This window comes from Chiloscyllium punctatum, chromosome 48, assembly GCF_047496795.1.
Source record: "Chiloscyllium punctatum isolate Juve2018m chromosome 48, sChiPun1.3, whole genome shotgun sequence".
NCBI classification, from domain to species: Eukaryota; Metazoa; Chordata; class Chondrichthyes; order Orectolobiformes; family Hemiscylliidae; genus Chiloscyllium; species Chiloscyllium punctatum.
In genome coordinates this window covers 30499313-30643014 of record NC_092786.1, presented here as the reverse complement: position 1 = coordinate 30643014, position 143702 = coordinate 30499313, and the positions used below count along the sequence as shown (strand labels likewise).

The 143702-nt window shown below is 46.1% G+C and overlaps 5 protein-coding genes and 1 long non-coding RNA gene across 6 annotated transcripts; 2 read left to right on the top strand and 4 right to left on the bottom strand.

Annotated features, from left to right (window-relative positions):
* Positions 1-5880: 5880 nt before the first annotated feature.
* Positions 5881-8534, top strand: LOC140468806 (zona pellucida sperm-binding protein 3-like). The gene is made up of 7 exons (XM_072564828.1): positions 5881-6105; positions 7144-7259; positions 7349-7452; positions 7538-7715; positions 7799-7925; positions 8007-8095; positions 8180-8534. Exons 1-7 carry the CDS (start codon positions 5881-5883, stop codon positions 8532-8534), a joined length of 1194 nt encoding a protein of 397 aa, XP_072420929.1.
* Positions 8535-25806: 17272 nt separating this feature from the next.
* On the bottom strand, positions 25807-139345 carry LOC140469160 (uncharacterized). Its single transcript, XR_011955990.1, has 3 exons — positions 139214-139345; positions 28585-28802; positions 25807-26216 (listed from the first exon to the last, which is right to left on the bottom strand). It is a non-coding gene; the product is annotated as an uncharacterized lncRNA (long non-coding RNA).
* LOC140468786 (zona pellucida sperm-binding protein 3-like) lies at positions 41194-44006 on the bottom strand. The gene is made up of 9 exons (XM_072564809.1): positions 43782-44006; positions 42653-42768; positions 42460-42563; positions 42193-42370; positions 41983-42109; positions 41813-41901; positions 41607-41728; positions 41394-41522; positions 41194-41315 (listed from the first exon to the last, which is right to left on the bottom strand). Exons 1-9 carry the CDS (start codon positions 44004-44006, stop codon positions 41194-41196), a joined length of 1212 nt encoding a protein of 403 aa, XP_072420910.1.
* LOC140468785 (zona pellucida sperm-binding protein 3-like) lies at positions 89164-100467 on the bottom strand. Its single transcript, XM_072564808.1, has 12 exons — positions 100243-100467; positions 99033-99148; positions 98840-98943; positions 98571-98748; positions 98361-98487; positions 98203-98279; positions 97769-98103; positions 97574-97691; positions 90619-90873; positions 90412-90538; positions 90258-90321; positions 89164-89285 (listed from the first exon to the last, which is right to left on the bottom strand). The coding sequence occupies exons 1-12, from the start codon at positions 100465-100467 to the stop codon at positions 89164-89166; spliced, it is 1848 nt and encodes a 615-aa protein (XP_072420909.1).
* On the bottom strand, positions 118339-120566 carry LOC140468784 (zona pellucida sperm-binding protein 3-like). The gene is made up of 6 exons (XM_072564807.1): positions 120342-120566; positions 119185-119300; positions 118992-119095; positions 118723-118900; positions 118513-118639; positions 118339-118431 (listed from the first exon to the last, which is right to left on the bottom strand). The coding sequence occupies exons 1-6, from the start codon at positions 120564-120566 to the stop codon at positions 118339-118341; spliced, it is 843 nt and encodes a 280-aa protein (XP_072420908.1).
* LOC140468783 (zona pellucida sperm-binding protein 3-like) lies at positions 130775-133428 on the top strand. The gene is made up of 7 exons (XM_072564806.1): positions 130775-130999; positions 132038-132153; positions 132243-132346; positions 132432-132612; positions 132693-132819; positions 132901-132989; positions 133074-133428. The coding sequence occupies exons 1-7, from the start codon at positions 130775-130777 to the stop codon at positions 133426-133428; spliced, it is 1197 nt and encodes a 398-aa protein (XP_072420907.1).
* Positions 139346-143702: the final 4357 nt, after the last annotated feature.

The following is a 143702-nucleotide window of genomic DNA, read 5'->3' as shown; positions in this document are numbered from 1 at the left end:
TCTCCATGACATTCCCATTGCTCAATCCCTCACTATTAACATCCTGTGGCTTCTGTGTCTCGGCTGGGATTTGTTGCCTGTCCCTAATTGCCCTTGATTTGATCGTTTTGCTCAGCTATTTCAGAATCAGCGACATTGCTGTGGGTCTGGAGTCACGTTTAGGCCAGATCAGGTCAAGATGGTAGATTCCCTTCCCTAATGGGAATTGTGAACGATAAAAGATTAGTTTGACAGTCACAATTACTAAGATTAGATATTTGCAAAAAAGATAGAACACAAAAACCCATCAGCGACCACAATGAGATTTGAGATCCCAGCCTCAGATGATTAACCCAACTCACTGAATTCCTGTCTCAGTAACACTACCATTATGCAACTTGTTCCACCCACCTGTAGACAGAAGCCTGAGCCAAAGACAGATGGCTCAGTGATAGCCATTCGTATCAAGGAATCATGAGTTTAAATAACATATCATCCCTGCAGTGTGAAAACAGGCCGTTCAGTCCAACAAGTCCATACTGACCCTCTGAAAAGTAAGCCACCCAAACCCATCCCCTTCCTTTACATTTACCCCTGACTAATGCACCTAATCTAATCATCCCTGAACACAATGGTCCATTTCGCATAGCCAGTTAACTTAACCTGCACATAGAATCATAGACATGTACAGCATGGAAACAGACCACTCCGTCCAACTCATCCATGCTGACCAGATATCCCAACCCAATCTAGTCACACCTGCCAGCACCTAGGCCATATCCCTCCAAACCCTTCCTATTCATATACACATCCAAATGCCTCTTAAATGTTGTAATTGTACCAGTCTCCACCACTTCCTCTGGCTACTCATTCCATACATGTACCACCCTCTGCATGGAAACGTTGTCGCTAGGGTCTCCTTTATATCTTTCCCATCTCACCCTAAACCTATGCCTTCTAGTTCTGGACTCCTCCGCCCCAGGGAAAAGACTTTGTCTATTTACCCTATCCATGCCCCTCATGATTTTATAAACCTCTATAAGGTCGCCCCTCAGCCTTTGACGCTCCAGGGAAAACAGCCCAAGCCGGTTCAACCACTCCGTATCGCTCAAATCCACCAAACCTGGCAACGTTCTTGTAAATCTTTTCTGAACCCTTTCAAGTTTCACAACATCTTTGCGATAGGAAGGAGACCAGAATTGCACGCAATATTCCAACAGTGGCCTAACCAATGTCCTGTACAGCTGCAACATGACCTCCCAACACCTGTACTCAATACCCTGAGCAATAAAGGAAAGCATACCAAACGCCTTCTTCACTATCCTATCGACGACTATGAATCTGCACTGCAAGGTCTCTGTTCAGCAACTCTCCCTAGGACCTTACCATTAAGTGTCTAAGTCCTGTTAAAATTTGCTTTGCCAAAATGCATCACCTTACGTTTATCTAAATTAAATTAAATTCCATCTGTCACTTCTCAGCCCATTGGCCCATCCGATCAAGATCCCGTTGTAATCTGAGGTAACCTTCTTCGCTGTCCACTACACCTCCAATTTTGGTGTCATCTGCAAACTTACTAACTATATCTCATATGCTCACATCTTTATCATTTCTATAAATGACAAAAAGTAGAGGACCCACCACTGATCCTTGTGGCACTCCACTGGTCACAGGCCTCCAGTCTGAAAAACAACACTCCACCACCCTCTGTCTTCTACCTTTGAGCCAGTTCTGTATCCAAATGGCGAGTTCTCCCTGTATTCCATGAGATCTAACCTTGCTAACAAGTCTCCCATGGGGAATCTTGTCGAACACCTCACTGAAGTCCATCTCAATCACATCTACTGCTCTGCCCTCATCAATCCTCTTTGTTACTTCTTCAAAAAACTCAATCAAGTTGGTGAGACATGATTTCCCATGCACAAAGCCATGTTGACTATATCTAATCAGTCCTTGCCTTTCCAAATACATGTACATCCTGTCCCTTAGGATTCCCTCCAACAACTTGCCCACCGCCAATGTCAGGCTCACTGTTCTATAGTTCCTTGGCTTGTCCTTACCACCCTTCTTAAACAGTGGCACCACGTTAGCCAACCTCCAGTCTTCTGGCAACTCACCTGTGACTATTGAGGTTACAAGGTGTCCAGCAATCACTTCCCTAGCTTACCACAAAATTCTGGGGAACACCTGATCAGGTCCTGGTGATTTATCCATTTCAAGACATCCAGCACTTCTTCCTCTGTAATATGGACATTTTTCAAGATGTCACCATCTAATTCCCTACATTCTATATCATCCAAGTCCTTTTCCGCAGTAAATACTGATGCAAAGTATTAGTTTAGTATCTCCCCCATCTCCTGCGGCTCCACACAAAGGTTGCCTTGCTGTACTTTGAGGGGCCCAGTTCTCTCCCTAGTTACCCTTTTGTCCTTTATGTAAAAACCCTTTGGATTCTCCTTAATTCTATTTGCTAAAGCTAGCTAATGTCCCCTTTTTGCCCTCCTGATTTCTCTCAAGTATATTTCTCCTGCCTTAATACTCTTCTATGCATTCATTGATCTATCCTGTCTATTCCTGACATATGCTTCCTTCATTTTTTTAAACCAAACCCTCAATTTCTTTAGTCATCCAGCATTCCATACACCGACCAGCCTTCCCTTTCACCCTGACAGGAATATATTTTCTCTGGATTCTCGTTATCTCATTTCTGAAGGCTTCCCATTTTCCAGCCGTCCTTTTACCTGCGAACATCTGCCCCCAGTCGGCTTTCGAAAGTTCTTGCCTAATACTGTCAAAATTGGCCTTTCTCCAATTCAGAACTTCAACATTTAGATATGGTCTATCCTTTTCCATCTCTATTAAAAAATTAATAGAATTATGGTCGCTGGCCCCAAAATGCTCCCCCACTGACACCCACTGAGACCCGGGTTCAGTTCCCGCCTCAGGCGACTGGCTGTGTGGAGTTTGCACGTTCTCCCCGTGTCTGCGTGGGTTTGCTCTGGGTGCTCCGATTTCCTCCCACTGTTCAAAGATGTGCAGGTCAGGTGAATTGGCCATGCTAAATTGCCCGTAGTGTTAGGTAATGGGTAGATGTAGGGGTATGGGTGGGTTGCGCTTCGGCGGGGCGGTGTGGACTTGTTGGGCCGAAGGGCCTGTTTCCACACTAAGTAATCTCATCTGATCTAATCAGTCACCTGCCCTGCCTTTTTTCCCCTAGAGTCGTCAAGTTTTGCAACTTCTCTAGTAGGTTCATCGACATAATAAATCAACAAATTTTCTTGTACACACTTCACAAATTCCTCTCCATCTAAACCCTTAACACTATGACAGTCTCAGTCTATGTTTGCCAAGTTAAAATCCCCTACCATAGCTACCCTATTATTCTCACAGATAACTCAGATCTCCCCACAAGTTTGTTTCTCAATTTCCCTCTGACGATTGGGGGGTCGATAATACAATCTCAATAAGGTGATCATCCTTTTCTTATTTCTCAGTTCAACCCAAACAACTTCCCTGGATGTATTTCCAAGAATATCCTCCCACAGTACAGCTGCAATGATATCCCTCGTCAAAAACATCCCTCCCCCTCCTCTCTTGCCTCCCTTCCTGTCACATTTGTATTCTGGAACTTCAAGCTGCCAGTCCAGTCTATCACTGAGCCATGCTTCTGTAATTGCTTTGGTATCCCAGTCCCATGTTCCGAACCACACCCTGAGTTCATCTGCCTTCCTGTTAGTTGTTGTATTATGGGAGGAACCCCACACAGATCATTGGCCAATGCTGGAATCGAACCCAGGTCCCTGGTGCGATCATGCAGCAATGCTAACCACTGCATGCCCTCATCAATCCTCTTTGTTACTTCTTCAAAAAACTCAATCAAGTACATGAGACATTATTTCCCACAAACAAAGCCGTGCCAACTATCCCGAATCAGTCTTTGGCTGACCAAATACATGTGAATCCTGTCCCTCAGGATTCCCTCCAACAACTTGCTCACCACTGATGTCAGGCTCACTGGTGTATATTCCCTGGCTTTTCCTTCGCAACTTTCTTAAATCATGACAACGTGTTAGCCAACCTCCAATTTTCCGGGACCTCACCTGCAACTATCAATGATAGAAATATCTCAGTGAGGGGCCCAGCAATCATTTCCCGAGCTTCTCCAAGGTCGAGGGTACACCTGATTAGCTCCTAGGGATTTATCCACCTTTATCTAGAATCATACAATCCCTACAGAATGGAAACAGGCCATTTGGCCCAACAAGTCCACACTGACCTTCCGAAAGATAACCCACCCAGACTCATTCCCCTCCCCTACTCCCCTATTACTCGACATGTCCCCTCACTAATGCATCTAACTTACACATCCCTGAGGAAAGTTTGCATGGCCAATCCACCGAACCTGCACATCTTAAGGCAGTGGAAGGAAACCAGAGCACCCAGAGTAATCCCACACAGACACAAGGAGAGTGTGCATACTCCACACAGATAGGTGCCCGAGACTGGAATCGAACCCATGTCCCTGGTGTAGTGCGAACCAATGTGCCACCATGCTGCCCCATCTTCCCTTTTACAATGAATGTAAAATTCTCTGAATACCCCGCACCTGCATCTTACTCTCACCAACCCAGCTGCCTTGCCCCCATCTCCAAGGCATCGATCTATCGCAATCCGAGCTACCTTGTCCCCACCCCTAACCTTCAATTTATCTCGAAGTCCCCTTTCCCAATCCACAATCCTGATCAAGGGCTTATCCCCGAAACCGACTCTCCTGCTCCTCAGATGCTGCATGACCTGCTGTGTTTTTCCAGGGCCACACACTTTGACTGTGATCTCCAGAATCTGCAGTCCTCACTTTCTCCCTCAACACCAACCCCCAACAAACTCCCGCCCGAGCAAGGTCAGCGTGGGACGCGATACATGAGCTTCCTCTGCTCATTGTCACTGAACAGAAAGCTGTCCCTACACTTTTAAACTAAATGTCCACTGTCGACATCAAACACTTTCAATACAGGGATATCCCTGAGTTAGAAATAGAGTAAAAGATTTCTACGCTTTCCGACTGAAACAAAATCTTCCTCTTTTCCTGAAAACTGGAAGGAAAGCTGTCCCCATCAAAGGCTCCCAGGACAGAGACAGCACACGGTGAAATACAGAGTAAAACTGCCTCGAGTCTATAAATTCAAAGGAAAGTGAGAGTAAACCTCTCCCTGCATTGTCCCGATCAAACACTCCCCAGACAGGGACATGACAAGTTTAGATACAGAATAAAGCTTCTTCCATGTTGACTCCATCAAACACTTCAAAGGGGGAGGTGTAGGATAAGGTCAATCCCTTTGTTGTACCCAAACCTCATCCTCAGACAATCTCTCTTTGGGTCTCACCGTCAGTCTCCTCGGGTGAGGGTGGGCAGGATCCAGCAGACACCCTCCTGAATCAATGAGCAACGTTTGATGATTGTATTCATGGGGCCTTCACCATGAGACCTTGTGGAGCTGAATTCAGTCAGGTGACAGCACAGCAGCTCACAGCCGCTCCTATTGGTCCAAATGAAATAGGCCCTCCTGGTAATAACTCGATACGTTCAGTCATTGGTGGAAATTGTAGAGATTGGGGCTGGTTGATTGGTTCAATGTTGCTGCTTCTGGTCACATTGGTGTCAGGTGAGAGCAGCTTGTGTGTATAAAAGGAGCTGGTTGGGGGTGTGTGGGGATGGTTGAGTTGTTTGTGATCATGGGTGATTTTGTAGTGAGGGGTTTGTTCTCTTTGTTGGTGTTAGTTGGTGCTGTTTATTGCTCTGAAACATGGCAACAGTTTCTGAGCCAGAGGTTTCCATGGACAATAGTGAGAGCCAGCCCTGTTCCTGAGAGAGTGCCTCCTCATGGGGATTCCAGTTTCCGAATGTCTGATGTTGGGAGTGTGTCCCCACTGCAGACTGTGATGGTGCAGTGTGGAGAGCACAACCTGCTGGTCAGGGCCCAGCTGGATTTATTTGGAACCAGGCACCTGATTAAAGCTGCTGACCTGATCCTGGGGACAGCAGGTTGTCAGCCAACCAGGGTCTTCCCTGAGAACCAGACTGTGCTCTTTGACTATGGGCTGCATGAGTGTGGCAGCAGATTGCAGGTAATGGGGGTTGTCTACACTTGCTGGAAGTTTGGGCTGTAGATGATTCCTGACTAGAACCCTAAATGTGATGTTAATATGTAGGAACTGTCTCTCCTACATTCTCAAATCATCAGACTAAGTTCCTCACCTGGATTGGACTGTGTGCCTGAACTGTTCTCCATCTCTAGCCTTGTGCTCCCATTCTTGGTTTAGAAGCTTCTGATCACAGGGGTTGCTCTGTTAGAATGTTTTCAGTATGAATTAAGTATCATGTGTTGACTTGTGGGTGGTGTTTTGATGCTGAGTGTTCTCCTGACTTGGTTTAGTGATCCACTATAGTGTGGATTTCTATTATACCTACTTTCTCCATAGTGAGGTCACAGGAGCACAACTCTTAGCAGCATAACTTGTGTTTAGTTGGATGGAAAGTAGCTCCATCACCATCAGGCACATTGTCTTGACTCCCTCCCACTGGGGGTGTTGGTCTATGAATAAATTAACTGCTCATGTACTTGTGCTCCACGTTTGGCCTGTTGGTAAAACTAGTTTGATTTTATTATGGCTAATTAGTTTCTGTTCTTTCCCATCTCCTAAATACTGTTTTATTGCCTAACCTTCTGATTAATCTCCCAATTCTGCTCATAATACGAAGGTTTCATCATTACACAAGGAGATGATGGCCAAAAGATCCCTGCAGCCTCTTCCCTGTGATAACAATCACCACGTCCCTGTTCCCTCAATACTATGTCTAATTTAGTCTGGGAACCTAACACACAACCTCCTTTCGACCAAGTTTTGGTTTGGAATTCCGATCCTGATCTTTGGAATGATGCCTTACATTGTTGAATTGATCCTAAATGACTAACCCCTGACCTGTGAACTATTGCCCTTGAATACTGGTCTCTCCAGCTCAGGGTGTGGGAAAGCAGATTCCTGGCCCTGAGACTGTTGGTCTCCCTAAAGAATTGTCACAATGGGACGGTGTCATTGTAAACACTGTGTAGATCCTTATCATTTCAGATCAGCCTCTCCATTCCTTAATCTGGTGTCTTTCAGATGACTGAAGATTTCCTGGTCTACACCACCCACCTGACCCACGTCCCAAACTATCCTGGATCTGTCATTGTGAGAACCAACGGTGCTGTTGTTCCCATTGAATGTCGTTATTTGAGGTGAGAATCATTACTCGATTGTCAGTATGATCCCCTGCTGCTGTTGTCTAACACTGTCCTAAAATGGCTGCCCTGTCTCCTTTCCCCAGGAAGGGCAATGTGAGCAGCGATCTCATCAGGCCCACCTGGATCCCATTCAGCTCCACCAGGTCTGGAGAAGGGCATCTGTCATTCTCCCTGCGTCTAATGAATGGTATGTGATGGGTGGCTGGGGAGGGATCTCGTGGTGACTCTCTGTTGTACCCATTGGCTCCAACCCTTGTCTTGCTGTACTTCAGGTGACTGGCTGACAGAGCGCACTTCCACTGTCTACTCCCTGGGAGATCTCATTCACATTGAGGCATCGGTTTCACTGGCCAACCATGTGCCCCTGAAGCTGTACATTGATCGCTGTGTAGCTACACTGAGCCCAGACAAGGACTCCACCCCGAGATACAGCATCATTGACTACAATGGGTAAGGAGCTCTCTGCTTTCTCCAGCTGCTCCCATCTCAGTGGCTTCACTCCATTCACTTCATGGCCCTTTGTCCATCTGCAGTTGCCTCCTGGACAGCAAAGCTGAGGACTCCTTTTCAACCTTTCCGTCGCCCAGAGACGGGCGGGAGCCGGACAAGCTCCGGTTTGACCTGGATGCCTTCCGTTTCTATGGAGATGAGCGATCCTTGGTAAGAGGAAGCTGCTGATGTACTCTTGCACAATGGGGAGGGAGTCACTAAACACTGACTTGTTCTGACTGTGTCCCTCAGATGTTCATCACCTGTCACCTGAGAGTTGCTGCAGTGGATCAGGGAGATTCCAGGAATAAAGCTTGTACTTTCCAGAAGCTGCAGAATATGTAAGTTCCCTCTCCCTGCCCCTCAGGGATGTTGTTGGGGGAGGTGATGCATCATGTGGTTGATGGGCTGTTCCTCTTGTTTAGTTGGACCCCATTGGAGGAGTCAGACAGTGACATTTGTGCCTGTTGCCATGTGGGGAATTGTGGGAGCACAAGGGAGATCGTGATCCCTTTCAGAGGAAGGAGAGACCTTGGCCCTGAAGCTGGTAGGACATTGCCCTCTAGATGCTGGGATCTCCCCTCACCCCCATCTTGTTCCCCTCCCTTGACTGTGATGTTTGATCTTGTAGAGAGTGAAGCTGGATTGGAGGGGGAGGCCTCACTTGGCCCCCTGATCATTCTGGATACTGAGCTGACCGACGTGGCAACTCAGCCCCTGACTGAGGGTGACAGAAGGATGCAGGAGAAGTATCCCAGGGGTGAGTTGGCTGCCTGCTAGTTTCCCTTTCTGTCCCTGTTTTCCCTCAGTAACCATTGGTTTCTCCTTGTTTTGTAGGTGTGGAGTCAGAGCTGGTTGTGATGGTGGTCCTGACTGTGGCAGCTGTCTGTCTGATCTCTGCTTCATTGCTGGCCTTGTTCCTGTACAGGAGACACAAGCAAACACCCATCAACTGGTGATTGGGAGAGTCAATAAAGCAGTGATTCATGGTGTCTTCTGTCTAGACCTGGCTTGTTTCCGCATCCTTTCTTAGTTTAAACTATCCCTGGGTTAAGCTTCTCCAATCTATGAAGTGAGCTTCCTGAATAACTGGGTTATGGAAGATCTTGTTTGCTCCTTCCAGGGAGTACAGGGAATGATGACCACCTTGGAAAGGGGCTTTCCATTCTGATTAAATCACTGTTAGCAGAATATGCTAGAGGAATGGCTCTGTGGCAGTGTCTGAGGGAGAAACAGTTGGTGTTTCTAGTCAGTTGAGTCTCTGGACAAGTGTCCAGCTGGATTCCTAATGTTACCATCTCCTTGGGCAACTTCTCTACGTGGAGTTCTCCCTGTCTGTGTGGGTTTCCTCCCACAATCCAAATAGGTGGCTATTCTAAATTGACCATAGTTTTTTGCGATGTGGAGGTTAGATGGGTTGTCAGTGGTCAATGTAGGGTAAAGGTCTGGGTGGCTGACCTTTCAGAGGGTCAGTGTGGCCTTGTTGGGACTGAATGGCCTGTTTCCACACGGCAGGGATTCAATGTGAATTAAACTCAGGATTCTTTGACACTAATGGCTATCACTGAGCCATCTGTCTTTGACTCAGGCTTCTGTCTACAGGTGGGTGGAACAAGTGGCATAATGGGTGTGTTACTGAGACAGGAATTCAGTGAGTCGGGTTAATCATCTGAGGCTGGGGGCTAAAATGTTATTGTCGTTGCTGGTAAAACATGAAAATCTATCTTCTGTTTGAAAATATCTACTCCTGGTAATTGTGACTGTGAAACTAATCTTTTCTAAGATCCCATGTCATTCATAATTCCCATTAGGGAAGGAAATCTACCATCTTGATCTGGTCCGGCCTAAATGTGACTCCACACCCACAGCAATGTCACTGATTCTGAAATAGCTGAGCACACCCATCAAATCAAGGGCAATTAGGGACAGGCAACAACTCACAGCCGAGACACAGAAACCACAGGATGTTAATAGTGAGGGATTTAGCAATGGGACTGTCATGGTGTGATAGTGAGATTTTCCCTTGTTGCAGACAGTCATTGCCCTGACAGTTGTGTGTTCTGAATGTGAATGTTGTTCAGGTCTTGCTGCATTTGAACAGGGACTGTTTCTGTATCTGTGACGTTGTCAATGGGGCTGAACACTGGGCAATCATGAGCAAACATCCCCACTTCTGACATTCTGGTGGAGGGAAGGTCTTTGGAGCAGTTGACATAGTTGTGTCTAAGAGAGTACCTTGTGGAACTCTAGCAGAGATGTCCTGGGAATGTGGTGATTGAACATTGGCAACTAAAACCATCTGTCGTTGTGCTGGACATGACTCCAACCAGCAAAGAGGTTTTTCTAATCCCATTGAGTCCAATTTTCCTTGGGATTCTTTGAACAATTTACCAATCAAATTGTGCCTTGGTCTTAAAGCAGTCACCCTCACTTCCCCTCTAAGTTCGGCTCTTTCAGTCATACTTGGACCAAGCTGTACTGAGATCAGGAGCTGAGTAACCCCGACAGAACACAGACTGAGCAGCAGTGACCAGGTTAGTGTGGAGGATATGTGCCTTGATAAGTTTGCTTGTGATTGAGTGGATTGGTGGGGGAGTAATTGGCAAGGCTGGATTTGTCCCACGTTTTCACAACAGGACACTACTGGGCAATTTTCTCCATTTCCAGGTAGATGCTGGATTTGTAGCTGTACTGGAACAGAATAGATAGGGACACGACACGTTCAGGATCACAGCTCTTTCACCTTATTCCCACAGTGTTAGTCAGAGTGCATTAGCTTCACAGTATCCAATGTCTGCAGCTGTTTCTCGATGTCACCTGGAGTCAATAGTACTGACGGAAGACAGGCATCGGTGATGCTGGCGACTACAATGGATTGTCCCTTTGCAGCTTTCTGGCTGCAGGTTGTTGCAAATGCTTCAGCCTTTTCTTTTTCTCGTTACCCTCAAACCTTAACCTGGCGCCCGCTAGTCCCTGATTTCCCAACCCTGGGAAAACAACGGAGTACATTCACCTCATCCATGCCTCTCATGATCTTATACATTTCCATAAGGGCCCCATTCCCCCAAGACCCTGAGTTCTGGCAGTATCCTTGTCAATTTCTTCTGCATTCTATCCCGTTTAATAGCACCCTTCCTGCAACAAGGTGACCAAAATTGAATACAATACTCCACATACAGTCTCAGCAACATAACTTCCCAACATCTCTACTTAATTCCCTGACTGATGAAGGACAGTGTGTCAAAAGCCGCCTTCACTGCCCTGTTTACCTGTAACTCCACGTTCAGAGAACCATCCACCTTAACTCCAAGGTCCCTCTGTTCCACTACGCTCCTTAAGGCCCAACCATTCATCATGAAACTCCGACCTTGATGTGAAGTCCCAAACTGTAACACCTCATACTGATCTACATCGAACTCCATTTGCAATTTCTCGGTGCTCGTGCCCAGTTGGGAGATAGTGAGGACTGCGGATGCTGGAGACCAGAGTTGGAAAGTGTGATGCTGTAAAAACACAGTCGGGTCAGGCAGCATCAGAGGAACAAGAGAGATAACATTTCAAATACAAGCTCTTCATCAGGAACGAGGGGGATCCCCCAAGGGGGCTGAGAGATAAATGGGACGTGGATGAGGCTGGGAGGAGAGGAAATAAGGAAACTGGTGAAATCGACATGGTCCAATCTCATGGGATCATGGTAACCTCCTTCACTGTCCACTACACCTCCAAGTTTGGTGTCATGTGCAAACTTACTAACAATACCTTGTATGTCCACATCCAAATCATTTAAACAAATGACAAAAAGCAGTGGACCCAGCACCGATCCCTATGGCACACCACTGGTCACAGGACTCCACTCTGAAAAGCAATCCTTCACCACTACCCTGTGTCGTCTACCTTCCAGCAAGTTCTGTATCCTGTATTCCATGAGATCTAATCTTGCTAACCAGGCCCCCAGGAGGAACCTTGTTGAACGCCTTAATGAAGTTCATATAGATCACGTCCACTGCTCTGCCCTCATCAATCCTCTTTGTTACTTCTTCAAAAAACCCAATCAAGTTCATGAGACATGATTTCACATGCACAAAGCCATGTTGACTATCCCTAATCAGTCTTTGGCTTACCAAATTCATGTCAATTCTCACACTCTGAATTCTCTCCAACAACGTACCCACCACCGATGTCAGGCTCACCAGTCTATAGTTCCCTGGCTTTTCCTTACCACCTTTCTTAAACAGTAGCAACGCATTCGCCAAACCTCAGTCTTCCAGCACCTCACCTGTGACTGTCGATGATACAAAATATCTCTGCAAGGGCCCAGCAATTACTTCCGGAGCTTCCCACAGAGTTCTCGGGTACACCTGATCAGATCCGATGGATGTTTCCACCTTTATGTTGAATCATAGAATCCCTGCAGTGTGGAAACCAGCCATTTGGCCTCAAAAAGTCCACACTGACCCGCTGAACGGTAACCCACCCAGACCCATTCCCCTACCCTGTTACTCTACATTCCCTTGAATGATGAACCGAACCTACACATCCTAGAACACTGTGGGTAAATTCCCATTGCCAGTCCACTGAACCTGCACATCTTTGAACAGTGGGAGGAGACCGGAAAACCCAGAGTAATCCCACACAGACACGGGGAGAATGTGCAAAGTCCACACAAAGAGTTACCTGAGACTGGAATCGAACCCATGTCCCTGTCGCTGTGAGGCAGCAGTGCTAACCACTGTTCCAACATGCCAGTACATCTTCCCTTTCAAAATGAAATTTCAGTTCCCTCAAAACCCCACACCTGCATCTACCTATCGCCATCCCAGCTAACTTGCCCCCACCCCTAACCTCCTGTTTATCTCTCAGCCCCCTTTCCCAATCCACAATCCTGATGAACAGCTCCTACTGGAAAAGTGGCCTCTCATACTCCTCGGATGCTGCATGACCTGTTGTGCTTTTCCACTGCCACACGTTCCGAACTCTGGTCTCCAGCATCTGCACTCCTCACTTTCTTCCACAACACCATCCTCATGAAACTCCACCAGAGCAAGGTCAGTGTGGGACTCGATACATGAGCCTCCTCAGCTCATTGTCACTGAACAGAAAGCGGTCTCGACACTTTTAAACTAATTGTACAGCTACACTGTCTACATCGAACACTTTCAATTCAGGGGCATCACTGAGTTAGAAATAGAGTAAAAGATTCTATTCTCTGCAACTGAAACCAAAACTTCCCCTCTTAAAAACTGGAAGGAAAGCTGTCCCCGTCAAAGGCTCCCAGGACACAGACAGCACGTGGTGAAATACAGAGTAAAAGTCCCTCTACTCTGTGAATTAAAAATAAACAGAAAGTTGAACTCTCCCTGCATTGTCCCGATCAAACACTCCCCAGACAGGGACATAACATGTTTAGGTACAGAATAAAGCTTCTTCCACGTTGCCTGCATCAAACACTTCCATGGGTCTCACTGTCAGTGTCCTCAGGTGAGGGTGGGCCTCGGTTTGTGTTGCCGAGTGAAGGGTGTGAGCCGGACAAGCTTCGGTTTGATCTGGACGCCTTGCGTTTCTATGGCGATGAGCGATCCTTGGTAAGAGGAAACTGCTGATGTGCTCCTCCACAATGGGGAGGGAGTCACTAAACACTGACTTTTGTGACTCTGTCCCTGACTGTCCCTCAGATGTTCATCACCTGTCACCTGAGAGTTGTTGCAGTGGAACAGGGAGATTCCAGGAAGAAAGCTTGTGGTTCTGTTTGCAAAGCTGGGAATTTGTGTTGCAAACGTTTCGTCCCCTGTCTAGGTGACATCCTCAGTGCTAGGGAGCCTCCTGTGATCTTCCTCCAGCATTTGTAGTGGTTTGAATCTGCCGCTTCCAGTTGTCAGTTCCAGCTGTCAGCTGCAGTGGTCGGTATATTGGGTCCAGGTCAACCTGTGCTCATCCACAGATTCAATCAACAAACACATTGACCTGGACCCAATATACCGACCACTGCAGCGGACAGCTGGAACTGACAACTGGAAGCGGCAGATTCAAACCACTACAAATGCTGGAGGAAGATCACAGAAGCGCTTCACAGGAGGCTCCCTAGCACTGTGGATGTCACCTAAACAGGGGACGAAATGTCTGCAACACAAATTCCCAGCTTGGCAAACAGAACCACAACGAGTACCCGAGCTACAAATCTTCTCAGACTTTGAAAGCTTGTACTTTCCAGAAGCTGCAGAATATGTAAGTTCCCTCTCCCTGTCCCTCAGGGATGTTGTTGTTGGGAGAGATGATGCACCATGTGGTTGATGGGCTGTTTCTGTTTAGCTGGACCCAATTGGAAGACATTTGTGCCTGTGGGGAATTGTGGGAGCACAAGGGAGATCCTGTCTCCCTCCAGAGGAAGGAGAGGCCTTGGCTCTGAAGCTGGTAGGATGTTGACCCTCCAGATGTTGGGGCTCTCTCGTCACTCCCACTCCCCCTCCCTGACTGGGATGTTGATCTTGTAGAGTGTGAAGCTGGATTGAAGTGGGAAGGAGAGGCCTCACTTGGCCCCCTGATCATTCTGGATACTGAGCTGACCAACCTGGCAACTCAGCCCCTGACTGAGGGTGACGGAAGGATGCAGGAGAGGTCTCCAAGCGGTGAGTTGGGTGCCTGCTAGTTTCCCTTTCTGTCCCTGTTTTTCCTCAGTAACCATTGGTTTCTCCTTGTTTTGTAGGTGTGGAGTCAGAGCTGGTTGTGATGGTGGTCCTGACTGTGACAGCTGTCTGTCTGATCTCTGCTTCATTGCTGGCCTTGTTCCTGTACAGGAGACACAAGAAAACACCCATCAACTGGTGATTGGAATAGTCATTAAGGCAGTGATTCCTGGTGTCTTCTGTCTGGAGCTGGTTTTGTTTCTGCATCCTTCCTTAATTTAAACTATTCCTGGGTACAATCTCTAGGTTTCGCCTCTCCAATCCATGAACTGAGTTTCCTGAATGATTAATTGGGTTATGGCAGATATTTACTGCTTCCAGCGTGCAGATTAGACCACCTTTGGATGTATCAGTAACACCACCCCTCCAACTTCTGTATTCCCAGCTACTTTTCACCCTGGTCCAAGCCCTTGCCCTTGGATACCCCTACCACATTCCTGATGCCAAGCTTATGCTTGGAATGTTGACTCTCCTGTTCCTCAGATGCTGCCTGACCAGCTGTGCTCTTCCAGCACCACATTTTGACTGACCTCCACATCTGCAGTCCTCCCTCTCTGCCTGGTCCAACAGTCAGTTCCCATAAATACCCACTTGATGAAAGGCAAACTCTCAAGGCATTGTCTCCTGCAACTCCAACTGTTTTTAAAGAACAGATGTTTAGTCTCCAGGGTTGGCAGTTCCGCTTTCGTTCCCAGATAGGACAGGCCAAGCAATATCCCATAAGGGGACAGCCCCATATCTTTCCTTGGGGCTGTCCGCACTCGCAAAAGGGCTATAGGTAAACACTTAGTCCAAGAGAGTCTGGTTTCTACTACTAATTTCGATAACTACTTCTTGAGTGTCTGGTTCATTCTCTCAACCTTACCTGATGAAGGTGGGTGCCAAGGGGTGTGGAACTCCCAGGAGATACATAACCCTTCAGTACTCTCTGGAGTACCCTGGAAGTAAAATGAATTCCCTGATCTGAATCTATGCATTCCATTATCCCGTCTCTGGGAATTATGTGTTCAAGTATTATCTTGGACTCCCCACTTGCAGTGGCAGTGGCTAAAGGGTACGCCTCCACCCATCCCAATCGGTGATCACCCACTACCAGCATATACCTCAGTCTTCCTACTCGGGGGAATTTGGTATAATCTACTTGAATGTTCTGAAATGCTCAGAGCCCAGGTTCTCTCCCTCCTGGGACTTGTTTCCTCAATAACTTCTTGTTGACCTTCTTGCATGTTATACATCCCTCACATATCTGTTTGGCTATCGTATAGATCCCTTTGCATCCATATTTCCTTAAGACCAAATCACACATTGCTTGCACTCCCTGGTGTAAGACAGCCATAATTTCCTGTGTCATCATTGTATTTAGCATCTCCCAGCCATCGGGTAGCATCCAGCGCCCTTCTACTGTCTGTGTAGCTCCCAGCTCTTCTAACTCTCTCTTTTCCTTCGCGCTAAATATCGGTCTTTCCACCCCCCCCCGAGGTTCCTGCACCATCGGTATCAAAATCTATATTGTAGCAGGTTGAGGGTTCAGAGCTGCCTCCTTCGCGACTTCATCCACCAATCTATTTCCCTTTGCTACGGGATCATTTCCCTGCTGCTGTCCATTTATGTGGACCATTGCTATTTCCTTTGGCAATTAAAGGGATTCCAATACTTGCTTTACCAATTCCTCGAGCTAGTTCTTTACCCTACTGTTTATCAGTCCCCTCTCCTGCCACATCTTCCCAAATGTGTGTGCCACCCCGAAGGCATACTTAGAATTTGTGGACACAAATCTGTCCACAAATCTCATCACAAAACTGTCTCCACAGTCCAATTTCCCACTCCCATGGTACGTTGCCAGATCAATTGCTGAGCCAATTTAACCAATTGAACAGCTTTCGGGCCACCTCATGACCATTCTTCATCACCCAATGTTTTGTTTAAACCTTTATTTTTGTTTTAAGAAATATTGCAATATTTCTTGCTCCCTATAGCTTCAAATACCAATTTATTCATTTATACTTGTCTAACTTTAAAGCCTGTTCCTAACTATACATTTTGGAATCTTACTTGTAAATATATATTTATATATTATAAATTCATTTATTCAGTATTTAATATTTAAAATGCAAAATGTATACAGTTCCGAACTTTGAAATCCACTATTATTACCCGGTTTTAGTCCCTTAATTTAAATACAAAATTAGGTTTCTGACGTAGTCCTGACCAGTCATTGCTCAATTACAATGCCAAAGGTCAGGAAATAACCAGAGCTGTCTTAAAAGGATTTGTCTATTCAAGTTAAAAAAAACTTATAATGTATGAATAATGGCCGAATCCAAGGTCACAGATATTAACCATAGGATTGATTTATTACAATCTAATGTTGAACTGAAACTACAACTGTCGATGAGGGAGGGAACTTTCTGAATAAAGCTACGGCTTAAAATTAAGTGAAAACAAATGAGTCTGACGCACAAAAAAAGGTGATCATGTTGTTTTCCTCCATATTAAGCTGATTTGAAATCGCTTTTATGTAAGGATGAAAGAGATTAGTTAGAAACTGATAGTAAGGCAATCTTGACCTGTAAAAAGAACAGGAGTTAACATTTTATTTCATAATCACTGTAAAATCCTTAACCTTAAAAGAAATCATGTTAAAGTTCCATAATAGGATTCAGATTCAAAACAGTCCCGGATCTCAAGCTCCAGGGAACAAAGCACAAACATTCAATCACCAACAAACAAATGTGCATTCAAACCGAATCACAAAGGGTTAAACTTTCTCTTAGCTGTTCAGCTCTTTTCTCTCTCTCACACACACACACACACACACAGACACAGACACCGTATCTCACAGACACTTTTTGAGCTTCCCGCAACAATAACTCGAGAGGCTTCTCGCTCCACCCCTCTGTCTTTTGAATTTTTTTTTCTGGATGTAACACCCTGCTTGTTGTGGTCTCCACCTCTGACCTTGTCCCTGTTGACTGGACCCTACGGAAGGTCCTCCTCATCCTCTACTCCTTCCTCTATGTTCTACGTGCTGCCACCTCCATTCCGGTTGCTCGTCACTGATTCGATTCTTTTCTTGACTACTTCGTCAACTGTGGCTACCATCATTTTTGCCTTCTGCTTTTTCTTCTCATCCTCTCTCTTTACAAACACTTTCTGTGCATCTCTTAACAATTCAAGTGATTTCTCACTCCACCCATCTATTTACAGAGTTTATTTTTTGATGTCTGGCCAAGATTTAGTTACAAAGTGTACCCTCAGTGGCCCTTCAGCTACTAGCCCTTCCAACACTAAGCATAATCTGATCCCTCCTGACTGAAAGGCTGTTTTCTGTTGAGATATAAATTCAAATATTTACAAACATAGTCTTCATCCAACCCATACTTTGGCCAGTAGACGGCAGGACAAAGAATGGATTCCTTAGTTCATACAAAGCAACAATATTTAATCATCTTTTTGCTATCTCTTCCCCTTGTGCGAGTATTATTTTTCCAATTCCACAACAGCCTGCCCAACGGACTTTCTGGAGGTATGTTGTCAGGGACCCCGCCTCCATTTCCATTTATTTTTCGGAGGCTTATACTTTACCCTCAGCACAGCCCATATTGAGTTCTTTCTTTAGACACTTATTAACTACTAGACTCAATCCCAGCCACCAAGGCAGTACTTAAAAGTCAATTGCCCTACCTTGGTCCATTCACGGAGTTGCCTGGCTCCCTGTGCCTACTCACTTTGACCTGGTTCAGATAGACTCTCATCGGATCTCAATCAGTCAACCAGAAGGGGCAACCCACCGCCGAGGAACACGGGACCGTTCTAAAAGGAACGGGACGTGTCTTCCCAGCCGTCGACGGTGCCCACCCTGCTGGTGATGATGGTTATCCTGGACACGAGCCCCCAAATTGTGAGAAACAAAACTCACAAATTAATAAATTTCAATCAGAGTCAAATTCTGAAGCAGCAAATTTTATTGATACGTACTTGCAAGAACGGGTGCCTAATGAGTAAGCACCCCGATCTGGGGGTTACATTCTGATTTCTGCTGTTCAGCTGCATGTCTCGGTCCTCCCCTTTCAACCCGTTGGTTACTTTTACTGTAGCGCGTAGCCTATCACAAGCTCTAGCTTCACTCCACCTTTGTCTAGTTTCTCTCCGCCTCTGTTTCCTTCTCCCATTACTCGAACCCTGTCCCCTCTTACTCTTATTTATCTCGTTCCTTATATGTGACTATCCTGACATAGTTTACTGTCTTTGTGCGTTCATCCTGTCAAACTAAATTCCATCCGTTGGCCACATCCCTCCTGAGACTGGCACACTATTCTCCTGTTACTGGCACATCCTGGTACATGGTCGCTCTGCCCTATTAGTCAGAGATAATTCTACCTGTTTTCGCTTCTCACTGTTTAGTATTTGCATGCGCAGCCTAATTTTATAATGTAAGCTTTTGCAGAAGCAACACCTGTTCCCTTATTCTGCACAATTTGAACCCTATACCTTACAGTATCTTTCGCACCCCCCACCCACCCCACCCTGGATTTTGTGACTGGGGAGGATGTGGCGGGCGGGGTGGGTGGGGGTGGTGGACGGGGGCAGTGTGGAGAAAATAGTTGCCACTTCAAGGCCTAAGCAGCAACTGCTGAAAGGTGTTTACTGGTTTTCCACAGGTAGCTCCCTGCCTTTGCCTCAAAGATTCTCTCCAACCAACCAGGACAAAATATAATTCTTAAAACCATAGCATTGGCACATTCTGATGACTCTGGAAGGAACCTACACTCAAGACTAAAAGCAAAATACTGCCCAGGCTGGAAATCTGAAACCACAGAATGCTGGGAAAACTCAGGTGGTCAAGCAGTATCTGTGGACAGACACTGCTAACGTTTCAAGAGTCACAATCAACATAAAATATGAACTGGGTTTCCTCTGCCTCTAAGATTTCTTCCCACATTCTCTCTGGCAGCATGGTGGCACAATGGTTAGTGATGGTTTTGATTCCAGCCTTGGGTGACTTGGGCAGTTGCGTCGAGTTCTCCCAGTCTCTGTGGGTTTTCTCCCATAATCTAAGGATGTGCAGTTTAGGTGAACTGGCTGTGCAAAATTGCCTATTGTATACGAGTGTGTAGGTTAGGTGCATTAGTCAGGGGTAAATGTAGAGTAAGGGAGGTGGGTCTGGATGGCATAATTTTCAGAGGTGAATGTGGACTTGTGGGACTGGAATGGCCTGTTTCTGCACTGCAGGGATTCTATGTGAATTAACCTCCTGATTCCTTGACAATAATGCCTATCACTGAGCTATCTGTCTGACGTTCAGGCTTCTGTCTACAGGTGGGTGGAACAAGTGGCATAATGGTATGTTACTGAGACAGGAATTCAGTGAGTCAGGTAAACATCTGAGGCTGGGGGCTCAAATGCGATTGTTGTCGCTGATGGATTTTTGTGTTCTGTCTTTTTTTGAAAATATCTACTCAGTAATTGTGACTGTCAAACTGATCTTTTATAAAATCCCATCTCATTCACAATTCCCATGAGGGAACGAAATCTACCATCTTGACCTGGTCGGGCCTAAATGTGTCTCCAGACCCACAGCAAGGTTGTTGATTCTGAAATAGCTGAGCAAACTAATCAAATCAAGGGCAATTAGGGACAGGCAACAAATCCCAGCCGACACAGAGAGGCCAAGGATGTTAATAGTGAGGGATTGAGCAATGGGAATGTCATGGAGACTGTCATGGTGTGATAGTGAGATTTCCCCTTCTTGCAGACAGTCATTGCCTGACAGTTGTGTGTTCTGAATTTGAATGTTGTTCAGGTCTTGCTGCATTTGAACAGGGACTGTTTCCGTATCTGTGACATTGTTGATGGGGCTGAACATTGGGCAATCATGAGCAAACATCCCCACTTCTGACATTCTGATGGAGGGAAGGTCGTTGATGTAGTCGTTGACATGGTTGTGTCTAAGAGAGTACCTTGAGGAACTCTGGCAGAGATGTCCTGGGAATGTGGTGATTGAACATTGATAACTAGAACCATCTTTCTTTTTGCTGGTAATGATGCCATACAGCAAAGAGGTTTTTCTAATCACACTGAGTCCAATTTTTCTCTGACCCCTTGGCAAATTGCTCAGTCAAATTCTGCCTTGGTCTTAAAGCAGTCACCCTCACTTCCCCTCTTTTAGTTCAGCTCTTTTACTCATACTTTGACCAAGCTGTACTGAGATCAGGAGCTGGGTCACCCTGGTGGAACACAGACTGAGCATCAGTGACCAGGTTAGTGTGGAGGACATGTGCCTTGATAACACTGTTGACAAAATCTGCCATCACTGCACTTGTGATTGAGAGTGGATTGGTGGGGGAAGAATTGGCAAGGTTGGATTTATCCCAGTTTTTAGCAACAGGACACAACTGGACAATTTTCTCCATTTCCAGGCAGATGTTGCAGTTGTAGCTGTACTGGAACAGAATGGATAGGGATACGACACGTTCAGGATCACAGCTCTTTCACCTTATTCCCACAATGTTAGTCAGTGTGCATTGGCTTCACAGTATCCAATGTCTGCAGCCGTTTCTCGATGTCACGTGGTGTCAATAGTACTGACTGAAGACAGGTATCGGTGATGCTGGGGACTACAATGGATTGTCCCTTTGCAGCTTTCTAGCTGCAGCTTGTTGCAAATGCTTCAGCCTTATCTTTTATTTTTTTCCCTCAAACCTTAACCTGGTGCCCTCTAGTCCCTGATTTCCCAACCCTGGGAAAACAACTGAATAAATTCACCCCATCCATGCCTCTCATGTTATTAGACACTTCCATAAGAACCACCCCTCCCCACTTCCGAGACCCTGAGTCCTGGCAGTATCCTTGTAAATTTCCTCTGTACTCTATCCTGTTTAATAGCATCCTTCCTGTAACAAGGTGACCAAAACTGACTATAGTCCTCCACGAACAGCCTCAGCGACATAACTTCCCAACTTCTGTACACAATGCCCTGACTGATGAAGGCCAGTCTGCCCATAGCCTTCTTCACTGCCCTGTCTACCTGGGACTCCACTTTCAAAGAACCATACCACTGAACTTCAAAGTCCTTCTGTTCCAGTACACTCCTGAAGGCCCAACCATTCATCGTGAAACTTCTACCTTGATGTGACTTTCCAAACTGTAACACCTCATACTAACCTACATTGAATTCCATTAGCAAATTCTCGGCGCACGTGCTCAGTTGGGAGAAAGTGAGGACTGCAGATGCTAGAGATCAGAGTCGAAAAGTGTGGTGCTGGAAAAGCACAGTCGGTCAGGGGGCATCTGAGTAACAAGAGAGACATCGTTTCAAGCACAAGCTCTTCATCAGGAACGAGGGGAATCCCCCAAGCGGGCTGAGAGATATATGGGACGTGGATGGGGCTGGGAGGAGAGGAAATAAAGAAACTGGTGAAATCAACATGGTCCAATCTCATGGGGTCATGGTAACCTCCTTCACTGTAAACTACACCTTCAAGTTTGGTGTCATCTGCAAACTTACTAACGATACCTTGTATGTCCACATCCAAATCATTTATACAAATGACAAAAGCAGTGGACCCAGCACCGATCCTTATGGCACACCACTGGTCACAGGCCTCCACTGTGAAAAGAAACCCTCCACCACAACCCTGTGTCTTCTACCTTTGAGCCAGTTCTATATCCAAATTCCTTTATTCCATGAGATCTAACCTTGCTAACCATGCCCCCATGAGGAACCTTGTTGAACGCCTTAATGAAGTTCATACATATCACGTCCTCTGCTCTGCCCTCATTAATCCACTTTGTTACTTCTTCAAAAAACCCAATCAAGTGCATGAGACATGATTTCACATGCACAAAGCCATGTTGACTATCCCTAATCAGTCTTTGGCTTACCAAATTCATGTAAATCCTCTCACTCATAATTCTCTTCAACAACTTGCCCACCACTGATGTCAGGCTCACCAGTCTATTGTTCCCTGGCTTTTCCTTACCACCTTTCTTAAACAGTAGCAACACATTCGCCAAACCTCAGTCTTCCAGCACCTCACCTGTGACTGTCGATGATACAAAATATCTCTGCAAGGGCCCAGCAATCACTTCCAGAGCTTCCCACAGAGTTCTAGGGTACACCTGATCAGATCCGATGGATGTTTCCACCTTTATGTTGAATCATAGAATCCCTGCAGTGTGGAAACCGGCCATTTGGCCACAAAAAGTCCACACTGACCCTCTGAATATTAACCCACCCAGACCCATTCCCCTACCCTATTACTCTCCATTCCCTTGAATGATGAAGCTAATCTACACATTCTGGAACACTACACGTCAATTCCCATTGCCAGCCCACTGAACCTGCACATCTTTGAACAATGGGAGGAGATCGGAAAACCCAGAGTAATCCCACACAGACACGGGGAGAATGTGCACAGAGAGTCACCCGAGACTGGAATCGAACCCATGTCCCTGCCGCTGTGAGGCAGCAGTGCTAACCACTGTGCCAGTGTGACACCCCATCGTCCCTTTCAAGATGAAATTTCAGTTCCCTCTAAACCCCGCACCTGCATCTACCTATCGCCATCGCAGCTAACTTGCTCCCAACCCCAACCTCCCATTTATCTCTCAGCCCCCTTTCCCAATCCACAATCCTGATGAACAGCTCATACTGGAAAAGTGGCCTCTCATGCTCCTCGGATGCTGCATGACCTGTTGTGCTTTTCCACTGCCACACGTTCTGAACTCTGGTCTCCAGCATCTGCACTCCTCACTTTCTTCCACAACACCATCCTCATGAAACTCCACCAGAGCAAGGTCAGTGTGGGACTCGATACATGAGCCTCCTCAGCTCATTGTCACTGAACAGAAAGCGGTCTCTACACTTTTAAACTTTGTAGTGAGGGGTTTGTTCCCTTTGTCGGTGTCAGCTGGAGCTGTTTGTTGCTCTGAAACATGGAAACAGTTTCTGAGCCAGAGGTTTCCATGGACAATAGTGAGAGCCAGCCCTGTTCCTGAGAGAGTGCCTCTCTGGATTTATTTGGAACCAGGCACCTGATTAAAGCTGCTGACCTGACCCTGGGGACTGCAGGTTGTCGGCCAACCAGAGTGTTCCCTGAGAACCAGACTGTCCTCTTTGACTATGGGTTGCATGAGTGTGGCAGCAGATTGCAGGGAATGGGGATTGTCTACACTTGCTGGAAGTTTGGGCTGTAGATGTCTCCTGACTGAGATCTCATTGATATTGAGAAGGACCATTCTCCTGCTTTCTCAAATACTCAGACTTGGTTTCTATCCTGGGTGGATTCTGCCTTAACTGTTCTCCTTCTCTAGTCTTGTGCTCCCATTTTCACTGGTTTGGAAGCTTTTGTTTGTATACGTTGTTCTGTTACAATTATGTTTTGTCAGTATGAATTGGGTATCATGTGGTGATTTGTGGATTTTGTTTGGATACTGTGAACTTTTTCCTGAATTGATTTAGTGACCTTCCACAGTGCAGCATTCTGTTGTGCAGTTTTTCAATCGAGATGTTATAGGAATGCAACTGATTTAGCAGCATGGATTAGAGTGGTGCTGGAAAAGCACAGCAGGTTAGTCAGCATCTGAGGAGCAGGAACACCAATGTTTGGGGCAAAAACCCTTCATCAGAACAGCAGCATGATACAGCCACATGACCTGTGGTTAGTTTAAGGGAAAGTAGCTCCATTCCCATCAGGCAAATGGACTTTCATTTCATTCTGGTGAACTATTGTTTTCTCTATATTTCTCAACTCTTAGACACTGCCTTTATTGCCTTGGCTTGCTGTTTAATCTCTAGGCATTATTAGTAATCTCTTCTCAAACCTGGAGGTTACCTGATTACACTGGGAATTAGATGGCTAAAAGATCCTGGCAACCTCTTTCCTTTTATAACAATCACCACGTTCCTGTTCCCTCAATATTTATCTCTAAGTCTGTCTGGGAGTCCAACACAATCTCCCTTAAACCAACGTTTGCATCAGGAATTCTAATTTGATCTTTGGAATGATGTCATACATTGTTAAACTGATCCTAAATGACTAATCCTTGACCTGTGACCCATTACTCTTTAATACTGGTGTCTCCAGCTCTGGGAATGGGGTTGGAGTGGGGGTGGATGTTGGTAGAAGCAGCCTCCTGAGCCTATCACACCCTGAAAGAATTGTCCCAATGTGATGGTGTCATTGTGAACCCTGTGTAGAACCTTCTCATTACAGATCAGCCCTTCATTCCTAAACCTGTGTCTTTCAGATGACTGGAGAATTCCTGATCTACACCACCCACCTGACCCACATCCTAAACTATCCTGGATCGATCAGTGTGAGAACAAATGGGGCTGTTGTTCCCATTGAATGTCGTTATTTGAGGTGAGAACAATTACTTGATTGTCAGTATGATCCCCTGCTGCTGTTGTCTGACACTGTCCTAAAATGGCTGCCCTGTCTCCTTTCCCCAGGAAGGGCAATGTGAGCAGCAATCCCATCAAGCCCACCTGGATCCCATTCAGCTCCACCAGGTCTGGAGAAGGGCATCTGTCATTCTCCCTGCGTCTAATGAATGGTATGTGATGGGTGGCTGGGGAGGGATCTCCTGGTGTCTCTCTCTGGGAGTTGTACCCATTGGCTCCAACCCTTGTCTTGCTGTACTTCAGGTGACTGGCTGACAGAGCGCACTTCCACTGTCTACTTCCTGGGAGATCTCATTCACGTTGAGACATCTGTTTCCATGGCCAACCATGTGCCCCTGAAGCTGTACATTGATCGCTGTGTAGCGACACTGAGCCCAGACAAGGACTCCACCCCGAGATACAGCATCATTGACTACAATGGGTAAGGAGCTCTCTGCTTTCTCCAGCTGCTCCCATCTCAGTGGCTTCTCTCCATTCACTTCATGGCCCTTTGTCCATCTGCAGTTGCCTCCTGTTCAGCAAAGCTGAGGACTCCTTTTCAACCTTTGTGTTGCCAAGAGACGGGTGGGAATTGGACAAGCTACAGTATGACCTGGATGCCTTCCGTTTCTATGGAGATGGGCGTTCCTTAGTACGACGAAGCTGTTGATGTGGTTGTCCACATTGGGGAAGGAGTCACTAAACACTGACCTGTTCTATTGTGTCCCTCAGATGTTCATCACCTGTCATCTGAGAGTTGCTGCAGTGGATTGGAGAGATTCCAGGAATAAAGCGTGTACTTTCCAGAAGCTGCAGAATATGTAAGTTCTCTCTCCCTGTCCCTCAGGGATGTTGTTGGGAGAGGTGATGCATCATGTGGTTGATGGGCTGTTCCTCTTGTTTAGTTGGACCCCATTTGAGGAGTCAGTGACATTTGTGCCTGTTGCCATGTGGGAATTGTGGGAGCACAAGGGAGATCGTGATCCCTTTCAGAGGAAGGAGAGACCTTGGCCCTGAAGCTGGTAGGACATTGCCCTCTAGATGCTGGGATCTCCCCTCACCCCCATCTTGTTCCCCTCCCTTGACTGTGATGTTTGATCTTGTAGAGAGTGAAGCTGGATTGGAGGGGGAGGCCTCACTTGGCCCCCTGATCATTCTGGATACTGAGCTGACCAACGTGGCAACTCAGCCCCTGACTGAGGGTGACAGAAGGATGCAGGAGAAGTATCCCAGGGGTGAGTTGGCTGCCTGCTAGTTTCCCTTTCTGTCTCTGCGTTCCCTCAGTAACCATTGGTTTCTCCTTGTTTTGTAGGTGTGGAGTCAGAGCTGGTTGTGATGGTGGTCCTGACTGTGGCAGCTGTCTGTCTGATCTCTGCTTCATTGCTGGCCTTGTTCCTGTACAGGAGACACAAGCAAACACCCATCAACTGGTGATTGGGAGAGTCAATAAAGCAGTGATTCATGGTGTCTTCTGTCTAGACCTGGCTTGTTTCCACATCCTTTCTTAGTTTAAACTATCCCTGGGTTAAGCTTCTCCAATCTATGGAGTGAGCTTCCTGAATGATTGGGTTATGGAAGATCTTGTTTGCTCCTTCCAGGGAGTACAGGGAATGATGACCACCTTGGAAAGGGGCTTTCCATTCTGATTAAATCACTGTTTGCAGAATGTGCTAGAGGAATGGCTCTGATGTGGCAGTGTCTGAGGGAGAAACACTTGGTGTTTCTCGTCAGTTCAGACACTCTAGACAAGTTTCCAGGTGGATTCCTAATGTTACCATCTCCTTTGGCAATTTCTCCACATGGAGTTCTCCCTGTCTGTGTGGGTTTCCTCCCACAATACAAATAGGTGGCTATTCTAAATTGACCATAGGTTTTTGCGATGAGACTGGAATCGAACCCATGTCCCTGTCGCTGTGAGGCAGCAGTGCTAACCACTGTGCCAGTACATCTTCCCTTTCAAAAGGAAATTTCAGTTCCCTCAAAACCCCACACCTGCATCTACCTATCGCCATCCCAGCTAACTTGCCCCCCACCCCTAACCTCCTGTTTATTTCTCAGCCCCCTTTCCCAATCCACAATCCTGATGAACAGCTCCTACTGGAAAAGTGGACTCTCATGCTCCTCGGATGCTGCATGACCTGTTGTGCTTTTCCACTGCCACACGTTCCGAACTCTGGTCTCCAGCATCTGCACTCCTCACTTTCTTCCACAACACCATCCTCATGAAACTCCACCAGAGCAAGGTCAGTGTGGGACTCGATACATGAGCCTCCTCAGCTCATTGTCACTGAACAGAAAGCGGTCTCTACACTTTTAAACTAATTGTACAGCTACACTGTCTACGTCAAACACTTTCCATCCAGGGGCATCACTGAGTTAGAAAGAGAGTAAAAGATTCTATTCTCTGCAACTGAAACCAAAACTTCCCCTCTTAAAAACTGGAAGGAAAGCTGTCCCCGTCAAAGGCTCCCAGGACACAGACAGCACGTGGTGAAATACAGAGTAAAAGTACCTCTACTCTGTGAATTAAAAATAAACAGATGGTTGAACTCTCCCTGCATTGTCCCGATCAAACACTCCCCAGACAGGGACATAACATGTTTAGGTACAGAATAAAGCTTCTTCCACGTTGCCTGCATCAAACACTTCCATGGGTCTCACTGTCAGTCTCCTCAGGTGAGGGTGGGCTTCGGTTTGTGTTGCCGAGAGACGGGTGTGAGCCAGACAAGCTTCGGTTTGATCTGGACGCCTTGCGTTTCTATGGCGATGAGCGATCCTTGGTAAGAGGAAACTGCTGATGTGCTCCTCCACAATGGGGAGGGAGTCACTAATCACTGACTTTTGTGACTGTGTCCCTGACTGTCTCTCAGATGTTCATCACCTGTCTCCTGAGAGTTGTTGCAGTGGATCAGGGAGATTCCAGGAAGAAAGCTTGTGGTTCTGTTTGCAAAGCTGGGAATTTGTGTTGCAAACGTTTCGTCCCCTGTCTAGGTGACATCCTCAGTGCTAGGGAGCCTCCTGTGATCTTCCTCCAGCATTTGTAGTGGTTTGAATGTGCCGCTTCCAGTTGTCAGTTCCAGCTGTCCGCTGCAGTGGTCGGTATATTGGGTCCAGGTCAACCTGTGCTCATCCACAGATTCAATCAACAAACACATTGACCTGGACCCAATATACCGACCACTGCAGCGGACAGCTGGAACTGACAACTGGAAGCGGCAGATTCAAACCACTACAAATGCTGGAGGATGATCACAGAATCGCTTCACAGGAGGCTCCCTTGCACTGAGGATGTCACCTAGACAGGGGACGAAATGTCTGCAACACAAATTCCCAGCTTGGCAAACAGAACCACAACGAGTACCCGAGCTACAAATCTTCTCAGACTTTGAAAGCTTGTACTTTCCAGAAGCTGCAGAATATGTAAGTTCCTTCTCCCTGCCCCTCAGGGATGTTGTTGTTGGGAGAGATGATGCACCATGTGGTTGATGGGCTGTTTCTGTTTAGCTGGACCCCATTGGAGGACATTTGTGCCTGTGGGGAATTGTGGGAGCACAAGGGAGATCCTGTCTCCCTCCAGAGGAAGGAGGCGCCTTGGCACTGAAGCTGGTAGGATGTTGACCCTCCAGATGTTGGGGCTCTCTCGTCACTCCCACTCCCCCTCCCTGACTGGGATGTTGATCTTGTAGAGTGTGAAGCTGGATTGAAGTGGGAAGGAGAGGCCTCACTTGGCCCCCTGATCATTCCGGATACTGCGCTGACCAACCTGGCAACTCAGTCCCTGACTGAGGGTGACGGAAGGATGCAGGAGAGGTCTCCAAGCGGTGAGTTGGGTGCCTGCTAGTTTCCCTTTCTGTCCCTGTTTTCCCTCAGTAACCATTGGTTTCTCCTTGTTTTGTAGGTGTGGAGTCAGAGCTGGTTGTGATGGTGGTCCTGACTGTGACAGCTGTCTGTCTGATTTCTGCTTCATTGCTGGCCTTGTTCCTGTACAGGAGACACAAGCAAACACCCATCAACTGGTGATTGGAATAGTCATTAAGGCAGTGATTCCTGGTGTCTTCTGTCTGGAGCTGGTTTTATTTCTGCATCCTTCCTTAATTTAAACTATTCCTGGGTACAATCTCTAGGTTTAGCCTCTCCAATACATGAACTGGAGTTTCCTGAATGATTAATTGGGTTATGGCAGATATTTGCTGCTTCCAGTGTGCAGTTTAGACCACCTTGGATGTATCAGTAACACCAACCCTCCAACTTCTGTATTCCCAGCAACTTTTCACCCTGGTCCAAGCCCTTGCCCTTGGATACCCCTACCACATTCCTGATGCCAAGCTTATGCTTGGAAAGTTGACTCTCCTGTTCCTCAGATGCTGCCTGACCAGCTGTGCTCTTCCAGCACCACATTTTGACTGATCTCCACATCTGCAGTCCTCCCTCTCTGCCTTGTCCAACATTCAGTTCCCATAAATACCCCCTTAATGAAAGGCAAACTCTCAAGGCATTGTCGCCTGCAACTCCAACTGTTTTTAAAGAACAGATGTTTAGTCTCCAGGGTTGGCAGTTCCACTTTCGTTCCCAGATGGGACGAATCTGTTGAGGTTTTTAAAAATGAATGCGCTCGAGCAAAACAATTACCGAAACAGAACGATAAGTCACTAGTGACTGGTAAAGAAATAGAACTGCGCAATTACAGTTTCTACAATGTTTTAGCCACTTGTTGCGTTTCCACCCTGAATTACAGATAATGATTATTTTATTTATATTATATAGATATAATTAATATTTATAATATATCAATTGTATTAGCCTGAATCAATATTAATTAACAGGATTCCTTCACACTCTCCCAGTGACCGGTCATATTGATTCAAAGCTAATTTAAAACATGACAGCATTAATTTATTGTTAATTAAAGAATGGAAAGTTACATTACTGGCCACAGCGTGTGCAGGCAGTGGCAGCAACAACCTTATTGGTAGAGGAGAGTCGGAAACTTACTTTTGGGGAAGCCTTAAAAGTCAGCACCCCACATCAGGTACAGACCATATTAAATCAGAAAGTGGGGCGGGGGCTTACGGACTCTAGAATTCTAAAATATGAAGCAATTTTAATAGAGAGGGATGACCTTATATTGATCACAGACACTTGTCTGAATCCAGCTACCGTTCTCCGGAAAGGGGAGGATGACGCTCCCTCAGACCCACAACATGACTGCCTCGGCATTATAGAATATCAGACTAAAGTAAGAATGAACCTCAGTGATATCCCTTTACGTGCAGTGGCCAGGCTGTTCATTGATAGGTCCTCCAGAGTGATTGAAGGTAAAAGACACAATGGATATGCAGTAGTGGATGGAATAGAGGGGAGTGTTATTGAGGCTAGTTCACTACCCAATGATTGGCCGGCACAGACTTGTGAACTTTATGCACTAGGAAGGGCCCTTAAGACCTTGGAAGGCAAAGAAGGAACTGTCTCCACAAATTCTAAGTATGCCTTCCGTGTGGCACACACATTTGGGAAGATGTGGCAGGAGAGGGGACTGATTACCCTACTGTTTAAGAACTAGCTTGAGGAATTGGTAAAGCAAGTATTGGAAACCCTTTAATTGCCAAAGGAAATAGCAATGGTCCACATAAATGGACAGCAGCAGGGAAATGATCCCATAGCAAAGGGAAATAGATTGGTGGATGAAGTCGCTAAGGAGGCAGCTCTGAACCCTCAACCTGCGACAATATAGATTTTGGTACCGATGGTGCAGGACCCTGGGGGGGGAAAGACCGATATTTAGCGCGAAGGAAAAGAGAGAGTTAGAAGAGCTGGGAGCTACGCAGACAGTAGACGGGCGCTGGATGCTACCCGATGGCCGGGAGATGCTAAATACAATGATGATGCAGGAAATTATGGCTGTCTTACACCAGGGAGTGCAAGCAATGTGTGATTTGGTCTTAAGGAAATATGGATGCAAAGGGATCTATACGATAGCCAAACAGATATGTGAGGGATGTATAACATGCAAGAAAGTCAACAAGAAGTTATTGAGGAAACAAGTCCCAGGAGGGTGAGAACCTGGGCTCTGAGCATTTCAGAGCATTCAAGTCGATTATACCGAATTACCCTGAGTAGGAAGACTGAGGTATATGCTGGTAGTGGTTGATCACCGATCTGGATGGGTGGAGGCATACCCTTTAGCCACTGCCACTGCAAGTGGGGGTCCAAGATAATACTTGAACACGTAATTCCCAGAGACGGGATAATGGAATGCATAGATTCAGATCAGGGAATTCATTTCACTTCCAGGGTACTCCAGAGAGTACTGAAGGGTTATGTATCTCCTGGGAGTTCCACACCCCTTGGCACCCACCTTCATCAGGTAAGGTTGAGAGAATGAACCAGACACTCAAGAAGTAGTTATCGAAATTAGTAGTAGAAACCAGACTCTCTTGGACTAAGTGTTTACCTATAGCCCTTTTGCGAGTGCGGACAGCCCCAAGGAAAGATATGGGGCTGTCCCCTTATGGGATATTGCTTGGCCTGTCCCATCAGGGAACGAAAGCGGAACTGCCAACCCTGGAGACTAAACAGCTGTTCTTTAAAAACAGTTGGAGTTGCAGGCGACAATGCCTTGAGAGTTTGCCTTTCATCAAGGGGGTGTTTATGGGAACTGACTGTTGGACCAGGCAGAGAGGGAGGACTGCAGATGTGGAGATCAGTCAAAATGTGGTGCTGGAAGAGCACAGCTGGTCAGGCAGCATCTGAGGAACAGGAGAGTCAACATTCCAAGCATAAGCTTGACATCAGGAATGTGGTAGGGGTATCCAAGGGCAAGGGCTTGGACCAGGGTGAAAAGTAGCTGGGAATACAGAAATTGGAGGGGTGGTGTTACTGATACATCCAAGGTGGTCTAATCTGCACACTGGAAGCAACAAATATCTGCCATAACCCAATTAAATCATTCAGGAAACTCAGTTCATGGATTGGAGAGGCTAAACCTAGAGATTGTACCCAGGAATAGTTTAAATTAAGGAAGGATGCAGAAATAAAACCAGCTCCAGAGAGAAGACACCATGAATCACTGCTTTATTGACTATTCCAATCACCAGTTGATGGGTGTTTGCTTGTGTCTCCTGTACAGGAACAAGGCCAGTAATGAAGCAGAAATCAGACAGCTGTCACAGACAGGACCACCATCACAACCAGCTCTGACTCCACACTTACAAAACCAAGGAGAAACCAATGGTTACTGAGGAAAAACAGGGACAGAAAGGGAAACTAGCAGGCACCCAACTCACCGCTTGGAGACCTCTCCTGCATCCTTCCGTCACCCTCAGTCAGGGACTGAGTTGCCAGGTTGGTCAGCGCAGTATCCAGAATGATCAGGGGGCCAAGTGAGGCCTCTCCTTCCCACTTCAATCCAGCTTCACACTCCACAAGATCAACATCCCAGTCAGGGAGGGGGAGTGGGAGTGACGAGAGAGCCCCAACATCTCGAGGGTCAACATCCTACCAGCTTCAGTGCCAAGGCCTCTCCTTCCTCTGGAGGGAGACAGGATCTCCCTTGTGCTCCCACAATTCCCCACAGGCACAAATGTCCTCCAATGGGGTCCAGCTAAACAGAAACAGCCCATCAACCACATGATGCATCATCGCTCCCAACATAAACTTACATATTCTGCAGCTTCTGGAAAGTACAAGCTTTCAAGGTCTGAGAAGATTTGTAGCTCGGGTACTCGTTGTGGTTCTGTTTGCCAAGCTGGGAATTTGTGTTGCAGACATTTCATCCCCTGTCTAGGTGACATCCTCAGTGCTAGGGAGCCTCCTGTGAAGCGCTTCTGTGATCTTCCTCCAGCATTTGTAGTAGTTTGAATCTGCCGCTTCCAGTTGTCAGTTCCAGCTGTCCGCTGCAGTGGTCGGTATATTGGGTCCAGGTCAATGTGTTTGTTGATTGAATCTGTGGATGAGCGCGGTGGGCGGGGCGGGGGGGGTGAAGGAGAAAGAGGGAGGGAGAAGAGAAGGAGACAGGGCAGCTGTGAAGTAAAGTTTCTCAGCTCAGATAACAACATTCAATGGGAACAACAGCACCATTGGTTCTCACAATGACAGATCCAGGATAGTTTGGGATGTGGGTGGTGTAGATAAGGAAATCTCCAGTCATCTGGAAGACACCAGATTAAGCAATGAGGAGCTAATGTGAAATGCGACAGTTCTACACAGGGCTCACAATGATACCATCCCATTGGGACAATTCTTTCAGGGTGTGATAGAAGAAGCCAACCACCGACCTCACACTCCACATTCCCAGAGCTGGAGAGACCACTGTTCAAGAGCAATGGGTCACACGTCAAGGATTAGTCATTTAGCATCAGTTTAACAAGATTGACATCATACCAAAAGATCAGATTTGAATTCCTGATGCAAAAGTTGGTTTAAAAGAAGGATGGGTGTTGGGTTCCCAGACAGTATTTGCAATAAATATTGAGGGAACAGGGACGTGGTGATTGTTATTACAGAAAGAGGATGCCAGGATCTTTTGGCCATCTAATTCCCAATGTAATCAGGAAACCTTTGGGTTTGCGGAGAGATTACTGATGCAATACCAAGAGATTAGTAGCAAGCTGAGGCAATAAAAGCACTGTCTAAGAGCTGAGAAAAGTAGAGAAGACAATAGGTCACCAGTATGAAATCAAACAGTTTTACTGACAGGCCGAGTGTGGAACCCCTCAAGGACACAGCAGTCAGTTTATTCATACAATAACTCCCCAGTGGGAAGGAGGTCAAATCCATTTACCTGATGAAATGGAAGATACCTTCCCTCAAACTAAACACATCATGCTGCTATCCTGATGAAGGGCTTCTGCCCAAAGTGTCAATTTTCCTGCTCCTCGTATACTGACTGACCTGCTGTGCTTTTGCAGCATCACACTAATCCATGCTGCTATATTATTTGCATTCCTATAATGTCTATTGAAAAACTAAACAGAATGATGCACTGTGGAAATTCACAGTATCCAAAACATCCACAAATCACCACATGATACCCAATTCAGACTGAAAACATACATTGTAACAGAACAATGTATATAACCAGAAGCTTCCAAACCAGAGAAAATGGCAGCACAGGACTAGAGAAGGAGAACAGTTAAGGCAGAGTCCAATCCAGGATAGGAACCTAGTCTGAGTATTTGAGAAAGCAGGAGAATGGTCCTTCCCAATATCAATGACGTCAACCAGGAATCATTGGGCTTTCAAACTTCTGGAAAGTTTAGACAACCCCCATTACCTGCAATCTGCTACTACACTCATGCAGCCCACAGTCAAAGAAGACAGTCTGGTTGGCCAATAACCTGCTGTCCCCAGGGTCAGGTCAGCAGCTTTAATCAGGTGCCTGCTTCCAAATAAATCCAGCTGGGCCCTGACCAGCAGGTTGTGCTCTCCACACTGAACCATCACAGTCTGTAGTGGGGACACACTCCCAACATCAGACATTCGGAAACTGGAACCAATAGGACCCCCATGAAGAAGCATTCTCTGAGGAACAGGGCTGGCTCTCACTATTGTGTATGGAAAACTGGCTCAGAAACTGTTGCCATGTTTCAGACCAACAAACAACTCCAACAAAGGGAACAAACCCCTCACTACAAAATCACCCATGATCTTACACACAACCTGCTCTCACCTGACACCAATGTGACCAGAAGCAGCAACATTGAACCAATCAACCAGCCCCAATCTCTATAATTTCCACCAATGACTAAGCTCATCGAGTTATCACAAGGTGGGCCTATTTCATTTGGACCAATAGGAGCGGCTGTGAGCTGCTGTGCTGTCACCTGACTGAATTCAACTCCACAAGGTCTCATGGAGAAGGCCCCATGAATACAATCATCAAACGTAGCTCATTGATACAGGAAAGTGTCTGCTTGGTCCTGCCCACCCTCACCTGAGGAGACTGACAGTGAGACCCATGGAAGTGTTTGATGCAGGCAACGTGGAAGAAGCTTTATTCTGTACCTAAACATGTTATGTCCCTGTCTGGGGAGTGTTTGATCGGGACAATGCAGGGAGAGTTCAACTTTCTGTTTATTTTAAATTCACAGAGTAGAGGTAGTTTTACTCTGTATTTCACCACGTGCTGTCTGTGTCCTGGGAGCCTTTGACGGGGACAGCTTTCCTTCCAGTTTTTAAGAGGGGAAGTTTTGGTTTCAGTTGCAGAGAATAGAATCTTTTACTCGGTTTCTAACTCAGTGATGCCCCTGGATTGAAAGTGTTTGATGTAGACAGTGTAGCTGTACAATTAGTTTAAAAGTGTCGAGACCGCTTTCTGTTCAGTGACAATGAGCTGAGGAGGCTCATGTATCGAGTCCCACACTGACCTTGCTCTGGTGGAGTTTCATGAGGATGGTGTTGTGGAAGAAAGTGAGGAGTGCAGATGCTGGAGACCAGAGTTCAGAACGTGTGGCAGTGGAAAAGCACAACAGGTCATGCAGCATCCGAGGAGCATGAGAGGCCACTTTTCCAGTAGGAGCTGTTCATCAGGATTGTGGATCGGGAAAGGGGGCTGAGAAATAAACAGGAGGTTAGGGGTGGGGGCAAGTTAGCTGAGATGGCGATAGGTAGATGCAGGTGTGGGGTTTAGAGGGAACTGAAATTTCACTTTGAAAGGGAAGATGTACTGGCACGTTGGCACAGTGGTTAGCACTGCTGCCTCACAGCACCAGGGACATGGGTTGAATTCCTGCCTCAGGCGACTGACTGAGTGTGGTGTTTGTACGTTCTCCCCGTGTCTGCGTGGGTTTCCTCCGGGTGCTCCGGTTTCCTCCCACAGTCCAAAGATGTGCAGGTCTGGAGAATTGGCCATGCTAAATTGCCCGTAGTGTTAGGTAAGGGGTAGATGTAGGGGTATGGGTGGGTTGCGCTTCAGCGGGGCGGTGTGAACTTGTTGGGCCGAAGGGCCTGTTTCCACACTGTAAGTAATCTAATCTAATTATAGTGGTTAGCACTGCTGCCTCACAGCGACAGGGACATGAGTTCGATTCTAGTCTCAGGTGACTCTTTGTGTGGACTTTGCACATTCTCCCCGTGTCTGTGTGGGATTACTCTGGGTTTTCCGGTCTCCTCCCACTGTTCAAACATGTGCAGGTTCAGTGGGCTGGCAATGGGAATTTACCCACAGTGTTCTAGGATGTGTAGGTTAGGTTCATCATTCAAGGGAATGTAGAGTAACAGGGTAGGGGAATGGGTCTGGGTGGGTTACCGTTCAGAGGGTCAGTGTGGACTTTTTGGGGCCAAATGGCAGGTTTCCACACTGCAGGGATTCTATGATTCAACATAAAGGTGGAAACATCCATCGGACCTGATCAGGTGTACCCGAGAACTCTGGGAAGCTCCGGAAGTGATTGCTGGGCCCTTGCAGAGATATTTTGTATCATCGACAGTCACAGGTGAGGTGCTGGAAGACTGAGGTTTGGCGAATGTGTTGCTACTGTTTAAGAAAGGTGGTAAGGAAAAGCCAGGGAACTATAGACTGGTGAGCCTGACATCGGTGGTGGGTACGTTGTTGGAGAGAATCCAGAGTGTGAGAATTGACATGAATTTGGTAAGCCAAAGACTGATTAGGGATAGTCAACATGGCTTTGTGCATGTGAAATCATGTCTCATGAACTTGATTGGGTTTTTTGAAGAAGTAACAAAGAGGATTGATGAGGGCAGAGCAGAGGACGTGATCTATATGAACTTCATTAAGGCGTTCAACAAGGTTCCTCATGGGGGCCTGGTTAGATCTCATGGAATACAGGGATACAGAACTTGCTGGAAGGTAGAAGACACCGGGTAGTGGTGAAGGATTGCTTTTCAGAGTGGAGTCCTGTGACCAGTGGTATGCCATAAGGATCGGTGCTGGGTCCACTGCTTTTTGTCATTTGTTTAAATGATTTGGATGTGGACATACAAAGTATTGTTAGTAAGTTTGCAGATGACACCAAAATTGGAGGTGTAGTGGACAGTGAAGGAGGTTACCATGATCCCATGAGATTGGACCATGTCGATTTCACCAGTTTCCTTATTTCCTCTTCTCCCAGCCCCATCCACGTCCCATTTATCTCTCAGACCCCTTGGGGGATCCCCCTTGTTCCTGATGAAGAGCTTGTATTTGAAATGTTATCTCTCTTATTCCCCAGATGCTGCCTGACCTGGCTGTTTTTTTACAGCATCACACTTTCCAACTCTGATCTCCAGCATCTGCAGTCCTCACTTTCTCACAACTGGGCACGAGCACCGAGAAATTGCAAATGGAGTTCAATGTAGATCAGTATGAGGTGTTACAGTTTGGAAAGGCACATCAAGGTAGGAGTTTCATGATTAATGGTTGGGCCTTAAGGAGTGTAGTGGAACAGAGGGACCTTGGAGTTCAGGTGGATGGTTCTCTGAACGTGGAGTTACAGGTAAACAGGGCAGTGAAGGCAGCTTTTGACACACTGTCCTTCATCAGTCAGGGAATTGAGTAGAGATGTTGGGAGGTTATGTTGCTGAGACTGTATGTGGAGTATTGTATTCAGTTTTGGTCACCTTGTTCCAGGAAGGATGCTATTAAACGGGATAGAATGCAGAAGAAATTGACAAGGATACTGCCAGGACTCAGGGTCTTGGGGGATGGGGTTCTTATGGAAATGTATAAGATCATGAGAGGCATGAATGAGGTGAATGTACTCAGTTGTTTTCCCAGGGTTGGGAAATCAGGGACGAGAGGGCACCAGGTTAAGGTTTGAGGATAAAGAAAAAAAAGAAAAGGCTGAAGCATTTGCAACAACCTGCAGCCAGAAATCACCAAAGGGACAATCCATTGTAGTCCCCTGCATCTCTGATGCCTGTCTTCAGTCAGTCCTATTGACTCCACGTGACATCGAGAAACAGCTGCAGACATTGGATACTGTGAAGCTAATGAACCCTGACTAACATTGTGGGAATAAGGTGAAAGAGCTGTGATCCTGAACGTGTCGTGTCCCTATCTATTCTGTTCCAGTACAGCTACAAATCCAGCATCTACCTGGAAATGGAGAAAATTGCCCAGGAGTGTCCTGTTGAGAAAAAGTGGGACAAATCCAGCCTTGCCAATTACTCCCCCACCAATCCACTCTCAATTACAAGCAAACTGTTATCAAGGAACAAGTCCTCCACACTAACCTGGTCACTGATGCTCAGTCTGTGTTCTGTCAGGGTTACTCAGCTCCTGATCTCAGTACAGCTTGGTCCAAGTATGACTAAAAGAGCCGAACTTAAAGAGGGGAAGTGAGGATGACTGCTTTAAGACCAAGGCACAATTTGATTGAACAATTTACCAAAGAATCCCAAGGAAAATTGGACTCAATGGGATTAGAAAAACCACTTTGCTGGCTGGAGTCATGTCCAGCACAAAGAAAGATGGTTTCAGTCACCAATGTTCAATCACCACATTCCCAGGACATCTCTGCCAGTGTTCCTCAAGATACTCCTAGACACAACCATGTCAACTGCTCCAGCAAAGACCTTCCCTCCATCAGAATGTCAGATGTGGGGATATTTGCTCATGATTGCCCAATGTTCAGCTCCATCAACAATGTCACAGATACTGAAACAGTCCCTGTTCAAATGCAGCAAGACCTGAACAACATTCACATTCAGAACACACAACTGTCAGGCAATGACTGTCTGCAACAAGGGAAAATCTCACTATCACACCATGACAGTCTCCATGACATTCCCATTGCTCAATCCCTCACTATTAACATCCTGTGGCTTCCCTGTCTCGGCTGGGATTTGTTGCCTGTCCCTAATTGCCCTTGATTTGATTGGTTTGCTCAGCTATTTCAGAAGCAGCGACATTGCTGTGGGTGTGGAGTCACGTTTAGGCCGGACCAGGTCACGGTGGTAGATTTCCTTCCCTCATGGGAATTATGAATGACATGCGATCTTAGAAAAGATCAGTTTCAGTCACAATTACCAGGAGTAAATATTTTCAAACACAAGATTGATTTTCATGTTTTACCAGCAACGACAATAAAATTTTAGCCCCCAGCCTCAGATGATTAACCCGACTCACTGAATTCCTGTCTCAGTAACACTACCATTATGCCACTTGTTCCACCCACCTGTAGACAGAAGCCTGAGCCAAAGACAGATGGCTCAGTGATAGCCATTAGTGTCAAAGAATCCTGAGTTTAATTCACATTGAATCTCCACAGTGTGGAAACAGGCCATTCAGTCCCAACAAGGCCACACTGACCCTCTGAAAGGTCAGCCACCCAGACCTTTACCCTACATTGACCACTGATGACCCATCTAACCTCCACATCGCAAAAAATCTATGGTCAATTTCGCATAGCCACCTATTTGGATTGTGGGAGGAAACCCACACAGACAGGGAGAACTCCATGTAGATTAATTACCCAAGGATCGAACCTCGGTCCCTGGTACTGTGAAGGAGCAGTGCTAACTACTGTGGCACCATGCTGCCCAAGAGAGTGTAGGAAGAATCTTCGTAGAGTCTCTGGAGAGACAGTTCATGGTTTAGGATGGATGTGACTCTTGAAAGATGAGTAGTGTCTGTCCACTGATACAGCCAGACAATCTGAGTTTTCCCAGCATTCTGTGGTGTCAGATTTCCAGCCTGTGCAGCATATTGCTTTGAGTCCTGAGTGCAAGTTCATTCCACAGTCTTCAGCACATGTGACCTGCTATGGTTTTAAGAATTATATTTTGTCCTTTTTTTGATGAGGCTTTGAGGCAAAGGTGGAGAGCTATCTATTGAAAACCAGTAAAAATAAACAGCATGAGGTCTTGGGTTATAGAGACATTGGAACTAAAGAAGCAGCCTGAATGTGTGGGGTCAAGCTCTCAGAACCAGAATTAGTAGTTTTACCTTGGAGCAGTTGCTGCTGGGACCTTGAAACGGAAACTATTTCCACCCATCTCCCCACCCCTGTCAGGTACAATCTGGGGTGAGGTGGGGGTTACTGTCTCTCAGAGTTGCAAGAGCGACAATGTATTTTTAAATTTGCCTTTTGTCAAGTGGGCATTGTTGGGAACTGACTACACTGGGCCAGTGAGAAAGTGGGGACTGCAGATCAGAGTCAGTGTGTGGTATTGGAAAAGCACAGCCAGTCAGGGAGCATCCAAGGAGAACAGTCAACATTTCAAGCAGAAATGTGACATCAGGAATGTGGGAGGAGGAGTTCCAGGGGATAGGAGATGAATGGGACATGGTACGGCTGGAGAGAAAGGTAACTGGGAAGACAGTAGGTAGATGACAGTGGGGTGTGATGGTGCTAAGTCACTATGGAGCAGGAAGACATATTGGACAGTTCAGAAAAGGGCAGTGTTGAGTTAGAGTATTGGATCTGGGAATAAGCTGGGGAAAGGGAGGTCAGAAGTGATGAAATCTACATGGGTCCCATCCGTTTGGAGGGTGCCCAAGATGGAGCTCATCCTCCAGTTGTTGGGTGGCTAGAGTTTGATGGCAGAGGCAATTGAGGACATGCATGTCCTTGGCAGAGTGGGAGGGGAGTTGCAGTGTTCACCCACAGGGTGCTGGCATTAATTATGTGTCCCAGAAATATTCTGCAGGCTGGTGAAACCAACTGTCAGAGCAGAGGGAGTAGCCATGGGCACCTACCTAGGACCCAGCTCTGACTGCCTCGGTCAGGTACAACAAACAGTTCATCTTCTGCAGCAACACTAATACCATTACACATCTTGCCCTCTATTGCATGATGACTGTATTGTTACAATCTCATTCTCCCAGAAGGAGAGAGAACAGTTCAGTGTTTACTGTAGGAAGAGGATATTGAAGGTGTAGAAAGTGGGGAAGTAGATGGTGAGATCTTCAAACATGTCTATATTAGAGGTGGTGTTTGATGTCTATAACCACATCCCCCATCTGGGAGGGGTGAGCAGAGTTTAAATGCAACTCTGAATAGAACATCAGTTTGAAATCCCAAGAGTGGGGAAGTCAAAAATCTGACCGATAACAGTCCACAAACAGGACTGGCAGCATCTCAGGAGATAGTAACATGAGGAATCCACCTGGACACTTGTCCAGAGACTCTCAACTGACTAGAAACCACCAACTGTTTCTCCCTCAGATACTGCCACATCAGAGCCATTCCTCCAGCACATTCTGCAAACAGTGATTTAAATCAGAATGGAAAGCCCCTTTCCAAGGTGGTCATCATTCCCTGTACTCCCTGGAAGGAGCAAACAAGATCTTCCATAACCCAATCATTCAGGAAGCTCACTTCATGGATTGGAGAAGCTTAACCCAGGGATAGTTTAAACTAAGAAAGGATGTGGAAACAAGCCAGGTCTAGACAGAAGACACCATGAATCACTGCTTTATTGACTCTCCCAATCACCAGTTGATGGGTGTTTGCTTGTGTCTCCTGTACAGGAACAAGGCCAGCAATGATGCAGAGATCAGACAGACAGCTGCCACAGTCAGGACCACCATCACAACCAGCTCTGACTCCACACCTACAAAACAAGGAGAAACCAATGGTTACTGAGGGAAAACAGGGACAGAAAAGGGAAACTAGCAGGCAGCCAACTCACCCCTGGGATACTTCTCCTGCATCCTTCTGTCACCCTCAGCCAGGGGCTGAGTTGCCACGTCGGTCAGCTCAGTATCCAGAATGATCAGGGGGCCAAGTGAGGCCTCCCCCTCCAATCCAGCTTCACTCTCTACAAGATCAAACATCACAGTCAAGGGAGGGGAACAAGATGGGGGTGAGGGGAGATCCCAGCATCTAGAGGGCAATGTCCTACCAGCTTCAGGGCCAAGGTCTCTCCTTCCTCTGAAAGGGATCACGATCTCCCTTGTGGTCCCACAATTCCCCACATGGCAACAGGCACAAATGTCACTGTCTGACTCCTCCAATGGGGTCCAACTAAACAAGAGGAACAGCCCATCAACCACATGATGCATCACCTCTCCCAACAACATCCCTGAGGGACAGGGAGAGGGAACTTACATATTCTGCAGCATCTGGAAAGTACAAGCTTTATTCCTGGAATCTCCCTGATCCATTGCAGCAACTCTCAGGTGACAGGTGATGAACATCTGAGGGACAAAGTCAGAACAAGTCAGTGTTTAGTGACTCCCTCCCCATTGTGCAAGAGTACATCAGCAGCTTCCTCTTACCAAGGATCGCTCATCTCCATAGAAACGGAAGGCATCCAGGTCAAACCGGAGCTTGTCCGGCTCCCGCCCGTCTCTGGGCGACACAAAGGTTGAAAAGGAGTCCTCAGCTTTGCTGTCCAGGAGGCAACTGCAGATGGACAAAGGGCCATGAAGTGAATGGAGTGAAGCCACTGAGATGGGAGCAGCTGGAGAAAGCAGAGAGCTCCTTACCCATTGTAGTCAATGATGCTGTATCTCGGGGTGGAGTCCTTGTCTGGGCTCAGTGTAGCTACACAGCGATCAATGTACAGCTTCAGGGGCACATGGTTGGCCAGTGAAACCGATGCCTCAATGTGAATGAGATCTCCCAGGGAGTAGACAGTGGAAGTGCGCTCTGTCTGCCAGTCACCTGAAGTACAGCAAGACAAGGGTTGGAGCCAATGGGTACAACTCCCACAGAGAGACCAGGAGATCCCTCCCCAGCCACCCATCACATACCATTCATTAGACGCAGGGAGAATGACAGATGCCCTTCTCCAGACCTGGTGGAGCTGAATGGGATCCAGGTGGGCCTGATGGGATCGCTGCTCACATTGCCCTTCCTGGGGAAAGGAGACAGGGCAGCCATTTTAGGACAGTGTTAGACAACAGCAGCAGGGGATCATACTGACAATTGAGTAATGATTCTCACCTCAAATAACGACATTCAATGGGAACAACAGCACCATTGGTTCTCACAATGACAGATCCAGGATAGTTTGGGACGTGGGTCAGGTGGGTGGTGTAGACCAGGAAATCTTCAGTCATCTGAAAGACACCAGATTAAGTAATGGAGAGGCTGATCTGAAATGATAAGGATCTACACAGTGTTTATAATGACACCGTCCCATTGTGACAATTCTTTAGGGAGACCAACAGTTTCAGGGCCAGGAATCTGCTTTCCCACACCCTGAGCTGGAGAGAGACTTGTATTCAAGGTTAGGATCAATTCAACAATGTAAGGCATCATTCCAAAGATCAGGATCGGAATTCCAAACCAAAACTTGGTCGAAAGGAGGTTGTGTGTTCGGTTCCCAGACTAAATTAGAGATAGTATTGAGGGAACAGGGACGTGGTGATTGTTATCACAGGGAAGAGGCTGCATGGATCTTTTGGCCATCATCTCCTTGTGTAATCATGAAACCTTCGTATTATGAGCAGAATTGGGAGATTAATCAGAATGTTAGGCAATAAAACAGTATTTAGGAGATGGGAAAGAACAGAAACTAATTAGCCATAATAAAATCAAACTAGTTTTACCAACAGGCCAAACGTGGAGCACAAGTACATGAGCAGTCAATTTATTCATAGACCAACACCCCCAGTGGGAGGGAGTCAAGACAATGTGCCTGATGGTGATGGAGCTACTTTCCATCCAACTAAACACAAGTCATGCTGCTAAGAGTTGTGCTCCTGTGACCTCACTATGGAGAAAGTAGTGATAATAGAAATCCACACTATAGTGGATCACTAAACCAAGTCAGGAGAACACTCAGCATCAAAACACCACCCACAAGTCAACACATGATACTTAATTCATACTGAAAACATTCTAACAGAGCAACCCCTGTAATCAGAAGCTTCTAAACCAATAAGAATGGGAGCACAAGGCTAGAGATGGAGAACCGTTCAGGCACACAGTCCAATCCAGGCAAGGAACTTAGTCTGATGATTTGAGAATTTAGGAGAGACAGTTCCTACATGTTAACATCACATTTAGGGTTCTAGTCAGGAATCACCTACAGCCCAAACTTCCAGCAAGTGTAGACAACCCCCATTACCTGCAATCTGCTGCCACACTCATGCAGCCCATAGTCAAAGAGGACAGTCTGGTTCTCAGGGAAGACCCTGGTTGGCTGACAACCTGCTGTCCCCAGGGTCAGGTCAGCAGCTTTAATCAGGTGCCTGGTTCCAAATAAATCCAGCTGGGCCCTGACCAGCAGGTTGTGCTCTCCACACTGCACCATCACAGTCTGCAGTGGGGACACACTCCCAACATCAGACATTCGGAAACTGGAACCAATGGGATCCCCATGAGGAGGCACTCTCTCAGGAACAGGGCTGGCTCTCACTATTGTCCATGGAAACCTCTGGCTCAGAAACTGTTGCCATGTTTCAGAGCAATAAACAGCACCAACTAACACCAACAAAGGGAACAAACCCCTCACTACAAAATCACCCATGATCACAAACAACTCAACCATCCCCACACACCCCCAACCAGCTCCTTTTATACACACAAGCTGCTCTCACCTGACACCAATGTGACCAGAAGCAGCAACATTGAACCAATCAACCAGCCCCAATCTCTACAATTTCCACCAATGACTGAACTCATCGAGTTATCACAAGGTGGGCCTATTTCATTTGGACCAATAGGAGTGGCTGTGAGCTGCTGTGCTGTCACCTGACTGAATTCAGCTCCACAAGGTCTCATGGTGAAGGCCCATGGATACAATCATCAAACGTAGCTCATTGATCTGGGAGGGTGTCTGCTGGATCCTGCCCACCCTCACCTGAGGAGACTGACAGTGAGACCCATGGAAGTGTTTGATGTAGGCAATGTGCAAGAAGCTTTATTCTTGTAAACTTATCATGCCCCTCTCTCTGGAATGCAGGGAGAGCTTTACTTTCAGTTTATTTTTAATTTATAGAGTAGAAGCAGTTTTACTCTGTATTTCACCACGTGCTGTCTCTGTCTTTGTCTCTGTCTTTGTCTCTGTCTCTGTCTCTGTCTCTGTCTCTGTCTCTGGGGAACCTTTGATGGGGACTGCTTTCCTTCCAGTTTTCAAGATTAGATGAAGCTTTAGTCTCAATTGGAAAGAGTAGAATCTTTTACTCTGTTTCTAACTCAGTGAGGTCCCTGGATTAAAAGTGTTTGATACAGATAATGTCGCTGTACATTTAGTTTAAAAGTATAGAGACAGCTTTCTGTTCAGTGAAAATGAACAGAGGAAGCTCATGTATCGCGTCCCACACTGACCTTGCTCTGGCGGAGTTTGTTGGGGGATGGTGTTGAGGGAGAAAGTGAGGAGTGCAGATTCTGGAGATCACAGTCAAAGTGTGTGGCCCTGGAAAAGCACAGCATCTGAGGAGCAGGAGAGTTGGTTTCGGGTATAAGCCCTTCATCAGGATTGTGGATTGGGAAAGGGGGATGAGAGATAAATCGGAGATTAGGAATGGGGGCAAGGGAGCTGGGATGGCGATAGGAAGGTGCATATGTGGGGTGCTGAGAGAATTTTACATTCATTCTAAAAGGGAAGATGGGGCAGCATGGTGGCACAGTGGTTAGCACTGCTGCCTCACAGCACCTGGGACATGGGTTTGATTCCAGTCTCGGGCAACTCTCTGTGTGGAGGTTAGGTTCACAAAGATGTGCAGGTTAGGTGGATGCGCCGTGGTAAATTACCGTTCTTGTTCAGGGATGTGTAGGTCGTTGCATTAGTCAGGGAACATGTAGAGTAACAGGGTAAGGGAATGGGTTTGGCTGGGTGACTCTTCAAAGCGTCAATGTGGTCTTGTTGGGCCAAATGGCCTGTTTCCACACTATAGGGATTCTATGATTCAACATAAATGTGTGTAAATCCCTACAGCCTGATCAGGTGTACCCTGGAACTCTGTGGGAAGCTTGGGGAGTGATGGCTGGGCCTCTTGCTGAGAAATTTGTATCATCAACATTTGCAGGTGAGGTACCAGAAGACTGGAGTTTGGTTAATGTGTTGTCACGATTTAGGAAAGGTGGTAAGGAAAAGCCAGGGAACTCCAGACTAGTGAGTTTGGCATCAGTGGTGGGCAAGTTGTTGGAGGGATTCCTGAGGGACAGGATTTACATGTATTTGGTAAGCCAAAGACTGATTAGGGATAGTCAGCATAGCTTTGTGTGTGAGAGATCATTTCTCATAAAATTGATTAAATTTGTTTGAAGAAGTAACACAGAGGATTGATGAGAGCAGCGTGGGGGACGTGATCTGTATGGACTTCAGCAAGGCATTCAACAAAGTTCCTCATGGGTGACTGGTTAGCAAGGTTAGATCTCATGGAATACAGGGATGTGGGTACAGAACTGGCTGGAAGGTAGAAGACATGGGGTAGTAGTAGAGGATTGCTTTTGAGAGTGGAGGGCTGTGAGCAGTGGTGTGCCATAAGGATCGGTGTTTTTTTGTCATTTGTATAAATGATTTGGATGTGAACATACAAGGTATTGTTAGTAAGTTTGCAGATGAAACCTAACTTGGAGATGAAGTGGACAGTGAAGGAGGTTACCATGATTCCATATGATTGGACCATGTCGATTTCACCAGTTTCCTCATTTCCTCTCCTCCCAGCCCCACCCCATCCCATTTATCACTGAGGCATCTTGAGGGCATCCCCTCATTCCTGATGAAGAGCTTGTGCTTGAAGCGTCGTCTCTCTTGTTCCTCAGATGCTGCCTGACCGGCTGTGCTTTTCCAGCACCACACTTTCCGACTCTGATCTCCAGCAACTGCAGTCCTCACTTTGTCCCACCTGGGCACAAGCACCGTGAAATTGCAAATGGAGTTCAATGTAGATCTGTATGAGGTGTTACAGTTTGGGAAGTCACATCAAGGTAGGAGTTTCATGATGAATGGTTGGACCATCGAGAGTGTAGTGGAACAGAGGGACCTTGGAGTTCAGGTGAATGGTTCTCTGAAAGTGCAGTCACAGGTAGACAGGCAGTGAAGGTGGCTTTTGGCAGACTGGCCTTCATCAGTCAGGGCCTTGAGTAGAGATGTTGGGAAGTTATGTTGCAGTTATACAGAATTGTGACGAGGCTTGCACTTGGAGTATTGTGTTCAGTTGTGGTCACCTTGCTCTCGGAAAGATGTTATTAAACAGGACAGAGTGCAGAAGGAATTTACAATGATGTTGCCAGGACTCTGGGTCTGAGTTGGAGGGAGAGATTGCACAAGCTCGGACTTGTTTCTGCGGGGGAGGCGGTGAATTCTTATGGGAGTGTATCAGATCATGAAAGGCATGGATGTGGTGAAAGTACTCAGACTTTTTCCCAGTATGGAGGAGTCAAGGACTAGAGAACATTCGTTTAAGGTTAGAGGGGAAAAGAATGAAAGGGAAACGGAGGGGCAATGATTTCACGTAGTTTGGGGGGTACGCATATGGAATAAGAAGCCAGCAGAAGTGTTTGAGGCAGGTACGTAAACAACGTTCAAAAATGCATTCAGAGAAAAACATGGAGAGGAAAGGATTAGAAGGCTGTGGGCCCAGTACATGGAAATGGGGTTAGTGTGGATGGACATTGTGGTCAGCCCAGACCAGTTTGGGCTAAAGGGCCTCTGTGTGCTGTAGGAGTCTGAATTGAAAAATTGCCAAGAGGAGGCGGCTCCACAAATTTCCCTCCACTCAATAATGGGGCAACCAATACAAAGGATAAGGCTGAAGCATTTACAACAACCTGCAGCCAGAAAGATCCATAGGGACAATCCATTGTAGTCCCCAGCATCACCGATGCCCGTCTTCAGTCAGTACTATTGACTACAAGTGAAATAGAGAAACAGCTGCAGACATTGGATAATGTGAAGCCAATGCACTCTAACGAATACTGTGGGAATAAAGTGAAAGAGCTGTGATCCTGAACAGGCCGTGTCCCTGTCTATTCTGTTCCAGTACAGCTACAACTGCAGCATCTACCTGGAAATGGAGATAATTGCCCAGTAGTGTCCTGTTGCTAAAAACTGGGATAAATCCAACCTTGCCAATTCCTCCCTCACCAATCCACTCTCAATCACAAGTGAAGTCATGGAAGGTTTTGTCAACAGTGTTATCAAGGCACATGTCCTCCACACTAACCTGTTCACTGATGCTCAGTCTGTGTTCCAGCAGGATTGCTCAGCTCCTGATCTCAGTACAGCTTGGTCCAAGTATGACTAAAAGATCTGAACTTAAAGAGGGGAAGTGAGGATGACTGCTTTAAGTTATAGGAGACTCTATAGTTAGATGTACAGACAGGCGGTTCTGTAGACATGGGTGAGACTCTCAGATGGTTTGTTGCGTCCTGGGTCCGAGATGTCTCGGACTGTGCCTTCAGAATCCTTAAGGGGGAGGGTGTGCAGCCAGAAGTCGTGGTGCACATTCGCACCAATGACACAGGGAGGAAGAGGGGTGGGGAGGAGCTCAGGGAGTTAGGCTGGAAGCTAAAAGCTAGGACGGACAGAGTCGTCATCTCTGGGTTGTTGCCGGTGCCACGTGACAGTGAGGCAAGGAATAGGGAGGGAGTGCAGTTGAACACATGGCTGCAAGGATGGTGTAGGAGGGAGGGCTTCAGGTATTTGGTCAGTTGGACTGCATTCTGGGGAAGGTGGGACCTGTACAAGCAGGATGGGTTGTACCTGAACCAGAAGGGCACCAATATCCTGGGAGGTAGGTTTGCTAGCACTCTTCGGGAGGGTTTAAACTAATTTGGCAGGTGGATGGGATCCGGACTTGTAGTACAGCAGGTAGGTTAGCTGTTTTTCAGGATGTCCAAGAATGTAGGGAGGCTGTGGAGAAGGTAGCATTGACTGGGAATACTTGCGGACACAGATGGGTTCAAGTGTGTATACTTCAATGCAAGGAGTATCAGAAATAAGGTGGGTGAACCTAAGGCGTGGATCGGTACTTGGGACTACGACGTTGTGGCCATCACAGAAATGTGGACAGAAGAGGGACAGGAATGATTGTTGGAGGTTCCTGTTTACAGATGTTTCAGTAAGATTAGGGAGGCTGGTAAAAAAGGAGGGGTGATGGTGTTGCTAATTAGAAATGGTATAACAGCGGCAGAAAGGCAGTTTGAGGGGGATCTGCCTTTAGAGGTAGTATGGGCTGAAGTCAGAAATAGGAAAGGAGCAGTCACCTTGTTGGGTGTTTACTATAGGCCCCCCAATAGCAGCAGAGATGTGGAGAAACAGATTGGGAAACAGATTTTGGAAAGGTGCAGAAGCCACAGGGTAGTCGTCATGGGCGATTTCAACTTCCCAAATATTGATTGGAATCTCTTTAGATCAAGTAGATTGGACGGGGCGGTGTTTGTGCAGTGTGTCCAGGAAGCTTTTCTAACTCAGTTTGTAGATTGTCCGACCAGAGGGGAGGCCATATTGGATTTGGTGCTTGGTAATGAACCGGGACAAGTGATGGGCTTGTTAGTGGGTGAACATTTTGGTGATGGTGACCACAATTCTGTGACATTCACCTTGGTTATGGAGAGAGATAGGTGCGTGCAACAGGGTAGGTTTTACAATGGGGCGGTGGGGTAGGGAGGGGAGAAAGGGTAAATACGATGCTGCAAGACAAAATCTGAGGAGCATAAGCTGTCAGGAAAGGATGTTGATGAAATGTGGAACTTTTTCAAGGAACAGATGCGACGTGTCCTTGATATGTATGTACCTGTCAGGCAGGAAAAAGATGGTCATGTGAGGGAACCTTGGTTGACGAGGGAGGTTGAATGTCTTGTAAAAAGGAAGAAGGAGGCTTACATAATGCTGAGGAAACAAGGTTCAGATAGAGCGTTGGAGGGATACAGGATAGCCAGGAGGGAGCTGAAGAAAGGGATTAGGAGAGCTAAGAGAGGGCATGAAAAATCTTTGGCGGGTAGGATCAAGGATAACCAAGGCCTTTTATGCGTATGTGAGAAACTTGAGAATGACGAGAACGAGGGTGGGTCTGATCAAGGACAGTAGTGGGAGACTGTATTGAGTCGGGAGAGATAGGAGAGGTCATGAATGAGTACTTTTCTTCAGTATTTACAAATGAGGGGGACAACCGTATTGTTGAAGAAGAGTGTATGAAACACACTGGTAAGCTCACGGAGATACTTGTAGGAAGGAAGATGTGTTGGGCATTTTGAAAAAGTTGAGGATAGACAAGTCCCCTGGGCCACACGGGATATATCCTAGAATTATGTGGGAAGCGAGAGGGGAAATTGCAGAGCCGTTAGCAATGATCTTTTCGTCTTCACCGTCAACGGGGGTGGTAGCAGGGGACTGGAGAGTGGCGAATGTTGTGCCTCTGTTCAAAAAAGGGAATAGGGATAACCCCAGGGTTTACAGGCCAGTTAGTCTTACTTCAGTGGTAGGCAAAGTAATGGAAAGGGTACTGAGGGATAGGATTTGAGTATCTGGAAAGACACTGCTTGATTAGGGACAGCCAGCACAGATTTGAGGGGTAGGTCTTGCCTTACAAGTCTTATTGAATTCTTTGAGGTGACCAAGCATGTGGATGAGTAGAGCAGTGGATGTAGCGTACATGGATTTTAGAAAGGCATTTGATAAGGTTCCCCATGGTAGGCTAATGCGGAAAGTCAGGAGGCATGGGATAGTGGGAAATTTGGCCAGTTGGATAGAGAACTGGCTAGAGTGGTGGTAGATGGTAAATATTCAGCCTGGAGCCCAGTTACAAGTGGAGTTCCACAGGGATCAGTTCTGGATCCTCTGCTGTTTTGTAGTGTTTATTAATGACTTGGAAGGGGGAGTTGAAGGATAGATCAGTAAATTTGCGGACGGTACAAAGATTGGTGGAGTTGTGGATAGTGAGGAGGGCTGTTGTCGGCTGCAAAGGGACTTAGGTATGATGCAGAGCTGGGCTGAGGAGTGGCAGATGGAGTTCAACCCTGTCAAGTGTGAGGTTGTCCATTTTGGAAGGACAAATAAGAATGCGGAATACAGGGTTAACGGTAGGGTTCTTAGTAAGGTGGAGGAGCAGAGGGATCTTGGGGTCTATGTTCATAGCTCTTTGAAAGTTTCCACTCAGGTGGATAGAACTTGTAAGGCGGCCTATGGTGTATTAGCGTTCATTAGCAGAGGGATTGAATTCAAGAGTCGTGAGGTGATGTTGCAGCTCTATACGACCTTGGTTAGGCCACATTTGGAGTACTGTGTGCAGTTCTGGTCGCCTCATTTTAGGAAAGATGTGGAAGTTTTGGAGAGGGTGCAGAGGAATGTTACCAGGATGTTGCCTGGAATGGAGAGTAGGTCATACGAGGATAGATTGAGAGTGCTAGGCCTTTTCTCATTGGAACGGCGAAGGATGAGGGGTGACTTGATAGAGGTTTATAAGATGATCAGAGGAATAGATAGAGTAGACAGTCAGACTATTTCCCCAGGTACAACAGAGTGTTACAAGGGGACATAAATTTAAGGTGAAGGGTGGAAGGTATGGGGGGGAAGATGTCAGAGGTAGGTTCTTTACCCAGTGAGTAGTGGAGGCATGGAATGTGCTGCCGGTGGGAGTGGCAGAGTCAGAATCATTGGTAACCTTTAAGCGGCAACTGGATAGGTACATTGACAGGTGCTTAAGCTAGAACAAATGTTCAGCACAACAGCGTGGGCCGAAGGGCCTGTTCTGTTCTGTATTGTTCAACTTTCTATGTTCTAAGACCAAGGCAGAATTTTATTGAGCAATTTACCAAGGGGTCAGAGGAAAATTGGGCTCAATGGTATTAGAAAACCTCTTTGCTGGTTGGTGTCATGACCAGCACAAAGAAAGATAGTTCTAGTTATCAATGTTCAATCACCACATTCCCAGGACATCTCTGCCAGAGTTCCTCAAGGTACTCTCTTAGACACAACTGTGTGAACTGCTCCATCAAAGACCTTCCCTCCATCAGAATGTCAGAAGTGGGGATGTTTGCTCATGATTGCCCAGTGTTCAGCCCCACTGACAACGTCACAGATACTGAAACAGTCCCTGTTCAAATGCAGCAAGACTTGAACAACATTCCCATTCAGAACACACAACTGTCAGGGCAATGACTGTTTGCAACAAGGGGAAATCTCACTATCACATCATGACAGTCTCCATGACATTCCCGTTGCTCAATCCCTCACTTTTAACATCCTGTGGCTTTTCTGTCTCGGCTGGGATTTGTTGCCTGTCCCTAATTGCCCTTGATTTGATTGGTTTGCCTAGCTATTTCAGAATCTGTGACATTGCTGTGGGTGTGGAGTCACATTTAGGCCAGACCAGGTCAAGATGGTAGATTTCCTTCCCGAATGGGAATTGTGAATGAGATGGGATTTTCTCAAAGATTAGTTTGAGTCACAATTACCAAGATTAGATATTTTCCAAAAAGAGAACACAAAAATCCATCAGCGACAACAATAAAGATTTGAGCCCCCAGCCTCAGATGTTTACCTGACTCACTGAATTCCTGTCTCAGTAACATACCATTATGCCACTTGTTCCACCCACCTGTAGACAGAAGCCTGAACGTCAGACAGATAGCTCAGTGATAGGCATTATTGTCAAGGAATCAGGAGGTTAATTCACATAGAATCCCGGCAGTGCAGAAACAGGCCATTCCAGTCCCACAAGTCCACATTCACCTCTGAAAATTAAGCCATCCAGACCCACCCCCCTTACTCTACATTTACCCCTGACTAGTGTATCTAACCTACACACTCTTATACAATAGGCAATTTTGCACAGCCAGTTCACCTAAACTGCACATCCTTAGATTGTGGGAGAAAACCCACAGAGACAGGGAGAACTCTACACAACCGCCCAAGTCACCCAAGGCTGGAATCAAAACCATCACTAACCATTGTGCCACCATGCTGCCAGAGAGAATGTGGGAAGAAATCTTAGAGGCAGTGGAAACCCAGTTCATATTTTATGTTGATTGTGACTCTTGAAACGTTAGCAGTGTCTGTCCACAGGTACTGCTTGACCACCTGAGTTTTCCCAGCATTGTGTGGTTTTAGATTTCCAGCCTGGGCAGTATTTTGCTTTTAGTCTTGAGTGTAGGTTCCTTCCAAAGTCTTCAGCATGTGCCAATGCTATGGTTTTAAGAATTATATTTTGTCCGGGTTGGTTGGAGAGAGTCTTTGAGGCAAAGGCAGGGAGCTACCTGTGGAAAACCAGTAAACACCTTTCAGCAGTTGCTGCTTAGGCCTTGAAGTGGCAACTATTTTCTCCACCCCCCCCCCCAGTCACAAAATCCAGGGTGGGGTGGGTGGGGGGTGGGAAAGATACTGTAAGGTATAGGGTTCAAATTGTGCAGAATAAGGGAACAGGTGTTGCTTCTGCAAAAGCTTACATTATAAAATTAGGCTGCACATGCAAATACTAAACAGTGAGAAGCGAAAACAGATAGAATCATCTCTGACTAATAGGGCAGAGCGACCGTGTAGCAGGATGTGCCAGTAACAGGAGAATAGTGTGCCAGTCTCAGGAGGGATGTGGCCAACGGATGGAATTTAGTTTGGCAGGATGAACGCACAAAGACAGTAAACTATGTCAGGATAGTCACATATAAGGAACGAGATAAATAAGAGTAAGAGGGGACAGGGTTCGAGTAATGGGAGAAGTAAACAGAGGCGGAGAGAAACTAGACAAAGGTGGAGTGAAGCTAGAGCTTGTGATAGGCTACGCGCTACAGTAAAAGTAACCAATGGGTTGAAAGGGGAGGACCGAGAGACGCAGCTGAACAGCATAAATCAGAATGTAACCCCCAGATCGGGGTGCTTACTCATTAGGCACCCGTTCTTGCAAGTACGTATCAATAAAATTTGCTGCTTCAGAATTTGACTCTGATTGAAATTTATTAATTTGTGATTTGTGTTTCTCACAATTTGGGGGCTCGTGTCCAGGATATCCATCATCACCAGCAGGGTGGGCACCGTCGACGGCTGGGAAGACACGTCCCGTTCCTTTTAGAACGGTCCCGTGTTCCTCGGCGGTGGGTTGCCCCTTCTGGTTGACTGATAGACTCTCATCGGATCTCAATCTGAACCAGGTGAAAGTGAGTAGGCACAGGGAGCCAGGCAACTCCGTGCATGGACCAAGGTAGGGCAATTGACTTTTAAGTACTGCCTTGGTGGCTGGGATTGAGTTCTAGTAGTTAATAAGTGTCTAAAGAAAGAACTCAATATGGGCTGTGCCGAGGGTAAAGTATAAGCCTCCGAAAAATAAATGGAAATGGAGGCGGGGTCCCTGACAACACACCTCCAGAAAGTCCGTTGGGCAGGCTGTTGTGGAATTGGAAAAATAATACTTGCACAAGGGGAAGAGATAGCAAAAAGATGATTAAATATTGTTGCTTTGTATGAACTAAGGAATCCATTCTTTGTCCTGCCGTCTACTGGCCAAAGTATGGGTTGGATGAAGACTATGTTTGTAAATATTTGAATTTATATCTCAACAGAAAACAGCCTTTCAGTCAGGAGGGATCAGATTATGCTTAGTGTTGGAAGGGCTAGTAGCTGAAGGGCCACTGAGGGTACACTTTGTAACTAAATCATGGCTAGACATCAAAAAATAAACTCTGAAAATAGATGGGTGGAGTGAGAAATCACTTGAATTGTTAAGAGATGCACAGAAAGTGTTTGTAAAGAGAGAGGATGAGAAGAAAAAGCAGAAGGCAAAAATGATTGTAGCCACAGTTGACGAAGTGGTCAAGAAAAGAATCGAATCAGTGACGAGCAACCGGAGTGGAGGTGGCAGCACGTAGAACATAGAGGAAGGAGTAGAGGATGAGGACGACCTTCCGTAGGGTCCAGTCAACAGGGACAAGGTCAGAGGTGGAGACCACAACAAGCAGGGTGTTACATCCAGAAAAAAAAATTCAAAAGACAGAGGGGTGGAGCGAGAAGCCTCTCGAGTTATTGTTGCGGGAAGCTCAGAAAGTGTCTGTGAGATACGGTGTCTGTGTCTGTGTGTGTGTGTGTGAGAGAGAGAGAAAAGAGCTGTACAGCTAATAGAAAGTTTAACTCTTTGTGATTCGGTTTAAATGCACATTTGTTTGTTGGTGATTGAATGTTTGTGCTTTGTTCCCTGGAGCTTGAGATCCGGGACTCTTTTGAATCTGATTTCTATTATGGAAATTTAACATGATTTCTTTTAAGGTTAAGGATTTTACAGTGATTATGAAATAAAATGTTAACTCCTGTTCTTTTTACAGGTCATGATTGCCTTACTATCAGTTTCTAACTAATCTCTTTTATCCTTACATAAAAGGGATTTCAAATCAGCTTAATACGGAGGGAAACAACGTGATCACCTTTTTTTGTGTGTCAGACTCATTTCTTTTCACTTAATTTTAAGCCATAGCTTTATTCAGAAAGTTCTGTCCCTCATCGACAGTTGTAGTTTCAGTTCAACATTAGATTGTAATAAATCAATCCTTTGGTTAATATCTGTGACCTTGGATTCGGCCATTACTCATGCATTATAAGTTTGTTTTAAACTTGAATAGACAAATCCTTTTAAGACAGCTCTGGTTATTTCACGACCTTTGGCATTGTAATTGAGCAATGACTGGTCAGGACTACTTAAGAAACCTAATTTTGTATTTAAATTAAGGGACTAAAACCGGGTAATAATAGTGGATTTCAAAGTTCGGAACTGTATGCATTTTGCACTTTAAATATTAAATACTGAATAAATGAATTTATAATATATAAATATATATTTACAAGTAAGATTCCAAAATGTATAGTTAGGAACAGGCTTTAAAGTTAGACAAGCATAAATTGATAAATTGGTATTTGAAGCTATAGGGAGCAAGAAATATTGCAATATTTCTTAAAACAAAAATAAAGGTTTAAACAAAACATTGGGTGATGAAGAATGGTCATTAGGTGGCCCGAAAGCTGTTCAATTGGTTAAATCGGCTCAGCAATTGATCTGGCAACGTATCATGGGGAGTGGGAACGAAATTGGACGATGGCGACAGTTTTGTGCTGAGAGGCACGAAGAATCAGTTTTGAGCTCATGACAAGATACTGCCACCAAATTGGGGATTGAATTAACTGCAAATGGTGCGATGGAATCTGTTGAGGTTTTTAAAAATGAATGCTCTCGAGCAAAACAATTACAGAAACAGAACGAGAAGTCACAAGTGACTGGTAAACAAACAGAACTGCGCAATTACAGTTTCTACAATGTTTTAGCCACTTGTTGCGTTTCCACCCTGAATTACAGATAATGATTATTTTATTTATATTATATATAATTAATAATTAATATTTATAATGTATCAATTGTATTAGCCTGAATCAATATTAATTGACAGGATTCCTTCACACTCTCTCAGTGACCGGTCATATTGATTCAAAGCTAATTTAAAACATGACAGCATTAATTCATTGTTAATTAAAGAATGGAAAGTTACATTACTGGCCAGAGCGTGTGCAGGCAGTGGCAGCAACAACCTTATTGGTAGAGGAGAGTCGGAAACTTACTTTTGGGGGAGCCTTAAAAGTCAGCACCCCACATCAGGTACAGACCATATTAAATCAGAAAGCGGGGCGGTGCCTTACGGACTCGAGAATTCTAAAATATGAAGCAATTTTAATAGAGAGGGATGACCTTATATTGATCACAGACACTTGTCTGAATCCAGCTACCTTTCTCTGGAAAGGGGAGGATGACGCTCCCTCAGACCCACAACATGACTGCCTCGACATTATAGAATATCAGACTAAAGTAAGAATGAACCTTAGTGATATCCCTCTACGTGCAGGGGCCAGGCTGTTCATTGATAGGTCCTCCAGAGTGATTGAAGGTAAAAGACACAATGGATATGCAGTAGTGGATGGAATAGAGGGGAGTGTTATTGAGGCTAGTTGACTACCCAATGATTGGCCGGCACAGACTTGCAAACTTTATGCACTAGGAAGGGTCCTTAAGACCTTGGAAGGCAAAGAAGGAACTGTCTCCACAAATTCTAAGTATGCCTTCGGGGTGGCACACACATTTGGGAAGATGTGGCAGGAGAGGGGACTGATAAACAGTAGGGTAAAGAACTAGCTCGAGGAATTGGTAAAGCAAGTATTGGAATCCCTTTAATTGCCAAAGGAAATAGCAATGGTCCACATAAATGGACAGCAGCAGGGAAATGATCCCATAGCAAAGGGAAATAGATTGGTGGATGAAGTCGCTAAGGAGGCAGCTGTGAACCCTCAACCCGCTACAATATAGACTTTGGTACCGATGGTGCAGGACCCTGGAGGGGAAAGACCGATATTTAGCGCTAAGGAAAAGAGAGAGTTAGAAGAGCTGGGAGCTACACAGACAGTAGAAGGGCGCTGGATGCTACCCGATGGCCGGGGGATGCTAAATACAATGAGGATGTAAGAAATTATGGCTGACTTACACCAGGGAGTGCAAGCAATGTATGATTTGGTCTTAAGGAAATATGGATGCAAAGGGATCTATACGATAGCCAAACAGATATGTGAGGGCTGTATAACATGCAAGAAAGTCAACAAGAAGTTATTGAGGAAACAAGTCCCAGGAGGGAGAGAACCTGGGCTCTGAGCATTTCAGAGCATTCAAGTAGATTATACCGAATTACCCCGAGTAGAAAGACTAAGGTATATCCTGGTAGTGGTTGATCACCGATCTGGATGGGTGGAGGCGTACCCTTTAGCCACTGCCACTGCAAGTGGGGAGTCCAAGATAATACTTGAACACATAATTCCTAGAGACAGGATAATGGAATGCATAGATTCAGATTAGGGAATTCATTTTACTTCCAGGGTACTCCAGGGAGTAATGAAGGGTTATGTATCTTCTGGGAGTTCCACACCCCTTGGCACCCACCTTCATCAGGTAAGGTGGAGAGAATGAACCAGACACTCAAGAAGTAGTTATCGAAATTAGTAGTAGAAACCAGAATCTCTTGGACTAAGTGTTTACCAATAGCCCTTTTGCGAGTGCGGACAGCCCCAAGGAAAGATATGGGGCTGTCCCCTTATGGGATATTGCTTGGCCTGTCCTATCTGGGAACGAAAGCGGAACTGCCAACCCTGGAGACTAAACATCTGTCCTTTAAAAACAGTTGGAGTTGCAGGAGACAATGCCTTGAGAGTTTGCCTTTCATTAAGGGGGTATTTATGTGAACTGACTGTTGGACCAGGCAGAGAGGGAGGACTGCAGATGTGGAGATCAGTCAAAATGTGGTGCTGGAAGAGCACAGCTGGTCAGGCAGCATCTGAGGAACAGGAGAGTCAACATTCCAAGCATAAGCTTGGCATCAGGAATGTGGTAGGGGTATCCAAGGGCAAGGGCTTGGACCAGGGTGAAAAGTAGCTTGGAATACAGAAGTTGGAGGGGTGGTGTTTCTGATACATCCAAGGTGGTCTAATCTGCACACTGGAAGCAGCAAATATCTGCCAAAACCCAATTAATCATGTAGGAAACTCAGTGCATGGATTGGAGAGGCTAAACCTAGAGATTGTACCCAGGAATAGTTTAAATTATGGAAGGATGCAGAAACAAAACCAGCTCCTGACAGAAGGCACCATGAATCACTGCTTTATTGACTATTCCAATCACCAGTTGATGGGTTTTTTCTTGTATCTCCTGCACAGGAACAAGGCCAGCAATGAAGCAGAGATCAGACAGACAGCTGTCACAGACAGGACCACCATCACAACCAGCTCTGACTCCACACCTACAAAACAAGGAGAAACCAATGGTTACTGAGGAAAAACAGGGACAGAAAGGGAAACTAGCAGGCAGCCAACTCACCGCTTGGAGACCTCTCCTGCATCCTTCCATCACCCTCAGTCAGGGACTGAGTTGCCAGGTTGGTCAGCGCAGTATCCGGAATGATCAGGGGGCCAAGTGAGGCCTCTCCTTCCCACTTCAATCCAGCTTCACAATCTACAAGATCAACATCCCAGTCAGGGAGGGGGAGTGGGAGTGACGAGAGAGCCCCAACATCTCGAGGGTCAACATCCTACCAGCTTCAGAGCCAAGGCCTCTCCTTCCTCTGGAGGGAGACAGGATCTCCCTTGTGCTCCCACAATTCCCCACAGGCACAAATGTCCTCCAATGGGGTCCAGCTAAACAGAAACAGCCCATCAACCACATGGTGCATCATCTCTCCCAACAACAACATCCCTGAGGGACAGGGAGAGGGAACTTACATATTCTGCAGCTTCTGGAAAGTACAAGCTTTCAAAGTCTGAGAAGATTTGTAGCTCGGGTACTCGTTGTGGTTCTGTTTGCCAAGCTGGGAATTTGTGTTGCAGACATTTCGTCCCCTGTCTAGGTGACATCCGCAGTGCTAGGGAGCCTCCTGTGAAGCGCTTCTGTGATCTTCCTCCAGCATTTGTCGTGGTTTGAATCTGCCGCTTCCAGTTGTCAGTTCCAGCTGTCCGCTGCAGTGGTCGGTATATTGGGTCCAGGTCAATGTGTTTGTTGATTGAATCTGTGGATGAGCACAGGTTGACCTGGACCCAATATACCGACCACTGCAGCGGACAGCTGGAACTGACAACTGGAAGCGGCAGATTCAAACCACTACAAATGCTGGAGGAAGATCACAGGAGGCTCCCTAGCACTGAGGATGTCACCTAGACAGGGGACGAAACGTTTGCAACACAAATTCCCAGCTTGGCAAACAGAACCACAACAGGACAAAGTTTGTTCCTGGAATCTCCCTGACCACTGCAACAACTCTCAGGTGACAGGTGATGAACATCTGAGGGACAGTCAGGGACACAGTCACAAATGTCAGTGTTTAGTGTCTCCCTCCCCATTGTGGAGGAGCACATCAGCAGTTTCCTCTTACCAAGGATCGCTCATCGCCATAGAAACGGAAGGCGTCCAGATCAAACCGAAGCTTGTCCGGCTCACACCCGTCTCTTGGCAACACAAACCGAGGCCCACCCTCACCTGAGGAGACTGACAGTGAGACCCATGGAAGTGTTTGATGCAGGCAACGTGGAAGAAGCTTTATTCTGTACCTAAACATGTTATGTCCCTGTCTGGGGAGTGTTTGATCAGGACAATGCAGGGAGAGTTCAACTTTCTGTTTATTTTTAGTTCACAGAGTAGAGGTAGTTTTACTCTGTATTTCACCATGTGCTGTCTGTGTCCTGGGAGCCTTTGACGGGGACAGCTTTCCTTCCAGTTTTCAAGAGGGGAAGTTTTGGTTTCAGTTGCAGAGAATAGAATCTTTTACTCTCTTTCTAACTCAGTGATGCCCCTGAATTGAAAGTGTTTGATGGAGACAGTGTAGCTGTACAATTAGTTTAAAAGTGTAGAGACCGCTTTCTGTTCAGTGACAATGAGCTGAGGAGGCTCATGTATCGAGTCCCACACTGACCTTGCTCTGGTGGAGTTTCATGAGGATGGTGTTGTGGAAGAAAGTGAGGAGTGCAGATGCTGGAGACCAGAGTTCGGAACGTGTGGCAGTGGAAATGCACAACAGGTCATGCAGCATCCGAGGAGTATGAGAGGCCACTTTTCCAGTAGGAGCTGTTCATCAGGATTGTGGATCGGGAAAGGGGGCTGAGAGAAAAACAGGAGGTTAGGGGTGGGGGCAAGTTAGCTGGGATGGCGATAGGTAGATGCAGGTGTGGGGTTTTGAGGGAACTGAAATTTCATTTTGAAAGGGAAGATGTACTGGCACGTTGGCATAGTGGTTAGCACTGCTGCCTCACAGCGACAGGGACATGGGTTCGATTCCAGTCTCGGGTGACTCTTTGTGTGGACATTGCACATTCTCCCCGTGTCTGTGTGGGATTACTCTGGGTTTTCCAGTCTCCTCCCACTGTTCAAAGATGTGCAGGTTCAGTGGGCTGGCAATGGGAATTTACCCACAGTGTTCTAGGATGTGTAGGTTAGGTTCATCATTCAATGTAGAGTAACAGGGTAGGGGAATGGGTCTGGGTGGGTTACCGTTCAGCGGGTCAGTGTGGACCTTTTGGGCCCAAATGGCCGGTTTCCACACTGCAGGGATTCTATGATTCAACATAAAAGTGGAAACATCCATCGGACCTGATCAGGTGTGCCCGAGAACCCTGTGGGAAGCTCCGTAAGTGATTGCTGGGCCCTTGCAGAGATATTGTGTATCATCGACAGTCACAGGTGAGGTGCTGGAAGACTGGGGTTTGGCGAATGTGTTGCTACTGTTTAAGAAAGGTGGTAAGGAAAAGCCAGGGAACTATAGACTGGTGAACCTGACATCGGTGGAGGGTACTTTGTTGAAGAGAATCCAGAGTCTGAGAATTTACATGAATTTGGTAAGCCAAAGACTGATTAGGGATTGTCAACATGGCTTTGTGCATTAGAAATCATGTCTCATGAACTTGATTGGGTTTTTTGAAGAAGTAACAAAGAGGATTGATGAGGGCAGAGCAGTGGACGTGATCTATATGAACTTCATTAAGGCGTTCAACAAGGTTCCTCATGGGGGCCTGGTTAGCAAGGTTAGATCTCATGTATTACAGGGATACAGAACTTGCTGGAAGGTAGAAGACACAGGGTAGTGGTGAAGGATTGCTTTTCACAGTGGAGGCCTGTGACCAGTGGTGTGCCATTGGGATCGGTGCTGCGTCCACTGCTTTTTGGTCATTTGTTTAAATGACTTGGATGTGGACATACAAGGTATTGTTAGTAAGTTTGCACATGACACCAAAATTGGAGGTGTAGTGGACAGTGAAGGAGGTTACCATGATCCCATGAGATTGGACCATGTTGATTTCACCAGTTTCCTTATTTCCTCTCCGCCCAGCCCCATCCACGTCCCATTTATCTCTCAGCCCCCTTGGGGGATCCCTCTCGTTCCTGATGAAGAGCTTGTATTTGAAATGTTATCTCTCTTGTTCCTCAGATGCTGCCTGACCCGGCTGTGTTTTTAGGGCATCACACTTTCCAACTCTGATCTCCAGCATCCGCAGTCCTCACTGCCTCCCAACTGGGCACGAGCACAGAGATATCACAAATGTAGATCAGTATGATGCGACTTCACATCAAGGTAGGAGTTTCATGATTAATGGTCCGGCCTTAAGGAGTGTAGTGGAACAGAGGGACCTTGGAGTTCAGGTGGATGGTTCTCTGAACATGGAGTTACAGGTAAACAGGGCAGTGAAGGCAGCTTTTGACACACTGTCCTTCATCAGTCACGGAATTGAGTAGAGATGTTGGGAGGTTATGTTGCTGAGACTGTATGTGGAGTATTGTATTCAGTTTTGGTCACCTTGTTCCAGGAAGGGTGCTATTAAATGGGATAGAATGCAGAAGAAATTTACAAGGTTACTGCCAGGACTCAGGGTCTTGGGGGATGGGGTTCTTATGGAAATGTATAAGATCATGAGAGGCATGGATGAGGTGAATGTACTCAGTTGTTTTCCCAGGGTTGGGAAATCAGGGACGAGAGGGCACCAGGTTAAGGTTTGAGGGTAAACAAAAAAAAGATAAGGCTGAAGCATTTGCAACAACCTGCAGCCAGAAAGCTGCAAAGGGACAATCCATTGTAGTCCCCTGCATCACCGATGCCTTTCTTCATTCAGTACAATTGACTCCACGTGACAATGAGAAACAGCTGCAGAGATTGGATACTGTGAAGCCAATGCACCCTGACTAACATTGTGGGAATAAGGTGAAAGAGCTGTGATCCTGAACGTGTCGTGTCCCTATCCATTCTGTTCCAGTACAGCTACAAATCCAGCATCGACCTGGAAATGGAGTAAATTGCCCAGTAGTGTCCTGTTGAGAAAAGGTGGGACAAATCCAATCTTGCCAATTACTCCCCCACCAATCCATTCTCAATCACAAGCAAACTGTTATCAAGGCACAAGTCCTCCACCCTAGCCTGGTCACTGATGCTCAGTCTGTGTTCTGTCAGGGTTACTCAGCTCCTGATCTCAGTACAGCTTGGTCCAAGTATGACTAAAAGAGCTGAACTTGAAGAGGGGAAGTGAGGATGACCGCTTTAAGACCAAGGCACAATTTGATTCAACAATTTCCCAAAGAACCCCAAGGAAAATTGGACTCAATGGGATTAGAAAATCCTCTTTGCTGGTTGGAGTCATGCCCAGCACAAAGAAAGATAGTTCTAGTTATCAATGTTCAATCACCACTTTCCCAGGACATCTCTGCCAGAGTTCCTCAAGGTACTCTCTGAGACACAACCATGTCAACTGCTCCAGCAAAGACCTTCCCTCCACCAGAATGTCAGAAGTGGGGATATTTGCTCATGATTGCCCAATGTTCAGCCCCATTGACAACGTCACACATACTGAAACAGTCCCTGTTCAAATGCAGCAAGACCTGAACAACATTCACATTCAGAACACACAACTGTCAGGCAATGACTGTCTGCAACAAGGGAAAATCTCACTATCACACCATGACAGTCTCCATGACATTCCCATTGCTCAATCCCTCACTATTAACATCCTGTGGCTTCTGTGTCTCGGCTGGGATTTGTTGCCTGTCCCTAATTGCCCTTGATTTGATCGGTTTGCTCAGCTATTTCAGAATCAGCGACATTGCTGTGGGTCTGGAGTCACGTTTAGGCCAGACCAGGTCAAGATGGTAGATTTCCTTCCCTAATGGGAATTATGAATGACATGGGATCTTAGAAAAGATTAGTCACAATTACCAAGAGTAGATATTTTCAAACACAAGATTGATTTTCATGTTTTATCAGCAACGACAATAAAATTTTAGCCCCCAGCCTCAGATAATTAACCCGACTCACTGAATTCCTGTCTCAGTAACACTACCGTTATGCCACTTGTTCCACCCACCTGTAGACAGAGGCCTGAGCCAAAGACAGATGGCTCAGTGATAGCCATTAGTGTCAAAGAATCCTGAGTTTAATTCACATTGAATCTCTACAGTGTGGAAACAGGCCATTCAGTCCCAACAAGGCCACACTGACCCTCTGAAAGGTCAGCCACCCAGACCTTTACCCTACATTGACCACTGACGACCCATCTAACCTCCACATCGCAAAAGAACTATGGTCAATTTAGCATAGCCACCTGTTTGGATTGTGGGAGGAAACCCACACAGACAGGGAGAACTCCATGTAGATGAATCGCCCAAGGATCGAACCTAGGTCCCTGGTACTGTGAAGGAGCAGTGCTAACTACTGTGGCACCATGCTGCCCAAGAGAGTGTAGGAAAAATCTTCGAGTCTCTGGAAAGACAGTTCATGGTTGATGATGGATGTGACTCTTGAAAGAGGAAGAGTGTCTGTCCACTGACGCAGCCAGACGACCTGAGTTTTCCCAGCATTCAGTGGTGTCAGATTTCCAGCCTGTGAAGCATATTTCTGAGTCCTGCCTGCAAATTCATTCCACAGTCTTCAGCACATGTGACCTGCTATGGTTTTAAGAATTATATTTTATCCTTTGTTTGATGAGGCTTTGAGGCAAAGGTGGAGAGCTATCTATTGAAAACCAGTAAAAATAAACAGCATGAGGTCTTGGGTTATAGAGACATTGGAATGAAAGAAGCAGCCTGAATGCGTGGGGGCAAGCTCTCAGAACCAGAATTAGGAGTTTTACCTTGGAATAGTCGCTGCTGGGACCTTGAAATGGAAGCTATTTCCACCCATCTCCCCATCCCTATCAGATACAAGCTGGGGTGAGGTGGGGGTTACTGTCTCTCAGAGTTGCAAGAGCGACAATGTATTTGTAAATTTGCCTTTTGTCAAGTGGGCATTGTTGGGAACTGACTACAGTGGGCCAGTGAGAAAGTGGGGACTGCAGATCAGAGTCAGTGTGTGGTATTGGAAAAGCACAGCCAGTCAGGGAGCATCCAAGGAGAACAGTCAACATTTCAAGCAGAAATGTGACATCAGGAATGTGGGAGGAGGGGTTCCAGGGGATAGGAGATGAATGGGACATGATACGGCTGGAGAGAAAGGTAACTGGGAAGACAGTAGGTAGATGAAGGTGGGGTGTGAGGGTGCTAAGTCACTGTGGAGATGTCAGAAAGACATGTTGGACAGTTCAGAACAAACAGTTCATCTTCTGCAGCAACACTAACACCATTACACATCTTGCCCTCTATTGCATGATGACTGTATTGTTACAATCTCATGCTCCCAGAAGGAGGGAGAACAGTTCGGTGTTTACTGTAGGAGGAGGAGGAGGATATGGAAGGTGTAGAAAGTGGGGAAGTAGATGGTGAGATCTTCAAACATGTCTATATTAGAGGTGGTGTTTGATGTCTAAAACCACATCCCCGATCTGGGAGGGGTGAGCAGAGTTTAAATTCAACTCTGAATAGAACATCAGTTTGAAATCCCAAGACTGGAGAGGTCAAAAATCTGACCGATAACAGTCCACAAACACAACAGGACTGGCAGCATCTCAGGAGTTGTTAACATTAGGAATCCACCTGGACACTTGTCCAGAGACTCTGAATTAACTAGAAACACCAACTGTTTCTCCCTCAGACACTGCCACAGAGCCATTCTTCTAGCACATTCTGCAAACAGTGATTTAATCAGAATGGAAAGCCCCTTTCCAAGGTGGTCATCATTCCCTGTACTCCCTGGAAGGAGCAAACAAGATCCAATAATTCAGGAAGCTCACTTCATGGATTGGAGAAGCTTAACCCAGGGATAGTTTAAACTAAGAAAGGATGCGGAAACAAGCCAGGTCTAGACAGAAGACACCATGAATCACTGCTTTATTGACTTTCCCAATCAGCAGTTGATGGGTGTTTGCTTGTGTCTCCTGTACAGGAACAAGGCCAGCAATGAAGCAGAGATCAGACAGACAGCTGCCACAGTCAGGACCACCATCACAACCAGCTCTGACTCCACACCTACAAGGAGAAACCAATGGTTACTGAGGGAAAACAGGGACAGAAAGGGAAACTAGCAGGCAGCCAACTCACCCCTGGGATACTTCTCCAGCATCCTTCTGTCACCCTCAGTCAGGGGCTGAGTTGCCACGTTGGTCAGCTCAGTATCCAGAATGATCAGGGGGCCAAGTGAGGCCTCCCCCTCCAATCCAGCTTCACTCTCTACAAGAGTAAACATCACAGTCAAGGGAGGGGAACAAGATGGGGGTGAGGGGAGATCCCAGCATCTAGAGGGCAATGTCCTACCAGCTTCAGGGCCAAGGTCTCTCCTTCCTCTGAAAGGGATCACGATCACCCTTGTGATCCCACAATTCCCCACATGGCAACAGGCACAAGTGTCACTGTCTGACTCCTCCAATGGGGTCCAACTAAACAAGAGGAACAGCCCATCAACCACATGATGCATCACCTCTCCCAACAACATCCCTGAGGGACAGGGAGAGGGAAACTTACATATTCTGCAGCTTCTGGAAAGTACAAGCTTTATTCCTGGAATCTCCCTGATCCACTGCAGCAACTCTCAGGTGACAGGTGATGAACATCTGAGGGACACAGTCAGAACAAGTCAGTGTTTAGTGACTCCCTCCCCATTGTGCAAGAGTACATCAGCAGCTTCCTCTTACCAAGGATCGCTCATCTCCATAGAAACGGAAGGCATCCAGGTCAAACCGGAGCTTGTCCGGCTCCCGCCCGTCTCTGGGCGACACAAAGGTTGAAAAGGAGTCCTCAGCTTTGCTGTCCAGGAGGCAACTGCAGATGGACAAAGGGCCATGAAGTGAATGGAGTGAAGCCACTGAGATGGGAGCAGCTGGAGAAAGCAGAGAGCTCCTTACCCATTGTAGTCAATGATGCTGTATCTCGGGGTGGAGTCCTTGTCTGGGCTCAGTGTAGCTACACAGCGATCAATGTATAGCTTCAGGGGCACATGGTTGGCCAGTGAAACCGATGCCTCAATGTGAATGAGATCTCCCAGGGAGTAGACAGTGGAAGTGCGCTCTGTCAGCCAGTCACCTGAAGTACAGCAAGACAAGGGTTGGAGCCAATGGGTACAACTCCCACAGAGAGACACCAGGAGATCCCTCCCCAGCCACCCATCACATACCATTCATTAGACGCAGGGAGAATGACAGATGCCCTTCTCCAGACCTGGTGGAGCTGAATGGGATCGCTGCTCACATTGCCCTTCCTGGGGAAAGGAGACAGGGCAGCCATTTTAGGACAGTGTTAGACAACAGCAGCAGGGGATCATACTGACAATTGAGTAATGATTCTCACCTCAAATAACGACATTCAATGGGAACAACAGCACCATTAGTTCTCACAATGACAGATCCAGGATAGTTTGGGACGTGGGTCAGGTGGGTGGTGTAGACCCGGAAATCTTCAGTCATCTGAAAGACACCAGATTAAGGAATGGAGAGGCTGATCTGAAATGATAAGGATCTACACAGTGTTTACAATGACACCATCCCATTGTGACAATTCTTTAGTGAGACCAACAGTCTCAGGGCCAGGAATCTGCTTTCCCACACCCTGAGCTGGAGAGATTAGTATTCAAGGGCAATAGTTCACAGGTCAGGGGTTAGTCACTTAGGATCAATTCAACAATGTAAGGCATCATTCCAAAGATCAGGATCGGAATTCCAGACCAAAACTTGGTCGAAAGGAGGTTGTGTGTTAGGTTCCCAGACTAAATTAGACATAGTATTGAGGGAACAGGGACGTGGTGATTGTTATCACAGGGAAGAGGCTGCAGGGATCTTTTGGCCATCATCTCCTTGTGTAATCATGAAACCTTCGTATTATGAGCAGAATTGGGAGATTAATCAGAAGGTTAGACAATAAAACAGTATTTAGGAGATGGGAAAGAACAAACTAATTAGCCATAATAAAATCAAACTAGTTTCAACAACAGGCCAAACATGGAGCTCAAGTACTTAATTCATACTGAAAACATTCTAACAGAGCAACCCCTGTAATCAGAAGCTTCTAAACCAATAAGAATGAGAGCACAAGGCTAGAGATGGAGAACAGTTCAGGCACACAGTCCAATCCAGGCAAGGAACTTAGTCTGATGATTTGAGAATGTAGGAGAGACAGTTCCTACATATTAACATCACATTTAGGGTTCTAGTCAGGAATCACCTACAGCCCAAACTTCCAGCAAGTGTAGACAACCCCCATTACCTGCAATCTGCTGCCACACTCATGCAGCCCATAGTCAAAGAGGACAGTCTGGTTCTCAGGGAAGATCCTGGTTGGCTGACAACCTGCTGTCCCCAGGGTCAGATCAGCAGCTTTAATCAGGTGCCCAGTTCCAAATAAATCCAGCTGGGCCCTGACCAGCAGGTTGTGCTCTCCACACCGCACCATCACAGTCTGTAGTGGGGACACACTCCCAAAATCAGACATTCGGAAACTGGAAACAATAGGATCCCCATGAGGAGGCACTCTCTCAGGAACAGGGCTGGCTCTCACTATTGTCCATGGAAACCTCTGGCTCAGAAACTGTTGCCATGTTTCAGAGCAATAAACAGCACCAACTAACGGAACAAACCCCTCACTACAAAATCACCCATGATCACAAACAACTCAACCACCCCCACACACCCCCAACCAGCTCCTTTTATACACACAAGCTGCTCTCACCTGACACCAATGTGACCAGAAGCAGCAACATTGAACCAATCAACCAGCCCCAATCTCGACAATTTCCACCAATGACTGAACTCATCGAGTTCTTACCAGGAGGGCCTATTTCATTTGGACCAATAGGAGTGGCTGTGAGCTGCTGTACTGTCACCTGACTGAATTCAGCTCCACAAGGTCTCATGGTGAAGGCCCCATGAATACAATCATCAAACGTAGCTCATTGATCTGGGAGGGTGTCTGCTGGGTCCTGCCCACCCTCACCTGAGGAGACTGACAGTGAGACCCATGGAAGTGTTTGATGTAGGCAATGTGCAAGAAGCTTTATTCTTGTAAACTTATCATGCCCCTCTCTCTGGAATGCAGGGATAGCTTTATTTTCAGTTTATTTTTAATTTATAGAGTAGAAGCAGTTTTACTCTGTATTTCACCACGTGCTGTCTCTGTCTCTGTCTCTGGGGAACCTTTGATGGGGACAGCTTTCCTTCCAGTTTTCAAGAATAGAAGCTCTAGTTTCAGTTGGAAAGAGTACAATCTTTTACTCTGTTTCTAACTCAGTGAGGTCCCTGGATTAAAAGTGTTTGATATACACAGTGTAGCTGTACATTTAGTTTAAAAGTATAGAGACAACTTTCTGTTCAGTGAAAATGAGCAGAGGAAGCTCATGTATCGCGTCCCACACTGACCTTGCTCTGGCGGAGTTTGTTGGGGGATGGTGTTGAGGGAGAAAGTGAGGAGTCCAGATTCTGGAGATCACAGTCAAAGTGTGTGGCCCTGGAAAAGCACAGCATCTGAGGAGCAGGAGAGTTGGTTTCGGGTATAAGCCCTTCATCAGGATTGTGGATTGGGAAAGGGGGCTGAGAGATAAATCGGAGATTAGGAATGGGGGCAAGGGAGCTGGGATGGCGATAGGTAGATGCACGTGTGGGGTGTTGAGAGAATTTTACATTCATTCTAAAAGGGAAGATGGGGCAGCATGGTGGCACAGTGGTTAGCACTGCTGCCTCACAGCACCTGGGACATGGGTTTGATTCCAGTCTCGGGCAACTCTCTGTGTGGAGTTTGCATGTTCTCCTTGTGTCTGTGTGGGATTACTCTGGGAGCTCTGGTTTCCTCCCACTATCCAAAGATGTGCAGGTTAGGTGGATGCGCCGTGGTAAATTACCGTTTGTGTTCAGGGATGTGTAGGTAGGTGCATTAGTCAGGGAACATGTAGAGTAATAGGGTAAGGGAATGGGTTTGGCTGGGTTACTCTTCAAAGCGTCAATGTGGACTTGTTGGGCCAATGGCCTGTTTCCACACTATAGGGATTCTATGATTCAACATGTGTAAATCCCTACAGCCTGATCAGGTGTACCCTGGAACTCTGTGGGAAGCTTGGGGAGTGATGGCTGGGCCTCTTGCTGAGAAATTTGTATCATCAACATTTGCAGGTGAGGTACCAGAAGACTGGAGTTTGGTTAATGTGTTGTCACTATTTAGGAAAGGTGGTAAGGAAAAGCCAGGGAACTCCAGACTAGTGAGTTTGGCATCGGTGGTGGGCAAGTTGTTGGAGGGATTCCTGAGGGACAGGATTTACATGTATTTGGTAAGCCAAAGACTGATTAGGGATAGTCAGCATAGCTTTGTGTGTGAGAGATCATTTCTCATAAAATTGATTAAATTTGTTGAAGAAGTAACACAGAGGATTGATGTGAGCAGCGTGGGGGACGTGATCTGTATGGACTTCAGCAAGGCATTCAACAAAGTTCCTCATGGGTGACTGGTTAGCAAGGTTAGATCTTGTGGAATACAGGGATGTGGGTACAGAACTGGCTGGAAGGTAGAAGACATGGGGTAGTAGTAGAGGATTGCTTTTGAGAGTGGAGGGCTGTGAGCAGTGGTGTGCCATAAGGATCGGTGTGTTTTATCATTTGTATAAATGATTTGGATGTGAACATACAAGGTATTGTTAGTAAGTTTGCAGATGAAACCTAACTTGGAGATGAAGTGGACGGTGAAGGAGGTTACCATGATTCCATATGATTGGACCATGTCGATTTCACCAGTTTCCTCATTTCCTCTCCTCCCAGCCCGACCGCATCCCATTTATCACTGAGGCATCTTGAGGGCATCCCCTCATTCCTGATGAAGAGCTTGTGCTTGAAGTATCATCTCTCTTGTTCCTCAGATGCTGCCTGTGCTTTTCCAGCAACACACTTTCCGACTCTGATTTCCAGCAACTGCAGTCCTCACTTTGTCCCACCTGGGCACGAGCACTGAGAAATTGCAAATGGAGTTCAATGTAGATCAGTATGAGGTGTTACAGATTGGGACTTCACATCAAGGTAGGAGTTTCATGATGAATGTTTGGACCATAGAGAGTGTAGTGGAACAGAGGGACCTTGGAGTTCAGGTGTCTGGTTCGCTGAAAGTGGAGTCACAGGTAGACAGGGCAGTGAAGGTGGCTTTTGGCAGACTGGACTTCATCAGTCAGGGCCTTGAGTAGAGATGTTGGGAAGTTATGTTGCAGTTATACAGAATGGTGACGAGGCCTGCATTTGGAGTATTGTGTTCAGTTTTGGTCACGTTGATCTCGGAAAGATGTTATTAAACAGGATAGAGTGTAGAAGGAATTTACAAGGATGTTGCCAGGACTCGGGGTCTGAGTTGGAGGGAGAGATTGCACAAGCTCGGACTTGTTTCTGCGGGGGAGGCGGTGAATTCTTACGGGAGTGTATCAGATCATGAAAGGCATGGATGGGGTGAAAGTACTCAGACTTTTTCCCAGTATGGAGGAGTCAAGGACTAGAGAACATTCGTTTAAGGTTGGAGGGGAAAAGAATGAAAGGGAACCGGAGGGGCAATGATTTCACGTAGTTTAGGAGTACGCATATGGAATAAGAAGCCAGCAGAAGTGTTTAAGGCCGGTACGTAAACAACGTTCAAAAATGCATTCAGAGAAAAACATGGAGAGGAAAGGATTAGAAGGCTGTGGGCCCAGTACAGGGAAATGGGGTTAGTGTGGATGGACATTGTGGTCAGCCCAGACCAGTTTGGGCTGAAGGGCCTCTGAGTGCTGTAGGAGTCTGAATTTAAAAATTGCCAAGAGGAGGCGGCTCCACAAATTTCCCCACCCTCAATAATGGGGCAACCAACACAAAGGATAAGGCTGAAGCATTTACAACAACCTGCAGCCAGAAAGATCCAAAGGGACAATCCATTGTAGTCCCCAGCATCACTGATGCCCGTCTTCAGTCAGTACTATTGACTACAAGTGAAATAGAGAAACAGCTGCAGATATTGGATACTGTGAAGCCAATGCACTCTGACTAACACTGTGGGAATAAAGTGAAAGAGCTGTGATCCTGAACGTGCCGTGTCCCTGTCTATTCTGTTCCAGTACAGCTACAACTGCAGCATCTACCTGGAAATGGAGATAATTGCCCAGTTTGTCCTGTTGCTAAAAACTGGGATAAATCCAACCTTGCCAATTCCTCCCCCACCAATCCACTCTCAATCACAAGTGAAGTGATGGAAGGTTTTGTCAACAGTGTTATCAAGGCACATGTCCTCCACACTAACCTGTTCACTGATGCTCAGTCTGTGTTCCACCAGGATTGCTCAGCTCCTGATCTCAGTACAGCTTGGTCCAAGTATGACTAAAAGATCTGAACTTAAAGAGGGGAAGTGAGGGTGACTGCTTTAAGTTATAGGAGACTCTATAGTTAGAGGGACAGAATTATGGTCGCTGGCCCCAAAATGCTCCCCCACTGACACCCACTGAGACCCGGGTTCAGTTCCCGCCTCAGGCGACTGACTGTGTGGAGTTTGCACGTTCTCCCCGTGTCTGCGTGGGTTTGCTCTGGGTGCTCCGGTTTCCTCCCACAGTCCAAAGATGTGCAGGTCAGGTGAATTGGCCATGCTAAATTGCCCGTAGTGTTAGGTAAGGGGTAGATGTAGGGGTATGGGTGGGTTGTGCTTCGGCGGGGCGGTGTGGACTTGTTGGGCGGAAGGGCCTGTTTCCACACTAAGTAATCTCATCTAATCTAATCAGTCACCTGCCCTGCCTTTTTTCCCCAAGGGTCGTCAAGTTTTGCAACTTCTCTAGTAGGTTCATCGACATAATAAATCAACAAATTTCCTGTACACTCTTCACAAATTCCTCTCCATCTAAACCCTTAACACTATGACAGTCTCAGTCTATGTTTGCCAAGTTAAAATCCCCTACCATAGCTACCCTATTATTCTCACAGATAACTCAGATCTCCTTACAAGTTTGTTTCCCAATTTCCCTCTGACGATTGGGGGGTCGATAATATAATCTCAATAAGGTGATCATCCTTTTCTTATTTCTCAGTTCAACCCAAACAACTTCCCTGGATGTATTTCCAAGAATATCCTCCCACAGTACAGCTGCAATGATATCCCTCGTCAAAAACATCCCTCCCCCTCCTCTCTTGCCCCCCTTCCTGTCACATTTGTATTCTGGAACTTCAAGCTGCCAGTCCAGTCTATCACTGAGCCATGTTTCTGTAATTGCTGTGGTATCCCAGTCCCATGTTCCGAACCACACCCTGAGTTCATCTGCCTTCCTGTTAGTTGTTGTATTATGGGAGGAACCCCACACAGATCATTGGCCAATGCTGGAATCGAACCCAGGTCCCTGGTGCGATCATGCAGCAATGCTAACCACTGCATGCCCTCATCGATCCTCTTTGTTACTTCTTCAAAAAACCCAATCAAGTACATGAGACATGATTTCACATGCACAACGCCATGTTGACTATCCCTAATCAGTCTTTGGCTTACCAAATTCATGTCAATTCTCACACTCTGGATTCTCTCCAACAACGTACCCACCACCGATGTCAGGCTCACCAGTCTATAGTTCCCTGGCTTTTCCTTACCACCTTTCTTAAACAGTAGCAACACATTCGCCAAACCTCAGTCTTCCAGCACCTCACCTGTGACTGTCGATGATACAAAATATCTCTGCAAGGGCCCAGCAATCACTTCTGGAGCTTCCCACAGAGTTCTCGGGCACACCTGATCAGGTTCGATGGATGTTTCCACCTTTATGTTGAATCATAGAATCCCTGCAGTGTGGAAACCAGCCATTTGGCCCCAAAACGTCCACACTGACCCGCTGAACGGTAACCCAGCCAGACCCATTCCCCTACCCTGTTACTCTACATTCCCTTGAATGATGAACCTAACCTACGCATCCTAGAACACTGTGGGTACATTCCCATTGCCAGCCCACTGAACCTGCACATCTTTGAACAGTGGTAGGAGACCGGAAAACCCAGAGTAATCCCACACAGACACGGGGAGAAGTGCAAAGTCCACACAAAGAGTCACCTGAGATTGGAATCGAACCCATGTCCCTGTCGCTGTGAGGCAGCAGTGCTAACCACTGTGCCAGTACATCTTCCCTTTCAAAATGAAATTTCAGTTCCCTCAAAACCCCACACCTGCATCTACCTATCGCCATCCCAGCTAACTTGCCCCCACCCCTAACCTCCTGTTTATCTCTCAGCTCCCTTTCCCAATCCACAATCCTGATGAACAGCTCCTACTGGAAAAGTGGCCTCTCATACTCCTCGGATGCTGCATGACCTGTTGTCCTTTTCCACTGCCACACGTTCCGAACTCTGGTCTCCAGCATCTGCACTCCTCACTTTCTTCCACAACACCATCCTCATGAAACTCCACCAGAGCAAGGTCAGTGTGGGACTCGATACATGAGCCTCCTCAGCTCATTGTCACTGAACAGAAAGCGGTCTCTACACTTTTAAACTAATTGTACAGCTACACTGTCTACATCAAACACTTTCAATCCAGGGGCATCACTGAGTTAGAAACAGAGTAAAAGATTCTATTCTCTGCAACTGAAACCAAAACTTCCCCTCTTAAAAACTGGAAGGAAAGCTGTCCCCATCAAAGGCTCCCAAGACACAGACAGCACCTGGTGAAATACAGAGTAAAACTACCTCTACTCTGTGAATTAAAAATAAACAGAAAGTTGAACTCTCCCTGCATTGTCCTGATCAAACACTCCCCAGACAGGGACATAACATGTTTAGGTACAGAATAAAGCTTCTTCCACGTTGCCTGCATCAAACACTTCCATGGGTCTCACTGTCAGTCTCCTCAGGTGAGGGTGGGCCTCGGTTTATGTTGCCGAGAGACCGGTGTGAGCCGGACAAGCCTCGGTTTGATCTGGACGCCTAGCATTTCTATGGCGATGAGCGATCCTTGGTAAGAGGAAACTGCTGATGTGCTCCTCCACAATGGGGACGGAGTCACTAAACACTGACTTTTGTGACTGTGTCCCTGACTGTCCCTCAGATGTTCATCACCTGTCACCTGAGAGTTGTTGCAGTGGATCAGGGAGATTCCAGGAAGAAAGTTTGTACTGTTGTGGTTCTGTTTGCCAAGCTGGGAATTTGTGTTGCAGACATTTCGTCCCCTGTCTAGGTGACATCCTCAGTGCGAGGGAGCCTCCTGTGATCTTCCTCCAGCATTTGTAGTGGTTTGAATCTGCCGCTTCCAGTTGTCAGTTCCAGCTGTCCGCTGCAGTGGTCTTTAGGGCCCTTCCTAGTGCATAAAGTTCACATGTCTGTGCCGGCCAATCATTGGGTAGTCAACTAGCCTCAATAACACTCCCCTCTACTCCATCCACTACTGCATATCTATTCTGTCTTTTACCTTCAATCACTCTGGAGGACCTATCAATGAACAGCCTGGCCCCTGCATGTTGAGGGATATCACTAAGGTTCATTCTTACTTTAGTCTGATATTCTATAATGTCGAGGCAGTCATGTTCTGGGTCTGAGGGTGCGTCATCTCCCCTTTCCAGAGAAAGGGAGCTGGATTCAGACAAGTGTCTGTGATCAATATAAGGTCATCCCTCTCTATTAAAATTGCTTCATATTTTAGAATTCTAGAGTCCGTAAGGCACCGCCCCACTTTCTGATTTAAGATGGTCTGTACCTGATGTGGGGTGCTGACTTTTAAGGCTCCCCCAAAAGTAAGTTTCCGACTCTCCTCTACCAATAAGGTTGTTGCTGCCACTGCCTGCACACGCTCTGGCCAGTAATGTAACTTTCCATTCTTTAATTAACAATGAATTAATGCTGTCATGTTTTAAATTAGCTATGAATCAATATGACAGGTGACTGAGAGAGTGTGAAGGAATCCTGTTAATTAATATTGATTCAGGCTAATACAATTGATATATTATAAATATTAATTATTAATTACATATAATATAAATAAAATAATCATTATCTGTAATTCAGGGTGGAAACGCAACAAGTGGCTAAAACATTGTAGAAACTGTAATTGCGCAGTTCTGTTTGTTTACCAGTCACTTGTGACTTCTCGTTCTGTTTCTGTAATTGTTTTGCTCGAGCACATTCATTCTTAGAAACCTCAACAGATTCCATCGCACCATTTGCAGTTAATTCAATCCCCAATTTGGTGGCAGTATCTTGTCATGAGCTCAAAACTGATTCTTCGTGCCAAACAGCACAAAACTGTCGCCATAGTCCAACTCCCCTTGATACGTTGCCAGATCAATTGCTGAGCCGATTTAACCAATTGAACAGCTTTCGGGCCACCTAATGACCATTCTTCATCACCCAATGTTTTGTTTAAACCTTTATTTTTGTTTTAAGAAATATTGCAATATTTCTTGCTCCCGATAGCTTCAAATACCAATTTATTAATTTATGCTTGTCTAACTTTAAAGCCTGTTCCTAACTATACATTTTGGAATCTTACTTGTAAATATATATTTATATATTATAAATTCATTTATTCAGTATTTAATATTTAAAATGCAAAATGCATACAGTTCCGAACTTTGAAATCCACTATTATTACCCGGTTTTAGCCCCTTAAATTAAATACAAAATTAGGTTTCTAAAGTCGTCCTGACCAGTCATTGCTCAATTACAATGCCAAAGGTCATGAAATAACCAGAGCTGTCTTAAAAGGATTTGTCTATTCAAGTTAAAAAAAACTTATAATGTATGAATAATGGCCGAATCCAAGGTCACAGATATTAACCATAGGATTGAATAATTACAATCTAATGTTGAACTGAAACTTCAACTGTCGATGAGGGATGGAACTTTCTGAATAAAGCTACGGCTTAAAATTAAGTGAAAACAAATGAGTCTGACACACAAAAAAAGGTGATCATGTTGTTTTCCTCCATATTAAGCTGATTTGAAATCGCTTTTATGTAAGGATAAAAGAGATTAGTTAGAAACTGATAGTAAGGCAATCATGACCTGTAAAAAGAACAGGAGTTAACATTTTATTTCATAATCACTGTAAAATCCTTAACCTTAAAAGAAGTCACGTTAAATTTCCATAATAGAAATCAGATTCAAAACAGTCCCGGATCTCAAGCTCCAGGGAACAAAGCACAAACATTCAATCACCAACAAACAAATGTGCATTCAAACCGAATCACAAAGGGTTAAACTTTCTATGAGCTGTACAGCTCTTTTCTCTCTCTGTCTCTCTCACTCACACACACACACACACGCACACACACAGACACCGTATCTCACAGACACTTTTTGAGCTTCCCGCAACAATAACTCGAGAGGCTTCTCGCTCCACCCCTCTGTCTTTTGAATTTTTTTTTCTGGATGTAACACCCTGCTTGTTGTGGTCTCCACCTCTGACCTTGTCCCTGTTGACTGGACCCTACGGAAGGTCCTCCTCATCCTCTACTCCTTCCTCTATGTTCTACGTGCTGCCACCTCCACTCCGGTTGCTCGTCACTGATTCGATTCTTTTCTTGACTACTTCGTCAACTGTGGCTACCATCATTTTTGCCTTCTGCTTTTTCTTCTCATCCTCTCTCTTTACAAACACTTTCTGTGCATCTCTTAACAATTCAAGTGATTTCTCACTCCACCCATCTATTTTCAGAGTTTATTTTTTGATGTCTGGCCAAGATTTACTTACAAAGTGTACCCTCAGTGGCCCTTCAGCTACTAGCCCTTCCAACACTAAGCATAATCTGATCCCTCCTGACTGAAAGGCTGTTGTCTGTTGAGATATAAATTCAAATATTTACAAACATAGTCTTCATCCAACCCATACTTTGGCCAGAAGACAGCAGGACAAAGAATGGATTCCTTAGTTCATACAAAGCAACAATATTTAATCATCTTTTTGCTATCTCTTCCCCTTGTGTAAGTATTATTTTTCCAATTCCACAACAGCCTGTCCAACGGACTTTCTGCAGGAATGTTGTCAGGGACCCCGCCTCCATTTCCATTTATGTTTCGGAGGCTTTTACATTATGCTCGGCACAGCCCATATTGAGTTCTTTCTTTAGACACTTATTAACTACTAGAACTCAATCCCAGCCACCAAGGCAGTACTTAAAAGTCAATTGCCCTACCTTGGTCCATGCACGGAGTTGCCTGGCTCCCTGTGCCTACTCACTTTCACCTGGTTCAGATAGACTCTCATCGGATCTCAATCAGTCAACCAGAAGGGGCAACCCACCGCCGAGGAACACGGGACCGTTCTAAAAGGAACGGGATGTGTCTTCCCAGCTGTCGACGGTGCCCACCCTGCTGGTGATGATGGATATCCTGGACACGAGCCCCCACATTGTGAGAAACAAAACTCACAAATTAATAAATTTCAATCAGAGTAAAATTCTGAAGCAGCAAATTTTATTGATACGTACTTGCAAGAACGGGTGCCTAATGAGTAAGCACCCCGATCTGGGGGTTACATTCTGATTTATGCTGTTCAGCTGCATCTCTCGGTCCTACCCTTTCAACCCGTTGGTTACTTTTACTGTAGCGCGTAGCCTATCACAAGCTCTAGCTTCTCTCCACCTTTGTCTAGTTTCTCTCCGCCTCTGTTTACTTCTCCCATTACTCGAAGCCTGTCTCCTCTTACTCTTATTTATCTCGTTCCTTATATGTGACTATCCTGACATAGTTTACTGTCTTTGTGCGTTCATCCTGCCAAACACCCTCCTGAGACTGGCACATCCTGGTACACGGTCGCTCTGCCCTATTAGTCAGAGATAATTCTACCTGTTTTCGCTTCTCACTGTTTAGTATTTGCATGCGCAGCCTAATTTTATAATGTAAGCTTTTGCAGAAACAACACCTGTTCCCTTATTCTGCACAATTTGAACCCGATACCTTACAATATCTTCCCCCAGCCCCACCCCTCCCTGGATTTTGTGACTGTGAGGGTGGGGGGGGAGGGGGTGTGGAGAAAATAGTTGCCACTTCAAGGCCTAAGCAGCAACTGCTGAAAGGTGTTTACTGGTTTTCCACAGGTAGCTCCCTGCCTTTGCCTCAAAGATTCTCTCCAACCAACCAGGACAAAATATAATTCTTAAAACCACAGCATTGGCACATGCTGAAGACTCTGGAAGGAACCTACACTCAAGACTAAAAGCAAAATACTGCCCAGGCTGGAAATCTGAAACCACAGAATGCTGGGAAAAGTCAGGTGGTCAAGCAGTATCTGTGGACAGACACTGCTAACATTTCAAGAGTCACAATCAACATAAAATATGAACTGGGTTTCCACTGCCTCTAAGATTTCTTCCCACATTCTCTCTGGCAGCATGGTGGCACAATGGTTAGTGATGGTTTTGATTCCAGCCTTGGGTGACTTGGGCGGTTGTGTAGAGTTCTCCCTGTCTCTGTGGGTTTTCTCCCATAACTAAGGACGTGCAGTTGAGGTGAACTGGTTGTGCAAAATTGCCTATTGTATAAGAGTGTGTAGGTTAGATACAGTAGTCAGGGGTAAATGTAGATTAAGGGGGGTGGGTCTGGACGGCTTAATTTTCAGAGGTGAATGTGGACTTGTGGGACTGGAATGGCCTGTTTCCGCACTGCAGGGATTCTATGTGAATTAACCTCCTGATTCCTTGACAATAATGCCTATCACTGAGCTATCTGTCTGACGTTCAGGCTTCTGTCTACAGGTGGGTGGAACAAGTGGCATAATGGTATGTTACTGAGACAGGAATTCAGTGAGTCGGGTAAACATCTGAGGCTGGGGGCTCAAATGCGATTGTTGTCGCTGATGGATTTTTGTGTTCTGTCTTTTTTTGAAAATATCTACTCAGTAATTGTGACTGTGAAACTAATCTTTTCTACAATCCCATCTCATTCACAACTCCCATGAGGGAAGGAAATCTACCATCGTGACGTGGTCTGGCCTAAATGTGACTCCAGACCCATGCAAGGTCGCTGATTCTGAAATAGCTGAGCAAACCAATCTAATCAAGGGCAATTAGGGACAGGCAACAAATCCCAGGAATCTCTCCTCAAATGCTACCAGACCACGTTGGTTTTTCGCCAGGATTTTGTGGTTTGTTTCATATTTCCAGGCTCTGCAGTATCTTGCTTTTGGTCCTGAGGGTAAATTCCTTCCAGAGTCTTCAGCATGTGACAGTACTGTCAATTTAATTGTATTTTGTCCTGGTTTTTGAAAAGAAACTTGGAGACAGGGAAGCCACAGGATGTTAATAGTGAGGGATTGAGCAATGGGAATGTCATGGAGACTGTCATGGTGTGATAGTGAGATTTTCCCTTGTTGCAGACAGTCATTGCCCTGACAGTTGTGTGTTCTGAATGTGAATGTTGTTCAGGTCTTGCTGCATTTGAACAGGGACTGTTTCAGTATCTGTGACGTTGTCAATGGGACTAAACATTGGGCAATTATGAGCAAACATCCCCACTTCTGACATTCTGATGGAGGGAAGGTCTTTGATGGAGCAGTTGACATGGTTGTGTCTAAGAGAGTACCTTGAGGAACTCTGGCAGAGATGTCCTGGGAATGTGGTGATTGAACATTAATAACTAGAACCATCTTTCATTGTGCTGGGCATGACACCAACCAGCAAAGAGGTTTTTCTAATCACACTGAGTCCAATTTTCCTCTGACCCCTTGGGAAATTGCTCATTCAAATTCTGCCTTGGTCTTAAAGCAGTCACCCTCACTTCCCCTCTTTTAGTTCAGCTCTTTTACTCATACTTGGACCAAGCTGTACTGAGATCAGGAGCTGGGTCGCCCTGGTGGAACACAGACTGAGCATCAGTGACCAGGTTAGTGTGGAGGACATGTGCCTTGATAACACTGTTGACAAAACCTTCCATCACTTCACTTGTGATTGAGAGTGGATTGGTGGGGGAGGAATTGGCAAGGTTGGATTTATCCCAGTTTTTAGCAACAGGACACTACAGGGCAATTTTCTCCATTTCCAGGTAGATGCTGCAGTTGTTGCTGTACTAGAATAGACAGGGACACGGCACGTTCAGGATCACAGTTCTTTCACCTTATTCCGACATTGTTAGTCAGAGTGCGTTGGCTTCACAGTATCCAATGTCTGCAGCTGTTTCTCGATGTCACGTGGAGTCAATAGTACTGACTGAAGATGGGCATCGGTGATGCTGGGGACTACAATGGATTGTCCCTTTGGATCTTTCTGGCTGCAGGTTGTTGTAAATGCTTCAGCCTTATCCTTTGTGTTGGTTGCTCCATTATTGAGGGTAGGGAAATTTGTGGAGCCGCCTCCTCTTGGCAATTTTTAAATTCAGACTCCTACAGCACACAGAGGCCCTTCAGCCCAAACTGGTCTGGGCTGACCACAATGTCCATCCACACTAACCCCATTACCCTGTACTGGGCCCACAGCCTTCTAATCGTTTCCTATCCATGTTTTTCACTGAATGCATTTTTGAATGTTGTTTACGTACCTGCTTCAAACACTTCCGCTGGCTTCTTGACTTCAGATCTGGTGATTGAAATAGTCAATTTTGGTGTCATCTGCAAACTTACTAACCATACCTCCTATGTTCACATTCAAATCATTGATACAAATGATGAAAAGTAGTGGACCCAGCTTCGATCCTTATGGCACACCACTGGTCACAGAGCTCCACTCTGGAAAGCAACCGTCCACCACCACCCTATGTCTTCTACTTTCCAGCCAGTTCTGTGTCCAAATCTCTGTATTCTATAAGATCTAACCTTGCTAACCAGTCATCCATGAGGAACATTGTTGAATGCCTTACTGAAGTTCATATCAATCATGTCCACTACTCTGCTATGCTGCCAGCGAGAATGCAAGAGAAATCTTAGCAGAGTGTGTGGAAACACAGTTCATGTTTTGTGTTGGGTGTGACTTTTGAAAGTTTTGCAGAATCTCTCCTCAAATGCTACCAGACCACGTTGGTTTTTCGCCAGGATTTTGTGGTTTGTTTCATATTTCCAGGCTCTGCAGTATCTTGCTTTTGGTCCTAAGGGTAAATTCCTTCCAGAGTCTTCAGCATGTGACAGAACTGTCAATTTAATTGTATTTTGTCCTGGTTTTTGAAAAGAAACTTGGAGACAAAGGCAGGGAACTTTCTATTAGAAACCAGTGAAGTAAACAGCTTATGAGGCCTTGGGGTTTGTTTAAGAAATTGGAATAAAAGAAGCAGCCTGAATGGGTGCAGTCCAGCTCTGTGAACCAGAATTAGTAGATTTAGCTTTCGGTGGTTGTTTTGGAGCCTTGAAATGGAAGTTATTTACCCTCCTCTCAGGGTTTATGGAACTATGATTACTGGACCAGAGTCAGAACATGTGGTGCTGGAAAAGCACAGCCAGTCAGGCATCATCTGAGGAACAGGGGAGTCAACATTTCAAGAATAAGCTCAGCATCAGGAATGTGGGAGGATGCACCAAAGCAACAGACAGATAAATGGGAGGGAGTGGGGCTAGGTGAAAGGTAGCTGGGAATACAACAGGGAGATGAAGGTGAGGGCTGCTAGTGATAGGTGGGAAAGATGATAGACATGTTGGACAGTTCAGAAAGGACTGTGCTGAGTTAAAAAGTTGGATCTGGGATGGGAGGGGAAAAACACGAGATCAGAACTGGCAAAGACCACATTGATCTCATCAGGTTGGAGGGTCCTAAAGGTGGAAGATGGGGTGTCCTTCCTCCAGTTGTGGGTGGGTAGAATTTGGTGGCAGAAGCAGCCCAGGACTTGCATGTCCTTAGAATAGGAGGGGCAGTTGGAGTGTTCAGCCACAGGGGGTTGGGGTTAGTTGGTGGAACCAACTGTCAGACCAAAGGGGTAGCCATGGGTAACTACATAGACCACAGCTATGCCTGTCTCTTTGTCTGGTACATGGAACAGTTCCTCTTCCACAGCTACACTGCCACCATTACACACCTTGCCCTCCATTGCATTGATGACTATTGTTAACATGTTGTACTCCCATGTGGAGCAATAACAGTTCAGTGTTTACTGTGGAGGACAATATGGAAGGTGGAAAATGGGGAACGAGATGGTGACATCTTGAGAAATTTCAATATTCCAGAGCAGGTGGTCCTAGATGGCTTAAACCACATCCCCTGTTCTAGATGAGAGAGCACAGTCGAACAAATTCACCTCAAAGAATAGAACAAGAGCAATCAATATTCCAAATGGAGTTCTCAGCATTTGACTGAGCAGAAACCTTTCTGGACATTTAGTTTGATGGTTTAGGGACAGGATAACATTCAGCCCATCGGTTTGAAAACACAACACTGTAGATTTCAATATTCTGAGAGATAACAGGACAAACAACTTCTCCATCAAAGACCTTCCCTCCATCAGAATGACAGAAGTGGGGATGTTTGCTCATGATTGCCCAATGTTCAGCCCCATCGACAATGTCACAGATACTGAAACAGTCCCTGTTCAAATGCAGCAAGACCTGAACAATATTCACATTCAGAACACACAACTGTCAGGCAATGACTGTCTGCAACAAGGGAAAATCTCACTATCACACCGTGACAGTCTCCATGACATTCCCATTGCTCAATCCCTCACTATTAACATCCTTGGCCTCTCTGTGTCGGCTGGGATTTGTTGCCTGTCCCTAATTGCCCTTGATTTGATTGGTTTGCTCATCTATTTCAGAATCAGCGACATTGCTGTGGGTCTGGAGTCACACTTAGGCTGGACCAGGTCACGATGGTAGATTTCCTTCCCTCATGGGAATTGTGAATGAGATGGGATTGTATAAAAGATCAGTTTGACAGTCACAATTACTGAGTAGATATTTTCAAAAAAAGACAGAACACAAAAATCCATCAGCGACAACAATCGCATTTGAGCCCCCAGCCTCAGATGTTTACCTGACTCACTGAATTCCTGTCTCAGTAACATACCATTATGCCACTTGTTCCACCCACCTGTAGACAGAAGCCTGAACGTCAGACAGATAGCTCAGTGATAGGCATTATTGTCAAGGAATCAGGAGGTTAATTCACATAGAATCCCTGCAGTGCGGAAACAGGCCATTCCAGTCCCACAAGTCCACATTCACCTCTGAAAATTAAGCCGTCCAGACCCACCCCCCTTAATCTACATTTACCCCTGACTAATGTATCTAACCTACACACTCTTATACAATAGGCAATTTTGCACAGCCAGTTCACCTCAACTGCACATCCTTAGATTGTGGGAGAAAACCCACAGAGACAGGGAGAACTCTACACAACCGCCCAAGTCACCCAAGGCTGGAATCAAAACCATCACTAACCATTGTGCCACCATGCTGCCAGAGAGAATGTGGGAAGAAATCTTAGAGGCAGTGGAAACCCAGTTCATATTTTATGTTGATTGAGACTCTTGAAACGTTAGCAGTGTCTGTCCACAAATACTGCTTGACCACCTGACTTTTCCCAGCATTCTGTGGTTTCAGATTTCCAGCCTGGGCAGTATTTTGCTTTTAGTCTTGAGTGTAGGTTCCTTCCAGAGTCTTCAGCATGTGCCAATGCTATGGTTTTAAGAATTATATTTTGTCCGGGTTGGTTGGAGAGAGTCTTTGAGGCAAAGGCAGGGAGCTACCTGTGGAAAACCAGTAAACACCTTTCAGCAGTTGCTGCTTAGGCCTTGAAGTGGCAACTATTTTCTCCACACCCCCACCCCCCCAGTCACAAAATCCAGGGTGGGGTGGGAGGGGGGAAGATACTGTAAGGTATCGGGTTCAAATTGTGCAGAATAAGGGAACAGGTGTTGCTTCTGCAAAAGCTTACATTATAAAATTAGGCTGCGCATGCAAATACTAAACAGTGAAAAGCGAAAACAGATCGAATTATCTCTGACGAATAGGGCAGAGCGACCGTGTACCGGGATGTGCCAGTAACAGGAGAATAGTGTGCCAGTCTCAGGAGGGATGTGGCCAACGAATGGAATTTAGTTTGGCAGGATGAACGCACAAAGACAGTAAACTATGTCAGGATAGTCACATATAAGGAACGAGATAAAAAAGAGAAAGAGGGGACAGGCTTCGAGTAATGGGAGAAGTAAACAGAGGCGGAGAGAAACTAGACAAAGGTGGAGTGAAGCTAGAGCTTGTGATAGGCTACGCGCTACAGTAAAAGTAACCAACGGGTTGAAAGGGGAGGACCGAGAGACGCAGCTGAACAGCATAAATCAGAATGTAACCCCCAGATCGGGGTGCTTACTCATTAGGCACCCGTTCTTGCAAGTACGTATCAATAAAATTTGACTCTGCTTCAGAATTTGACTCTGATTGAAATTTATTAATTTGTGAGTTTTGTTTCTCACAATTTGGGGGCTCGTGTCCAGGATATCCATCATCACCAGCAGGGTGGGCACTGTCGACGGCTGGGAAGACACGTCCCATTCCTTTTAGAACGGTCCCGTGTTCCTCGGCGGTGGGTTGCCCCTTCTGGTTGACTGATTGAGATCCGATGAGAGTCTATCTGAACCAGGTGAAAGTGAGTAGGCACAGGGAGCCAGGCAACTCCGTGCATGGACCAAGGTAGGACAATTGACTTTTAAGTACTGCCTTGGTGGCTGGGATTGAGTTCTAGTAGTTAATAAGTGTCTAAAGAAAGAACTCAATATGGGCTGTGCCGAGGGTAAAGTATAAGCCTCCGAAAAATAAATGGAAATGGAGGCGGGGTCCCTGACAACATACCTCCAGAAAGTCCGTTGGGCAGGCTGTTGTGGAATTGGAAAAATAATACTTGCACAAGGGGAAGAGATAGCAAAAAGATGATTAAATATTGTTGCTTTGTAGAACATAGAGGAAGGAGTAGAGGATGAGGAGGACGTTCCGTAGGGTCCAGTCAACAGGGACAAGGTCAGAGGTGGAGACCACAACAAGCAGGGTGTTACATCCAGAAAAAAAATTCAAAAGACAGAGGGGTGGAGTGAGAAGCCTCTCGAGTTATTGTTGTGGGAAGCTCAAAAAGTGTCTGTGAGATACGGTGTCTGTGTCTCTGTGAGTGAGAGAGAGAGAGAGAGAGAGAGAGAGAGAAAAGAGCTGTACAGCTCATAGAAAGTTTAACCCTTTGTGATTCGGTTTGAATGCACATTTGTTTGTTGGTGATTGAATGTTTGTGCTTTGTTCCCTGGAGCTTGAGATCCGGGACTGTTTTGAATCTGATTTCTATTATGGAAATTTAACATGATTTCTTTTTAGGTAAAGGATTTTACAGTGATTATGAAATAAAATGTTAACTCCTGTTCTTTTTACAGGTCATGATTGCCTTACTATCAGTTTCTAACTAATCTCTTTCATCCTTACATAAAAGCGATTTCAAATCAGCTTAAGACGGAGGAAAACAACATGATCACCTTTTTTTGTGTGTCAGACTCATATGTTTTAACTTAATTTTAAGCCGTAGCTTTATTCAGAAACTTCCCTCCCTCATCGTCAGTTGAAGTTTCAGTTCAACATTAGATTGTAATAAATCAATCCTATGTTTAATATCTGTGACCTTGGATTCGGCCATTATTCATACATTATAAGTTTTTTTTAAACTTGAGTAGACAAATCCTGTTCAGACAGCTCTGGTTATTTCACGACCTTTGGCATTGTAATTGAGCAATGACTGGTCAGGACTACTTAAGAAACCTAATTTTGTATTTAAATTAAGGGACTAAAGCCGGGTAATAAAAGTGGATTTCAAAGTTTAGAACTGTATGCATTTTGCATTTTAAATATTAAATACTGAATAAATGAATTTATAATAATTAAATATATATTTACAAGTAAGATTCCAAAATGTATAGTTAGGAACAGGCTTTAAAGTTAGACAAGCATAAATTGATAAATTGGTATTTGAAGCTACAGGGAGCAAGAAATATTGCAATATTTCTTAAAACAAAAATAAAGGTTGAAACAAAACATTGGGTGATGAAGAATGGTCATTAGGTGGCCCGAAAGCTGTTCAATTGGTTAAATTGGCTCAGCAATCGATCTGGCAACGTACCATGGGAGTGGGAACGAAAGAGTTAATTGGACTATGGCGACAGTTTTGCGATGAGAGGCACGAAGAATCAGTTTTGAGCTCATGACAAGATACTGCCACCAAATTGGGGATTGAATTAACTGCAAATGGTGCGAAAGAATCTGTTGAGGTTTTTAAAAATGAATGCGCTCGAGCAAAACAATTACAGAAACAGAACGAGAAGTCACAAGTGACTGGTAAACAAACAGAACTGCGCAATTACAGTTTCTAACATGTTTTAGCCACTTGTTGCGTTTCCACCCTGAATTACAGATAATGATTATTTTATTTATATAATATATATAATTAATAATTAACATTTATAATATATCAATTGTATTAGCCTGAATCAATATTAATTGACAGGATTCCTTCACACTCTCTCAGTCACCTGTCATATTGATTCATAGCTAATTTAAAACATGACAGCATTAATTCATTGTTAATTAAAGAATGGAAAGTTACATTACTGACCAGAGCGTGTGCAGGCAGTGGCAGCAACAACCTTATTGGTAGAGGAGAGTCGGAAACTTACTTTTGGGGGAGCATTAAAAGTCAGCACCCCACATCAGGTACAGACCATATTAAATCAGAAAGCGGGACGGTGCCTTACGGACTCTAGAATTCTAAAATATGAAGCAATTTTAATAGAGAGGGATGACCTTATATTGATCACAGACACTTGTCTGAATCCAGCTACCTTTCTCTGGAAAGGGGAGGATGACGCTCCCTCAGACCCAGACCATGACTGCCTCGGCATTATAGAATATCAGATAAAAGTAAGAATGAACCTTAGTGATATCCCTCTACGTGCAGGGGCCAGGCTGTTCACTGATAGGTCCTCCAGAGTGATTGAAGGTAAAAGACACAATGGATATGCAGTAGTGGATGGAATAGAGGGGAGTGTTATTGAGGCTAGTTGACTACCCAATGATTGGCCGGCACAGACTTGTGAACTTTATGCACTAGGAAGGGCCCTTAAGATCTTGGAAGGCAAAAAAGGAACTGTGTCCACAAATTCTAAGTATGCCTTCGGGGTGGCACACACATTTGGGAAGATGTGGCAGGAGAGGGGACTGATAAACAGTAGGGTAAAGAACTAGCTCGAGGAATTGGTAAAGCAAGTATTGGAATCCCTTTAATTGCCAAAGGAAATAGCAATGGTCCACATAAATGGACAGCAGCAGGGAAATGATCCCGTAGCAAAGGGAAATAGATTGGTGGATGAAGTCGCTAAGGAGGCAGCTCTGAACCCTCAACCCGCTACAATATAGATTTTGGTACCGATGGTGCAGGAACCTGGGGGGGGGGGGGGGGGGGGAAAGACCGATATTTAGCGCTAAGGAAAAGAGAGAGTGAGAAGAGCTGGGGGCTACGCAGGCAGTAGAAGGGCACTGGATGCTACCCGATGGCCGGGAGATGCTAAATACAATGATGATGCAAGAAATTATGGCTGTCTTAAACCAGGGAGTGCAAGCAATGTGTGATTTGGTCTTAAGGAAATATGGATGCAAAGGGATCTATACGATAGCCAAACAGATATGTGAGGGATGTATAACATGCAAGAAGGTCAACAAGAAGTTATTGAGGAAACAAGTCCCAGGAGGGAGAGAACCTGGGCTCTGAGCATTTCAGAGCATTCAAGTAGATTATACCGAATTCCCCCGAGTAGGAAGACTGAGGTATATGCTGGGAGTGGTTGATCACCGATCTGGATGGTTGGAGGCGTACCCTTTAGCCACTGCCACTGCAAGTGGGGAGTCCAAGCTAATACTAGAACACATAATTCCCAGAGACGGGATAATGGAATGCATAGATTCAGATCAGAGAATTCATTTTACTTCCAGGGTACTCCAGAGAGTACTGAAGGGTTATGTATCTCCTGGGAGTTCCACACCCCTTGGCACCCACCTTCATCAGGTAAGGTTGAGAGAATGAACCAGACACTCAAGAAGTAGTTATCGAAATTAGTAGTAGAAACCAGACTCTCTTGGACTAAGTGTTTACCTATAGCCCTTTTGCGAGTGCGGACAGCCCCAAGGAAAGATATGGAGCTGTCCCCTTATGGGATATTGCTTGGCCTGTCCTATCTGGGAACGAAAGCGGAACTGCCAACCCTGGAGACTAAACATCTGTTCTTTAAAAACAGTTGGAGTTGCAGGAGACAATGCCTTGAGAGTTTGCCTTTCATCAAGGGGGTATTTATGGGAACTGACTGTTGGACCAGGCAGAGAGGGAGGACTGCAGATGTGGAGATCAGTCAAAATGTGGTGCTGGAAGAGCACAGCTGGTCAGGCAGCATCTGAGGAACAGGAGAGTCAACATTCCAAGCATAAGCTTGGCATCAGGAATGTGGTAGGGGTATCCAAGGGCAAGGGCTTGGACCAGGGTGAAAAGTAGCTGGGAATACAGAAGTTGGAGGGGTGGTGTTACTGATACATCCAAGGTGGTCTAATCTGCACACTGGAAGCAGCAAATATCTGCCATAACCCAATTAATCATTCAGGAAACTCAGTTCATGGATTGGAGAGGCTAAACCTAGAGATTGTACCCAGGAATAGTTTAAATTAAGGAAGGATGCAGAAATAAAACCAGCTCCAGACAGAAGACACCATGAATCACTGCTTTATTGACTATTCCAATCACCAGTTGATGGGTGTTTTCTTGTGTCTCCTGTACAGGAACAAGGCCAGCAATGAAGCAGAGATCAGACAGACAGCTGTCACAGACAGGACCACCATCACAACCAGCTCTGACTCCACACCTACAAAACAAGGAGAAGCCAATGGTTACTGAGGAAAAACAGGGACAGAAAGGGAAACTAGCAGGCAGCCAACTCACCACTTGGAGACCTCTCCTGCATCCTTCCATCACCCTCAGTCAGGGACTGAGTTGCCAGGTTGGTCAGCGCAGTATCCAGAATGATCAAGGGGCCAAGTGAGGCCTCTCCTTCCCACTTCAATCCAGCTTCACACTCTACAAGATCAACATCCCAGTCAGGGAGGGGGAGTGGGAGTGACGAGAGAGCCCCAACATCTCGAGGGTCAACATCCTACCAGCTTCAGTGCCAAGGCCTCTCCTTCCTCTGGAGGGAGACAGGATCTCCCTTGTGCTCCCACAATTCCCCACAGGCACAAATGTCTTCCAATTGGGTCCAGCTAAACAGAAACAGCCCATCAACCACATGGTGCATCATCTCTCCCAACAACAACATCCCTGAGGGACAGAGAGAGGGAACTTACATATTCTGCAGCTTCTGGAAAGTACAAGCTTTCAAAGTCTGGGAAGATTTGTAGCTCGGGTACACGTTGTGGTTCTGTTTGCCAAGCTGGGAATTTGTGTTGCAGACATTTCGTCCCCTGTCTAGGTGACATCCGCAGTGCTAGGGAGCCTCCTGTGAAGCGATTCTGTGATCTTCCTCCAGCATTTGTAGTGGTTTGAATCTGCCGCTTCCAGTTGTCAGTTCCAGCTGTCCACTGCAGTGGTCGGTATATTGGGTCCAGGTCAATGTGTTTGTTGATTGAATCTGTGGATGAGCACAGGTTGACCTGGACCCAATATACCGACCACTGCAGCAGACAGCTGGAACTGACAACTGGAAGCGGCAGATTCAAACCACTACAAATGCTGGAGGAAGATCACAGGATGCTCCCAAGCACTGAGGATGTCACCTAGACAGGGGACGAAACGTTTGCAACACAAATTCCCAGCTTGGCAAACAGAACCACAACAGTACAAGCTTTCTTCCTGGAATCTCCCTGTTCCACTGCAACAACTCTCAGGTGACAGGTGATGAACATCTGAGGGACAGTCAGGGACACAGTCACAAAAGTCAGTGTTTAGTGACTCCCTCCCCATTGTGGAGGAGCACATCAGCAGTTTCCTCTTACCAAGGATCGCTCATCGCCATAGAAACGGAAGGCGTCCAGGTCAAACCGGAGCTTGTCCGGCTCCCGCCCGTCTCTGGGCGACACAAAGGTTGAAAAGGAATCCTCAGCTTTGCTGTCCAGGAGGCAACTGCAGATGGACAAAGGGCCATGAAGTGAATGGAGTGAAGCCACTGAGATGGGAGCAGCTGGAGAAAGCAGAGAGCTCCTTACCCATTGTAGTCAATGATGCTGTATCTCGGGGTGGAGTCCTTGTCTGGGCTCAGTGTAGCTACACAGCGATCAATGTATAGCTTCAGGGGCACATGGTTGGCCAGTGAAACCGATGCCTCAATGTGAATGAGATCTCCCAGGGAGTAGACAGTGGAAGTGCGCTCTGTCAGCCAGTCACCTGAAGTACAGCAAGACAAGGGTTGGAGCCAATGGGTACAACAGAGAGTCACCACGAGATCCCTCCCCAGCCACCTATCACTTACCATTCATTAGATGCAGGGAGAATGACAGATGCCCACGTTGCCCTTCGGGGGTGGGGGGGGAAGAAGGGGAAAAAAAGAGGGAGGGAGAAGAGAAGGAGACAGGGCAGCCATTTTGACAATCAAGTAAAGTTTCTCAGCTCAAATAACAACATTCAATGGGAACAACAGCACCATTGGTTCTCACAATGACAGATCCAGGATAGTTTGGGATGTGGGTGGTGTAGATAAGGAAATCTCCAGTCATCTGGAAGACACCAGGTTAAGGAATGAGGAGCTAATGTGAAATGCGATGGTTCTACACAGGGCTCACAATGATACCATCCCATTGGGACAATTCTTTCGGGGTGTGAGAGAAGCAGCCTCCTGAGCCCAACAACCACCGACCCCACACTCCACATTCCCAGAGCTGGAGAGACCGCTGTTCAAGAGCAATGGGTCACACGTCAAGGATTAGTCATTTAGGATCAGTTTCATAAGATTGACATCATACCAAAAGATCAGATTTGATTTCCTGATGCAAAAGGTGGTTTTAAAGGAGGATGGGTGTTGGGTTCCCAGACAGTATTTGCAATAAATATTGAGGGAACAGGGAGGTGGTGATTGTTATTACAGAAAGAGGATGCCAGGATCTTTTGGCCATCTAATTCCCAATGTAATCAGGAAACCTTTGGGTTTGCGGAGAGATTACTGATGTAATACCTAGAGTTTAGCAGCAAACTGAGGCAATAAAAGCAGTGTCTAAGAGCTGAGAAAAGTAGAGAAGGCAATAGGTCACCAGGATGAAATCAAACAGTTTTACTGACAGGCCAAGTGTGGAACCCCTCAAGGACACAGCAGTCAGTTTATTCATACAATAACTCCCCAGTGGGAAGGAGGTCAAGTCCATTTACCTGATGAAATGGAAGATACCTTCCCTCAAACTAAACACATCATGCTGCTATCCTGATGAAGGGCTTCTGCCCAAAGTGTCAATTTTCCTGCTCCTCGTATACTGACTGACCTGCTGTGCTTTTGCAGCATCACACTAATCCATGCTGCTATATTATTTGCATTCCTATAATGTCTATTGAAAAACTAAACAGAATGATGCACTGTGGAAGTTCACAGTATCCAAAACATCCACAAATCACCACATGATACCCAATTCAGACTGAAAACATACATTGTAACAGAACAATGTATATAACCAGAAGCTTCCAAACCAGTGAAAATGGCAGCACAGGACTAGAGAAGGAGAACAGTTAAGGCAGAGTCCAATCCAGGATAGGAACCTAGTCTGAGTATTTGAGAAAGCAGGAGAATGGTCCTTCCCAATATCAATGACGTCAACCAGGAATCATTGACAGCCCAAACTTCTGGAAAGTTTAGACAACCCCCATTACCTGCAATCTGCTACTACACTCATGCAGCCCACAGTCAAAGAAGACAGTCTGGTTGGCCAATAACCTGCTGTCCCCAGGGTCAGGTCAGCAGCTTTAATCAGGTGCCTGGTTCCAAATAAATCCAGCTGGACCCTGACCAGCAGGTTGTGTTCTCCACACTGAACCATCACAGTCTGCAGTGGAGACACACTCCCAACATCAGACATTTGGAAACAGGAACCAATAGGACTCCCATGAAGAGGCATTCTCTGAGGAACAGGGCTGGCTCTCACTATTGTGTATGGAAAACTGGCTCAGAAACTGCTGCCATGTTTCAGAGCAACAAACAGCTCCAGCTAACACCGAAAAAAGGTACAAATCCCTCACTACAAAATCACCCATGATCTTACACACAACCTGCTCTCACCTGACACCAATGTGACCAGAAGCAGCAACATTGAACCAATCAACCAGCCCCAATCTCTACAATTTCCACCAATGACTGAACTTATCGAGTTATCACAAGGTGGGCCTATATCATTTGGACCAATAGGAGTGGCTGTGAGCTGCTGTGCTGTCACCTGACTGTATTCAACTCCACAAGGTCTCATGGTGAAGGCCCCATGAATACAATCATCAAACGTAGCTCATTGATCTGGGAGGGTGTCTGCTGGGTCCTGCCCACCCTCACCTGAGGAGACTGACAGTGAGACCCATGGAAGTGTTTGATGCAGGCAACGTGGAAGAAGCTTTATTCTGTACCTAAACATGTTATGTCCCTGTCTGGGGAGTGTTTGATCGGGACAATGCAGGGAGAGTTCAACTTTCTGTTTATTTTAAATTCACAGAGTAGAGGTAGTTTTACTCTGTATTTCACCACGTGCTGTCTGTGTCCTGGGAGCCTTTGACGGGGACAGCTTTCCTTCCAGTTGTTAAGAGGGGAAGTTTTGGTTTCAGTTGCAGAGAATAGAATCTTTTACTCTGTTTCTAACTCAGTGATGCCCCTGGATGGAAAGTGTTTGATGTAGACAGTGTAGCTGTACAATTAGTTTAAAAGTGTAGAGACCACTTTCTGTTCAGTGACAATGAGCTGAGGAGGCTCATGTATCGAGTCCCACACTGACCTTGCTCTGGTGGAGTTTCATGAGGATGGTGTTGTGGAAGAAAGTGAGGAGTGCAGATGCTGGAGACCAGAGTTCGGAACGTGTGGCAGTGGAAAAGGACAACAGGTCATGCAGCATCCGAGGAGCATGAGAGGCCACTTTTCCAGTAGGAGCTGTTCATCAGGATTGTGGATTGGGAAAGGGGGCTGAGAGATAAACAGGAGGTTAGGGGTGGGGGCAAGTTAGCTGGGATGGCGATAGGTAGATGCAGGTGTGGGGTTTTGAGGGAACTGAAATTTCACTTTGAAAGGGAAGATGTACTGGCACGTTGGCACAGTGGTTAGCACTGCTGACTCACAGCGACAGGGACATGGGTTGAATTCCCGCCTCAGACGACTGACTGTGTGGAGTTTACACGTTCTCCCCGTGTCTGTGTGGGTTTCCTCCGGGTGCTCTGGTTTCCTCCCACTGTTCAAAGATGTGCACGTTCAGTGGGCTGGCAATGGGAATTTACCCACAGTGTTCTAGGATGTGTAGGTTAGGTTCATCATTCAAGGGAATGTAGAGTAACAGGGTAGGGGAATGGGTCTGGGTGGGTTACCGTTCAGCGGGTCAGTGTGGACTTTTTGGGGCCAAATGGCCGGTTTCCACACTGCAGGGATTCTATGATTCAACATAAAGGTGGAAACATCCATCGGACCTGATCAGGTGTACCCTAGAACTCTGTGGGAAGCTCTGTAAGTGATTGCTGGGCCCTTGCAGAGATATTTCGTATCATTGACAGTCACAGGTGAGGTGCTGGAAGACTGGGGTTTGGCGAATGTGTTGCTACTGTTGAAGAAAGGTGGTAAGGAAAAACCAGGGAACTATAGACTGGTGAGCCTGACATCGGCGGTGGGTACGTTGTTGGAGAGAATCCAGAGTGTGAGAATTTACATGAATTTGGTAAGCCAAAGACTGATTAGGGATAGTCAACATGGCTTTGTGCTTGTGAAATCATGTCTCATGAACTTGATTGGGTTTTTTGAAGAAGTAACAAAGAGGATTGATGAGGGCAGAGCAGTGGACGTGATCTATATGAACTTCATTAAGGCGTTCAACAAGGTTCCTCATGGGGGCCTGGTTAGCAAGGTTAGATCTCATGGATTACAGGGCTACAGAACTTGCTGGAAGGTAGAAGACACCGGGTAGTGGTGAAGGATTGCTTTTCAGAGTGGAGTCCTGTGACCAGTGGTGTGCCATAGGGATCGGTACTGGGTCCACTGCTTTTTGTCATTTGTTTAAATGATTTGGATGTGGACATACAAGGTATCGCTAGTAAGTTTGCAGATGAACCCAAAATTGGAGGTGTAGTGGACAGTGAAGGAGGTTACCATGATCCCATGAGATTGGACCATGTCGATTTGACCAGTTTCGTTATTTCCTCTCCTCCCAGCCCCATCCACGTCCCATTTATCTCTCAGCCCCCTTGGGGGATCCCCCTTGTTCCTGATGAAGAGCTTGTATTTGAAATGTTATCTCTCTTATTCCCCAGATGCTGCCTGACCCAGCTGTGTTTTTACAGCATCACACTTTCCAACTCTGATCTCCAGCATCTGCAGTCCTCACTTTCTCACAACTGGGCACGAGCACCGAGAAATTGCAAATGGAGTTCAATGTAGATCAGTATGAGGTGTTACAGTGTGGGACTTCACATCAAGGTCGGAGTTTCATGATGAATGGTTGAGCCTTAAGGAGTGTAGTGGAACAGAGGGACCTTGGAGTTCAGGTGGATGGTTCTCTGAACGTGGAGTTACAGGTAAACAGGGCAGTGAAGGCAGCTTTTGACACACTGTCCTTCATCAGTCAGGGAATTGAGTAGAGATGTTGGGAGGTTATGTTGCTGAGACTGTATGTGGAGTATTGTATTCAGTTTTGGTCACCTTGTTCCAGGAAGGGTGCTATTAAATGGGATAGAATGCAGAAGAAATTGACAAGGATACTGCCAGAACTCAGGGTCTTGGGGGAATGGGGTTCTTATGGAAATGTATAAGATCATGAGAGGCATGGATGAGATGAACGTACTCAGTTGTTTTCCCAGGGTTGGGAAATCAGGGACTAGCAGGCACCAGGTTAAGGTTTGAGGGTAAAGAAAAAAAGATAAGGCTGAAGCATGTGCAACAACCTGCAGCCAGAAAGCTGCAAAGGGACAATCCATTGTAGTCCCCTGCATCACCGATGCCTGTCTTCAGTCAGTACTATTGACTCCACGTGACATCGAGAAACAGCTGCAGATATTGGATACTGAAGCCAATGCACCCTGACTAACATTGTGGGAATAAGGTGAAAGAGCTGTGATCCTGAATGTGTCGTGTCCCTATCAATTCTGTTCCAGTACAGCTACAAATCCAGCATCTACCTGGAAATGGAGAAAATTGCCCAGTAGTGTCCTGTTGAGAAAAGGTGGGGCAAATCCAACCTTGCCAATTACTCCTCCTATCCCCCCCATCCACTCTCAATCACAAGCAAAGTGTTCTCAAGGCACATGTCCTCCACACTAACCTGGTCACTGATGCTCAGTCTGTGTTCCACCAGGGCTACCCAGCTCCTGATCTCCGTACAGCTTGGTCCAAGTATGAGTAAAAGAGCTGAATGTAAAGAGGGGAAGTGAGGGTGACTGCTTTAACACCAAGGCACAATTTGATTGAACAATTTACCAAAGAATCCCAAGGAAAATTGGACTCAATGAGATTAGGAGAAACCTCTTTGCTGGTTGGAGTCATGTCCAGCACAAAGAAAGATTGTTTTAGTTACCAATGTTCAATCACCACATTCCCAGGACATCTCTGCCAGTGTTCCTCAAGATACTCTTAGACACAACCATGTCAACTGCTCCAGCAAAGACCTTCCCTCCATCAGAATGTCTCTGAGTTGCAAGAGCGACAATGTATTTTTAAATTTGCCTTTTGTCAAGGGGGCATTGTTGGGAACTGACGACAGTGGGCCAGTGAGAAAGTGGGGACTGCAGATCAGAGTCAGTGTGTGGTATTGGAAAAGCACAACCAGTCAGGGAGCATCCAAGGAGAACAGTCAACATTTCAAGCAGAAATGTGGGAGGTGGGGTTCCAGGGGATGAGAGGTAAATGGGGTGTGATGGTGCTAAGTCACTATGAGGTGTCAGAAAGACATGTTGGACAGTTCAGAAAAGGGCAGTGTTGAGTTAGAGTATTGGATCTGGGAATACCTGGGGAAAGGGAGGTCAGAAGTGATGAAATCTACATGGGTCCCATCCGTTTGGAGGGTGCCAAAGATGGAGCTCATCCTCCAGTTGTTGGGTGGCTAGAGTTTGATGGCAGAGGCAATTGAGGACATGCATGTCCTTGGCAGAGTGGGAGGGGAGTTGCAGTGTTCACCCACAGGGTGCTGGCATTAATTATGTGTCCCAGAAATATTCTGCAGGCTGGTGAAACCAACTGTCAGAGCAGAGGGGGTAACCATGGGCACCTACCTAGGCCACAGCTCTGACTGCCTCGGTCAGGTACAACAAACAGTTCATCTTCTGCAGCAACACGAATACCATTACACATTTTGCCCTCTATTGCATGATGATCGAGATGGTAACAATCTCGTGCTCCCAGAAGGAGGGAAAACAATTCGGTCTTCACTGTAGGAGGATATGGAAGGTGTAGAAAGTGGGGAAGTAGATGGTGAGATCTTCAAACATGTCTATATTAGAGGTGGTGTTTGATGTCTATAACCACATCCCCTATTTGGGAAGGGTGAGCACAGTTGAGACTCAACTCGGAATAGAACATCAGTTTGAAATCCCGATACTGGAGAGGTCAAAAATCTGACCGATAACAGTCCACAAACAACAGGACTGGCAGCATCTCAGGAGATGATAACATTAGGAATCCACCTGGACACTTGTCCAGAGAATCTGAACTGACCAGAAACACCAACTGTTTCTCCCTCAGACACTGCCACATCAGAGCCATTCCTCTAGCACATTCTGCAAACAGTGATTTAATCAGAATGGAAAGCCCCTTTCCAAGGTGGTCATCATTCCCTGTACTCCCTGGAAGGAGCAAACAAGATCTTCCATAACCCAGTCATTCAGGAAGCTCACTTCATAGATTGGAGAAGCTTAACCCAGGGATAGTTTAAACTAAGAAAGGATGCAGAAACAAGCCAGGTCTAGACAGAATACACCATGAATCACTGCTTTATTGACTCTCCCAATCACCAGTTGATGGGTGTTTGCTTGTGTCTCCTGTACAGGAACAAGGCCAGCAATGAAGCAGAGATCAGACAGACAGCTGCCACAGTCAGGACCACCATCACAACCAGCTCTGACTCCACACCTACAAAACAAGGAGAAACCAATGGTTACTGAGGGAAAACAGGGACAGAAAGGGAAACTAGCAGGCAGCCAACTCACCCCTGGGATACTTCTCCTGCATCCTTCTGTCACCCTCAGTCAGGGGCTGAGTTGCCACGTTGGTCAGCTCAGTATCCAGAATGATCAGGGGGCCAAGTGAGGCCTCCCCCTCCAATCCAGCTTCACTCTCTACAAGATCACACATCACAGTCAAGGGAGGGGAACAAGATGGGGGTGAGGGGAGATCCCAGCATCTAGAGGGCAATGTCCTACCAGCTTCAGGGCCAAGGTCTCTCCTTCCTCTGAAAGGGATCACGATCTCCCTTGTGCTCCCACAATTCCCCACATGGCAACAGGCACAAATGTCACTGTCTGACTCCTCCAATGGGGTCCAGCTAAACAAGAGAAACAACCCATCAACCACATGATGCATCACCTCTCCCAACAACAACATCGCTGAGGGACAGGGAGAGGGAACTTATATATTCTGCAGCTTCTGGAAAGTACAAGCTTTATTCCTGGAATCTCCCTGATCCACTGCAGCAACTCTCAGGTGACAGGTGATGAACATCTGAGGGACACAGTCAGAACAGGTCAGTGTTTAGTGACTCCCTCCCCAATGTGGAGAACCACATGAACAGCTTCGACTTACCAAGGAACGCCCATCTCCATCGAAACGGAAGGCATCCAGGTCATAACGTAGCTTGTCCGACTCCCACCCGTCTCTTGGCAACACAAAGTTTGAAAAGGAGTCCTCAGCTTTGCTGTCCAGGAGGCAACTGCAGATGGACAAAGGGCCATGAAGTGAATGGAGTGAAGCCACTGAGATGGGAGCAGCTGGAGAAAGCAGAGAGCTCCTTACCCATTGTAGTCAATGATGCTGTATCTCGGGGTGGAGTCCTTGTCTGGGCTCAGTGTAGCTACACAGCGATCAATGTACAGCTTCAGGGGCACATGGTTGGCCATGGAAACAGATGTCTCAATGTGAATGAGACCTCCCAGGAAGTAGACAGTGTAAGTGCGCTCTGTCAGTAAGTCAGCTGAAGTACAGCAAGACAAGGGTTGGAGCCAATGGGTACAACTCCCAGAGAGAGACACCAGGAGATCCCTCCCCAGCCACCCATCACATACCATTCATTAGACGCAGGGAGAATGACAGATGCCCTTCTCCAGACCTGGTGGAGCTGAATGGGATCCAGGTGGGCTTGATGGGATTGCTGCTCACATTGCCCTTCCTGGGGGAAGGAGACAGGGCAGCCATTTTAGGACAGTGTCAGACAACAGCAGCAGGGGATCACACTGACAATCAAGTAATGATTCTCACCTCATATAACGACATTCAATGGGAACAACAGCCCCATTTGTTCTCACACTGATCGATCCAGGATAGTTTGGGATGTGGGTCAGGTGAGTGGTGTAGATCAGGAAATCTCCAGTCATCTGAAAGACACAGGTTAAGGAATGAAGGGCTGATCTGTAATGAGAAGGTTCTACACAGGGTTCACAATGACACCATCACATTGGGACAATTCTTTCAGGGTGTGATAGGCTCAGGAGGCTGCTTCTACCAACAACCACCCACTCTACCCCCTATTCCCAAAGCTGGAGACACCACTATTAAAGAGTAATTGGTCACAGGTCAAGGATTAGTCATTTAGGATCAGTTTAACAATGTATGACATCATTCCAAAAATCAGATTAGAATTGCTGATGCAAAAGTTGGTTAAAGGGAGATTGTGTTGGACTCCCAGACAGAATTAGAGATAAATATTGAGGGAACAGGAACATGGTGATTGTTATAAAAGGAAAGAGGTTGCCAGGATCTTTTAGCCATCTAATTCCCAGTCTAATCAGGAAACCTCCAGGTTTGAGAAGAGATTACTAACAATGCCTAGAGATTAAACAGCAAGCCAAGGCAATAAAGGCAGTGTCTAAGAGTTGAGAAATATAGAGAAAACAATAGTTCACCAGAATGAAATGAAAGTCCATTTGCCTGATGGGAATGGAGCTACTTTCCCTTAAACTAACCACAGGTCATGTGGCTGTATCATGCTGCTGTTCTGATGAAGGGTTTTTGCCCAAAACATTGATGTTCCTGCTCCTCAGATGCTGACTAACCTGCTGTGCTTTTCCAGCACCACTCCAATCCATGCTGCTAAATCAGTTGCATTCCTATAACATCTCGATTGAAAAACTGCACAACAGAATGCTGCACTGTGGAAGGTCACTAAATCAATTCAGGAAAAAGTTCACAGTATCCAAACAAACTCCACAAATCACCACATGATACCCAATTCATACTGACAAAACATAATTGTAACAGAACAACGTATACAAACAAAAGCTTCCAAACCAGTGAAAATGAGAGCACAAGACTAGAGAAGGAGAACAGTTAAGGCAGAATCCATCCAGGATAGAAACCAAGTCTGAGTATTTGAGAAAGCAGGAGAATGGTCCTTCTCAATATCAATGAGATCTCAGTCAGGAGACATCTACAGCCCAAACTTCCAGCAAGCGTAGACAATTCCCATTACCTGCAACCTGCTGCCACACTCATGCAACCCATAGTCAAAGAGGACAGTCTGGTTCTCAGGGTAGACCCTGGTTGGTTGACAACCTGCTGTCCCCAGGGTCAGGTCAGCAGCTTTCATCAGGTGCCTGGTTCCAAATAAATCCAGCTGGGCCCTGACCAGCAGGTTGTGCTCTCCACACTGCACCATCACAGTCTGTAGTGGGGACACACTCCCAAACTCAGACATTCGGAAACTGGAACCAATGGGACCCCCATGAGGAGGCACTCTCTCAGGAACAGGGCTGGTTCTCACTATTGTCCATGGAAACCTCTGGCTCAGAAACTGTTGCCATGTTTCAGAGCAACAAACAGCTCCAGCTAACACCAACAAAGGGAACAAACCCCTCACTACAAAGTTTAAAAGTGTAGAGGCAGCTTTCTGTTCAGTGACAATGAGCTGAGGAGGCTCATGTCTCGAGTCCCACACTGACCTTGCTCTGGTGGAGTTTCATGAGGATGGTGTTGTGGAAGAAAGTGAGGAGTGCAGATGCTGGAGACCAGAGTTCGGAACGTGTGGTAGTGGAAAAGCACAACAGGTCATGCAGCATCCGAGGAGCATGAGAGTCCTCTTTTCCAGTATGAGCTGTTCCTCAGGATTGTGGATTGGGAAAGGGGGCTGAGAGATAAACGGGAGGTTGGGGTTGGGAGCAAGTTAGCTGCGATGGCGATAGGTAGATGCAGGTGCGGGGTTTATAGGGAACTGAAATTTCATTTTAAAAGGGAAGATGGGGTGTCACGCTGGCACAGTGGTTAGCACTGCTGACTCACAGCACCAGGGAGATGGGTTCGATTCCAGTCTCGGGTGACTCTCTGTGCACATTCTCCCCGTGTCTGTGTGGGATTACTCTGGGTTTTCCAGTCTCCTCCCATTGTTCAAAGATGTGCAGGTTCAGTGGGCTGGCAATGGGAATTGACCTGTAGCGTTCCAGATTGTGTAGATTAGCTTCATCATTCAAGGAAATGTAGAGTAATAGGGTAGGGGAATGGGTCTGGGTGGGTTAATGTTCAGCGGGTCAGTGTGGATTTTTTGTGGCCAAATGGCCGGTTTCCACACTGCAGGGATGCTATGATTCAACATAAAGGTGGAAAAATCCATCGGACCTGATCAGGTGTACCCTAGAACTCTGTGGGAAGCTCCGGAAGTGATTCCTGAGCCACTTGCAGAGATATTTTGTATCATCGCCAGTCACAGGTGAGGTGCTGAAAGACTGGGGTTTGGCAAATGTGTTGCTACTGTTTAAGAAAGGTGGTAAGGAAAAGTCAGGGAACAATAGACTGGTGAGCCTGACATCAGTGGTGGGCAAGTTGTTGAAGAGAATCCTGAGTGAGAGGATTTACATGAATTTGGTAAGCCAAAGACTGATTAGGGATAGTCAACATGGCTTTGTCGATGTGAAATCATGTCTCCTGCACTTGATTGGGTTTTTTGAAGATGTAACAAAGTGGATTAATGAGGGCAGAGCAGTGGACGTGATCTGTACGAACTTCATTAAGGCGTTCAACAAGGTTCCTCATGGGTGAATGGTTAGCAAGGTTAGATCTCATGGAATAAAGGAATTTGGATATAGAACTGGCTCAAAGGTAGAAGACACAGGGTTGTGGTGGAGGGTTTCTTTTCACAGTGGAGGCCTGTGACCAGTGGTGTGCCATAAGGATCGGTGCTGGGTGCATTGCTTTTTGTAATTTGTATAAATGATTTGGATGTGGACATACAAGGTATCGTTAGTAAGTTTGCAGATGACACCAAACTTGAAGGTGTAGTTTACAGTGAAGGAGGTTACCATGACCCCATGAGATTGGACCAAGTTGATTTCACCAGTTTCGTTATTTCCTCTCCTCCCAGCCCCATCCACGTCCCATTTATCTCTCAGCCCGCTTGGGGGAACCCCCTCGTCCCTGATGAAGAGCTTGTGCTTGAAACGATGTCTCTCTTGTTCCTCAGATGCCCCCTGACCGACTGTGCTTTTCCAGCACCACATTTTTCGACTCTGATCTCCAGCATCTGCAGTCCTCACTTTCTCCCAACTGAGCACGTGAACCGAGAAATTGCAAATGGAATTCAATGTAGATTAGTATGAGGTGTTACAGTTTGGAAAGTCACATCAAGGTAGAAGTTTCACGATGAATGGTTGGGCATTCAGGAGTGTAGTGGAACAGAAGGACTTTGACGTTCAGGTGTATGGTTCTTCGAAAGTGGAGTCCCAGGTAGACAGGGCAGTGAAGAAGGCTATGGGCAGACTGGCCTTCATCAGTGAGGGCATTGTGTACAGAAGTTGGGAAGTTATGTCGCTGAGGCTGTTCGTGGAGGACTATAGTCAGTTTTGGTCACCTTGTTACAGGAAGGATGCTATTAAACAGGATAGAGTAGAGAAGAAATTTACAAGGATACTGCCAGGACTCAGGGTCTCGGGAGTGGGGATGGGTGGTTCTTATGGAAGTTTATAAGAACATGAGAGGCATGGATGGGGTGAATGTATTCAGTTGTTTTCCCAGGGTTGGGGAATCAGGTACTAGAGGGCACCAGTTTAAGGTTTGAGGGAAAAAAATAAAAGAAAAGGCTGAAGCATTTGCAACAACCTGCAGCCAGAAAGCTGCAAAGGGACAATCCATTGTAGTTCCCAGCATCACCGATACCTGTCTTCAGTCAGTACTATTGACTCCACGTGACATCGAGAAACAGCTGCAGATATTGGATACTGTGAAGCCAATGCACCCTGACTAACACTGTGGGAATAAGGTGAAAGAGCTGTGATCCTGAACGTGCCGTGTCCCTATCTATTCTGTTCCAGTACAGCTACAACTGCAGCATCTACCTGGAAATGGAGAAAATTGCCCAGTTTGTCCTGTTGCTAAAAACTGGGATGAATCCAACCTTGCTAATTCCTCCCCCACCAATCCACTCTCAATCACAAGTGAAGTGATGGCAGGTTTTGTCAACAGTGTTATCAAGGCACATGTCCTCCACACTAACCTGGTCACTGATGCTCAGTCTGTGTTCCACCAGGGCGACCCAGCTCCTGATCTCAGTACAGCTTGGTCGAAGTATGAGAGGAAGTGAGGGTGACTGCTTTAAGACCAAGGCAGAATTTGACTAAGCAATTTACCAAGGGGTCAGAGGAAAATTGGACTCAGTGTGATTAGAAAAACCTCTTTGCTGGTTGGAGTCATGCCCAGCACAAAGAAAGATAGTTCTAGTTATCAATGTTCAATCACCACATTCCCAGGACATCTCTGCCAGAGTTCCTCAAGTTACTCTCTTAGACACAACCATGTCAACTGCTCCATCAAAGACCTTCCCTCCATCAGAAGGTCAGACGTGGGGATGTTTGCTCATGATTGCCCAATGTTCAGCCCCATCGACAATGTCACAGATACTGAATCAGTCCCTTTTTCAATGCAGCAAGAACTGAACAACATTCACATTCAGAACACACAGCTGTCAGGCAATGACTGTCTGCAACAAGGGAAAATCTCACTATCACACCATGACAGTCTCCATGACATTCCCATTGCTCAATCCCTCACTATTAAAATCCTTGGCCTCTCTGTCTCGGCTGGGATTTGTTGCCTGTCCCTAATTGCCCTTGATTTGATTAGTTTGCTCAGCTATTTCAGAATCAGCGACCTTGCTGTGGGTCTGGAGACACATTTAGGCCGGGCGAGGTCACGATGGTAGATTTCCTTCCCTCATGGGAATTGTGAATGAGATGGGATTTTATAAAAGATTAGTTTCACAGTCACAATTACTGAGTAGATATTTTCAAAAAAAGACAGAACACAAAAATCCATCAGCGACAACAATCGCATTTGAGCCCCCAGCCTCAGATGTTTACCTGACTCACTGAATTCCTGTCTCAGTAACATACCATTATGCCACTTGTTCCACCCACCTGTAGACAGAAGCCTGAACGTCAGACAGATAGCTCAGTGATAGGCATTATTGTCAAGGAATCAGGAGGTTAATTCACATAGAATCCCTGCAGTGCAGAAACAGGCCATTCCAGTCCCACAAGTCCACATTCACCTCTGAAAATTAAGCCATCCAGACCCACCCCCCTTACTCTACATTTACCCCTGACTAATGCACCGAACCTACACACTCTTATACAATAAGAGTACAGCCAGTTCACCTAACCTGCATATCCTTAGATTATGGGAGAAAACCCACAGAGACAGGGAGAACTCGACACAACCGCCCAAGTCACCCAAGGCTGGAATCAAAACCATCACGAACCATTGTGCCACCATGCTGCCAGAGAGAATGTGGGAAGAAATCTTAGAGGCAGATGAAACCCAGTTCATATTTTATGTTGATTGTGACTCTTGAAACGTTAGCAGTGTCTGTCCACAGATACTGCTTGACCAACTGAGTTTTCCCAGCATTCTGTGGTTTCAGATTTCCAGCCTGGGCAGTATTTTGTTTTTAGTCTTGAGTGTAGGTTCCTTCCAGAGTCTTCAGCATGTGCCAATGCTATGGTTTTAAGAATTATATTTTGTCCTGGTTGGTTGGAGAGAATCCTTGAGGCAAAGGCAGGGAGCTACCTGTGGAAAACCAGTAAACACCTTTCAGCAGTTGCTGCTTAGGCCTTGAAGTGGCAACTATTTTCTCCACACTGCCCCCGTCCACCACCCCCACCCACCCCGCCCGCCACATCCCCCCCAGTCACAAAATGCAGGGTGGGGTGGGTGGGGGGTGGGAAAAATACTGTAAGGTATAGGGTTCAAATTGTGCAGAGTAAGGGAACAGGTGTTGCTTCTGCAAAAGCTTACATTATAAAATTAGGCTGCACATGCAAATACTAAACAGTGAGAAGCGAAAACAGGGAGAATTATCTCTGACTAATAGGGCAGAGTGACCGTGTACCAGGATGTGCCAGTAACAGGAGAATAGTGTGCCAGTCTCAGGAGGGATGTGGCCAACGGATGGAATTTAGTTTGGCAGGATGAATGCACAAAGACAGTAAACTATGTCAGGATAGTCACATATAAGGAACGAGATAAATAAGAGTAAGAGGGGACAGGCTTCGAGTAATGGGAGAAGTAAACAAAGGTGGAGAGAAACTAGACAAAGGTGGAGTGAAGCTAGAGCTTGTGATAGGCTACGCGCTACAGTAAAAGTAACCAACGGGTTGAAAGGGGAGGACCGAGAGACGCAGCTGAACAGCAGAAATCAGAATGTAACCCCCAGATCGGGGTGCTTACTCATTAGGCACCCGTTCTTGCAAGTACGTATCAATAAAATTTGACTCTGCTTCAGAATTTGACTCTGATTGAAATTTATTAATTTGTGAGTTTTGTTTCTCACAATTTGGGGGCTCGTGTCCAGGATATCCATCATCACCAGCAGGGTGGGCACCGTCGACGGCTGGGAAGACACGTCCCTTTCCTTTTAGAACGGTCCCGTGTTCCTCGGCGGTGGGTTGCCCCTTCTGGTTGACTGATTGAGATCCGATGAGAGTCTATCTGAACCAGATGAAAGTGAGTAGGCACAGGAAGCCAGGCAACACCGTGCATCGACCAAGGTAGGACAATTGACTTTTAAGTACTGCCTTGGTGGCTGGGATTGAGTTCTAGTAGTTAATAAGTGTCTAAAGAAAGAACTCAATATGGGCTGTGCCGAGGGTAAAGTATAAGCCTCCGAAAAATAAATGGAAATGGAGGCGGGGTCCCTGACAACACACCTCCAGAAAGTCCGTTGGGCAGGCTGTTGTGGAATTGGAAAAATAATACTTGCACAAGGGGAAGAGATAGCAAAAAGATGATTAAATATTGTTGCTTTGTATGAACTAAGGAACCCATTCTTCGTCCTGCCGTCTACTGGCCAAAGTATGGGTTGGATGAAGACTATGTTTGTAAATATTTGAATTTATATCTCAACAGAAAACAGCCTTTCAGTCAGGAGGGAACAGATTATGCTTAGTGTTGGAAGGGCTAGTAGCCGAAGGGCCACTGAGGGTACACTTTGTAACTAAATCTTGGCCAGACATCAAAAAATAAACTCTGAAAATAGATGGGTGGAGTGAGAAATCACTTGAATTGTTAAGAGATGCACAGAAAGTGTTTGTAAAGAGAGAGGATGAGAAGAAAAAGCAGAAGGCAAAAATGATGGTATCCACAGTTGACGAAGTAGTCCAGAAAAGAATCGAATCAGTGACTAGCAACCGGAATGGAGGTGGCAGCACGTAGAACATAGAGGAAGGAGTAGAGGATGAGGAGGAACTTCCGTAGGGTCCAGTCAACAGGGACAAGGTCAGAGGTGGAGACCACAACAAGCAGGGTGTTACATCCAGAAAAAAATTCAAAAGACAGAGGGGTGGAGCAAGAAGCCTCTCGAGTTATTGTTGCGGGAAGCTCAGAAAGTGTCTGTGAGATACGGTGTCTGTGTCTGTGTGTGTGTGTTTGAGAGAGAGAGAAAAGAGCTGTACAGCTAATAGAAAGTTTAACTCTTTGTGATTCGGTTTAAATGCACATTTGTTTGTTGGTGATTGAATGTTTGTGCTTTGTTCGCTGGAGCTTGAGATCCGGGACTGTTTTGAATCTGATTTCTATTATGGAAATTTAACATGATTTCTTTTAAGGTTAAGGATTTTACAGTGATTATGAAATAAAATGTTAACTCCTGTTCTTTTTACAGGTCAAGATTGCCTTACTATCAGTTTCTAACTAATCTCTTTCATCCTTACATAAAAGCAATTTCAAATCAGCTTAATACGGAGGGAAACAACGTGATCACCTTTTTTTGTGTGTCAGGCTCATTTGTTTTCACTTAATTTTAAGCCATAGCTTTATTCAGAAAGTTCTGTCCCTCATCGACAGTTGTAGTTTCAGTTCAACATTAGATTGTAATAAATCAATCCTATGGTTAATATCTGTGACCTTGGATTCGGCCATTATTCATGCATTATAAGTTTGTTTTAAACTTGAATAGACAAATCCTTTTAAGACAGCTCTGGTTATTTCACGAACTTTGGCATTGTAATTGAGCAATGACTGGTCAGGACTACGTCAGAAACCTAATTTTGTATTTAAATTAAGGGACTAAAACCGGGTAATAATAGTGGATTTCAAAGTTCGGAACTGTATGCATTTTGCATTTTCAATATTAAATACTGAATAAATGAATTTATAATATATAAATATATATATACAAGTAAGATTCCAAAATGTATAGTTAGGAACAGGCTTTAAAGTTAGACAAGCATAAATTGATAAATTGGTATTTGAAGCTATAGGGAGCAAGAAATATTGCAATATTTCTTAAAACAAAAATAAAGGTTTAAACAAAACATTGGGTGATGAAGAATGGTCATTAGGTGGCCCGAAAGCTGTTCAATTGGTTAAATCGGCTCAGCAATTGATCTGGCAACGTATCATGGGGAGTGGGAACGAAATTGGACGATGGCGACAGTTTTGTGCTGAGAGGCACGAAGAATCAGTTTTGAGCTCATGACAAGATACTGCCACCAAATTGGGGATTGAATTAACTGCAAATGGTGCGATGGAATCTGTTGAGGTTTTTAAAAATGAATGCTCTCGAGCAAAGCAATTACAGAAACAGAACGAGAAGTCACAAGTGACTGGTAAACAAACAGAACTGCGCAATTACAGTTTCTACAATGTTTTAGCCACTTGTTGCGTTTCCACCCTGATTACAGATAATGATTATTTTATTTATATTATATATAATTAATAATTAATATTTATAATGTATCAATTGTATTAGCCTGAATCAATATTAATTGACAGGATTCCTTCACACTCTCTCAGTGACCGGTCATATTGATTCATAGCTAATTTAAAACATGACAGCATTAATTCATTGTTAATTAAAGAATGGAAAGTTACATTACTGGCCAGAGCGTGTGCAGGCAGTGGCAGCAAAAACCTTATTGGTAGAGGAGAGTCGGAAACTTACTTTTGGGGGAGCCTTAAAAGTCAGCACCCCACATCAGGTACAGACCATATTAAATCAGAAAGTGGGGCGGTGCCTTACGGACTCTAGAATTCTAAAATATGAAGCAATTTTAATAGAGAGGGATGACCTTATATTGATCACAGACACTTGTCTGAATCCAGCTACCTTTCTCTGGAAAGGGGAGGATGACGCTCCCTCAGACCCAGAACATGACTGCCTCGACATTATAGAATATCAGACTAAAGTAAGAATGAACCTTAGTGATATCCCTCTACGTGCAGGGGCCAGGCTGTTCATTGATAGGTCCTCCAGAGTGATTGAAGGTAAAAGACACAATGGATATGCAGTAGTGGATGGAGTAGAGGGGAGTGTTATTGAGGCTAGTTGACTACCCAATGATTGGCCGGCACAGACTTGCAAACTTTATGCACTAGGAAGGGTCCTTAAGACCTTGGAAGGCAAAGAAGGAACTGTCTCCACAAATTCTAAGTATGCCTTCGGGGTGGCACACACATTTGGGAAGATGTGGCAGGAGAGGGGACTGATAAACAGTAGGGTAAAGAACTAGCTCGAGGAATTGGTAAAGCAAGTATTGGAATCCCTTTAATTGCCAAAAGAAATAGCAATGGTCCACATAAATGGACAGCAGCAGGGAAATGATCCCATAGCAAAGGGAAATAGATTGGTGGATGAAGTCACTAAGGAGGCAGCTCTGAACCCTCAACCCGCTACAATATAGATTTTGGTACCGATGGTGCAGGACCCTGGAGGGGAAAGACCGATATTTAGCGCAAAGGAAAAGAGAGAGTTAGAAGAGCTGGGAGCTACACAGACAGTAGAAGGGTGCTGGATGCTACCCGATGGCCAGGGGATGCTAAATACAATGATGATGAAAGAAATTATGGCTGACTTACACCAGGGAGTGCAAGCAATGTATGATTTGGTCTTAAGGAAATATGGATGCAAAGGGATCTATACGATAGCCAAACAGATATGTGAGGGCTGTATAACATGCAAGAAGGTCAACAAGAAGTTATTGAGGAAACAAGTCCCAGGAGGGAGAGAACCTGGGCTCTGAGCATTTCAGAGCATTCAAGTAGATTATACCGAATTACCCCGAGTAGGAAGACTAAGGTATATGCTGGTAGTGGGTGATCACCGATCTGGATGGGTGGAGGCGTACCCTTTAGCCACTGCCACTGCAAGTGGGGAGTCCAAGATAAAACTTGAACACATAATTCCTAGAGACAGGATAATGGAATGCATAGATTCAGATGAGGGAATTCATTTTACTTCCAGGGTACTCCAGGGAGTAATGAAGGGTTATGTATCTTCTGGGAGTTCCACACCCCTTGGCACCCACCTTCATCAGGTAAGGTTGAGAGAATGAACCAGACACTCAAGAAGTAGTTATCGAAATTAGTAGTTGAAACCAGACTCTCTTGGACTAAGTGTTTACCTATAGCCCTTTTGCGAGTGCGGACAGCCCCAAGGAAAGATATGGGGCTGTCCCCTTTATGGGATATTGCTTGGCCTGTCCTAGTTGGGAACGAAAGCGGAACTGCCAACCCTGGAGACTAAACATCTGTTCTTTAAAAACAGTTGGAGTTGCAGAAGACAATGCCTTGAGAGTTTGCCTTTCATTAAGGGGGTATTTATGTGAACTGACTGTTGGACCAGGCAGAGAGGGAGGACTGCAGATGTGGAGATCAGTCAAAATGTGGTGCTGGAAGAGCACAGCTGGTCAGGCAGCATCTGAGGAACAGGAGAGTCAACATTCCGAGCATAAGCTTGGCATCAGGAATGTGGTAGGGGTATCCAAGGGCAAGGGCTTGCTGATACATCCAAGGTGGTCCAATCTGCACACTGGAAGCAGCAAATATCTGCCAAAACCCAATTAATCATGTAGGAAACTCAGTGCATGGATTGGAGAGGCTAAACCTAGAGATTGTACCCAGGAATAGTTTAAATTACGGAAGGATGCAGAAACAAAACCAGCTCCAGACAGAAGACACCATGAATCACTGCTTTATTGACTATTCCAATCACCAGTTGATGGGTTTTTTTTGTATCTCCTGTACAGGAACAAGGCCAGCAATGAAGCAGAGATCAGACAGACAGCTGCCACAGACAGGACCACCATCACAACCAGCTCTGACTCCACAGCTACAAAACAAGGAGAAACCAATGGTTACTGAGGAAAAACAGGGACAGAAAGGGAAACTAGCAGGCACCCAACTCACCGCTTGGAGACCTCTCCTGCGTCCTTCCGTCACCCTCAGTCAGGGACTGAGTTGCCAGGTTGGTCAGCGCAGTATCCAGAATGATCAGGGGGCCAAGTGAGGCCTCTCCTTCCCACTTCAATCCAGCTTCACACTCTACAAGATCAACATCCCAGTCAGGGAGGGGGAGTGGGAGTGACGAGAGAGCCCCAACATCTCGAGGGTCAACATCCTACCAGCTTCAGAGCCAAGGCCTCTCCTTCCTCTGGAGGGAGACAGGATCTCCCTTGTGCTCCCACAGTTCCCCACAGGCACAAATGTCCTCCAATGGGGTCCAGCTAAACAGAAACAGCCCATCAACCACATGGTGCATCATCTCTCCCAACAACAACATCCCTGAGGGACAGGGAGAGGGAACTTACATATTCTGCAGCTTCTGGAAAGTACAAGCTTTCAAAGTCTGAGAAGATTTGTAGCTCGGGTGCTCGTTGTGGTTCTGTTTGCCAAGCTGGGAATTTGTGTTGCAGACATTTCGTCCCCTGTCTAGGTGACATCCGCAGTGCTAGGGAGCCTCCTGTGAAGCGCTTCTGTGATCTTCCTCCAGCATTTGTCGTGGTTTGAATCTGCCGCTTCCAGTTGTCAGTTCCAGCTGTCCGCTGCAGTGGTCGGTATATTGGGTCCAGGTCAATGTGTTTGTTGATTGAATCTGTGGATGAGCACAGGTTGACCTGGACCCAATATACCGACCACTGCAGCGGACAGCTGGAACTGACAACTGGAAGCGGCACATTCAAACCACTACAAATGCTGGAGGAAGATCACAGGAGGCTCCCTAGCACTGAGGATGTCACCGAGACAGGGGACGAAACGTTTGCAACACAAATTCCCAGCTTGGCAAACAGAACCACAACAGGACAAAGTTTGTTCCTGGAATCTCCCTGATCCACTGCAAGAAATCTCAGGTGACAGGTGATGAACATCTGAGGGACAGTCAGGGACACAGTCACAAAAGTCAGTGTTTAGTGTCTCCCTCCCCATTGTGGAGGAGCACATCAGCAGTTTCCTCTTACCAAGGATCGCTCATCGCCATAGAAACGGAAGGCGTCCAGATCAAACCGAAGCTTGTCCGGCTCACACCCATCTCTCGGCAACACAAACCGAGGCCCACCCTCACCTGAGGAGACTGACAGTGAGACCCATGGAAGTGTTTGATGCAGGCAACGTGGAAGAAGCTTTATTCTGTACCTAAACATGTTATGTCCCTGTCTGGGGAGTGTTTGATCGGGACAATGCAGGGAGTGTTCAACTTTCTGTTTATTTTTAGTTCACAGAGTAGAGGTAGTTTTACTCTGTATTTCACCAGGTGCTGTCTGTGTCCTGGGAGCCTTTGACGGGGACAGCTTTCCTTCCAGATTTAAGAGGGGAAGTTTTGGTTTCAGTTGCAGAGAATAGAATCTTTTACTCTGTTTCTAACTCAGTGATGCCCCTGAATTGAAAGTGTTCGATGGAGACAGTGTAGCTGTACAATTAGTTTAAAAGTGTAGAGACCGCTTTCTGTTCAGTGACAATGAGCTGAGGAGGCTCATGTATCGAGTCCCACACTGACCTTGCTCTGGTGGAGTTTCATGAGGATGGTGTTGTGGAAGAAAGTGAGGAGTGCAGATGCTGGAGACCAGAGTTCGGAACGTGTGGCAGTGGAAAAGCACAACAGGTCATGCAGCATCCGAGGAGTATGAGAGGCCACTTTTCTAGTATGAGCTGTTCATCAGGATTGTGGATCGGGAAAGGGGGCTGAGAGATAAACGGGAGGTGAGGGGTGGGGGCAAGTTAGCTGGGATGGCGATAGGTAGATGCAGGTGTGGGGTTTTGAGGGAACTGAAATTTCATTTTGAAAGGGAAGATGTCCTGGCACGTTGGCATAGTGGTTAGCACTGCTGCCTCACAGCGACAGGGACATGGGTTCGATTCCAGTCTCGGGTGACTCTTTGTGTGGACATTGCACATTCTCCCCGTGTCTGTGTGCGATTACTCTGGGTTTTCCAGTCTCCTCCCACTGTTCAAAGATGTGCAGGTTCAGTGGGCTGGCAATGGGAATTTACCCACAGTGTTCTAGGATGTGTAGGTTAGGTTCATCATTCAATGTAGAGTAACAGGGTAGGGGAATGGGTCTGGGTGGGTTACCGTTCAGCGGGTCAGTGTGGACCTTTTGGGGCCAAATGGCAGGTTTCCACACTGCAGGGATTCTATGATTCAACATAAAGGTGGAAACATCCATTGGACCTGATCAGGTGTACCCGAGAACCCTGTGGGAAGCTCCGGAAGTGATTGCTGGGCCCTTGCAGAGATATTTTGTATCATCGACAGTCACAGGTGAGGTGCTGGAAGATTGAGGTTTGGCGACTGTGTTGCTACTGTTTAAGAAAGGTGGTAAGGAAAAGCCAGGGAACTATAGACTGGTGAGCCTGACATCGGTGGTGGGTACGTTGTTGGAGAGAATCCAGAGTGTGAGAATTGACATGAATTTGGTAAGCCAAAGACTGATTAGGGATTGTCAACATGGCTTTGTGCATTAGAAATCATGTCTCATGAACTTGATTGGGTTTTTTGAAGAAGTAACAAAGAGGATTGATGAGGGCAGAGCAGTGGACGTGATCTATATGAACTTCATTAAGGCATTCAACAAGGTTCCTCATGGGGGCCTGGTTAGCAAGGTTAGATCTCATGGATTACAGGGATACAGAACTTGCTGGAAGGTAGAAGACACTGGGTAGTGGTGAAGGATTGCTTTTCACAGTGGAGTCCTGTGACCAGTGGTGTGCCATTGGGATCGGTGCTGCGTCCACTGCTTTTTGGTCATTTGTTTAAATGACTTGGATGTGGACATACAAGGTATTGTTAGTAAGTTTGCACATGACACCAAAATTGGAGGTGTAGTGGACAGTGAAGGAGGTTACCATGATCCCATGAGATTGGACCATGTTGATTTCACCAGTTTCCTGATTTCCTCTCCTCCCAGCCCCATCCATGTCCCATTTATCTCTCAGCCCCCTTGGGGGATGCCCCTTGTTCCTGATGAAGAGCTTGTATTTGAAATGTTATCTCTCTTGTTCCCCAGATGCTGTCTGACCCGGCTGTGTTTTTAGGGCATCACACTTTCCAACTCTGATCTCCAGCATCCGCAGTCCTCACTGCCTCCCAACTGGGCACGAGCACAGAGAAATCACAAATGTAGATCAGTATGAGGTGTTACAGTGTGCGACTTCACATCAAGGTAGGAGTTTCATGATTAATGGTCCGGCCTTAAGGAGTGTAGTGGAACAGAGGGACCTTGGAGTTCAGGTGGATGGTTCGCTAAACATGGAGTTACAGGTAAACAGGGCAGTGAAGGCAGCTTTTGACACACTGTCCTTCATCAGTCAGGGAATTGAGTAGAGATGTTGGAAGGTTATGTTGCTGCGACTGTATGTGGAGTATTGTATTCAGTTTTTGTCACCTTGTTCCAGGAAGGGTGCTATTAAACGGGATAGAATGCAGAAGAAATTTACAAGGATACTGCCAGGACTCAGGGTCTTGGGGGATGGGGTTCTTATGGAAATGTATAAGATCATGAGAGGCATGGATGAGGTGAATGTACTCAGTTGTTTTCCCAGGGTTGGGAAATCAGGGACGAGAGGGCACCAGGTTAAGGTTTGAGGGTAAACAAAAAAAAGATAAGGCTGAAGCATTTGCAACAACCTGCAGCCAGAAATCTCCAAAGGGACAATCCATTGTAGTCCCCTGCATCACCGATGCCTGTCTTCATTCAGTACAATTGACTCCACGTGACATCGAGAAACAGCTGCAGACATTGGATACTGTGAAGCTAATGAACCCTGACTAACATTGTGGGAATAACGTGAAAGAGCTGTGATCCTGAACGTGTCGTGTCCCTATCTATTCTGTTCCAGTACAGCTACAAATCCAGCATCGACCTGGAAATGGCGAAAATTGCCCAGTAGTGTCCTGTTGAGAAAAAGTGGGACAAATCCAATCTTGCCAATTACTCCCCCGCCAATCCATTCTCAATCACAAGCAAACTGTTATCAAGGCACAAGTCCTCCACACTAACCTGGTCACTGATGCTCAGTCTGTGTTCTGTCGGGGTTACTCAGCTCCTGATCTCAGTACAGCTTGGTCCAAGTATGACTAAAAGAGCTGAACTTAAAGAGGGGAAGTGAGGATGACCGCTTTAAGACCAAGGCACAATTTGATTCAACAATTTCCCAAAGAACCCCAAGGAAAATTGGACTCAATGGGATTAGAAAATCCTCTTTGCTGGTTGGAGTCATGCCCAGCACAAAGAAAGATAGTTCTAGTTATCAATGTTCAATCACCACTTTCCCAGGACATCTCTGCCAGAGTTCCTCAAGGTACTCTATGAGACACAACCATGTCAACTGCTCCAGCAAAGACCTTCCCTCCACCAGAATGTCAGAAGTGTGGATGTTTGCTCATGATTGCCCAATGTTCAGCCCCATTGACAACGTCACACATACTGAAACAGTCCCTGTTCAAATGCAGCAAGACCTGAACAACATTCACATTCAGAACACACAACTGTCAGGCAATGACTGTCTGCAACAAGGGAAAATCTCACTATCACACCATGACAGTCTCCATGACATTCCCATTGCTCAATCCCTCACTATTAACATCCTGTGGCTTCTGTGTCTCGGCTGGGATTTGTTGCCTGTCCCGAATTGTCCTTGATTTGATTGGTTTGCTCAGCTATTTCAGAATCAGCGACATTGCTGTGGTTCTGGAGTCACATTTCGGCCAGACCAGGTCAAGATGGTAGATTTCCTTCCCTAATGGGAATTATGAATGACATGGGATCTTAGAAAAGATTAGTCACAATTACCAAGAGTAGATATTTTCAAACAAAAGATTGATTTTCATGTTTTATCCGCAACGACAATAAAATTTTAGCCCCCAGCCTCAGATGATTAACCCGACTCACTGAATTCCTGTCTCAGTAACACTACCGTTATGCCACTTGTTCCACCCACCTGTAGACAGAGGCCTGAGCCAAAGACAGATGGCTCAGTGGTAGCCATTAGTGTCAAAGAATCCTGAGTTTAATTCACATTGAATCTCCACAGTGTGGAAACAGGCCATTCAGTCCCAACAAGGCCACACTGACCCTCTGAAAGGTCAGCCACCCTGACCTTTACCCTACATTGACCACTGACGATCCATCTAACCTCCACATCGCAAAAGAACTATGGTCAATTTAGCATAGCCACCTGTTTGGATTGTGGGAGGAAACCCACACAGACAGGGAGAACTCCATGTAGATTAATTGCCCAAGGATCGAACCTAGGTCCCTGGTACTGTGAAGGAGCAGTGCTAACTACTGTGGCACCATGCTGCCCAAGAGAGTGTAGGAAAAATCTTCATAGAGTCTCTGGAAAGACAGTTCATGGTTGATGATGGATGTGATTCTTGAAAGAGGAAGAGTGTCTGTCCACTGACGCAGCCAGACAATCTGAGTTTTCCCAGCATTCAGTGGTGTCAGATTTCCAGCCTGTGCAGCATATTTCCTGAGTCCTGCCTGCAAATTCATTCCACAGTCTTCAGCACATGTGACCTGCTATGTTTTTAAGAATTATATTTTATCCTTTTTTTGATGAGGCTTTGAGGCAAAGGTGGAGAGCTATCTATTGAAAACCAGTAAAAATAAACAGCATGAGGTCTTGGGTTATAGAGACATTGGAATGAAAGAAGCAGCCTGAATGTGTGGGGGCAAGCTCTCAGAACCAGAATTAGGAGTTTTACCTTGGAATAGTCGCTGCTGGGACCTTGAAATGGAAGCTATTTCCACCCATCTCCCCATCCCTATCAGATACAATCTGGGGTGAGGTGGGGGTTACTGTCTCTCAGAGTTGCAAGAGCAACAATGTATTTGTAAATTTGCCTTTTGTCAAGGGGGCATTGTTGGGAACTGACTACAGTGGGCCAGTGAGAATGTGGGGACTGGAGATCAGAGTCAGTGTGTGGTATTGGAAAAGCACAGCCAGTCAGGCAGCATCCAAGGAGAACAGTCAACATTTCAAGCAGAAATGTGACATCAGGAATGTGGGAGGAGGGGTTCCAGGGGATAGGAGATGAATGGGACATGGCACGGCTGGAGAGAAAGGTAACTGGGAAGACAGTAGGTAGATGAAGGTGGGGTGTGATGGTGCTAAGTCACTGTGGAGGTGTCAGAAAGACATGTTGGACAGTTCAGAAAAGGGCAGTGTTGAGTTAGAGTATTGGATCTGGGAATAACCTGGGGAAAGGGAGGTCAGAAGTGATGAAATCTACATGGGTCCCATCAGTTTGGAGGGTGCCAAAGATGGAGCTCATCCTCCAGTTGTTGGGTGGTTAGAGTTGGATGGCAGAGGCAATTGAGGACATGCATGTCCTTGGCAGAGTGGGAGGGGAGTTGCAGTGTTCACCCACAAGGTGCTGGCATTAATGTGTCCCAGAGATATTCTGCAGGCTGGTGAAACCAACTGTCAGAGCAGAGGGGGTGGCCATGGGCACGGACCTAGGCCCCAGCTCTGACTGCCTCTGTCAGGTACAACAAACAGTTCATCTTCTGCAGCAACCCTAATACCATTACACATCTTGCCCTCTATTGCATGATGACTGTATTGTTACAATCTCATGCTCCCAGAAGGAGGGAGAACAGTTCAGTGTTTACTGTAGGAGGAGGATATGGAAGGTGTAGAAAGTGGGGAAGTAGATGGGGAGATCTTCAAACATGTCTATATTAGGAGGTGGTGTTTGATGTCTATAACCACATCCCCTATTTGGGAGGGGTGAGCATAGTTTAAATTCAACTCTGAATAGAACATCAGTTTGAAATCCCAAGACTGGAGAGGTCAAAAATCTGACTGCTAACAATCCACAAACACAACAGGACTGGCAGCATCTCAGGAGATGGTAACATTAGGAATCCACCTGGACACTTGTCCAGAGACTCTGAACTGACTAGAAACACCAACTGTTTCTCCCTCAGACACTGCCACAGAGCCATTCCTCTAGCACATTCTGCAAACAGTGATTTAATCAGAATGGAAAGCCCCTTTCCAAGGTGGTCATCATTCCCTGTACTCCCTGGAAGGAGCAAACAAGATCTTCCATAACCCAATCATTCAGGAAGCTCACTTCATGGATTGGAGAAGCTTAACCCAGGATTAGTTCAAACTATGAAAGGATGCGGAAACAAGCCAGGTCTAGACAGAAGACACCATGAATCACTGCTTTATTGACTCTCCCAATCACCAGTTGATGGGTGTTTGCTTGTGTCTCCTGTACAGGAACAAGGCCAGCAATGAAGCAGAGATCAGACAGACAGCTGCCACAGTCAGGACCACCATCACAACCAGCTCTGACTCCACACCTACAAAACAAGGAGAAACCAATGGTTACCGAGGGAAAACAGGGATAGAAAGGGAAACTAGCAGGCAGCCAACTCACCCCTGGGATACTTCTCCTGCATCCTTCTGTCACCCTCAGTCAGGGGCTGAGTTGCCACGTCGGTCAGCTCAGTATCCAGAATGATCAGGGGGCCAAGTGAGGCCTCCCCCTCCAATCCAGCTTCACTCTCTACAAGATCAAACATCACAGTCAAGGGAGGGGAACAAGATGGGGGTGAGGGGAGATCCCAGCATCTAGAGGGCAATGTCCTACCAGCTTCAGGGCCAAGGTCTCTCCTTCCTCTGAAAGGGATCACGATCTCCCTTGTGCTCCCACAATTCCCCACATGGCAACAGGCACAAATGTCACTGTCTGACTCCTCCAATGGGATCCAACTAAACAAGAGGAACAGCCCATCAACCACATGATGCATCACCTCTCCCAACAACATCCCTGAGGGACAGGGAGAGGGAACTTACATATTCTGCAGCTTCTGGAAAGTACAAGCTTTATTCCTGGAATCTCCCTGATCCACTGCAGCAACTCTCAGGTGACAGGTGATGAACATCTGAGGGACACAGTCAGAACAAGTCAGTGTTTAGTGACTCCCTCCCCATTGTGCAAGAGTACATCAGCAGCTTCCTCTTACCAAGGATCGCTCATCTCCATAGAAACGGAAGGCATCCAGGTCAAACCGGAGCTTGTCTGGCTCCCGCCCGTCTCTGGGCGACACAAAGGTTGAAAAGGAGTCCTCAGCTTTGCTGTCCAGGAGGCAACTGCAGATGGACAAGGGGCCATGAAGTGAATGGAGTGAAGCCACTGAGATGGGAGCAGCTGGAGAAAGCAGAGAGCTCCTTACCCATTGTAGTCAATGATGCTGTATCTCGGGGTGGAGTCCTTGTCTGGGCTCAGTGTAGCTACACAGCGATCAATGTACAGCTTCAGGGGCACATGGTTGGCCAGTGAAACCGATGCCTCAATGTGAATGAGATCTCCCAGGGAGTAGACAGTGGAAGTGCGCTCTGTCAGCCAGTCACCTGAAGTACAGCAAGACAAGGGTTGGAGCCAATGGGTACAACTCCCACAGAGAGACACCAGGAGATCCCTCCCCAACCACCCATCACATACCATTCATTAGACGCAGGGAGAATGACAGATGCCCTTCTCCAGACCTGGTGGAGCTGAATGGGATCCAGGTGGGCCTGATGGGATCGCTGCTCACATTGCCCTTCCTGGGGAAAGGAGACAGGGCAGCCATTTTAGCACAGTGTTAGACAACAGCAGCAGGCGTTCATACTGACAATTGAGTAATGATTCTCACCTCGAATAACGACATTCAATGGGAACAACAGCAACATTGGTTCTCACAATGACAGATCCAGGATAGTTTGGGACGTGGGTCAGGTGGGTGGTGTAGACCAGGAAATCTTCAGTCATCTGAAAGACACCAGATTAAGGAATGGAGAGGCTGATCTGAAATGATAAGGATCTACACAGTGTTTACAATGACACCGTCCCGTTGTGACAATTCTTTAGGGAGACCAACAGTCTCAGGGCCAGGAATCTGCTTTCCCACACCCTGAGCTGGAGAGATTAGTATTCAAGGGCAATAGTTCACAGGTCAGGGGTTAGTCACTTACGATCAATTCAACAATGTAAGGCATCATTCCAAAGATCAGGATCGGAATTCCGAACCAAAACTTGGTCGAAAGGAGGTTGTGTGTAAGGTTCCCAGACTAAATTAGAGATAGTATTGGAGGAACAGGGACGTGGTGATTGTTATCACAGGGAAGAGGCTGCAGGGATCTTTTGGCCATCATCTCCTTGTGTAATCATGAAACCTTCATATTATGAGCAGAATTGGGAGATTAATCAGAAGGTTAGGCAATAAAACAGTATTTAGGAGATGGGAAAGAACAGAAACTAATTAGCCATAATAAAATCAAACTAGTTTTACCAACAGGCCAAACGTGGAGCACAAGTATATGAGCAGTCAATTTATTCATAGACCAACACCCCCAGTGGGAGGGAGTCAAGACAATGTGCCTGATGGTGATGGAGCTACTTTCCATCCAACTAAACACAAGTCATGCTGCTAAGAGTTGTGCTCCTGTGACCTCACTATGGAGAAAGTAGGTATAATAGAAATCCACACTATAGTGGATCACTAAACCAAGTCAGGAGAACACTCAGCATCAAAACACCACCCACAAGTCAACACATGATACTTAATTCATACTGAAAGCATTCTAACAGAGCAACCCCTGTAATCAGAAGCTTCTAAACCAATAAGAATGGGAGCACGAGGCTAGAGATGGAGAACAGTTCAGGCACACAGTCCAATCCAGGCGAGGAACTTAGTCTGATGATTTGAGAATGTAGGAGAGACAGTTCCTACATATTAACATCACATTTAGGGTTCTAGTCAGGAATCATCTACAGCCCAAACTTCCAGCAAGTGTAGACAACCCCCATTACCTGCAATCTGCTGCCACACTCATGCAGCCCATAGTCAAAGAGGACAGTCTGGTTCTCAGGGAAGACCCTGGTTGGCTGACAACCTGCTGTCCCCAGGGTCAGGTCAGCAGCTTTAATCAGGTGCCTGGTTCCAAATAAATCCAGCTGGGCACTGACCAGCAGGTTGTGCTCTCCACACTGCACCATCACAGTCTGTAGTGGGGACACACTCCCAACATCAGACATTCGGAAACTGGAACCAATGGGATCCCCATGAGAAGGCACACTCTCAGGAACAGGGCTGGCTCTCACTATTGTCCATGGAAACCTCTGGCTCAGAAACCGTTGCCATGTTTCAGAGCAATAAACAGCACCAACTAACTAACACCAACAAAGGGAACAAACCTCTCACTACAAAATCACCCATGATCACAAACAACTCAACCATCCCCACACACCCCCAACCAGCTCCTTTTATACACACAACCTGCTCTCACCTGACACCAATGTGACCAGAAGCAGCAACATTGAACCAATCAACCAGCCCCAATCTCTACAATTTCCACCAATGACTGAACTCATCGAGTTCTTACCAGGAGGGCCTATTTCATTTAGACCAATAGGAGTGGCTGTGAGCTGCTGCGCTGTCACCTGACTGAATTCAGCTCCACAAGGTCTCATGGTGAAGGCCCCATGAATACAATCATCAAACGTAGCTCAGTGATCTGGGAGGGTGTCTGCTGGGTCCTGCCCACCCTCACCTGAGGAGACTGACAGTGAGACCCATGGAAGTGTTTGATGTAGGCAATGTGCAAGAAGCTTTATTCTTGTAAACTTATCATGCCCCTCTCTCTGGAATGCAGAGAGAGCTTTATTTTCAGTTTATTTTTAATTTATAGAGTAGAAGCAGTTTTACTCTGTATTTCACCATGTGCTGTCTCTGTCTCTGTCTCTGGGGAACCTTTGATGGGGACAGCTTTCCTTCCAGTTTTCAAGAATAGAAGCTCTAGTTTCAGTTGGAAAGAGTACAATCTTTTACTCTGTTTCTAACTCAGTGAGGTCCCTGGATTAAAAGTGTTTGATATACACAGTGTAGCTGTACATTTAGTTTAAAAGTATAGAGACAACTTTCTGTTCAGTGAAAATGAACAGAGGAAGCTCATGTATCGCGTCCCACACTGACCTTGCTCTGGCGGAGTTTGTTGGGGGATGGTGTTGAGGGAGAAAGTGAGGAGTGCAGATTCTGGAGATCACAGTCAAAGTGTGTGGCCCTGGAAAAGCACAGCATCCGAGGAGCAGGAGAGTTGGTTTTGGGTATAAGCCCTTCATCAGGATTGTGGATTGGGAAAGGGGGCTGAGAGATAAATCGGAGATTAGGAATGGGGGCAAGGGAGGTGGGATGGCGATAGGTAGATGCACGTGTGGGGTGTTGAGAGAATTTTACATTCATTCTAAAAGGGAAGATGGGGCAGCATGGTGGCACAGTGGTTAGCACTGCTGCCTCACAGCACCTGGGACATGGGTTTGATTCCAGTCTCGGGCAACTCTCTGTGTGGAGTTTGCACGTTCTCCTTGTGTCTGTGTGGGATTACTCTGGGAGCACTGGTTTCCTCCCACTATCCAAAGATGTGCAGGTTAGGTGGATGCGCCGTGGTAAATTACCGTTCGTGTTCAGGGATGTGTAGGTAGGTGCATTAGTCAGGGAACATGTAGAGTAATAGGGTATGGGAATGGGTTTGGCTGGGTTACTCTTCAAAGCGTCAATGTGGACTTGTTGGGCCAAATGGCCTGTTTCCACACTGTAGGGATTCTATGATTCAACATAAATGTGTATAAATCCCTACAGCCTGATCAGGTGTACCCTGGAACTCTGTGGGAAGCTTGGGGAGTGATGGCTGGGCCTCTTGCTGAGAAATTTGTATCATCAACATTTGCAGGTGAGGTACCAGAAGACTGGAGTTTGGCTAATGTGTTGTCACTATTTAGGAAAGGTGGTAAGGAAAAGCCAGGGAACTCCAGACTAGTGAGTTTGGCATCGGTGGTGGGCAAGTTGTTGGAGGGATTCCTGAGGGACAGGATTTACATGTATTTGGTAAGCCAAAGACTGATTAGGGATAGTCAGCATAGCTTTGTGTGTGAGAGATCATTTCTCATAAAATTGATTAAATTTGTTGAAGAAGTAACACAGAGGATTGATGAGAGCAGCGTGGGGGACGTGATCTGTATGGACTTCAGCAAGGCATTCAACAAAGTTCCTCATGGGTGACTGGTTAGCAAGGTTAGATCTCATGGAATACAGGGATGTGGGTACAGAACTGGCTGGAAGGTAGAAGACATAGGGTAGTAGCAGAGGATTGCTTTTGAGAGTGGAGGGCTGTGAGCAGTGGTGTGCCATAAGGATCGGTGTTTTGTCATTTGTATAAATGATTTGGATGTGAACATACAAGGTATTGTTAGTAAGTTTGCAGATGAAACCTAACTTGCAGATAAAGTGGACAGTGAAGGAGGTTACCATGATTCCATATGATTGGACCATGTCGATTTCATCAGTTTCCTCATTTCCCCTCCTCCCAGCCCCACCGCATCCCACTTATCACTGAGGCATCTTGAGGGCACCCCCTCATTCCTGATGAAGAGCTTGTGCTTGAAGTATCATCTCTCTTGTTCCTCAGATGCTGCCTGACCGGCTGTGCTTTTCCAGCATCACACTTTCCGACTCTGATCTCCAGCAACTGCAGTCCTCACTTTGTCCCACCTGGGCACGAGCACTGAGAAATTGCAAATGGAGTTCAATGTAGATCAGTATGAGGTGTTACAGATTGGGACTTCACATCAAGGTAGGAGTTTCATGATGAATGTTCGGGCCCTAACGGGTGGAGTGGAACAGAGGGACCTTGGAGTTCAGGTGAATGGTTCTCTGAAAGTGGATTCACGTGTAGACAGGGCAGTGAAGGTGGCTTTTGGCAGACTGGCCTTCATCAGTCAGGGCATTGAGTAGAGATGTTGGGAAGTTATGTTTCAGTTAAACAGAATGGTGACGAGGCCTGCACTTGGAGTATTGTGTTCAGTTTTGGTCACCTTGCTATAGGAAAGATGTTATTAAACAGGATAGAGTGCAGAAGGAATTTACAAGGATGTTGCCAGGAGTCAGGATCTGAGTTGGAGGGAGAGGTTGCACAAGCTCGGACGTTTTCCTTTAGAGCAAAGGAGCGGGGGATGGGAATCTTATGGAAGTGTAAAAGGTCAAGAAAGGCATGGATAGGATGAATGTGCTCAGTCTTGTTCCCAGGGTTGAGGAGTCAAGGACCAGAGGGCACCAGTTTAAGGTTAGAGGGGAAAGAATGAATGGGAATTGAGGGGCAATGATTTCACACAGAGAGAGGTCCGCATATGGAATAAGAAGCCAGCAGAGGTGGTTGAGGCAGGTACATAAACAACGTTCAAAATGCATTTGGACAAATTTGTGGATAGGAAAGGATTAGAAGGCTGTGGGCCATGTACAGGGAAATGGGGTTAGTGTGGATGGACATTTTCATAGGCAGAGACCCAAGTTGCCGAGGGGAGGAGGTTCCAAAATTTCCCCACCCTCAATGAGGGGGGAGCCCAGCACAAAGGATAAGGCTGAAGCATTTGCAACAACCTGCAGCCAGAAAGCTGCAAAGGGACAATCCATTGTAGTCCCCAGCATCACCGATGCCTGTCTTCAGTCAGTACTATTGACTCCATGTGACATCCAGAAACAGCTGCAGACATTGGATACTGTGAAGCCAATGCACCCTGACTAACATTGTGGGAATAAGGTGAAAGAGCTGTGATCCTGAACGTGCCGTTTCCCTATCCATTCTGTTCCAGTACATCTACAACTGCAGCATCTACCTGGAAATGGAGAAAATTGTCCAGTCGCATCCTGTTGCTTAAAAACTGGGATAAATCCAAACTTGCCATTTCGTCCCTCACCAATCCACAATCACAAGTGAAGTGATGGAAGGTTTTTGTCAACAGTGTCATCAAGGCACATGTCCTCCACACTAACCTGGTCACTGATGCTCAGTCTGTGTTCCACCAGGGCTACCCAGCTCCTGATCTCTGTACAGCTTGGTCCAAGTATGAGTAAAAGAGCTGAACGTAAAGAGGGAAAGTGAGGGTGACTGCTTTAAGACCAAGGCAGAATTTGATTGAACAATTTAGCAAGGAGTCCTCAGAATATTGGACTCATCGGGATTAGAAAAACCTCTTTGCTGGTTGGAGTCATGCCCAGCACAAAGAAAGATGGTTCTAGTTATCAATGTTCAATCACCACATTCCCAGGACATCTCTGCCAGAGTTTCTCAAGGTACTCTCTTAGACATAACAATGTCAACTGCTCCATCAAAGACTTTCCCTCCATCAGAATGTCAGAAGTGGGGATGTTTGCTCATGATTGCCCAATGTTCAGCCCCATTGACAACGTCACACATACTGAAACAGTCCCTGTTCAAATGCAGCAAGACCTGAACAACATTCACATTCAGAACACACAACTGTCAGGCAATGACTGTCTGCAACAAGGGAAAATCTCACTATCACACCATGACAGTCTCCATGACATTCCCATTGCTCAATCCCTCACTATTAACATCCTGTGGCTTCTGTGTCTCGGCTGGGATTTGTTGCCTGTCCCTAATTGCCCTTGATTTGATCGTTTTGCTCAGCTATTTCAGAATCAGCGACATTGCTGTGGGTCTGGAGTCACGTTTAGGCCAGATCAGGTCAAGATGGTAGATTCCCTTCCCTAATGGGAATTGTGAACGATAAAAGATTAGTTTGACAGTCACAATTACTAAGATTAGATATTTGCAAAAAAGATAGAACACAAAAACCCATCAGCGACCACAATGAGATTTGAGATCCCAGCCTCAGATGATTAACCCAACTCACTGAATTCCTGTCTCAGTAACACTACCATTATGCCACTTGTTCCACCCACCTGTAGACAGAAGCCTGAGCCAAAGACAGATGGCTCAGTGATAGCCATTCGTATCAAGGAATCATGAGTTTAAATAACATATCATCCCTGCAGTGTGAAAACAGGCCGTTCAGTCCAACAAGTCCATACTGACCCTCTGAAAAGTAAGCCACCCAAACCCATCCCCTTCCTTTACATTTACCCCTGACTAATGCACCTAATCTAATCATCCCTGAACACAATGGTCCATTTCGCATAGCCAGTTAACTTAACCTGCACATAGAATCATAGACATGTACAGCATGGAAACAGACCACTCCGTCCAACTCATCCATGCTGACCAGATATCCCAACCCAATCTAGTCACACCTGCCAGCACCTAGGCCATATCCCTCCAAACCCTTCCTATTCATATACACATCCAAATGCCTCTTAAATGTTGTAATTGTACCAGTCTCCACCACTTCCTCTGGCTACTCATTCCATACATGTACCACCCTCTGCATGGAAACGTTGTCGCTAGGGTCTCCTTTATATCTTTCCCATCTCACCCTAAACCTATGCCTTCTAGTTCTGGACTCCTCCGCCCCAGGGAAAAGACTTTGTCTATTTACCCTATCCATGCCCCTCATGATTTTATAAACCTCTATAAGGTCGCCCCTCAGCCTTTGACGCTCCAGGGAAAACAGCCCAAGCCGGTTCAACCACTCCGTATCGCTCAAATCCACCAAACCTGGCAACGTTCTTGTAAATCTTTTCTGAACCCTTTCAAGTTTCACAACATCTTTGCGATAGGAAGGAGACCAGAATTGCACGCAATATTCCAACAGTGGCCTAACCAATGTCCTGTACAGCTGCAACATGACCTCCCAACACCTGTACTCAATACCCTGAGCAATAAAGGAAAGCATACCAAACGCCTTCTTCACTATCCTATCGACGACTATGAATCTGCACTGCAAGGTCTCTGTTCAGCAACTCTCCCTAGGACCTTACCATTAAGTGTCTAAGTCCTGTTAAAATTTGCTTTGCCAAAATGCATCACCTTACGTTTATCTAAATTAAATTAAATTCCATCTGTCACTTCTCAGCCCATTGGCCCATCCGATCAAGATCCCGTTGTAATCTGAGGTAACCTTCTTCGCTGTCCACTACACCTCCAATTTTGGTGTCATCTGCAAACTTACTAACTATATCTCATATGCTCACATCTTTATCATTTCTATAAATGACAAAAAGTAGAGGACCCACCACTGATCCTTGTGGCACTCCACTGGTCACAGGCCTCCAGTCTGAAAAACAACACTCCACCACCCTCTCTTCTACCTTTGAGCCAGTTCTGTATCCAAATGGCGAGTTCTCCCTGTATTCCATGAGATCTAACCTTGCTAACAAGTCTCCCATGGGGAATCTTGTCGAACACCTCACTGAAGTCCATCTCAATCACATCTACTGCTCTGCCCTCATCAATCCTCTTTGTTACTTCTTCAAAAAACTCAATCAAGTTGGTGAGACATGATTTCCCATGCACAAAGCCATGTTGACTATATCTAATCAGTCCTTGCCTTTCCAAATACATGTACATCCTGTCCCTTAGGATTCCCTCCAACAACTTGCCCACCGCCAATGTCAGGCTCACTGTTCTATAGTTCCTTGGCTTGTCCTTACCACCCTTCTTAAACAGTGGCACCACGTTAGCCAACCTCCAGTCTTCTGGCAACTCACCTGTGACTATTGAGGTTACAAGGTGTCCAGCAATCACTTCCCTAGCTTACCACAAAATTCTGGGGAACACCTGATCAGGTCCTGGTGATTTATCCATTTCAAGACATCCAGCACTTCTTCCTCTGTAATATGGACATTTTTCAAGATGTCACCATCTAATTCCCTACATTCTATATCATCCAAGTCCTTTTCCGCAGTAAATACTGATGCAAAGTATTCGTTTAGTATCTCCCCCATCTCCTGCGGCTCCACACAAAGGTTGCCTTGCTGTACTTTGAGGGGCCCAGTTCTCTCCCTAGTTACCCTTTTGTCCTTTATGTAAAAACCCTTTGGATTCTCCTTAATTCTATTTGCTAAAGCTAGCTAATGTCCCCTTTTTGCCCTCCTGATTTCTCTCAAGTATATTTCTCCTGCCTTAATACTCTTCTATGCATTCATTGATCTATCCTGTCTATTCCTGACATATGCTTCCTTCATTTTTTTAAACCAAACCCTCAATTTCTTTAGTCATCCAGCATTCCATACACCGACCAGCCTTCCCTTTCACCCTGACAGGAATATATTTTCTCTGGATTCTCGTTATCTCATTTCTGAAGGCTTCCCATTTTCCAGCCGTCCTTTTACCTGCGAACATCTGCCCCCAGTCGGCTTTCGAAAGTTCTTGCCTAATACTGTCAAAATTGGCCTTTCTCCAATTCAGAACTTCAACATTTAGATATGGTCTATCCTTTTCCATCTCTATTAAAAAATTAATAGAATTATGGTCGCTGGCCCCAAAATGCTCCCCCACTGACACCCACTGAGACCCGGGTTCAGTTCCCGCCTCAGGCGACTGGCTGTGTGGAGTTTGCACGTTCTCCCCGTGTCTGCGTGGGTTTGCTCTGGGTGCTCCGATTTCCTCCCACTGTTCAAAGATGTGCAGGTCAGGTGAATTGGCCATGCTAAATTGCCCGTAGTGTTAGGTAAGGGGTAGATGTAGGGGTATGGGTGGGTTGCGCTTCGGCGGGGCGGTGTGGACTTGTTGGGCCGAAGGGCCTGTTTCCACACTAAGTAATCTCATCTGATCTAATCAGTCACCTGCCCTGCCTTTTTTCCCCTAGAGTCGTCAAGTTTTGCAACTTCTCTAGTAGGTTCATCGACATAATAAATCAACAAATTTTCTTGTACACACTTCACAAATTCCTCTCCATCTAAACCCTTAACACTATGACAGTCTCAGTCTATGTTTGCCAAGTTAAAATCCCCTACCATAGCTACCCTATTATTCTCACAGATAACTCAGATCTCCCCACAAGTTTGTTTCTCAATTTCCCTCTGACGATTGGGGGGTCGATAATACAATCTCAATAAGGTGATCATCCTTTTCTTATTTCTCAGTTCAACCCAAACAACTTCCCTGGATGTATTTCCAAGAATATCCTCCCACAGTACAGCTGCAATGATATCCCTCGTCAAAAACATCCCTCCCCCTCCTCTCTTGCCTCCCTTCCTGTCACATTTGTATTCTGGAACTTCAAGCTGCCAGTCCAGTCTATCACTGAGCCATGCTTCTGTAATTGCTTTGGTATCCCAGTCCCATGTTCCGAACCACACCCTGAGTTCATCTGCCTTCCTGTTAGTTGTTGTATTATGGGAGGAACCCCACACAGATCATTGGCCAATGCTGGAATCGAACCCAGGTCCCTGGTGCGATCATGCAGCAATGCTAACCACTGCATGCCCTCATCAATCCTCTTTGTTACTTCTTCAAAAAACTCAATCAAGTACATGAGACATTATTTCCCACAAACAAAGCCGTGCCAACTATCCCGAATCAGTCTTTGGCTGACCAAATACATGTGAATCCTGTCCCTCAGGATTCCCTCCAACAACTTGCTCACCACTGATGTCAGGCTCACTGGTGTATATTCCCTGGCTTTTCCTTCGCAACTTTCTTAAATCATGACAACGTGTTAGCCAACCTCCAATTTTCCGGGACCTCACCTGCAACTATCAATGATAGAAATATCTCAGTGAGGGGCCCAGCAATCATTTCCCGAGCTTCTCCAAGGTCGAGGGTACACCTGATTAGCTCCTAGGGATTTATCCACCTTTATCTAGAATCATACAATCCCTACAGAATGGAAACAGGCCATTTGGCCCAACAAGTCCACACTGACCTTCCGAAAGATAACCCACCCAGACTCATTCCCCTCCCCTACTCCCCTATTACTCGACATGTCCCCTCACTAATGCATCTAACTTACACATCCCTGAGGAAAGTTTGCATGGCCAATCCACCGAACCTGCACATCTTAAGGCAGTGGAAGGAAACCAGAGCACCCAGAGTAATCCCACACAGACACAAGGAGAGTGTGCATACTCCACACAGATAGGTGCCCGAGACTGGAATCGAACCCATGTCCCTGGTGTAGTGCGAACCAATGTGCCACCATGCTGCCCCATCTTCCCTTTTACAATGAATGTAAAATTCTCTGAATACCCCGCACCTGCATCTTACTCTCACCAACCCAGCTGCCTTGCCCCCATCTCCAAGGCATCGATCTATCGCAATCCGAGCTACCTTGTCCCCACCCATAACCTTCAATTTATCTCGAAGTCCCCTTTCCCAATCCACAATCCTGATCAAGGGCTTATCCCCGAAACCGACTCTCCTGCTCCTCAGATGCTGCATGACCTGCTGTGCTTTTCCAGGGCCACATACTTTGACTGTGATCTCCAGAATCTGCAGTCCTCACTTTCTCCCTCAACACCAACCCCCAACAAACTCCCGCCCGAGCAAGGTCAGCGTGGGACGCGATACATGAGCTTCCTCTGCTCATTGTCACTGAACAGAAAGCTGTCCCTACACTTTTAAACTAAATGTCCACTGTCGACATCAAACACTTTCAATACAGGGATATCCCTGAGTTAGAAATAGAGTAAAAGATTTCTACGCTTTCCGACTGAAACAAAATCTTCCTCTTTTCCTGAAAACTGGAAGGAAAGCTGTCCCCATCAAAGGCTCCCAGGACAGAGACAGCACACGGTGAAATACAGAGTAAAACTGCCTCGAGTCTATAAATTCAAAGGAAAGTGAGAGTAAACCTCTCCCTGCATTGTCCCGATCAAACACTCCCCAGACAGGGACATGACAAGTTTAGATACAGAATAAAGCTTCTTCCATGTTGACTCCATCAAACACTTCAAAGGGGGAGGTGTAGGATAAGGTCAATCCCTTTGTTGTACCCAAACCTCATCCTCAGACAATCTCTCTTTGGGTCTCACCGTCAGTCTCCTCGGGTGAGGGTGGGCAGGATCCAGCAGACACCCTCCTGAATCAATGAGCAACGTTTGATGATTGTATTCATGGGGCCTTCACCACGAGACCTTGTGGAGCTGAATTCAGTCAGGTGACAGCACAGCAGCTCACAGCCGCTCCTATTGGTCCAAATGAAATAGGCCCTCCTGGTAATAACTCGATACGTTCAGTCATTGGTGGAAATTGTAGAGATTGGGGCTGGTTGATTGGTTCAATGTTGCTGCTTCTGGTCACATTGGTGTCAGGTGAGAGCAGCTTGTGTGTATAAAAGGAGCTGGTTGGGGGTGTGTGGGGATGGTTGAGTTGTTTGTGATCATGGGTGATTTTGTAGTGAGGGGTTTGTTCTCTTTGTTGGTGTTAGTTGGTGCTGTTTATTGTTCTGAAACATGGCAACAGTTTCTGAGCCAGAGGTTTCCATGGACAATAGTGAGAGCCAGCCCTGTTCCTGAGAGAGTGCCTCCTCATGGGGATTCCAGTTTCCGAATGTCTGATGTTGGGAGTGTGTCCCCACTGCAGACTGTGATGGTGCAGTGTGGAGAGCACAACCTGCTGGTCAGGGCCCAGCTGGATTTATTTGGAACCAGGCACCTGATTAAAGCTGCTGACCTGATCCTGGGGACAGCAGGTTGTCAGCCAACCAGGGTCTTCCCTGAGAACCAGACTGTGCTCTTTGACTATGGGCTGCATGAGTGTGGCAGCAGATTGCAGGTAATGGGGGTTGTCTACACTTGCTGGAAGTTTGGGCTGTAGATGATTCCTGACTAGAACCCTAAATGTGATGTTAATATGTAGGAACTGTCTCTCCTACATTCTCAAATCATCAGACTAAGTTCCTCACCTGGATTGGACTGTGTGCCTGAACTGTTCTCCATCTCTAGCCTTGTGCTCCCATTCTTGGTTTAGAAGCTTCTGATCACAGGGGTTGCTCTGTTAGAATGTTTTCAGTATGAATTAAGTATCATGTGTTGACTTGTGGGTGGTGTTTTGATGCTGAGTGTTCTCCTGACTTGGTTTAGTGATCCACTATAGTGTGGATTTCTATTATACCTACTTTCTCCATAGTGAGGTCACAGGAGCACAACTCTTAGCAGCATAACTTGTGTTTAGTTGGATGGAAAGTAGCTCCATCACCATCAGGCACATTGTCTTGACTCCCTCCCACTGGGGGTGTTGGTCTATGAATAAATTAACTGCTCATGTACTTGTGCTCCACGTTTGGCCTGTTGGTAAAACTAGTTTGATTTTATTATGGCTAATTAGTTTCTGTTCTTTCCCATCTCCTAAATACTGTTTTATTGCCTAACCTTCTGATTAATCTCCCAATTCTGCTCATAATACGAAGGTTTCATCATTACACAAGGAGATGATGGCCAAAAGATCCCTGCAGCCTCTTCCCTGTGATAACAATCACCACGTCCCTGTTCCCTCAATACTATGTCTAATTTAGTCTGGGAACCTAACACACAACCTCCTTTCGACCAAGTTTTGGTTTGGAATTCCGATCCTGATCTTTGGAATGATGCCTTACATTGTTGAATTGATCCTAAATGACTAACCCCTGACCTGTGAACTATTGCCCTTGAATACTGGTCTCTCCAGCTCAGGGTGTGGGAAAGCAGATTCCTGGCCCTGAGACTGTTGGTCTCCCTAAAGAATTGTCACAATGGGACGGTGTCATTGTAAACACTGTGTAGATCCTTATCATTTCAGATCAGCCTCTCCATTCCTTAATCTGGTGTCTTTCAGATGACTGAAGATTTCCTGGTCTACACCACCCACCTGACCCACGTCCCAAACTATCCTGGATCTGTCATTGTGAGAACCAACGGTGCTGTTGTTCCCATTGAATGTCGTTATTTGAGGTGAGAATCATTACTCGATTGTCAGTATGATCCCCTGCTGCTGTTGTCTAACACTGTCCTAAAATGGCTGCCCTGTCTCCTTTCCCCAGGAAGGGCAATGTGAGCAGCGATCTCATCAGGCCCACCTGGATCCCATTCAGCTCCACCAGGTCTGGAGAAGGGCATCTGTCATTCTCCCTGCGTCTAATGAATGGTATGTGATGGGTGGCTGGGGAGGGATCTCGTGGTGACTCTCTGTTGTACCCATTGGCTCCAACCCTTGTCTTGCTGTACTTCAGGTGACTGGCTGACAGAGCGCACTTCCACTGTCTACTCCCTGGGAGATCTCATTCACATTGAGGCATCGGTTTCACTGGCCAACCATGTGCCCCTGAAGCTGTACATTGATCGCTGTGTAGCTACACTGAGCCCAGACAAGGACTCCACCCCGAGATACAGCATCATTGACTACAATGGGTAAGGAGCTCTCTGCTTTCTCCAGCTGCTCCCATCTCAGTGGCTTCACTCCATTCACTTCATGGCCCTTTGTCCATCTGCAGTTGCCTCCTGGACAGCAAAGCTGAGGACTCCTTTTCAACCTTTCCGTCGCCCAGAGACGGGCGGGAGCCGGACAAGCTCCGGTTTGACCTGGATGCCTTCCGTTTCTATGGAGATGAGCGATCCTTGGTAAGAGGAAGCTGCTGATGTACTCTTGCACAATGGGGAGGGAGTCACTAAACACTGACTTGTTCTGACTGTGTCCCTCAGATGTTCATCACCTGTCACCTGAGAGTTGCTGCAGTGGATCAGGGAGATTCCAGGAATAAAGCTTGTACTTTCCAGAAGCTGCAGAATATGTAAGTTCCCTCTCCCTGCCCCTCAGGGATGTTGTTGGGGGAGGTGATGCATCATGTGGTTGATGGGCTGTTCCTCTTGTTTAGTTGGACCCCATTGGAGGAGTCAGACAGTGACATTTGTGCCTGTTGCCATGTGGGGAATTGTGGGAGCACAAGGGAGATCGTGATCCCTTTCAGAGGAAGGAGAGACCTTGGCCCTGAAGCTGGTAGGACATTGCCCTCTAGATGCTGGGATCTCCCCTCACCCCCATCTTGTTCCCCTCCCTTGACTGTGATGTTTGATCTTGTAGAGAGTGAAGCTGGATTGGAGGGGGAGGCCTCACTTGGCCCCCTGATCATTCTGGATACTGAGCTGACCGACGTGGCAACTCAGCCCCTGACTGAGGGTGACAGAAGGATGCAGGAGAAGTATCCCAGGGGTGAGTTGGCTGCCTGCTAGTTTCCCTTTCTGTCCCTGTTTTCCCTCAGTAACCATTGGTTTCTCCTTGTTTTGTAGGTGTGGAGTCAGAGCTGGTTGTGATGGTGGTCCTGACTGTGGCAGCTGTCTGTCTGATCTCTGCTTCATTGCTGGCCTTGTTCCTGTACAGGAGACACAAGCAAACACCCATCAACTGGTGATTGGGAGAGTCAATAAAGCAGTGATTCATGGTGTCTTCTGTCTAGACCTGGCTTGTTTCCGCATCCTTTCTTAGTTTAAACTATCCCTGGGTTAAGCTTCTCCAATCTATGAAGTGAGCTTCCTGAATAACTGGGTTATGGAAGATCTTGTTTGCTCCTTCCAGGGAGTACAGGGAATGATGACCACCTTGGAAAGGGGCTTTCCATTCTGATTAAATCACTGTTAGCAGAATATGCTAGAGGAATGGCTCTGTGGCAGTGTCTGAGGGAGAAACAGTTGGTGTTTCTAGTCAGTTGAGTCTCTGGACAAGTGTCCAGCTGGATTCCTAATGTTACCATCTCCTTGGGCAACTTCTCTACGTGGAGTTCTCCCTGTCTGTGTGGGTTTCCTCCCACAATCCAAATAGGTGGCTATTCTAAATTGACCATAGTTTTTTGCGATGTGGAGGTTAGATGGGTTGTCAGTGGTCAATGTAGGGTAAAGGTCTGGGTGGCTGACCTTTCAGAGGGTCAGTGTGGCCTTGTTGGGACTGAATGGCCTGTTTCCACACGGCAGGGATTCAATGTGAATTAAACGCAGGATTCTTTGACACTAATGGCTATCACTGAGCCATCTGTCTTTGACTCAGGCTTCTGTCTACAGGTGGGTGGAACAAGTGGCATAATGGGTGTGTTACTGAGACAGGAATTCAGTGAGTCGGGTTAATCATCTGAGGCTGGGGGCTAAAATGTTATTGTCGTTGCTGGTAAAACATGAAAATCTATCTTCTGTTTGAAAATATCTACTCCTGGTAATTGTGACTGTGAAACTAATCTTTTCTAAGATCCCATGTCATTCATAATTCCCATTAGGGAAGGAAATCTACCATCTTGATCTGGTCCGGCCTAAATGTGACTCCACACCCACAGCAATGTCACTGATTCTGAAATAGCTGAGCACACCCATCAAATCAAGGGCAATTAGGGACAGGCAACAACTCACAGCCGAGACACAGAAACCACAGGATGTTAATAGTGAGGGATTTAGCAATGGGACTGTCATGGTGTGATAGTGAGATTTTCCCTTGTTGCAGACAGTCATTGCCCTGACAGTTGTGTGTTCTGAATGTGAATGTTGTTCAGGTCTTGCTGCATTTGAACAGGGACTGTTTCTGTATCTGTGACGTTGTCAATGGGGCTGAACACTGGGCAATCATGAGCAAACATCCCCACTTCTGACATTCTGGTGGAGGGAAGGTCTTTGGAGCAGTTGACATAGTTGTGTCTAAGAGAGTACCTTGTGGAACTCTAGCAGAGATGTCCTGGGAATGTGGTGATTGAACATTGGCAACTAAAACCATCTGTCGTTGTGCTGGACATGACTCCAACCAGCAAAGAGGTTTTTCTAATCCCATTGAGTCCAATTTTCCTTGGGATTCTTTGAACAATTTACCAATCAAATTGTGCCTTGGTCTTAAAGCAGTCACCCTCACTTCCCCTCTAAGTTCGGCTCTTTCAGTCATACTTGGACCAAGCTGTACTGAGATCAGGAGCTGAGTAACCCCGACAGAACACAGACTGAGCAGCAGTGACCAGGTTAGTGTGGAGGATATGTGCCTTGATAAGTTTGCTTGTGATTGAGTGGATTGGTGGGGGAGTAATTGGCAAGGCTGGATTTGTCCCACGTTTTCACAACAGGACACTACTGGGCAATTTTCTCCATTTCCAGGTAGATGCTGGATTTGTAGCTGTACTGGAACAGAATAGATAGGGACACGACACGTTCAGGATCACAGCTCTTTCACCTTATTCCCACAGTGTTAGTCAGAGTGCATTAGCTTCACAGTATCCAATGTCTGCAGCTGTTTCTCGATGTCACCTGGAGTCAATAGTACTGACGGAAGACAGGCATCGGTGATGCTGGCGACTACAATGGATTGTCCCTTTGCAGCTTTCTGGCTGCAGGTTGTTGCAAATGCTTCAGCCTTTTCTTTTTCTCGTTACCCTCAAACCTTAACCTGGCGCCCGCTAGTCCCTGATTTCCCAACCCTGGGAAAACAACGGAGTACATTCACCTCATCCATGCCTCTCATGATCTTATACATTTCCATAAGGGCCCCATTCCCCCAAGACCCTGAGTTCTGGCAGTATCCTTGTCAATTTCTTCTGCATTCTATCCCGTTTAATAGCACCCTTCCTGCAACAAGGTGACCAAAATTGAATACAATACTCCACATACAGTCTCAGCAACATAACTTCCCAACATCTCTACTCAATTCCCTGACTGATGAAGGACAGTGTGTCAAAAGCCGCCTTCACTGCCCTGTTTACCTGTAACTCCACGTTCAGAGAACCATCCACCTTAACTCCAAGGTCCCTCTGTTCCACTACGCTCCTTAAGGCCCAACCATTCATCATGAAACTCCGACCTTGATGTGAAGTCCCAAACTGTAACACCTCATACTGATCTACATCGAACTCCATTTGCAATTTCTCGGTGCTCGTGCCCAGTTGGGAGATAGTGAGGACTGCGGATGCTGGAGACCAGAGTTGGAAAGTGTGATGCTGTAAAAACACAGTCGGGTCAGGCAGCATCAGAGGAACAAGAGAGATAACATTTCAAATACAAGCTCTTCATCAGGAACGAGGGGGATCCCCCAAGGGGGCTGAGAGATAAATGGGACGTGGATGAGGCTGGGAGGAGAGGAAATAAGGAAACTGGTGAAATCGACATGGTCCAATCTCATGGGATCATGGTAACCTCCTTCACTGTCCACTACACCTCCAAGTTTGGTGTCATGTGCAAACTTACTAACAATACCTTGTATGTCCACATCCAAATCATTTAAACAAATGACAAAAAGCAGTGGACCCAGCACCGATCCCTATGGCACACCACTGGTCACAGGACTCCACTCTGAAAAGCAATCCTTCACCACTACCCTGTGTCGTCTACCTTCCAGCAAGTTCTGTATCCTGTATTCCATGAGATCTAATCTTGCTAACCAGGCCCCCAGGAGGAACCTTGTTGAACGCCTTAATGAAGTTCATATAGATCACGTCCACTGCTCTGCCCTCATCAATCCTCTTTGTTACTTCTTCAAAAAACCCAATCAAGTTCATGAGACATGATTTCACATGCACAAAGCCATGTTGACTATCCCTAATCAGTCTTTGGCATACCAAATTCAAATCAATTCTCACACTCTGAATTCTCTCCAACAACGTACCCACCACCGATGTCAGGCTCACCAGTCTATAGTTCCCTGGCTTTTCCTTACCACCTTTCTTAAACTGTAGCAACGCATTCGCCAAACCTCAGTCTTCCAGCACCTCACCTGTGACTGTCGATGATACAAAATATCTCTGCAAGGGCCCAGCAATTACTTCCGGAGCTTCCCACAGAGTTCTCGGGTACACCTGATCAGATCCGATGGATGTTTCCACCTTTATGTTGAATCATAGAATCCCTGCAGTGTGGAAACCAGCCATTTGGCCTCAAAAAGTCCACACTGACCCGCTGAACGGTAACCCACCCAGACCCATTCCCCTACCCTGTTACTCTACATTCCCTTGAATGATGAACCGAACCTACACATCCTAGAACACTGTGGGTAAATTCCCATTGCCAGTCCACTGAACCTGCACATCTTTGAACAGTGGGAGGAGACCGGAAAACCCAGAGTAATCCCACACAGACACGGGGAGAATGTGCAAAGTCCACACAAAGAGTTACCTGAGACTGGAATCGAACCCATGTCCCTGTCGCTGTGAGGCAGCAGTGCTAACCACTGTTCCAACGTGCCAGTACATCTTCCCTTTCAAAATGAAATTTCAGTTCCCTCAAAACCCCACACCTGCATCTACCTATCGCCATCCCAGCTAACTTGCCCCCACCCCTAACCTCCTGTTTATCTCTCAGCCCCCTTTCCCAATCCACAATCCTGATGAACAGCTCCTACTGGAAAAGTGGCCTCTCATACTCCTCGGATGCTGCATGACCTGTTGTGCTTTTCCACTGCCACACGTTCCGAACTTTGGTCTCCAGCATCTGCACTCCTCACTTTCTTCCACAACACCATCCTCATGAAACTCCACCAGAGCAAGGTCAGTGTGGGACTCGATACATGAGCCTCCTCAGCTCATTGTCACTGAACAGAAAGCGGTCTCGACACTTTTAAACTAATTGTACAGCTACACTGTCTACATCGAACACTTTCAATTCAGGGGCATCACTGAGTTAGAAATAGAGTAAAAGATTCTATTCTCTGCAACTGAAACCAAAACTTCCCCTCTTAAAAACTGGAAGGAAAGCTGTCCCCGTCAAAGGCTCCCAGGACACAGACAGCACGTGGTGAAATACAGAGTAAAAGTCCCTCTACTCTGTGAATTAAAAATAAACAGAAAGTTGAACTCTCCCTGCATTGTCCCGATCAAACACTCCCCAGACAGGGACATAACATGTTTAGGTACAGAATAAAGCTTCTTCCACGTTGCCTGCATCAAACACTTCCATGGGTCTCACTGTCAGTGTCCTCAGGTGAGGGTGGGCCTCGGTTTGTGTTGCCGAGTGAAGGGTGTGAGCCGGACAAGCTTCGGTTTGATCTGGACGCCTTGCGTTTCTATGGCGATGAGCGATCCTTGGTAAGAGGAAACTGCTGATGTGCTCCTCCACAATGGGGAGGGAGTCACTAAACACTGACTTTTGTGACTGTGTCCCTGACTGTCCCTCAGATGTTCATCACCTGTCACCTGAGAGTTGTTGCAGTGGAACAGGGAGATTCCAGGAAGAAAGCTTGTGGTTCTGTTTGCCAAGCTGGGAATTTGTGTTGCAAACGTTTCGTCCCCTGTCTAGGTGACATCCTCAGTGCTAGGGAGCCTCCTGTGATCTTCCTCCAGCATTTGTAGTGGTTTGAATCTGCCGCTTCCAGTTGTCAGTTCCAGCTGTCCGCTGCAGTGGTCGGTATATTGGGTCCAGGTCAACCTGTGCTCATCCACAGATTCAATCAACAAACACATTGACCTGGACCCAATATACCGACCACTGCAGCGGACAGCTGGAACTGACAACTGGAAGCGGCAGATTCAAACCACTACAAATGCTGGAGGAAGATCACAGAAGCGCTTCACAGGAGGCTCCCTAGCACTGTGGATGTCACCTAAACAGGGGACGAAATGTCTGCAACACAAATTCCCAGCTTGGCAAACAGAACCACAACGAGTACCCGAGCTACAAATCTTCTCAGACTTTGAAAGCTTGTACTTTCCAGAAGCTGCAGAATATGTAAGTTCCCTCTCCCTGTCCCTCAGGGATGTTGTTGTTGGGAGAGATGATGCACCATGTGGTTGATGGGCTGTTTCTGTTTAGCTGGACCCAATTGGAAGACATTTGTGCCTGTGGGGAATTGTGGGAGCACAAGGGAGATCCTGTCTCCCTCCAGAGGAAGGAGAGGCCTTGGCTCTGAAGCTGGTAGGATGTTGACCCTCCAGATGTTGGGGCTCTCTCGTCACTCCCACTCCCCCTCCCTGACTGGGATGTTGATCTTGTGGAGTGTGAAGCTGGATTGAAGTGGGAAGGAGAGGCCTCACTTGGCCCCCTGATCATTCTGGATACTGCGCTGACCAACCTGGCAACTCAGTCCCTGACTGAGGGTGACGGAAGGATGCAGGAGAGGTCTCCAAGCGGTGAGTTGGGTGCCTGCTAGTTTCCCTTTCTGTCCCTGTTTTTCCTCAGTAACCATTGGTTTCTCCTTGTTTTGTAGGTGTGGAGTCAGAGCTGGTTGTGATGGTGGTCCTGACTGTGACAGCTGTCTGTCTGATCTCTGCTTCATTGCTGGCCTTGTTCCTGTACAGGAGACACAAGAAAACACCCATCAACTGGTGATTGGAATAGTCATTAAGGCAGTGATTCCTGGTGTCTTCTGTCTGGAGCTGGTTTTGTTTCTGCATCCTTCCTTAATTTAAACTATTCCTGGGTACAATCTCTAGGTTTCGCCTCTCCAATCCATGAACTGAGTTTCCTGAATGATTAATTGGGTTATGGCAGATATTTACTGCTTCCAGCGTGCAGATTAGACCACCTTGGATGTATCAGTAACACCACCCCTCCAACTTCTGTATTCCCAGCTACTTTTCACCCTGGTCCAAGCCCTTGCCCTTGGATACCCCTACCACATTCCTGATGCCAAGCTTATGCTTGGAATGTTGACTCTCCTGTTCCTCAGATGCTGCCTGACCAGCTGTGCTCTTCCAGCACCACATTTTGACTGACCTCCACATCTGCAGTCCTCCCTCTCTGCCTGGTCCAACAGTCAGTTCCCATAAATACCCACTTGATGAAAGGCAAACTCTCAAGGCATTGTCTCCTGCAACTCCAACTGTTTTTAAAGAACAGATGTTTAGTCTCCAGGGTTGGCAGTTCCGCTTTCGTTCCCAGATAGGACAGGCCAAGCAATATCCCATAAGGGGACAGCCCCATATCTTTCCTTGGGGCTGTCCGCACTCGCAAAAGGGCTATAGGTAAACACTTAGTCCAAGAGAGTCTGGTTTCTACTACTAATTTCGATAACTACTTCTTGAGTGTCTGGTTCATTCTCTCAACCTTACCTGATGAAGGTGGGTGCCAAGGGGTGTGGAACTCCCAGGAGATACATAACCCTTCAGTACTCTCTGGAGTACCCTGGAAGTAAAATGAATTCCCTGATCTGAATCTATGCATTCCATTATCCCGTCTCTGGGAATTATGTGTTCAAGTATTATCTTGGACTCCCCACTTGCAGTGGCAGTGGCTAAAGGGTACGCCTCCACCCATCCCAATCGGTGATCACCCACTACCAGCATATACCTCAGTCTTCCTACTCGGGGGAATTTGGTATAATCTACTTGAATGTTCTGAAATGCTCAGAGCCCAGGTTCTCTCCCTCCTGGGACTTGTTTCCTCAATAACTTCTTGTTGACCTTCTTGCATGTTATACATCCCTCACATATCTGTTTGGCTATCGTATAGATCCCTTTGCATCCATATTTCCTTAAGACCAAATCACACATTGCTTGCACTCCCTGGTGTAAGACAGCCATAATTTCCTGCGTCATCATTGTATTTAGCATCTCCCAGCCATCGGGTAGCATCCAGCGCCCTTCTACTGCCTGCGTAGCTCCCAGCTCTTCTAACTCTCTCTTTTCCTTCGCGCTAAATATCGGTCTTTCCACCCCCCCCCGAGGTTCCTGCACCATCGGTATCAAAATCTATATTGTAGCAGGTTGAGGGTTCAGAGCTGCCTCCTTCGCGACTTCATCCACCAATCTATTTCCCTTTGCTACGGGATCATTTCCCTGCTGCTGTCCATTTATGTGGACCATTGCTATTTCCTTTGGCAATTAAAGGGATTCCAATACTTGCTTTACCAATTCCTCGAGCTAGTTCTTTACCCTACTGTTTATCAGTCCCCTCTCCTGCCACATCTTCCCAAATGTGTGTGCCACCCCGAAGGCATACTTAGAATTTGTGGACACAAATCTGTCCACAAATCTCATCACAAAACTGTCTCCACAGTCCAATTTCCCACTCCCATGGTACGTTGCCAGATCAATTGCTGAGCCAATTTAACCAATTGAACAGCTTTCGGGCCACCTCATGACCATTCTTCATCACCCAATGTTTTGTTTAAACCTTTATTTTTGTTTTAAGAAATATTGCAATATTTCTTGCTCCCGATAGCTTCAAATACCAATTTATTCATTTATACTTGTCTAACTTTAAAGCCTGTTCCTAACTATACATTTTGGAATCTTACTTGTAAATATATATTTATATATTATAAATTCATTTATTCAGTATTTAATATTTAAAATGCAAAATGTATACAGTTCCGAACTTTGAAATCCACTATTATTACCCGGTTTTAGTCCCTTAATTTAAATACAAAATTAGGTTTCTGACGTAGTCCTGACCAGTCATTGCTCAATTACAATGCCAAAGGTCAGGAAATAACCAGAGCTGTCTTAAAAGGATTTGTCTATTCAAGTTAAAAAAAACTTATAATGTATGAATAATGGCCGAATCCAAGGTCACAGATATTGACCATAGGATTGATTTATTACAATCTAATGTTGAACTGAAACTACAACTGTCGATGAGGGAGGGAACTTTCTGAATAAAGCTACGGCTTAAAATTAAGTGAAAACAAATGAGTCTGACGCACAAAAAAAGGTGATCATGTTGTTTTCCTCCATATTAAGCTGATTTGAAATCGCTTTTATGTAAGGATGAAAGAGATTAGTTAGAAACTGATAGTAAGGCAATCTTGACCTGTAAAAAGAACAGGAGTTAACATTTTATTTCATAATCACTGTAAAATCCTTAACCTTAAAAGAAATCATGTTAAAGTTCCATAATAGGATTCAGATTCAAAACAGTCCTGGATCTCAAGCTCCAGGGAACAAAGCACAAACATTCAATCACCAACAAACAAATGTGCATTCAAACCGAATCACAAAGGGTTAAACTTTCTCTTAGCTGTTCAGCTCTTTTCTCTCTCTCACACACACACACACACACAGACACAGACACCGTATCTCACAGACACTTTTTGAGCTTCCCGCAACAATAACTCGAGAGGCTTCTCGCTCCACCCCTCTGTCTTTTGAATTTTTTTTTCTGGATGTAACACCCTGCTTGTTGTGGTCTCCACCTCTGACCTTGTCCCTGTTGACTGGACCCTACGGAAGGTCCTCCTCATCCTCTACTCCTTCCTCTATGTTCTACGTGCTGCCACCTCCATTCCGGTTGCTAGTCACTGATTCGATTCTTTTCTGGACTACTTCGTCAACTGTGGCTACCATCATTTTTGCCTTCTGCTTTTTCTTCTCATCCTCTCTCTTTACAAACACTTTCTGTGCATCTCTTAACAATTCAAGTGATTTCTCACTCCACCCATCTATTTACAGAGTTTATTTTTTGATGTCTGGCCAAGATTTAGTTACAAAGTGTACCCTCAGTGGCCCTTCAGCTACTAGCCCTTCCAACACTAAGCATAATCTGATCCCTCCTGACTGAAAGGCTGTTTTCTGTTGAGATATAAATTCAAATATTTACAAACATAGTCTTCATCCAACCCATACTTTGGCTAGTAGACGGCAGGACAAAGAATGGATTCCTTAGTTCATAAAAAGCAACAATATTTAATCATCTTTTTGCTATCTCTTCCCCTTGTGCGAGTATTATTTTTCCAATTCCACAACAGCCTGCCCAACGGACTTTCTGGAGGTATGTTGTCAGGGACCCCGCCTCCATTTCCATTTATTTTTCGGAGGCTTATACTTTACCCTCAGCACAGCCCATATTGAGTTCTTTCTTTAGACACTTATTAACTACTAGACTCAATCCCAGCCACCAAGGCAGTACTTAAAAGTCAATTGCCCTACCTTGGTCCATTCACGGAGTTGCCTGGCTCCCTGTGCCTACTCACTTTGACCTGGTTCAGATAGACTCTCATCGGATCTCAATCAGTCAACCAGAAGGGGCAACCCACCGCCGAGGAACACGGGACCGTTCTAAAAGGAACGGGACGTGTCTTCCCAGCCGTCGACGGTGCCCACCCTGCTGGTGATGATGGTTATCCTGGACACGAGCCCCCAAATTGTGAGAAACAAAACTCACAAATTAATAAATTTCAATCAGAGTCAAATTCTGAAGCAGCAAATTTTATTGATACGTACTTGCAAGAACGGGTGCCTAATGAGTAAGCACCCCGATCTGGGGGTTACATTCTGATTTCTGCTGTTCAGCTGCATGTCTCGGTCCTCCCCTTTCAACCCGTTGGTTACTTTTACTGTAGCGCGTAGCCTATCACAAGCTCTAGCTTCACTCCACCTTTGTCTAGTTTCTCTCCGCCTCTGTTTACTTCTCCCATTACTCGAAGCCTGTCCCCTCTTTCTCTTATTTATCTCGTTCCTTATATGTGACTATCCTGACATAGTTTACTGTCTTTGTGCGTTCATCCTGTCAAACTAAATTCCATCCGTTGGCCACATCCCTCCTGAGACTGGCACACTATTCTCCTGTTACTGGCACATCCTGGTACACGGTCGCTCTGCCCTATTAGTCAGAGATAATTC

What these genes read in the sequence shown, in the direction of transcription:
- LOC140468786 (XM_072564809.1), bottom strand. Translation starts at nt 44,006, where the DNA reads ATGTCTGATGTTGGGAGTGTGTCCCCACTGCAGACTGTGATGGTGCAG. An exon ending in AGTGTGGCAGCAGATTGCAG is followed by an intron (nt 42,769 to 43,781) that starts GTAATGGGGGTT and finishes GGTGTCTTTCAG; the next exon opens with ATGACTGAAGATTTCCTGGT. An exon ending in TTCCAGATGCTGCAGAATAT is followed by an intron (nt 41,729 to 41,812) that starts GTAAGTTCCCTC and finishes CCTCTTGTTTAG; the next exon opens with TTGGACCCCATTGGAGGAGT.
- LOC140468783 (XM_072564806.1), top strand. Translation starts at nt 130,775, where the DNA reads ATGTCTGATGTTGGGAGTGTGTCCCCACTGCAGACTGTGATGGTGCAG. An exon ending in ATGGAGATGAGCGATCCTTG is followed by an intron (nt 132,820 to 132,900) that starts GTAAGAGGAAGC and finishes TGTGTCCCTCAG; the next exon opens with ATGTTCATCACCTGTCACCT. An exon ending in TTCCAGAAGCTGCAGAATAT is followed by an intron (nt 132,990 to 133,073) that starts GTAAGTTCCCTC and finishes CCTCTTGTTTAG; the next exon opens with TTGGACCCCATTGGAGGAGT.
- LOC140468806 (XM_072564828.1), top strand. Translation starts at nt 5,881, where the DNA reads ATGTCTGATGTTGGGAGTGTGTCCCCACTGCAGACTGTGATGGTGCAG. An exon ending in AGCATCATTGACTACAATGG is followed by an intron (nt 7,716 to 7,798) that starts GTAAGGAGCTCT and finishes GTCCATCTGCAG; the next exon opens with TTGCCTCCTGGACAGCAAAG. An exon ending in ATGGAGATGAGCGATCCTTG is followed by an intron (nt 7,926 to 8,006) that starts GTAAGAGGAAGC and finishes TGTGTCCCTCAG; the next exon opens with ATGTTCATCACCTGTCACCT.
- LOC140468785 (XM_072564808.1), bottom strand. Translation starts at nt 100,467, where the DNA reads ATGTCTGAGTTTGGGAGTGTGTCCCCACTACAGACTGTGATGGTGCAG. An exon ending in CTCCCTGCGTCTAATGAATG is followed by an intron (nt 98,749 to 98,839) that starts GTATGTGATGGG and finishes GCTGTACTTCAG; the next exon opens with CTGACTTACTGACAGAGCGC. An exon ending in GCAGGAGAAGTATCCCAGGG is followed by an intron (nt 97,692 to 97,768) that starts GTGAGTTGGCTG and finishes CTTGTTTTGTAG; the next exon opens with GTGTGGAGTCAGAGCTGGTT.
- LOC140468784 (XM_072564807.1), bottom strand. Translation starts at nt 120,566, where the DNA reads ATGTCTGATGTTGGGAGTGTGTCCCCACTACAGACTGTGATGGTGCAG. An exon ending in AGTGTGGCAGCAGATTGCAG is followed by an intron (nt 119,301 to 120,341) that starts GTAATGGGGGTT and finishes GGTGTCTTTCAG; the next exon opens with ATGACTGAAGATTTCCTGGT. An exon ending in AGCATCATTGACTACAATGG is followed by an intron (nt 118,640 to 118,722) that starts GTAAGGAGCTCT and finishes GTCCATCTGCAG; the next exon opens with TTGCCTCCTGGACAGCAAAG.